The sequence below is a fragment of the Neomonachus schauinslandi genome, chromosome 2 (genome assembly GCF_002201575.2).
Source record: "Neomonachus schauinslandi chromosome 2, ASM220157v2, whole genome shotgun sequence".
Lineage (NCBI taxonomy): Eukaryota > Metazoa > Chordata > Mammalia > Carnivora > Phocidae > Neomonachus > Neomonachus schauinslandi.
In genome coordinates this window covers 69,039,605-69,183,783 of record NC_058404.1, presented here as the reverse complement: position 1 = coordinate 69,183,783, position 144,179 = coordinate 69,039,605, and the positions used below count along the sequence as shown (strand labels likewise).

At 37.9% G+C, this 144,179-nt stretch overlaps 1 protein-coding gene across 2 annotated transcripts; it reads left to right on the top strand.

Annotated features, from left to right (window-relative positions):
- Nucleotides 1-37,002: 37,002 nt before the first annotated feature.
- Nucleotides 37,003-135,400, top strand: RXFP1 (relaxin family peptide receptor 1). 2 transcript variants are annotated; one of them, XM_021698881.2, is made up of 18 exons: nucleotides 37,003-37,294; nucleotides 76,510-76,647; nucleotides 96,514-96,612; nucleotides 100,393-100,498; nucleotides 105,263-105,334; nucleotides 108,282-108,353; nucleotides 112,117-112,188; nucleotides 112,275-112,346; nucleotides 112,933-113,007; nucleotides 120,125-120,196; nucleotides 122,498-122,569; nucleotides 123,627-123,698; nucleotides 126,908-126,979; nucleotides 127,844-127,915; nucleotides 129,696-129,925; nucleotides 131,540-131,950; nucleotides 132,678-132,896; nucleotides 135,055-135,400. In XM_021698881.2, the coding sequence occupies exons 1-18, from the start codon at nucleotides 37,246-37,248 to the stop codon at nucleotides 135,354-135,356; spliced, it is 2,277 nt and encodes a 758-aa protein (XP_021554556.1). In that variant the 5' UTR covers nucleotides 37,003-37,245; the 3' UTR covers nucleotides 135,357-135,400. The 2 variants fall into 2 exon arrangements, with proteins under 2 accessions (XP_021554556.1, XP_044768523.1); XM_044912588.1 differs by lacking the exon at nucleotides 37,003-37,294 and having other exon boundaries at nucleotides 76,530-76,647; nucleotides 100,312-100,498; nucleotides 135,055-135,356.
- The last annotated feature ends 8,779 nt before the right edge of the window (nucleotides 135,401-144,179 follow it).

Here is a 144,179-nt window from a genome sequence, read left to right as displayed (position 1 = left end):
CCTCTCTCTGTCAAATAAATTAAAAAATCTTTAATAAAATATGGGCACATATTTATACCTGAAACTCCTGATCATAGATACCTTAGCTGATATCTGGCACCAAAACAACAGGCCTTGATATTTATTTTATGGAATAATTCCAAATTGAGCCTTACCAATTACAAATATTATATCATTATTCCTCAGAATATGACAGTCAAGAAGTCAGTATCCCAGGAGGATTTAGCTTTCCCCTTATTGAAATGATTTAGCAAAATAAATAAATAAATAAATCTTCAGTCCCATGTCTTTTTCTAGGCTGGGAAGTGCCACCCAGCTTCCAAACATTATCCTTCTCTTTTCCAGAAATGAAGAATTATATTTATTATAGACCCACCAATAGTTATTAGACCCTGAGACTCTCCCTGGTCACTTCACTGTATTCTTGTTCTGTTAAACCCTATGCCCTCCACTCTTGTCTGAATTGTACCACCTCCTCCAGATCTCTGTTCCAAGTTTTCAGTAGCCTTCCCATGACACCTTTGACTCTGATGTCACCATCCCTTGACTTTGATGTCAGTTTCATCCTCTGAATTTATGGTACTTGCTTTATTCATAGTCAGCGTCAACTCACTTTGCTTTCTCCAGGTTATAGCATCGTGTTTCCCTTTCTGTCCTTCATCCATCAAGGTCTCTGGGTATTTGTGCCATTTTGTTCTGACCAGTCTTCCCAGCAATCCACCACCCAGGGCTGACAGCTGTTCATGAAAACACATATTACATACAAACTGGGAATGGTGTGTATGTAGGACCCTTTAAAAGACAACAAATGGTCTTTACTTCACATGCAGACATGTAGCTATAAACAATTAAATGGGTAACTCACTGAAAGACAACTTTAAAAGCAATAAATAAATAAAACCTAAAGAGAAAAACAATATGTCCAAGACAACAGATGGTCAAGTAATACAGCATGTATAAAATATTTAGGTAAAAGCTAAGTCTCTGAATGGCATGGGTTGAAAATGCCAAACTTAATATACTAGGTATCCTCATAAACAAAACAAAATGTGCATTTTTCAGAGAATCATTTCATTGAAATAGAAGGACATCCAAACTATAGTGATTTTAAAGTTATTTGACTCTTTTTGGAAATAATTTTTACAAAAATTGGATTTTTCCCATGCTTAATCTTTCCATGAATAATGTAAACCCAAAGCATTTTAACTAGTGTACCACTCAGTATGACCTTTTGTAATTAGTTTCACATGTGACTTGTGCAATTACTAGAGAAAATGAAGAGATCTTAAGGTTAACATCAATTTATCATGTTTTATCTTTGCTTTCCCAATATGAATGCACACACAAACATATGCACACATAAACTCTAAAATCACCCTGGGAATAATAACCAGGGTTGTGTAAGCTTACAACCTTTATGGGGGCAGGGGGCAGGGCAGGTTATGCAGTAATTATGTAAGAAAACCTCAGATGCCCCTTTAATATTATGTAGCTGGGGTGTTAAGGCGAAAATCACTCCCTCAGATCAAACTGGTGTTATAACCCTTGAAGGAAACATAGAACAAGGGCAGTTGACCTAAAACTGGAAATATTTATAGGAAACATGCTCAAGAATGTGAGGCAGAGTTTAATAAATGCCTAAGAGCCAGCTGGGTATGGGAACAATTATTAGAGGCAGCTACTGACAACGCTCTGAGCAGTGCAGGGGAGATATTTGTTCTCGACAGTAGTTGAGGCCCTAACTCAAACATAAGTTAATAGCAAAAGAGTATCTCCCTTGTGGAAAGCAGGCACTGGAAATTTAGCCAACCTTAGGTTCAAATCCCACCCACTTAAATGCCATATAAGCTCTATGACTTTGAGCAAGTTGCTTAATTCTTTAAGCTTTAATTTCCTTATCTGAAAAATAGGGATAATTCTTCCCCATAATTACTGCTAAATGTAAAGCCTTTTACTCTGGTGTCTGGCACAGAGTAAGTGCTCAAAAGTTTTAGCTAAACTAATAAACATTAATAACCTGATATTTAGAAGCATTCCATTTGTTTCTTACCAGATTTCCTTTGGTTCTCAAATAACCTGCCAGTCCAGGCCTCCATGAATAGGCTGAAAAGGGCCCAGTGATCTGTGAGCTCCCCAGACAAACTCAGTCAAATTCTTCTGTTTAAGTGCAGTCTGAGTCCAGACAATTAATTATGCAAACATCAATCTGTATTTCTGCAATGTCTGCAACATCTGCTGTGTGTCTCACAATTTGGTAGGTCCTTTGGAAGTGACAAAAAGAGACTTGCCTGAGAGATTATAGGCTGAATTTATGGAACAGACTAAGGCAAGTGGCATTATTGAGATTAGAGAGGGAGATAAAGGAGAAAATAGACATTTTCTCCAGGACAAGAGGCTACAAACCAAAAGGTTACAGTTCACTTAGGAAAGCTATATAAATTTAACTATATAGCATGACTCAGTGGTTGGCTGAATAGCAATATGGAACTGAGATCAAGTTCTAGAGTGAAGACAGCTTCCTGGGTTGGGTAGTTGTGATCGTTAATTTTGTGTGTCAACTTGACATGGCCAAGGGGTGCCTAGATAACTAATTAAAAGTTATTTCTGGGTGTGTCTGTGGGGGTGTTTCCAGAAGAGATTAGCATTTGAATTGGTGGACTGAGTAAAGCAGATGGCCCTCCCCAATGTGGGCAGACATCATCTAATCCACTGAGGACCTGAATGAAACAAAAAGGTAGAGTGAAGCTTGAATTCACTTATTTCTTAACTATTTGAGTTGGGACATCGATCTTTTTCAGCCCTAGGCACTCCTGGTTCTCAGACCTTCTAACCCATATTGGAATCTGCACCATCAACCCTCCACTTCTTAGGCCTTCGAACTACACTACTGGCTTTCCTGGGTCTCCAACGTGCAGAGATCCAGGAACATCAAGGGACTTGTCAGCCTCCATAATTATATGTACCAATATCTTAAAATAAATCTCTTAGATAGATTGATAGATAATGGATAGATGATAGATAGATAGATAGATAGATAGATAATAGATAGGTAGATAGATAGATGATAGATGATAGATAGATAGATAGATAGATAGATAGATAGATAGATAGATAGATGATAGAATCTCTCCTTAGATAGACATAGACATAGAGAACTCCTATTGGTTCTGTTTCTCTGGAGTTCTCCAAATTCTACAGAAGAAGAAATAAGTTTAGATGATTTCCTTGGGCAAGAAAACCATGTTAATTATCTGCACCAACATAAGAAGTGGGATATTAACTTTAAATGTTTTTCATAGATTATCTACTTCCCAGGTTAATGAGCCCACCATAAATGCAGCAGGTTAAGGATGCCTAGGTGGCTCAGTTGGTTAAGTGTCTGCCTTTGGCTCAGGTCATGATCCCAGGGTCCTGGGATCGAGCCCCCAGTCGGGCACCCTGCTCAGCAGGAGGCCTGCTTCTCCCTCTGCCTGATGCTCTCTCTCTCTCTCTCTGACAAATAAATAAATAAAATCTTTTTTTTAAAAATGCAGCATTTTAACACATATTTTCTGTATGATCCCGGGGATAGGAGTCAATTGTGTGACTTCAAGAGGTAATTTTTTTTAAGTTAGCTCTATAACACTAGAAGCATAACAACTGCAAAGGAAGAACAGAAATGAAAAATAGGAAGCCTTTTCCAATAGGAAGAACCAAGGACAGTGAAGATAATGCATACTTTTTAAACCACATCCCCAGCTGCTCAGTTGGTTAAGATTCACTTTTTCCAATCCCTCCTTAATTCAGTGTTACGGGATAAAGGGTTTATCCTTGCCTTACTCCACCTCATTACTTCTAAACAATTTATCACCTTCCTTCCAGTTATCTTCATTTGAATTTCAAATTCACTGTTTCTCCAAATCATCGACTGAACTCTGAGGACTATTTCAACCCTCTGGGACAACTTCACCACTGATTAGAAATTTTTCTTCTTATCCTCAACCCTGAGAGTCATTTTTGCACTTGTCCATGCATTTATTTATTCATTCATCCATTCAATTCACCAAGGATGAATTTCTACTACGATGGCCAACATATTTGTTTGTTTGGGTTGCCGCGACAAAGTAACACAGACTAAGTGGTTTAGACAACAGAAATTTATTGTCTCATGGTTCTGAAGGCTAAAAGTCCAAAATCTAGGTGTCAGGGCGCCTGGGTGGCTCAGTTGGTTAAGCGACAGCCTTCGGCTCAGGTCATGATCCTGGAGTCCCGGGATCGAGTCCCGCATCGGGCTCCCTGCTCGGCAGGGAGTCTGCTTCTCCCTCTGACCCTCCCCCCTCTCATGTGCTCTCTGTCTCTCATTCTCTCTCTCAAATAAATAAATAAATCTTAAAAAAAAAAATCTAGGTGTCAGTAGAGTTGATTCTTTCTGAGGGCTGTGAAGGAAGGATCTGTTTTAGGCATCTCTCCTTGGCTTGTAGATGACCATCTTTTCCCTAGCTTCTTTACATCATCTTCCTTCTCTGTGTGTCTGTGCCCAAATTTCCCCCTTTTTATGACAACACCAGCTATATTGGATTAGGGGCCTACCCTATTCCAGTATCACCTCGTCTTGACTAATTACATCTGCAAGGACCCTATTTCCAAATAAAGTCACATTCTGAGGTATTGAGGATTAGGAATTCAACATATGAATTTGCATAGGGGAAGAAGGGGACAATTTAACTCCTAATAGGCAGATGCAGTGCTATAAATTGAGGATAAAACTCCCCCATGTAACACCTCCCTTCCCCAAATCTAACCAAAAGCCTTGGCCTCCTACTTTGTTGTGAAAACAAGGTTAATGCCATAAAAGTTCCATCAACCACCAACTTCTTCACCTCTTTATTATATATAATTTCTCACATATACTTTATCCTTGCACTCTTCGAATTCCTCCGTTGTCCTAGATGCCAAACTTCCGCAGCTACTAAGGGACCTGAAGACCCACTACATTCTCCCTCTCTAACATTTTCACCTTCCCACTGACTCATCTCCCTAAGCTTGTAAAAAAGCAAAGAGTTTTCCATCCTCAAAAACCCATTTTGGGGGACCTCTGGTTGTACCAGCAACTAGCCAGAAATAAGCATCACTAAGCAGAGGCTTCTAAACAGTTTTGATAGGGATGCATAATTTTCTTCCTCAGATAGTGTTAAAACTGTTTTGTTTTGTCCTCTTCCCTCTTAGTTTCATTGCCTGGCAGCCTGCAAATTTAACTGACAAAAGACAGAGTAACAGGAGAAAGGGAACATAAACTTTATTAATATCTTACATGCATAGGAGTTCACAGAAAATAAGTGAAACTCAAAGCAGCACTTAGACTCAGGGGTTTGTATATATCATTTTAACAAAGGAAAAGGGGTTTGGGCTTTGAGGTATGATAAATAGTGGCTAAGTGACTAGGAAATCTATGGGGGAACTAATTGCAGATGAGGGTTTTTTTAGTCAGGTTTGTTTATGCAGACTCACCTTATTGTCATTTCTGCATCACTGGTGATAAGAGTTGCTCTCCTCTTTCTGGAACAGGAGAAGGGGGCACCTTCACAAAGGAAAATTTATGCTCTGCTCTTAGGCAGAAAAGGGGGAGGGAAGAGAACTCCTCCTACATCTGCTGATGCTCAATTGCCTTCAGTTCAAAATAACCCTTATGCCAAAGCAGCGTACTTGGGGGTGGCATGTTCTCCTCATCCCCTTCAGTTCCCACACATTTGACTTGAAAAAAGAAAGTGTATATACTGTGTTGGTTTGCCCAAATTTCCCACTCTGAATGAAATAGTTTTCAACATATACCAGGATATAACTTTTGTAACCTACGGAAAGTGTCATTAAATGAAGTGGCCATCATGCTGTCACATATTTGTCATTTCACGTATTAAACTCATAGCTGAGGCAGCTTCTAATTTAAAATTTTTAAGTTAAGATAATCATTCAAAGTTCAAAGGTTTACTATAATATATATCCTAATTTGTCAGGTATATTTCCATGGTTTCTATCTCTATTCAATTATATTTGGCCTTTGTAGATAAACACCCTTTGCCAAACTTCTAATTGAAAACTTATCTTCATACATTTTTTTAAATGACTTTATTACAAGAGAAACCAGGAGGCCTCTAGAACAGCAAAAACAGAGTCATAGCCCTGATAAATAGAAAGTAAAATAAATTTGAAAGTGAGAGATGCTTTTTGCAGGCAATGAAAGAAAAATTCCATTTATGAATGAAATTCAAGATAATGGGCATTTTTTAATTTAAATTCAATTAATTAATATATTATGTATTATTAGTTTCAGAGTAGAGTTCAGTGATTCATCAGTCTTATATAATACCCAGTGCTTTTTACATCACATGCCCTCCTTAATGTCCATCACCCAGTTACCCTATCCCCCCACCCCCACCCCCGCCTCCAGCAATCCTCAGTTTGTTTCCTATGATTAAGAATCTCTTATGGGGGCGCCTGGGTGGCTCAGTTGGTTAAGCGACTGCCTTCGGCTCAGGTCATGATCCTGGAGTCCCTGGATCGAGTCCCTCATCGGGCTCCCTGCTCGGCAGGGAGTCTGCTTCTCCCTCTGACCCTCCCCCCTCTCATGTGCTTGCTCTCTCTCATTCTCTCTCTCTCAAATAAATAAATAAAATCTTTAAAAAAAAAAAAAAGAATCTCTTATGGTTTGTCTCCCTCTCTGATTTCATCTTGTTTTAGTTTTCCCTCCTTTCCCTTCTGATCTTCTGTTTTGCTTCTTAAATTCCACGTATTAGTGAGCTCCTATGATAATTGTCTCTCTCTGATTGACTTATTTCGCTTAGCATAATACCCTCTAGTTCCATCCATGTCATTGCAAATGGCAAGATTTCTTTTTTTGATGGCTAAAGAGTATTCCATTGTATACATATACCACATCTTCTATAACATTGCTGCTATAAACATTGGGGTGCACGTACCCCTTCGGATCCCTACATTTGTATCTTTGGGTTAAATACCCAGTAGTGCAATTGCTGGGTCGTAGGGTAGCTCTATTTTCAACTTTTTGAGGAGCCTCCATACTGTTTTCCAGAGTGGCTGCACCAGCTTGCATTCCCACCAACAGTGTAGGAGGGTTCCCCCTTCTCCACATCCTCACCAACACCTGTTGTTTCCTGACTTGTTAATTTTAACTGTTCTAACTGGTGTAAGGCGGTATCTCATTGTGGTTTTGATTTGTATTTCCCTGATGCCGAGTGATGTGGAGCATTTTTTCATGTGTCTGTTGGCCATTTGTATGTCTTCTTTGGAGAAATGTCTGTTCATGTCTCTTCCCATTTCTTGATTGGATTATTTGCTCTTTGGGTGTTGAGTTTCATAAGTTCTTTATAGATATGTCATTTGCAAGTATCTGGTATATCTTTATCTGATGTCATTTGCAAATATCTTCTCCCATTCTGTCAGTTGTCTTTTGGTTTTGTTGACTGTTTCCTTTGCTATGCAAAAGCTTTTGATCTTGATGAAGTCCCAATAGTTCACTTTTGCCCTTGCTTCCCTTGCCTTTGGAGACGTGTCTAGCAAGAAGTTGCTGTGGCCAAGGTCAAAGAAGTTGCTGCCTGTGTTCTCCTCAAGGATTTTGATGGACTCCGGTCTCACATTGAAGTCTTTCATCCATTTTGAGTCTATTTTTGTGTATGGTGGAAGGAAATGGTCTAGTTTACTCTTCTGCATGTGGCGTCCAATTTTCCCAACACCATTTGTTGAAGAGACTGTCTTTTTTCCATTGGATATTCTTTACTGCTTTGCCAAAGATTAGTGGACCATAGAGTTGAGGGTCCATTTCTGGGCTCTCTATTCTGTTCCATTGATCTATGTGTCTGTTTTTGTGCCAGTACCATACCATCTTGATGACTGCAGCTTTGTAATAGAGCTTGAAATCTGGAATTGTGATGCCACTAGCTTTGCTTTTCTTTTTCAACATTCCTTTGGCTATTCAGGGTCTTTTCTGATTCCACACAAATTTTAGGATTATTTGTTCCATTTCTTTGAAAAAAGTTAATAATATTTTGATAGGGATTGCATTGAATGTATAGATTGCTCTAGGTAGCATAAACATTTTAACAATATTTGTTCTTCCAATCCATGAGCATGGAACATTTTTCCATTTCTTTGTGTCTTCCTCAATTTCTTTCATGAGTATTCTATAGCTTTCTGAGTACAGATCCTTTGCCTCTTTGGTTAGGTTTATTCCTAAGTATCTTATGGTTTTTGGTGCAATTGTAAATGGGATCGACTCCTTAATTTCTCTTTCTTCTGTCTCATTGTTAGTGTGTAGAAATGCAACTGATTTCTGTACATTGGTTTTATATCCTGCTACTTTGCTGAATTCCTGTATAAGTTCTAGCAATTTTGGGGTGGAGTCTTTTGGGTTTTCCACATAAAGTATCATATCATTTGCAAAGAGTGAGAGTTTGACTTCTTCTTTTCCAGTTCAGATGACTTTTATTTCTTCTTATTGTCTGATTGCTGAGGCTAGGACTTCTAGTACTATGTTGAACAAGAGTTGTGATAGTTGACATCCCTGTCATATTCCTAAGATAACGGGTATTTTTTTTAAAGATTTTATTTATTTATTTGACAAAGAGAGAGAGAGCAAGAGAGGGAACACAAGCTGGGGGAGTGGGAGAGAGAGAAGCAGGCTTCCCGACGAGCAGGGAGCCAGATGGGGAGCTCGATCCCAGGACCCTGGGATCATGACCCAAGCCAAAGGCAGACGCTTAACAACTGAACCACCCTGGTTCCCCGATAACAGGTACTTAATAACTAGGTGAGACATTAGTCAAGACCTGTCTCTCTCTCTCTCTCTTTTTTTTAATATTTTACTTGTTTATTTGACAGAGAGCAAGACAGCACAAGCAGGGGGAGTAGCAGAGGAAGAGAGAGAAGTAGGCTCCCCACTGAGCAGGGAGCCCAATGTGAGACTCGATCCCAGGAGGCTGGGATCATGACCTGAGCGGAAGGCAGACGCTTAATGGACTGAGCCACCCAGGCACCCGAAGACCTGTCTCTTGATACATGATCAACCTAATTTGATATTCAGACACTAAAAAGATTGCAATGGGAAAAGAGCTTCCAGAGGAATACCAAACACAAGTTTCATTTATTCAACACACAAAATATGTATTTAGCCTCTGCTATATTCCAGATGTTATGCTAGGAATCAGGGACACAATGTTGAGTAAGATAGGTACAATTTTCATTATCAACAGAAAAGGTCAGCAGAGGAAAATTATACTACAAAGCAAGATACTGTTACAGATAAGAAAAGCTTGATGTGATGTGCAAAATACTTAGCAAGAACATCTAACCTCATATATGGGTTTTTTTTCCCCATCTTCCTAAAGGAAAACTACCCAATAGATGAATAGCAGTTTAGTCAGAGCAAATGGAGGGGGGAGTGTGCCCAGACAAAGGTAAAGAGAACCAAAGAAACTAGTTGGGAAGTTATTGGCATCATTCAGATGGTGGTATCAGTTAAAGTGGTGGCAGCAGAGATTAAAAAATGGAATAAGTTTGAGAAAGGTTTATGGGATAGATCTGACAGCAATTAGTGATTGGTGAGATCCAGGTGAGTAAAGAAACAAAAGGAGCCAACAGTGACTCCCAGACATCTGGCTTGAGCAAATAAATGATGTTTCTACTTGACAAGGCTAGGACCACATGAGGAGAAACACATCCAGGAGGAAAGATGGTGATGTGGCTGTGTACATGCTGTGTACATTCTGATATTGGGATGTCTCTGAGACTGCCACTAGGAAAAAAAAAAAAAAAACTTAAAAGAGAGATATTAGCTGGAGATACTGATTCAGGACTTATTGGCAAATGGATGGTAACTGAAACTAAGATATGATGAAATTTCCCTTAGAGTAAAAATAAGATGTGAATAAGGCCTAAGAGAACACCTTAAGAAAGAGGAAGATTTAACCCACTCAGAAACATTTCTGTTTTTTTAATTGCAAATAACTTTAATGTCTGAGAGTATTTGGGGTTTTTTGTTGTTGTTGTTGTTGGTTTGTTTTTATTTAAATTCATTTAATGTATAGTGTATTTGTTAGTTTCATAGGTAAAGTTCAGTGATTCATCAGTTGTATAAAACACCCAGTGCTCATTCCATCACGTGCTCTCCTTCATGCCCATCACCCAGTAACCCCATACCCCTCACCCATCTCTCCTCCAGCAATCCTCAGTTTGTTTCCTATGATTTAGAGTCTCTTATGGTTTGTCTCCCTCTCTGATTTCATCTTATTTTAGTTTTCCCTCCTTCCCCTCTGATCCTCCGTTTTGTTTCTTAAATCCACATATGAGTGAGATCATATAATACATGTCTTTCTCTGATTGACTTATTTCACTCAGCATAATCCCCTCTAGTTCCATCCACGTCATTGCAAATGTCCACAATAGCCAAACTATGGAAACAGCTCAAATGTTCATAGACAGATGAATGGATAAAGAAGATGTGGTATACACACACACACACACACACACACACACACACACACAATGGAATATTACTCAGCCATCAAAAAAATTAAATTTCGCCATTTGCAACAATGTGGATGGAAATGGAGGGGATTATGCTAAGTGAAATAAGTCAATCAGAAAAAGACAATTATCATATGATTTCAAACATTTACATTTTTAAAGAAGTGCAAATTGAAATATGGGTTGGGTAGAAAATGACTTCCATTTCATACATCCAAAGTTTAAGACTAAAAAATCCAAAAAGAAGCAAGCTTAGAATTTAGTTCTAGCAAGCATCTTCCTGATACAGTAAATGTCAAGGAGTAATAAAGGTTAAAATGGAGGAGTAACTACAAGTATTTATCTTTGCTCCTTAACAAGACTCCTTAAAATTATTATATTATAAAGAATAAAATAGATATAAAGTCACTAAAAACCTTGAAGCAAGAAGACACAGGGTTCCAGGAAGAAGCTGTCTGAGAAAAATATTTGTAGACTTATTATGATTTTTGAGAAGTTACTAAGAACTTCAGAATGTAACAAAGACAGTCAATGCAACAAATCAGAAACATAAGTAAAATCTTCAGAAAAAAAACCCAAAAGATACCTAAAAAGAAAATATAATCATAGCATACTGGGAGCCAGAGCATCAGTACTTGCATAACTCTACCAAAGTAAATGGTATGTGCTGATTTTCAAATGTCATAATCAATCATGTAATAAAACCCAGAAGAATAAATTTTGATTATTAAATAGAATTTATATCTCATCATCTTACGTGCTGTAAAGAACACTACATGGTGCTGGAGACAATTAAATCCAGCGAGAATACCATTTTTGTTGCCAATAGTATTGTCTGCTCTTCTTGCTTGTAACTACAAACACACACACACACCACCACCATCCCACCACCCACCATAATAACATATTTGGAAGAGCTGGTGCCATTTGGTCTTTGGCTTAGTTTATGTTCACAGCTTTTAAACTCTCTGCTACTTAGCTAACTGTGAGATGACTCCTGGTATTCAGATTGGACTTACAGAGTTATAAAGTGCTTCCATTTTACATGAAGTCATACAATATGAACTTTAAGTAGACTGTGGAAGTTAAGGATGTATATTGTAATCCCAAGAGCTACCACTAAAACTAACGCAAAAAAGTATAACTAGCGGTGCCTGGGTAGCTCAGTTGGTTAAGCAACCGACTCTGGATTTTGGCTCAGGTCATGATCTCAAGGTTGTGAGATCTAGCCCCACACTGGGCTCTGTGCTGATGTGGAGCCTCCTTACCATTCTTTCTGCCTCTCTCCGTCTGCCCCTCCCACCCACCTGCTCATACACACTCTCACTCACTCACTCTCTCTCTTAAAAAAAAAAAAAAGTATAACTAAAAACCAAACATGTAAACAAAAACGGAATTCCAAAAAATATATCCAATTAATCTAAAAGAAAGGAAGAAAGGAGGAACAGAGGAACAACAACAACCAAAAAAAGGAACAAGCAGAAAACAAATAGTAAAATGATAGACCTAAATGTAATCATATCAATAACTGTATTAAATGTTATCGGAGGGGCACCTAGGTGGCTCAGTCGGTTAAGCATCTGCCTTCAGCTCAGGTCATGATCCCAGGGTCCTGGGATTGAGCCCCGGTCTAACTCCCTGCTCAGCAGGGAGTCTGCTTCTCCCTCTCCCTCTGCCCCTCCCCCTGCTGGTGCTCTCTCTCTCTCTCTCTCCCTCTCAAATAAATAAATAAAATCTTTTAAAAAAAAAATGTTATCAGACTAAACACCCTCTATTATAAGACAGAGATTATCAGAATAAATTTTTAAAAGGCCCAAATATATGTTAAAGAGATGTACTTTAAATATACATATGCAAATAGATGGAAATTAAATAGTTGGGGAAAATACTCCATGCCACCTGTAAGCATGAGAAAGACTAGAGTGTCTGCATTAATATCAGATAAATTAGACTCCAATACAAACAGTATTATCAGAGATAATGAGGGACATTTTATTATGATAAAAGGACCAAAATATCAGAAAGATATAACAATCATAAATGTGTATGCACCTAATAACAGTTTTAGAATATATGAAAAAAATAGCATTAATGGAGCAATGGACAATTCCAGAATCATAGTTACAGATTTTACCACTCCACTCTCAGCAAGAGAGAGAATGACTCAAAAATTTTATTGAAACATAAATGATTTCTGAAAAAGAACCAAACCCGATTAAGATAATAAAAAGTTAGACTAATGGTGGGGCGACTAGGTGGCTCAGTCAGTTAATCATAGGACTCTTGGTTTCAGCTCAGGTCAAGATCTTGGGGTAGTGATCTTGAGCCTTGCATCAGGCTCCATGCTTAGCACAGAGTCTGCTAGAGATTCTCTGCCTCTCCCTCTCCCTTTGCCCCTCCCCAAATTTGCACACACACGTTCTCTCTCCCTCTCTCTCTCTAATAAATAAATAAATAAAATCTTTAAAAAAAGTTAGATCAATGATTTTGCTGTTATCAATCTATGGAACAATGTTTACCAATGATCAACAAAAATGCATAATTGCATTTATTTACCCTGACAATATCAGTGTGTAGACATCTACTATTATTTTATTCTTAAAGCAATGAAGAACCATTAAATATTTTTATTGAAATATAATTGACACATAACTTATATTAGCTTTAGATATACAACATAATAATTTGATATTTGCATGTATTGTGAAATAATCACCACAATAAGTCTAATTAATATCCATCACCATACACAGTTACAAATTTTTTTTTCTTGAGATGAGAACCTTTAAGATATGTTCTCTTCATAACTTTCAAATATGCAATACAGGATTATAATCTATAGTTACTAGGCTCTATGTACATTCCCATGACTCATTTATTTCACAAATGGAAGTGATACCTTTTGACCACTCCACCTATCTTACCCATCCCGAACTCCTACCTCTGGCAACTACCAATCTATCCTCTGTATCTATGCGTTCCTTTTGTGTGTCTGTGTGTATGTGTGTGTGTTCAGATTGCACATGTAAGTGAGATCATGCAGTTTCTGCCTTTCTCTGTTTGATGTCTTTCACTTAACATAATGTACTCAAGATCCACCCATGTTGTTACAAATGGCAAAATTTCTTTCTTTTTTTATGATATTATAATATTCCAAATATATATATGTGTGTGTGTGTGTATACATATATATATGTACAATTTCTTTATCCACTCATCCATCAATGGACACTTAGGCTGCTATTTATAATAGCTCTTGGCTATTATAAATAATGTTGCAATGAACATGGGGGTGCATATGTATTGCTGGATTATATGGTAGTTCTGTTTTTAATTTTTGAGGATACTCCATACTGTTTTCCCTAGTGGCTGCACCAATTTACATTCCCATCACAGTGCACAAAGGTTTTATTTTCTCCACACCCTCACCAACACTTTTTATCTCTTGTCTCCTTGATGACAGCCATTCTAACAGGTATGAGGTGATATCGCATTGCAGTTTTGATTTGCATTCCCTGATGATTTATAATGTTTTATCATTTCATGTACCTATTGGCCATGTGCATATCTTCTTTGGAAAAATGTCTATTCAGATATTCTGCTCATTTTTTAATTGTTTTTTTGTGTTTTGGTTTTTTGTTTTTTGTTTTTGTTTTTTCTTGCTATTGAATTGTATGAGTTCTTTATATATTTTGGATATTAACCCCTTATCAGATATATGATTTACAAATATTTTCGGTATTTGGTAGGTTGCCTTTTCATTTTGTTGTTGGTTTTCTTTGCTGTGCAGAAGTTTTTGGTTTACTTTAGTCCCCCTTATTTATTTTTACTTTTGTTGCCTTTGTTTTTGGTGGCAAATCCAAAAAATCATTGCTAAGACTGATGTCAAGGAGCTTACCTCACTTATGTTTTCTTCTCGGACTTTTTATGATTTCATGTCTTAGTTTCAAGTCTTTAATCTATTTTGAGTTAATTTTTGTGTATGGTGTAAGATAGTAGTCCAGTTTTATTCTTTTGCATGTGTCTTTCCAGTCTTCTCAGTACCAATTATTAAAGAGACTGTCCTTTCCCCATTGTACATTCTTGGCTACTTTGTTAAAATTAATTGACCATATATGCCTGGATTTATTTTTGGGCCCTCCCATTCTGTTCTATTGATCTATATTGTCTGTTTTTATGCCAATACCATATTGTTTTGATTACTATAGCTTTGTAGCATAATTTGGAATCAGGTAGCATGATGTCTCCAGCTTTGTTCTTCTTTCTCAAGATTGCTTTGACAAAGACATTTAAGCCAGAGATTGATATGAAAAAATTAGCATTTAAAAACAACCACTCAGAGAATGGAGTAGAAAATGGAGACCATGAATTTGTAGTGTGCAAATCTACATAGTTATGTGATATTCCCTCAACAGCACAGAATAGTAGAGACATAAGCAAAATAGTATATGATTAGATAGATCCAAGTTCGTGGGTTTTCTCAGCAGGAGGGACTTAAAGACAAACGTTTACCTGGTTAAAGATTAGCAAGAAAGTGTTAGCCAGGTATTCTAAATGGATTATAGAAAAAAGTGAAAAAGGTAGACAGGGGAAGATCAAGAAAATATATTTAGCTATTAATAACAATCAGAGCATTACTGGCTGCTGTAACAAGCACCAGTATTCCAATAGCTTAATCCAAAAATACACTCACTTGAGTGGTGATGATTAGGATAGATGAAGGCTTCTGCTCCAACAGGCATTCAGGGACGTAGGCTAACAGATGACCTAATATTTTCAACATTGCTTTCCAAGGTCATCCCTGGACATGCAATTCATCCAGCAGACTGAAGAAAGTACATTTGCTTCTTAATCACCTGGACTTGGAATTATATCACTTACATTCAGGGTCCTTGGCAAGAATTACTGCCCCTACCTAAATGCAAGAGCTGTTAAGAAATATAATAACTTGGTTATATAGCCACTTCCTAACCAAAAAAAAAAAAAAAAAAAGACTCTACATTAAGGAAGGGGGACATGAATTTTTGGTACATAGCTAGCTGTCTCAGCCATGAATTTCCCATGAGAGTAAAGATTCTAGACTGGGACCATGTCCATAAGGTATTGATCCAAATTGGAACAATCCTTGGGGATATCCCAGATATATCCACAGAAGGCTGATGAAGTGGAAGGAGGGTCAATGGAGGTGAAAAAGTCAAGAAACTTCTAGAAAGGGCGCCTGGGTGGCTCAGATGGTTAAGCGTCTGCCTTCGGCTCAGGTCATGATCCCAGGGTCCTGGGATCGAGTCCCGCATCGGGCTCCCTGCTCCTTGGGAGCCTGATTCTCCCTCTGCCTCTCTCTCTCTCTGTCTCTCATGAATAAATAAATAAAATCTTTAGAAAAAAAAAGAAAGAAACTTCTAGAAAATGGTATGGGTTTTTCCTGTGGACCTGGAAGTCACTCAGGATAATGGTAAGACTTAGAGGAGATCATTAGCTAGTTGGTTAGTCTCCCCTGAATGAGAGGAAGTAACTGAGAGGGAAGGAAATGAGGTGAAGAAAGAGGGGTAGCTGAAAGGATAAATCTCAGAAGGGTGGAGATAAGATTTACTCAGGGGGTATTATAATCAGCAAGTGCTATTAGAATAAAGGAAGATGCAGGATGTGTTTCCAATGTCTCCCTGAAGTAAGAGAATATATAGACTTCTTTTAGGTGGCTGCAAGGGAGCAGTAACCATAAAATGAAAACCAGTTTTTATTAAAGGAAAGAAGAAAAGAAAATATTTATTAAAGAAATAAAAAACTGATGACATCTAGCAATTAAGTAATATATTACCCCATGTTGAAATTGTGAAAACTTGATCCACTGATTTATTCATATTTTGTTTGGTATTAATTAGCAAAGTATTCAAGATGTGAATACTCAACCATATTTAATGCAAAATCTATACACACTTACATGAAAGATCTAATTTTCATTGGCACTCATTGTCATAATATATCTTGGCCAAGTCATTTTTTGAGCCTCAGGTATGACATCTATAAAATGTAAATAATTATAACTAACCCACCAAAGTCAGAAGGTGGTCAGACATTGCCTTGGGTTTTCTTTCACTGCTAAAACCTATGATTCTACAAAATTACAGCTAGGAAAAATGAAAGTAATTTTTCACTTAAGATCTAGACAGTAAAATCTTGTAAATCTTAGAACTCTCGAATCAGACACATCATACATTCATATAGTAAACATAAATAATGCTATCTAAAGCAACATTTTGGGGCTCCTGGGTGGCTCAGTTAGTTAAGCATCTGCCTTTGGCTCAGGTCGTGATCCCAGGGTCCTGGGATCAAGCCCCACATGGGTGTTCAGCTGGGAGCCTGCTTCTCCCTCTCCCTCTGTCCCTCCCCCCTGCTGGAGCTCTCTCTCTCTCAAATAAATAAATAAAATCTTTAAAATAAAATAACATGGGCGCCTGGGTGGCTCAGTTGGTTAAGCGACTGCCTTCGGCTCAGGTCATGATCCTGGAGTCCCTGGATCGAGTCCCACATCGGGCTCCCTGCTCGGCAGGGAGTCTGCTTCTCCCTCTGACCCTCCCCCCTCTCATGTGCTCTCTCTCATTCTCTCTCAAATAAATAAATAAAATCTTTAAAAAAAATAAATAAATAAAATAAAATAAAATAAAATAACATTTTAACATTCTGATTTTTGATGGAAGAATCCAAACAGTGAAAAGAAATATTTTGTGTAGAAAGTAACTTTATTCATCATCCATAACAATGATTTTCTTTCTATTTCTTTCCTGGAACTCTGCATTTAAATAAAATCTTCCAGAGAAGACAAAAATGCAAAACAAATGAAATAAGAACTACTTCTGTGGGGGTGAGAGAGAGAAGCACAGATGTCATTCCACCTGGGAAAAAAATCAGAGCACAGGTCCTTCCTCAAGTGGGCTTCTTGGAGCACAGCTGAGGATGAAAGCACAGGTGGAAGAATCACAGGAAAGAAATCTCAGGCTGCCATTCTTTGCACTGCCCTAATAGTTTTCCATTAAGATTTCCCCACTACCAAAAATCATTGATATGCATATAGTCAGGGCTTAGTCAATACTTTATGTTGGCCTCACTTTTTTTCTACTCATCTCAATGCCAGATATGTTGATGCTTAACCATATATATTTTCTCAGCATTTTTACTTTCTGTATTGTATTCCCCTAAATTGCTTTGTCTGGTAGTATCATGTATAAATCTAATCAACATTCCCTAACTCCCATCTACCACAAGATCTTCAATTTTTCGAGGATAAAAGATATATATAATTGTTGAATTGGCTAAAGTACTAGGACCAAACATCCAGTTCTGAATTGAACATTATGTATGAAGAAACTATTGAAAGGATTCAAAAGAAATAACAGATGAAAATATGTGGAAATTAAAGGAAGAGAACCTGTGAACTGGTTAACTGGTCAATGACAATGCAATGAGAAACTCAATAACCGTCTTCAGGTTAGAAGGGGAAACAAGCATTATGCATTAATAACTTTTCAACCCTTGCTATTTCATGAGGAATTTAAGTCGGGAAAGAGAGGAGAATTCTGTCTTAATGAGAACTGACTGGATCCCCAGTGCTACTCAGCCATCCCAAGACTGCAAACTCGCCTATTCTTCTGAATGGCTTTTGCAAACATTTGCCCCATTCTTCAAGATTTCTATGGCATTCCCAGTCTCCAGTAATATCCAGGAAAGATTAAAAGGCATAAATAAATGCAATGGGGGTGGGATTACAGAGCAGATGTGGCTTTGGGAATGAGGGAAAGATAATCGGTGTGGCAGCTCCGAAGAACAAGAAAGGATAGCTGATGCATAGCTCAGGGAATGGTGCTACTATTCACCAAGACAGAGCATGTAAGAAGAAGCTGAAGGTGAAAGGGCAAGGAAGGAATTGTAACTGAGCCCCAGATCTTTCTGTTTGCTGCACAACAGGCCAATAAGTCAAGATTAAGATGTTGAGGCAAGGAAAGTGACTTTATTCAGAAGGCAAGTAAACCAAGAAAATGACAGACTATTGTCCCAAAGAACCATCTCTCCTCGGCCTGAAATTTGAGCTTCTTTTATGTTAGCAAAAGGGGGAAACAGAAGGGGTTGGAATCAAAAGATGACTGACATCTGTAGACTTCTGAGGAAGGTCATGTAACTTCTTTGTCCTTGGTCAGTTGATCTTTGTGTGGTCATGTTGTTCCGGTAAATCTTAACCCAGCATAGTCATTATAGTCTATACATACATATGTATAGTCTATACATATAGTCTATACATACTTCCTTATCTCCTCAGGTGAGGTAGATTTCATGTAAAAAGCAGTTTCTACAGATCTTAGCTGTAACTTGCCTATGTGCAGGGCTAGGCAGAAGTTTCTAAGCTATAGATCACAGCAGCAAGGAGATAGAAGCAATACAGAATCAAACATGCTAAGTTTCTGCCTGTTACAAAATGGTGATAATAAGGGGTGGCGGGTGAGTGTATTGCCTGTGGAACAGACTGAATCAAGGTAACTTAGGGACAAGAGTGGAAACGTCTGGAAGACAGTCAGTTATACAGAGCCAAAGCTGGGCTGAGGACACAGATTTCAGAGTCCCTGGTGTGTCTAAAGCCATCAGTGTGGTTGAAATTAACCAGGGAGAGCAGGTAAAGGAGGGGTCCTCAAGTGTGGGGTTCGAGCACCCCTATAGTTTCTATGAGTAATCTTCAGCAGGTTCTTTTAATCCCCTAAAAATTATGTACAGATTCTGTTAGCATGTTCATTTCACATGGGAATAGGGTCTATATCTTTCTTCAGATTCTCCAAAATTCATTACCCCAAAAGGTTTTTAACCAGAGGTCTGGATTCAGAAATGAAGACATCTAGGAAGCACACCCTGAAGAACACATAAAAGGCATCATGCTCATACACATAAAAGGCATCATGACCAAGATAGAGTCTGAAAAGTTGCTGGCAGGAGAGACAGAGAAGCAGAAAGATTCAGGCTGGGGCCCAAGAGAAGGAAGGATTTCAAGTATGAGAATGTCCCCATCCCATCATTCAGGGTACAGCTTGAATGCCAACTCTCAGCAAGGCCTTCTCCACCACTTAGCTCAAGCACACATACATATTTATGGTATACCTCCACCAGTAACAGGAAAGTTTCCTGCAGGCAGGAAGCCTGAGTCCCCAGTACCTGGAACACAAGGAATCTAATTGTTGAGTGATTATTTGATCCACTGGTATCGGAGACCATCTGCCATTTTTTCCATTTGATTTTTGCCTTTTCTTGTTCCAAAAATAGATTAGATTCAGGTGGTTCATATATATCTTTTGAATGAATGACTAAGTGAACATGGGAACATGTATCTTCCCATTTATTTCCTAATGCTACAAATAACAATTCAGGCACGGTACCATCATGGACTGCAGGGACAAAGGGAGAAAAATAAAACAGATAACTAAATAAAATAATGAAAAGGATTCATCACTGAAATTTATACTCATTTGTCAGTTTTCTTTTCTGTTAATAAAAATTATTATTTATGTGAGCTATGCTTTCTATAATGCTAAATAGGAACCAATGGAGCCCTTGTCAAAATTTGCTAAAGGCCAACCAAACTGGACAACTCAAAAGGCTTTTATTATAAGCTAAATGCTGTGAAATATAATGTCCTAAGGCATTTAGGCTATAAATGGTCACCAAGGAAAAATGAAGTCTGCTTTATGAAGGTAATTTGAGTTACAAGAACATTAAAGTCATTAAACAATATTAAGAGGCATTTCAACAGTTTTAACATGATGCTACACATTCATTTTCAACAAAATATCTTCTTTCTCAGAATTGTAGAAAATTATCTTATTGAATGTAGACACGTATCCTTAGTTTTGATATTTAAGTCCTGCTTACCACTTGCTATAAATAAACTTAGCAAGACAAGAAGAGATCCCACCCTGGGCAACATACTCCATACTTCCGCCCTTAGACGCTCAGAACAACAGTTGGTTAGATTTTAAAATATTAAATTCAGCTTCTGAGATGCAGGTGTAACAAATACATCTATCTGACAATAAGGAAAAGAGTTTCTATGTAATAAACAGTGCAGGTAGGAGGTGGTCTCTGCAATCAAAGAGCTTGTAAACGAACGCATTTTTTAAAGAGTCAAAGGAATACTGAGTGGGATGGCTGTATTTTTGAAGTGGCAGCCATGTCCTCGTTGGTATAAGGACTCCTAAGAGCCAAGAAAGGAAAAAGGCAAGTTGACATGTGGGCATCATTTTCGTTGGTACAGGCACAAGGCCAGCTACGCGAGGTATAAGGCCAGATGCAAAATGAAAATGTGGGACTCCACTTTTTTAAAAAGCAGAGCAAACTATCGTTAAAAGTATGAAAATATAAAACATTACTTTTTTCCCATGGCTTCTTTCTCTCTCTCTCTGTTTCTCTCTGTTTCTCTCTGTTCTAAGTAAAAGGAAATTAAGATTTTATTTTTTTAAAAGATTTTATTTATTTGAGAGAAAGAGAGGGAGGGAGCACAAGCAGGGGGAAGGGCAGGCAGAGGGAGAGGGAGAAGCAGACTCCCTGCTGAGCAGGGAGCGGGATGCTACTGGATCGCAGGACCCTGGGATCATGACCTGAGCTGAAGGCAGATGCTTAACGAATGAACCACCCCAGCGCCTCGAGAAATTAAAATTTTAAATTATTAGCATGAATTTTGTCATCCACCTTTACATCATATAATGCTGGTTTTAAGCGCACCTATAAGAACCTTTAACTTGTATGCAAAATCACCAAACTTACAGGATTTATGTTTTGTAGCTCATACATGAATACTTAGTGAAACATTGGAAACACTGTACAGAACTAACTTAACTGTTTTCATGTCATCTCTTGACACCACACATTCTGCAATACTCTCCACCTTTGACTTACTGAAAAATCAGGAAGAGCTGAAAGGAAAAGGAACTGAGTCGCTCTATTTTTCACTCTCATTCTCTGTCATGGTTTTCCGGGTGAATGGTTAGCTAGTATGGCAATAAGCAAGGATATGCTGCTAGGGCCCCTAGGACGATGGTGTTTCTTAGAAGCCATTGCCCGCTTTTGAAGATTTTATTTATGCATGCATGCATGCATAATATTTGAGAGAGAGGGAGAGAGAGTGGGGGAAGGAGCACAGGGAGAGGGACAAGCAGAGTCTGCACTGAGCGCAGCACCCAAAGCAGGGCTCAATCCCAGGACCCTAAGATCCTGACCTGAGCCAAAATCAAGAGTCGTTCACTCAACCGACTGAGCCACCCAGGCGCCCCAGCCATTGCCCACTTTTGGAGCAAATCCAGTTGGAAAGGAAAGTGAGTCCCTCAGGGCTTTCAGCACCACACCTTCTCAGTCATAGGTGTGGCATGCTTCTTCTGTACTCCCCTGAGTCTCACCCAATTTCCTTTTCCTAAACAATAACCAAATCTTTCTGTTCCCAGTCTCAATTTGACTGGAGGAGGGAGATATTAGAGGTTAGATTTTTTTTTAAGATTTTTATTTATTTATTTGAGAGAGAGAGAATGAGAGACAGAGAGCATGAGAGGGAGGAGGGTCAGAGGGAGAAGCAGACTCCCTGCCGAGCAGGGAGCCCGACGTGGGACTCGATCCCGGGACTCCAGGATCATGACCTGAGCCGAAGGCAGTCGCTTAACCAACTGAGCCACCCAGGCGCCCTAGAGGTTAGATTTTAGAAACTTACCCTTAAAAAAAAAAAAATCATTCCTGTGCCAATCCAGGAATGTTAGGGTTCCAGAGTCCCTGAGGGAATGTAGGGGAACGGGCTACTCTAAGCCAGAAGTTCTTCACTTAAGTTTCAAGCGATGGGTTTGGCTTCTGCAAGACAGGGAGGTCCATAGGATGGCAGGCTTTATAAGTGCTGGGACCTGTGCCCACCTCATAAGCAACATCTCAAAGGGGAAGAAAATTCTAAAGCAGAAAGTAGAGAGCTTCCAGAGTTCTGAGCCTTACGCACCTGGCTTAGAAAGTAAGGGTAAATGTCTACTATGTTTGTCTTATAGAGGAGCAGACTCTGAAAATGGCATCACTGTCTCAAGCACCAGGGCTGCAAAGTTGTTGACATCTGCAGTCACATATCGAAAAAGCAATGGTAACTATGGCAACCACCCAGGACATCCAGGGTCCGGGATTCCCTTGTCATCCAAGGAAGAGAAGAATGAAGCCAGGTGGGGGTGGGTATAGAACCAAAAATTTATTTAGAAAAATAAAGGAAAGTAACATTTCCTGCATTGGTCTCATAACCACTTCTTACTTGAGCTCAAGAAAAAATGCACCTCAGTCTATTCTTTTTGATTGAGACATGATTGACATATAACATTGTTACACACCTTTACAGTTTAAGGTGTACCACATGTTGATTTGATACATATTGCAATATGATTACCATTTTAGCTTTAGCTAACACTTCTATGTCACATTATTATCATTTCCTTTTTGTGGTGAGAACACACAAGATCTAGTCTCTTAGAAATTTTGAAGTACATAATACAGTATTATTGACTATAATAACCATGCTGCACATTTGATTTCTAGAACTATTCATCTAGTTTCAAATTGATGCCCTTAAACAACATCTCCCCAATTCCTCCACCCCCCAGCCCCCAGTAACCACTATTCTACTCTCTAGTTCTACAAGTTCAGCATTTTAAGAGTCCACACATAAATATCATAACAATATTTGTCTTCCTCTATTTATTTTTACCTCTTCAAATTAGATGATTAGAACATAAATCCCAGTCACACAATTTCCTGTAACTGCAAAATTCTGAAACCTGAAATAAAAATTCTGAAATAGCATAAGTAGGTATTTAAATTAAAATTCAGAACTCAGCAAAACCAAATCTCCTTATACACTAGACATTCGTAACTATTACTTACATCATTTCCTTCTAAATAAAGAAAATCTGTTCGGCTGGTAAGCACAGCCTACTTATGCAGTTGAAATCACTTTTAGTTCAGTGGGAGAAATCATACATTAACTTGGAGATTCTTTAAGAACTGTGTATATTTTTTTAATAAAGTAAATCAGTTAATGTAAATTAGTTCAGTAAATATTTCATCAGGATGTAATATGGCATTTGGCAATATTCCTTATTCCTATAACTATCAAAGTCCTTCTGCAAGAGAGTTTCACAATTACATTTGCTTCACTGCACTTAAAATGGCAATGTGATCTACAAGCAGGTGTTTCACTTGGAATTAAAGATACAGTAGGCCCAGGTTTGGTTCCAGCAATAGAGCTTGGCTTTAGGTCTTCATAACAGAACTTTCTAAAATCACTGGACCTCAAATGTGGTATTTAAAATACAAGGTTGTCTTGTTCCCATCAAAAGCAGGCAGTGTAGAACCAGCTGCTTATTCCTATATATATCTACCCCATTGCTCCCTACATTACTGATTTAAAAGAACATTTAACATTCTTAAAATTCCTTCACAGATTCCTAAGACATGTTTTCCAAAATAAACAATTAAAAAGATAAAATATTTTTTATTTTAAGTCACTCATTGGTCTTCTAGACTACCTTGATTTCTTTTTAGCATCTGGCCCAAAGCCAGGTGACAATTTCTAACCACTTTCAAAAATACGTTTTTCTGGGAATTAAATAAACATACTTTTTCCCAGCAGTTCCCCCGCATTGCTGCTGTGGTTTGTTTTCCAAATTGCCAACTTGAAAAGCCACCATAAGAAGAACTCTCATTGTTTTTGTCTAATGATCTGTGCCGATGGGCATTCTATACTAATGTGGTTTTACCCATTCCAAAGACCTACACGTGAGGACAAAAATTCTTCACTATTTTTTCACGTCTCGAATGAGACAAGAAAGATCTCACTCCACCTAGACCAATGGTTCTCAAATTTGAGTATGTATCACAATCACCTGAAAGGCTTGTTAAACCATAGACCAGTGGGTTCCACCACTAAATTTCTGATTCAGTAGATGAGGCTGGACAATTTGTGTTTCTAACCAGTTCCCAGGCCCACACTATGAGAACCACTGTTAGAGGCTGTCCTAGAGGCCCAATAGGAAATAAAAAGGGTTACAAAAAATAACTTTAAATTACTACTAAAGAAAATGAAAACATTCATACTTCTGACTCTAAAATTTATCAAGACCTCACAACATTTCTTTAAAAATGTTTTTAATTAAAAAAAAATTTTTTTTAATAGAGTATGTGTGTGTGAGCAGGTTGGGAGGGGCAGAGGGACAAGGTGAGAGGGAGAATCTTAAGAAGGCTCCATGCTGAGGTCAGAGCCCAACATGGGGCTCGATCTCGCAACCCTGAGAACATGAGTTGAGTCGAAATCAAGAGTTGGATGCCTAATCAACTGAGCCACCCAGGCACCCCGACCTCACACTATTTTTTAAAAGAATTTTAGTAAGAAATAATATTATAAATATCCATTCTTTCAAATCAAAAATGTGTCTAACATTATTATACTGTATCTGTTTTTAAGTTTAAGCACAGCTATTAATTTTACTTTAGTTTTTAGACAGTTTTCCAAAGAACATGTATCTTTCATTTCAGAATAATAGGTTAAAGACACTGTATGACCCTTAAAAAACAACTTAATTAAAGTAAAATTTTTCTAAAATCATACATGATTTTTTTTTAAGACTTTATTTATTTGACAGAGAGAGATAGCGAGAGCAGGAACACAAGCAGGGGGAGTGGGAGTGGGAGAAGCAGGCTTCCCCATGGAGCAGGGAGCCCGATATAGGGCTCGATCCCAGGACCCTGGGATCATGACCTGAGCTGAAGGCAAACGCTCAATGACTGAGCCACCCAGGCGCCCCAAGTCATACATGATTATATGGATGTGGTTTGCTACCAATTATTTGTACCTCTTTTAAAACAAAGCCACCTTTTTTTCATTTCCAATTTGTACAACATATTATTTTATCACCATTTATGTGATAATGTAAGAAATGGCATTTAATCAAAAAAATCAACTTATATTAAATGCACATACTATGTTAGAGAATAAATAAGAGTAGCCCTTGAAATAAATTAGTGCCTCACATCAGTTTCCTAAATCTTATGGTGTAAATTAATGTCCAAAGGAAATATGTTTTAATTCATTAAAGATTTGAAACTTCAAGTTATTAAACATGTTTGCCTGAGAACTTAATTTTAATTGACTTTAGGTTCTGTATATTTTTTATGTTAATTTGAAGCACTTTTTTAAATTAGTGTGTTTGTTGACTGCCTCTCACTGTTCAGTTTTCTGAAAACTAACTCCTCTGCTGCACACTGACTAGTGCAGATAAAGAGAATTCTATGGTGACAAGGATAACTTCAAGGTGACAAGTTTACTTCTCAGAACTTTGGACTGTTTTTCTTAATGTGTCATTTAATAATCAAGCATGGTCTTAATAACAACCCTGCTCAAAAACTCATCTTAACCATGCTAAAAATGCCAATTCTCCCAGCCTTTCAAAAGGATATAAATTACAACTATGGTGTGGAGACTTATAAAGTCTAAATCCTAATTACCTTATAAAGTTAATTTGGGCAAAATTGACAAAGATGAGTAAATTGTGAAGTTAAAGAATGGATACTACTTATCCTAAAGAAAGAAAAAAAAAAGATAAATCCAAAAACAATCATTAAAGATATGCAAGTAAATAAAGTTTGCCATCAATTGACTAATTTGACAAAACACACCTGGATTCATCATCTCTCCAACCCTCCTCTTCCTAATCCTTTAATGCATCACTGTTTTCCCAAGGTTCTCTCCTCCAGGAAATCACCAGGGATCGGATTCCAGACACACATGACTATCAGGAACAGTCTAAGGGGTCCCATCTGCTGGCTAATAATAGTCTCAGAGGCAAGAGGTCCAGCACACAAGGTGGGCTCATTTGCCATACACACTCAGAGTCTCATTCTCATCCCACCTGCCTTCCTATCCTCTTCGTTCATTGTTAGTACCCAATAATTGTTAGTGCCTTAACTTTTGTTAAGTGCATTTGATTCTTGGTGTTTCCAGTTTGAATTTTCAGGATTCCATTTAGCTCTAGTCCATAATTTGTCTCTTTGTGCCATGATTGAAGCTGCTGTTCCTCTCGTACCTCCTCTCCACCTCCCCTTGGTTCCGACACGTACCCGTGTCCCACAATATTCCATCCAGAAATATAGCAAATTTTTCCCTATAGCAAATCTGGTAAGATATTTGACCCTTATCAATGTATGACTATTTGATATGTTTGTGGATTGACAGGTTGTGGAGAAAAGCCAACTTCACATTTCAAAAGGCAAATAGCAACCTATAAACATGATAAGAATGAGGAGCTGCCAAAAAAATGTCTTCATTAAGATTTTTACTCCCAGACCCAAGTTTGATTAGTTTCTGGAAGATACAATAGCAAAGAAATTCCTTATAGCTATTTCCTGATGAGCTAACATGGGCAACAGCCAGTTATCTGGCACATTAATTAGAAATCCCAGGAACTCAGATTTGACCTTAAGTAATTCTAAAAGAAGATTCAATGAGAACTAGGAGACACATTTTTGTTTTCACAACTAGGATTTCTTATTCCCACACCTTATTTCAGTCACACAGCCTGAAGAGTGTTATCGCACCAGAAGGAGAGTAATTTGACAAAACTGATCTGTCTTCACATAGCAAAATCATAAACTTAATTGCATGATGATATACTGCTTTTTTAATATTTGCATTTATGACTATTGTGATAACAGCAGTCACTTTTCATGGTCTTCATAAGTTCATATACACCAACTCATAAAACCTGACAATATTCTCATTCAATGTACATTAGTTACTGATCCATTTATTTACCATCTGTCTTTACCTCTGTCAATCTTTCTTTTTCTCAGTCCTCACCCCCAACCCCTGCCCCATTTTCTTCTTACTTATACTCGCTAACTCTGAGCATGTCCTAAACATGTTCAGCCTTGGTGCTATTTCCTTCTATACTTACTGGCAGAGGAAAGTTCTGGATTGTGGTAGACTGTGTACCTGCCCACCAACCCTACCCATTCTCCATCTTCTGATAATTTGTCCTATACTACCTTCTAATCATCCAGATAAATTCATAATCTAGTCTCAGATAATTACAAGGCCCTGTTCCCCTAGACACAATGCTTAATTCATGGATCTGAAAAGATAAGAACCAGAGGTTAACAGTAGCCATTATGTCAACATATAGAGAAAATCTATCTAAAGTAATAAAACAGAGAGAAGCAGAAGCAAAAAAAAAAAAAAAATGAGAAAGGAGGAAGAGATCTGTAGAAATAGATAAAGAGACTTGATGAGCTTGGCTGAGTTGGATTTCTGTCACCTGCCCTCCAGGGAGTCCTGACAAATACAAAAATGGGAAGTGGATTGTCATAAATAAGAGAAGCTAAAATGTGGGCATAACCGAGTTGATAAGAGGTGGAAAGCAATAAAGATTCTTCTATCCCAGACTGGGAAATTGGCAACTTAGTTATTCAACAAAAACTCATCTGATTAAACTACCACCTGTCAGGTTTAGGACCAGCTCATGGCACGCCACCTTCCCTTTTCCCTACAACAATTGTGAAAATGAGTATCAAGAGACACTATTGTCAGTTTGGGTCACTGAGTGATCACAATGTGAGAAATAAATTTCCATAGGAACTGTTTTTTACTGAAGCTCAACTTAGCATCTGCTGGCTGATTCAGAAATTGGTAACTAGACATGGTGTGCTGTCATAACAACAAAAAGAGAATATGTAGCATTGGCTGAAAGGCCAAGTGACATATAGAAAAGAAACTGTTGTAGAAGCTGTAAGGATAGTTATCCATGTTACATAGTGACAAAGCATTTGATAATATTGTCACCAATGATAACCCAGCAAGCAGACAGTGTACCTAATGAATTTGTAATCCTAGGACAAGAGATCATAGAAATTTAGTAGCTGCTGTTGCCATTGCTGGTTGCCATTGTCTATGTCTCACAAGATTTTACAAAAAGCAAGTGAGCTTAGCAAAGAATTGGCCAGTTTGGAAAGAAAAGAAAAAGAAAGAAAGAAAGAGGGAGAGAGAAAGAAAAAAGAAAGAGAGAAAGAAAGAAAGGAGGGTTGGAGGGAGGGAGGAAGGAAGAAGAAATGAAATAGAATCCAGAAATTCAGCACTTGAAGGACTGAAAGAACTGTGTGCTTCCCAACCACAACCAGTAAAAAATAAAATTGAAAAATTCTCTTAGCAAGAAAAAAAAAAAATCTCTTAGCAACAAAGGCCAATCAAAATCAGCCTTGTAGTAAGGATCAAATCCTACATCCATTGTTAACATGAGGGGAAACTCCTTTTTTTAAGATTTTATTCATTTTTTTAAATTTATTTTATTATGTTATGTTAGTCACCATACAATACATCATTAGTTTTTGATGTGGTGATCCACGATCCATTGTTTTCATATAAGATTTTATTCATTTATTTGAGAGAGAGAGAGAGTGAGCTGGGGGAAGGGAAGGGGGGAGAAGAAGGGGGAGGAGGAAAGGAGAGGGGAGGGGAAGGGGTGAGGGGGGTAGGGGAAGAAGGAAGGCAGAGGGGAGAAGGAGAAGCAGACTCCCTGCTTGGCAGGGGCTTGGCACAGGGCTCGATCCCAGGACCTCAAGATCATGACCTGAGCTGAAGTCAGACACTTAACTGACTCAGCCACCCAGGTGCCCCAAAGGGCACTGAAATTTCTAAGAGTCAGGACCCAATTAAGATTGTGATTCTGTAAATCCTTTCAATTGGACCAAATGGCTCAGGGAGAACACAGGAAGTGGCTGTCCCAACAAAACTTAATGGACAAGTTAGTTGCAATTAAGCCATTAAATACAGAGAGATACAAAAGCATGGGGGCAAAAAAAAAAAAAAAAAAGTAGTATGGTAAATCAGGGAATTATGTCCACAAAACTTTTCTGAGAAAAGAACTATAGAGGTGACCATGACACATGAAATTAATTGGAATCAAATAACACAACTAAACCCTTGAGAAAGAAGTACTGCTACAAGGACTATCAACCCGAGCTTAAAAAATTTAAATTAAAAAAAAAAAAAGATGGTGATACCCAACCTTCTGAAAGCAAAAAAGAAGCTGTGAATTCTGCTCAGCCCCCAACTCTGGACACTGAAGGGCATATTCTTCAATGTCCAGTGTGGATGCGGAAAATCAGATAATATAAAGGAAGGACCCTCCAGAGTGCGGAGCAAGGGCCACAGTGAACAATGGACAGGGGAGCCCCTCCCAGGGAGTAGACTCAGTCTAATTAAAGGACATTCCCCATCCTCAGCGTAAGGAGCCCCATCTCATCTGCCCAGCAGGAGTTCAGAATTGCTGCACACAACTATCTGCAGGGTTTGTCCTCACCTTCCGCTTTCCAGTAAGAATGTTTATTACAACTATCTTTTTAGTTCATAGATGTTTAGTTCATAGATGTTTAGTCAAGAGAAACCATTGCTAGACATCATGTGAGAAGTACCCACAATACATCATTCAGAGACCCTGACCTGTGGGCTTGATACTGTGACTGGATTCAACTGCTGGAATGTCTCCCTTAGAAAAGAGATTAGTGTATTATACTTATAGGTAATCAGAAAGGCAGAATGAAGTTGTTGTTAGTGCTGTTCATCAAAATATTTCTGCTCTCCTCCTTCCAGGCACATGGTTGAATTGTCCTTCCCATACCAATTTTGAAATTAGGCCAATGAAATGTGAGCAGATATGATGTGTGTCACTTTCAGGTAGAATCTTTAAAAGCCAGTGTGCAATTTACCATTTACCTTTTTCCTGCCCTGATGATCATGGATGTATGTGTCAATATGGAACCTCCATCAGCCTGATACCTGAGAGACTGTAGTGATTAGAGCCTCCTACTGACCCATGATGGTCATGGTAGAGTGAGAAACAAATTTCTGGTGATTTGAGCAACTGAGATTTTTGTGGTTACATTTTATCACAGCACATAATCTAGTGTATATTGACAGAGACCTTCTAAAAGAAAAAGAAAAAGAACCTGCGTTAAAAAAGGCCTTTTTTAAAAAAATTTCTATAGGTCAAATAATGATTTTTTTTTTTTTTTTTTTTTTTTTACAGCATTGCAAAAATCCAATTACATACCCAAACCAAAAGTCAGGGCCCTGACTAAGAAAAAGAATACCTAGAAAGAACTAAAGAAATAAGGAAACCCTGACTTCCCAACCTTTCTCCAAGAGGCCCCACAGGACAATCTCTGAGTTACAGAGGTAACAATGCCCCCCTTCATCAAGTGCCAATCCCTGGAATGCATCCTGCCATTAAATGGCAGATTAGCTCTGCCACGTGAACCCACGAATTATTCTCCTTGCCTTGAAGCAGAAGCCAAGGTAGCAGCCTTTAAAATAGGGTTGGGGACTCCAGCACATACTAAAAGGGAGACCTACAAAGGTAGTCCCTAGATTCATTGACCAAGACTCTAAATTTTGGGGGTAATAGCTGAGGGCCTCAAAGTCGAAGGCACTAGCAGTCAGTCCAACAGGGTTTTAAAGGACCTGAGCTGCCAGAGAGACTCTGAGCCTAGACCAAATCAGTAGTCCCTAAATTACGGTCCACAGATAGGGTCTTGGAGAAGTCTTTACTTTTATTTGCAGCAAAACAAGAAAAATAAAGACAATGTCATCATTTTTTATGAAACTAAATATATTTAATTTAAAGGATTGTTTTATGTTTGAACATTGTATCTTCCCTAATTCTGTGGTATTCAAATGTCCTTACATTTATAAAATGATGGCAAAAAAGTGGTCAGTAACACTTATGTTGTTGTTAATTTTTGTACTTGACGAACTGTTTAGTAACCTTATGTTGTTCCCATTGTTGTTATTAAAATTGTACTTAATTATAAAATGATCATTTTTCTTTGACCTTCAGATCTAAAAACTTCTGGTGGAATCTTTTTTTTTTAAAGATTTTATTTATTTATTTGAGAGAGAGACAATGAGAGAGAGCACATGAGAGGGGGGAGGGTCAGAGGGAGAAGCAGACCCCCTGCTGAGCAGGGAGCCCGATGCGGGACTCGATCCCGGGACTCCAGGATCATGACCTGAGCCGAAGGCAGTCGCTTAACCAACTGAGCCACCCAGGCGCCCCTTCTGGTGGAATCTTAAAGAAGCCTCTTGCACCATTCTCTAGAGCTGCACTGTCCAGTATGGTAGCCACTAGCCACATGTGGCCACTGAGCCCTTGAAAGGTGGCTAGTCCAAATCGAGATGTTCTACATGTGTAAGATATATATCCCTGACTTCAAAGACAGTAAAAACAAAGGAACATACTGATTATGTGTTGAAATGGTAATATATTGGATATATTGAGTTAAATAAAATATATTCTCAAAATTAATTTTACCTGTTTCTTTTTACTTCTTTTAATGTGGCTACTAGAAACTTTTCAGTTGCATGTGTGGCTCACTTTGTACTCCTATTAGACATCCCTGTTTTAAAGTCAAAGTCTGTTCAGAATCAACCATGATTAAAACTGTTTTCTTTCTGAGAGTGGCTGGTGTTAGCAGCCTTCGCAATCACACCAGACCCTAATAGCTGACTTACATCTGTTACACAGCAGCCTCGTCTCCCTGGCTAAAGTCTGTTCTTTCTCATCTTCTGCATCACATGGTCATGAGACCAGTCTTCTTTATTCGTTTTCTTTTGATTTTATCAATTTATTGCTCAGAAATTGATAGCAACTTTTATATCCTACTTTTTGTTATCTAGTCAACCTAATGTCTGACACTCTCCAACAGCTGATTACCCCATAACTTTACGACCATTTCTTGTTATATTGGCCTAGATTCACCTAGAACCTCTATTGGCACGTTTGCACGCACTTGTCTTTGAAGTGAAATGTTGCTTTTATTACTCCCTATCAGCCCATGACCTTCTCTGCCTTCTACACGCACCACACAAATTTTCTAAAAGAAGCTTCTGTAGTTGACTCCACCTAGTTCTCTGTACCAGCCTCCTTGATGCCCTCTCATACCTTTTTTATTACCTTATGTTCAATGGCACCAATCCACATTCATTGAGAGATTCAGCAAAATTGTATTTTAGGTAAATCATGTATATGCATTACACACTAAATTATAAATTTTTCTGAAGCAGAGTACTATGTTTCTTAAAACAACAGAGCTATAATTCATCTAAAAGATCAACCATTGGAGAAACCGGCTGGCTCAGTCAGTAGAACATGTGACTCTCGATCTCGGGGTTGTGAGTTCAAGCCCCACCTTGGGTGTAGAGATTACTTAAAAATTAAAAAAAAAAAATTAAACAAACAAATAAATAAAAGATCAACTCATTATTTCCCAAGTGAAACAACGGAGGACCAGAGGCATTTAAGTGACTTATCAGAGGTTACATGTCTAATCAGTGGCAAAATTGAGAAACTGCCTGCCCATCTTCTACTGGTACTACTGGAACAAGCCACCTTTACTCTTCTATTCTATTTCACCTTCTAGCACGTAGGAGATGCCCCTCGCATAAATCACGTAGCCTCAGGTGAGCCATGTAGCGGCATCGGCAGCAGACCGATAAGATAGTGCGTTCAAGGGAGAACGCCGGGATTATGAAACTAGGGCTAAGAGCACTAAATCTCCTGTAGGGTCGACCCCACAGAGTGCAGAACAAGCGGAACCGTAGGTAAGTGAGCCAGGGTTAGAGGCAAGGCTTCTCTGGCAGCAGGGGAGCTGAAGATGAAGCTAGGAACCTAGAGCAGTTGTAACCTATCATGGCTGAGCACGTGCAGAAGGAAGGAAGATGTGGCACAGCGAACACGCAGGCTGCCCGAGATGAAACAGCAACTGCAGTTTCCAGATCCCACCCACTGTCTCAATCAACAGACGACATTTCTCCTTTTATACTGTTGATCTAGAACCACGTAGGCTCAATCCAGATAGAATGAGCCTAAAACTTGAATGTCGTTGATTACAATAGTTTGGGGGAACTAAGTATGGCAAGGTTAATAGTACTAAGTTCTGTACATAGTTTTCACTTAAGGAAAGCCAGCAACTCATATTTACCGCATTAGATCATGATCGACAGATAGATAAACAGATAGATGCATACAGGGATAGTGTTGAGCTCGTAAACCCTGTCCTTACCTTCTTCACACTATCAACTTTGCAGAGGCTTGTTCAATTCTGTTGCATCCCTATTATATCCCTCAAAGACAACACGTGAACCCACATGGGATTTGGTTTACCATTTAATGTTTGATTATCTGCTAACTGACATAATAGCTTCTGATCACTTCCATCTAGGGTGAAATGGTTTAGATTCTGTATAAAATATCTTTTGAAATACCTGTACCTATTCGTGGCTCTGTCCCAGTGCACATTTTGCTTGATATCATTCACCAGAAGGCATTTCATTTCAGAATTGTGCAATTAATGCTAAATCGAGGTGCCTAAAATTGTCTTGGCGTGATTTAGAGATGATGAGTATCTCAAGAGTGTTGCCTGACTGACACCTGTCAGTTAGGAATGGATCCATAGGATGAACAATTTGACAGCATGCATTTTAGCCCTGGGATTGTGCTTATTCTAGGTTCATGAGTTGGTTTACTGTTGCCTGAATATCTACAGAGCCTACATCATGAGGCTCTGACTGAGATTTTACCAACGTCTTTCAGTGAGACTTGCCCATGTCAGGAGTCAAACATTTAATGGTTATTTCTACAACTGGAAATGATGGTGGCAAGTAGGTTGAGACACACAGACAAAAAGCCCTTAAGTGTCACGATCTAATTTTAAAATCTGATGCTGAAGAACGTACTAGTGATTTCAGTGGATGGAAACACCACAGATTAGAAACTTGAATCTATATAGTGCACACAGATTGATGATGCTTGTCTGGCTTGACTCACCAGGCTGTTCTGAGAAGTAATTTTCTTTTTTTTTTTTAAGATTTTATTTATTTATCTGACAGAGAGAGACAGCGAAGAGAGGGAACACAAGCAGGGGGAGTGGGAGAGGGAGAGTCAGGCTTCCTGCTGAGCAGGGAGCCCAATACGGGCCTCGATCCCAGGACCCTGGGATCATGACCCGAGCTGAAGGCAGACGCTTAACAACTGAGCCACCAGGTGCCCCGAGAAGTAATTTTCAAATAGAAAGTTTTGTTATTATTCAGAGAACCTCAGTAAGATTTTCGAAGAGTTTCCAAGGTAAGAAACGGTGTTAACTATTAGCCTGAGTCAGCACCAAATCTAATGTGGATAACCATGAAGTCCTCAGCCAAACAGAGGCAATGACATCACAGATTGTATCAGGCCCCTAGTGTACGTTGATAATTGAACAATATGAGCAGGAAGAGAAGGTTAGGAACACACACCGTCTGTTTGGTTTTAAAACTCTTTAATGTAGGTCTTCAACCTGCAGAAGAGCAAAATGAGGAAACACATGTTCATTAAAATTTTAAATGAGAAGAATTCTATTTTAATTATTTAGTAAAAATCAATACTCAAACATTGCTCAGGCAAGTCTTTTGCTACAATGCCGTTGTTGTCCACTAGGAGCAAGTTAGCCCCCCAGGGGACATTTGCCTGTGTCTGGAGACATTTTTAACTGTCCCAACTAGGGAGTGCTATTGACATCTAGTGGGTAGAGGCCAGGGATGCTGCAAAATATTCTACAATGGAAAGGAGAGCACCTTACAACAAAGAATTTTCTGGCCTAAAATACCAATACTGCCTGCTACAATGTGTGGTAGGGGCAGTCTATGTTCACTCCTGGGTTTTTTCCACTAATATACCTATATGAGACTAATATTCCAGATTCACTGTCTTGGCTTAAAATAAGAAAGAAGTGATATTCTTTAAAAAAAAGAAGAAGAAGAAGAAGAAGTCTAAAATTGTTCCTTCAGAGAAGTATCTATTTTAGCAAAATCTAACATAGTCTCAGTGAAATGAGAAATTATTTTGAAGTTTTGCCTGGATAATTTGAGATTAAAAATACAGTGCATGTATATATTGTTAAAGACTACTTCCTGGCTATTGGCCTGCTAATTGTATACGTCTGCAATAATCAGCTCAGGCAAAATGCTCAAAGCTAACAAAATAACCTCCGGACTTCTTTGAAAACCCAGTGTCAAGAGTTTACTTTGTGCTGGACAATTCTCAAAGCAAGTTCCTTAGCTTTACTGTTGAGAAGCTTCCTATGGGTTCCTCTTCAGATATTGCCCTTGATATGTCCCTCAGCATCCTTCTAGGAAACACTACTTCTACAATAAGTAAAAAATCATTAACCACTTAAAACATTTCAAGTATTATTATAAAGAATAAACAATGAGCATTAAATGAGTGTTCAAATTCAGTTAACCATAAACATTTCTACTAAAATAACAATGTCTTCATTAAATAAATCTACTGACATATAAAAAGCTTGTAAAGATTCCTATACCTCATTTCTCCTTTCGTGGTATTAATTACCTCTACAGGAAAAAAGAAAAGTAGTGTTAATATAACCTTTTAGCTACCATTTAGAAATAGGCTTCTTATGTTGATGTCGATGATACAGAGACGTGTAATTTAAATAGATTCTACATGTAGAGTGATTAGGAGGCATTAACCTCACAAGCCAATTTCTTCTGGTAAGGTGCTACCCAGTTGTTTTAGCCATAAACTTTTAAGCTGCAAAATAAGAATGTTATAGCCTGGTTGAAAGAAAAAGGTTTGCATGGAAATGTTCTTGACATTTGCATGCTTTTTTTTCCCCCTGATAGAAGTCATCATCATATGAATGGCTGCCATTTGGTAACCACCTATTTTGTGCTAGAACCTATTCCAGACATTCAGTATGCATGGGGCTGATCATCACCACCACCTTGCTGAATAGATACTTTCCCCCAGAAAACAAAAGCTCAGCCAAGAGCAAGCACCTACACAATTAACAGTTTGAATCAGACTATGATTCAAACCCAGGAAGGCTTTACTCCCCAACCAGTGACCTATCGTGGTCTCCACTTGTAGTAAAATTCACGAGCTCAGGAAAATTTAAGATCTGTTTTTTATTCCTTTGTATTTTTCTTTACACAATAGCCTATCATTCAAATGCCTAAACTCAGATCACAAAAGATTGCTATAGTTATATTTTAATTCTCGCCTTATAGTTAACTCCACAAAGGCATTTTGCCCTGTGTAGTTCTGTTTTTTTCCTAGTCCCAAGTCACTGAGGGAAAAAAATATTTTTCGTTTGTGATATATCTCTCAGTTTCTTTCTAGTAGTGTGACTTTGATCAGCTTGGACGCTTGTCAGTTCACACGCACCCTCATTGTAGACTGTTGCAGGACATAGAAGAAAAGATGTTTAGAGTCAACAAGAAGAGCTTGTATGTTCTCTGTCTGAAACTTTTGCTCACTGCTCAGCTTTGTCTGTGTTCACGCTGGAGTGTGTGTGTTTGCTGTGGCGGGGGGGGCGGGTGTGGAGGGGGGCGTAAAGAAGGATACTGAGACTTTTAGAGAAGGCGGGTGGGAGGAGAGATTCTGAGAAACAGAAAGGAAGAAAGAAAAGAAAAGGGAATGGAAAGAGAGGGAGAGGAAATGAGAGAGGAAGGAGGGAGGACTGCTTTGTAGCTACTAAGATTGCAGACAGAAATAGCACACAACCACCGTGAGCTGTGTGCGACTCAGAAACCAAGACCAAATTGTACTCACTTTTATTAATCAGTTGCTCAGAAAGAAGGAAATGACATCTGGTCCTGTCTTCTTCTACATCTTAATTTTGGGTAAATATTGTAAGTATGCTCAGTATTTAATTTTGTATACCTTAATAATATTGTATGAACTAATCACAATTACAAATGTTTATTAGTTACATTTATGCTTTTAATATAAAACTGTTTTTTTCTGATAAAACTGTGATTTCACTTCAGAATTATTCTTAAGTCATTTCTGGTATATATATTAGAAACTGGAATATATTGGCAGAGTCAGTAGTTAAGCAAGATTAACATGGCATACAAACCTATGCTTCATAACAACCAATTTGTTTAAGCAACAATTATTTTATAAATAATTTGATAATATTTCAAGAGAAGCAGTCTTTAAAGAGACTGTGTTCAAGTAAGATGCCCATTTGAAACATTCTGGTAAAGTCTACATTTATTCCGGTTTGTGTGTAGTTTTAACGTTTCGTGGTCCCAGTCTTTGTGATCTGATATCATAGGTGTGCCTTCTCACTGAGAAATGCATTCATAAAACTCCTTTTTTATTTAACAAGATCTCTCACTCTTCCTTGAAAGAAAAGCAGGGAAAAGCACAAAGCAATGAAAAGCACAGCCCGGGAGCCCAGATGGGCATTTTTACTTTTGTTATAATGACAATTCTTGCTCTCTCTATGTGTGCTATAGTTTATTTTTCAGAAAAAAAAAAATGTAAATCAAGAGAGAGTCATTCTGCATTCAACCCTATTTAAATGATATTATGTAAGTAGAAATAAAATGATCAGATTTCCTATGTAATAAATGACGAGAAAGCCAAAGCAAATCAAGAAAGAAAACTTTCTGTGTATCTTTCATACCTTGTGATGCTGGGATTGAGTAAGCTTTAACAAATTTAGAATTCACATGCATGTTTACATCCCTCCATATCTTAAAAGTTTGCAGAAGTCGGTTTCCCTAAGGTATTCTATTGACAGTGTCTCCAAGTAAATTTCCATCCGAACTCTCCCAGTTCTGATGACATGTCCTGCATCAAAGTGATTTTTTTTTTCCTTTCCTCTCTTGACCTCCAGTATGCTTTACTTTAATGGTCAAATGTGAGAGACAGCATCAAAACCGAGGCAACAATTCAGAATCCTGGAGAAACATTCTAGCTCCTAGCTTTCTCTGTCCCTAATCTTGGTAACTGAAATTCCATTTTTCATTCCAGTTTTATTGAGAAATAATTGACATACATCACTGGAGAAGTTTAAGTCAAAAAGAATGATGGTTTGATTTATATATATTGTGAAATGACTACACAATAGGTTCAGCGAACATCCATCTTCTTTATAGATACAATATAAAAAAAAAGAGAAAAGCATAAAGGGGAAAAAATTGTTTCCTTGTGATCAGACCTCTTAGGATTTATTCTCTTGACACCTGTTCTATATATCATAATGCATCGGGGGCTGTCATCATCATGCTGGACATGACATCCCTAGCACTTTATCCCTTATAACTGGAAGCTTGTATCTTTTGACCACTTTCCTTCCCTTCCCCCACTCTCCACCCCCCCCCCATTATTTCTGGTAACCAAAAGTTTTATCTCTTTTTTCCACAAGTTTGAGAACTTTTTTTTTAAGGTTCCACATATAAGTGAGGTCATACAGTATTTGTCTTTCACTGTCTGACTTATTTCACTTTAGCATAATGCCTTCAAGTTCCCTCCATGTGTCACAAACAGTAGAATTTTCTCATTTTTATCACTGAATAATATTCCAGTATGTGTGTGTATACATATATACATATATATGTGTGTGTGTGTGTGTATATATATATATACATATATATATGTGTGTGTGTGTGTGTGTATATATATATATACATATATATATATATCACTACTTCTTTATTCCCTCATACATGGATGGACATGTAGCTTGTTTTCATGCCTTGGCTATTGTAAATAATGCTGCTGTGAATACTGGGGTGCATATTATAATGAGTTAGGGTTTTCATTACCTTTGGATATATTTCCAGAAGCGCAATTGCTGGATCATATGGTAGTTCTATTTTTAATTTTTTGAGGATCCTTCCATAGTGGCTATGCCAATTTGCAATTCCACCAACAGCATGCAAGAATTCGCTTTTCTCCACATCCATGCCAGCTTTCTTATCTCTTGTCCTTTTGATGATAGCCATTCTAAAAGGTATGAGGTGGTATCTCATTGTGGTTTTGATTCACATTTTCCTAGCGTATGACTAGTGATGTTGAGCATCTTTTCATGTACCTATTGGCCCTGCATATGTCTTCTTTGGAGAAATATCTATTCAGGTCCTTTGCCCATTTTTTAATTGGGTTATTTGGTTTTTTGCGATTGAGTTGTATGAGTTCTTGTTATGTTTTGGATATGAACCCCTGATCAGATATATGATTTGCAAATCTTTTTCCTATTCTGTATGTTTTCTTTTCACTTTGTTGATGACATTCTTTGCTGCACAGAAGCTTGTAAGTTTGGTGTAGTCCCACTTGTTTATTTTTTATTGTGTTGCTTGTGCTTCAGGTGCCATATCCAAAAAATCATTACCAAAATCCATATCAAAGAGCTTTGTTTCTATGTTTTCTCCTAGAATTTTCATGGTTTCAGTTCCTATGTTTAAGATGGCATTACCCATTTTCTTAACTAGAGGGCCAAAAGCCAAATTGCAAACCACCACTAAAAAGTGAATGTTTCTCATTATAATCCAAGCATTTAAGCTACCAGAGTTTTTAACATTTGTAGCCCAAACCCTCATAAATCAAACATTTTACTATTTCCTATTCCGTTTCAATGAAATGAATAGATTAAATAAGCCAAAGGAATACTTCCAAGTTAGGCATTCTAATATGGAAAATGGAATTCTAATATGATAAATTCAAGGATATGTAAAAGGTGTTCAGGGCAGGTTGAAAAGCAACTTTAGCTAATGTGTTACCAGCCAATTCAGCTTAGTAAAAAAAGTTCCCTGTTTACATATTCTCTTTTGTTAAAAAAAATTATTTTCATGAACAGAAAATAAAAAGTAGATGATAATGATGGTGATGATGATGATGTCAAAAACCTCCAACTTTTTAAAACTTAAGTTATCTTGTGATTTAAAAAATATTTCTTTGACATTGAAGTGTGTGTACTTAAGGGCTCCAAGTTCTCATCCTTCCACGCCATCTGCAAAGGATGAAGGCACAAACATCTGATGCAGAGTTTGGCAAGCAGGATTCCTGGCTATAGGGTGTCCACTGAGTGGGGAGAATGGAAGGGTATTTGGCAGGAACCTCCAAAATAGCAACCCACACCCATAATTCATCTCCTATTTTATCTCACCATCCAGCTCCACCAAGAGAGGGTTTCTTATGCACAGAGCAAAAGAAGTCAACAACTACATAAGAACAAAATCTTAAATCTCTGTAACTACCCTTTGGTGGTTATTGTTTGTTTGTTTGTTTGTGTTTTAATCCACTCTTCTGTTGCCTGGGAAAGGCAATGGGATCTCCTGGAAGACTGCTGGCCCGAGGTGCTTCACAGCACCACCACATACTGGTTCTAAGATTTGCAGCAATGAGTTACCCTCTCAAGCCTTAGTTTGTAAAATGGCAATAAAATCTTTCACCCTATCCACATCCCAGAGCCTTATGTTTGTTTCTTTATTACATAAATTACCTTCTTGAATCTTTACAACTCTATTATGTAGATAAAATGAAGTACACAAGGAAGGCCAGACCCAAGGACATTCAGTACCTTGTCACAAGACTCAGGCTCGTAAATAATAAAAAGACTCAAGATTTGCATGCTTTTAAAGCCTATATTCTTTCCCCTAGACTGTGAACACTCTGAGAGATCATGTGTGTAAAGACGTAAGCAATTATTAGTTACCTTTTTAACCAAAAATATTTACTGAATGCCAGTTACCTTACTAAGCATGAGACTAAAGCGTGACTACAGCATGATCCCTGGTCTGAAGGGGAGAATGGAGAAGACAGAAAGTTAGTCTAGGATTATCAGTGAGACAAGGGCAAAAACCTAGATGTACACAGATCAGGGCAACATGAAGATTTAGAAAAGGTTTTCTTTCACCCTTGGGGAGAATTTCTAATTCTCCAAAAATTCCTCTGCCTGTAGTCTAGTTAGCTATATTGTGCCAATGTTGATTTATTAGTTTTGATAATGTACTGTGGTTATGTAAGATTTCACCATTAGGGGAAGTTGGGTAAAGAGTAGGACCTCTCTGTGCTATTTTTGCAACTTCTTGTGAGTCTATAATATTTCAAAATTAAAAGTTAAAAAACAATCCCCAAGAAGAATTGTATCTTAAGTCCTTATCAGCAAATGCTTTACTTATTACTTAAACAGTATCATTAAACAAAAACAATCATTTTACTTAATACTTCGGAGAGACAGGGAACCAGTGAGGAAATAGGAAACAGAAGAAGTCCAAACATAAACTTGTTCCACTTCAGTATTTTGCCAAGAACTGATCCAGCTGGGAAAGTCCTCACTTTTAGATTCCAAATGGATACTCACAAGATCATCTGGGCTTTTCTTTAGGTCTTACAACAGGCATATCTTCTAGCAATTTTTCTCTCACCATTAAGAAGGAGAAAGGAAGAGGTTTTCCCAGAACAGACCATCAGGATATGAAAAAAGAGAATACTGATCTATTTATCCACCTCCAAAAGATGAGAGAATAAACTCTCCAATATGCAGACTACAGAATTATGTATCATTCCACCTTTTATTTTTGAAGGTTATTAATAATTTTGTATTGTTCTTTCTTTGAGTTTGGAATCATATTTTTAAATATTAAATAGAAAGAAAATTAACAAGTCTGTGCAAATACATCATCGTCATCTGTATAAAGGGAAACAAGGTACTACATTTGTGAACTAAATAGTTTTGCGAACATAATTTCACACATTAGGACAAACTTGTTAAATCGAAATGTGCTTGGAATTGGGTGTTCTACTTAGGTTTGTTTTTTTTTTATTTTGTTTTGTCTGAAAAACTATAAACACTTATACCATTTTTATTTCAAGCACTATGATTGTGGTTATAATTGTAGTTGTTATATTTACCATTTATTGAGAGCTTTCCATGGACCATGAACTATGTACTAAGTGCTTTATAAACATTATCTGATTTTATCCCTATAAAAGCCCTAAGAGATATTCTCATTTTGCAAAAGAGGAAACAGAAAATGAGAAATACTGACTAGCATGCCCGGCATCATTCCCTAGTAATTGTTGCAAGAGAGATTTCATTCCAAGCCTCTTTCCTTGAAAAGCCTATGTTAGTAAAACATGATTCAGTTCTAATATTTTCCAATACTATCATATCTTAGAATTAAAAGGGTCCTTAAAAGATCGTCTCCTCTAATTCACTGGCCTTGAGGCAAGTTAGATATTTCTCCATTTTAGAGATTAAGCAATAAACAAATATTGACCAGCCCAAAGTCACAAAACTGGTATATCCAAACAAACACAAAGTTTGCACAACCTGAGGGAAGGCCCTCCCCATTCCAGGGAAGTTCAAGAAATCCATGCCCAGTATTTATGGGTCTCCTCTTAGAAGCTGGTGCCATCTGCCCTACAGACATCTCTCAGTGTACACCAACAGAAGAATTAGGATACACATGTAAATAATCTGAATGTATAGAAAAATTAAACTCAACCTGTATTGACCCCACGATTTTTATTAGAAAGCACTTTTATTTTCAGCACACGACACAGAACTATGCACATAAAAAGTACCAATAAATATTTACTCAATTCCTATGTTAGCCTACCTCTCCGTCCTCCTGGATATATTCTCCCCTCACTATCCCCACAACACCAGTAGCTCTATTTCTTGTCTTGTACATAGGGATCTGATACTCTCTCATCCTCTTCAATTTTGCACTTTCACCCTTCACCCTGATCAGAATAACCAAAAGCTTTTTCCTTCGTTGGAGATAAACAGGGGCCAGCAAGTCATGAATATTTCAAATTTGGGTTTTATTGTCTATCACAACAGTGCCAAAAGTCAAGTTAAGAAGAAACAAAAAAAAGGATAGTATAAAGTGAGATCTCCTGTTACTTGTGTTAGAAATTGATATTTTCCTGGGGTGTCTGGGTGGTTCAGTTGGTTAATCATCTGACTCTTGATTTCAGGTCGTGATCTCAGGTCTGTGAGATTGAGCTCCATGCTGGTCGTGGAGCCTGCTTATTTAAGATTCTCACTCTCCCTCTCCCTCTGTCCCTCACCACCACCCCCCTCCCCTGTGCAGATATTCTCTCGAAAGAAAGAAAGAAACGGTTGTAATTTATAGTAATTTGGCTGTTTGATTTTTTTTTTTTTGCTAAGTCAATTCATTTTATAATTATTTCAGTTTTACCTGAATTAACTAGGGTCACCTGATTTCTTAAATCTTCCATAATAACGAATATATCTTTTTTAAATGATCAGTACTCTCAAAAAAACCCTCTGAGAATTATCCTTTGCGAGGAGGACTCTTGGGGATTTTGCACCTGCAGCTCTACACCATGTGGAGCCCCTGCTTCTGGCAATTGTCCCAGCTCCTCTCTCCACTCTGTCTCCATCATTCCTCCCCAACTCCCCCCCAGTATTGTCCCTGGAATCCAAGTTCTCCTTCCATGGTGAAGAACAAAACAGCTCTCTGGCCTGAGTCCCTGTCTCCAAACTCAACTCCACCTTTAGTCAAGGTGCTCAGTTGAACCAAGTATCACCCATATGAGTAGTTACAAAAAGGGACAGCAGATAATCTGATATATTTTTAACAGTAAGATTCACCCTTCTTAAAAGGCACCTAAGAGTTAAAATATTTATTTTGGTTTTGCTAGACAATTGAATATGCACTTGAACTGAGAGGCCATACAATTACATGAGCTAATTCGTTAAAACATCTAATTACGCTGCTGTCCCCTAACCATCATTTCTCTTAACTCTTAACTAATATATTTAAAGAAAAATAATGTCTTTTTCTGTTTCCAGCATCTGAGTCTCCAGTGAATTGCTATCTAGTTAGGCTGTTTCCAGCATCTGAGTCTCCAGTGAATTGCTATCTAGATAGGCAGTTTCATCTTATGTCTCTCAAATGCTTTTTTAACTTAAGTTTCATAAAATTAGGCTTTTGAGTTTAAGAGAAAGTCAAAGCTTATAGAGTACAACACCCTCATTTTTTACATAGGAAGAAAATGAGGTCACATAGCTGTGCTCCCTTTTGTTGTCCATTGTATTATCCTTTACTCCCTCTTAAAAATGGGCCTTCAAATTTCATGTGTAGGGCAAGAAGGGCAGGAGATATCAGAAACGTAGAACATCACCTTAAAGTGGAGAGAAACTACACCAAGGTTATTAAATTTATTATCCACCAAAATCTTAGCCTCGAAGATTAAGACTTTGCCAATACACCTAGCTTAGTATAATCATTATTCACATACCTGCCTAGTAGATAAACATTTTAAATCATTCTCACAACCGGGTAGAGAATGGGGAGGGATAGAGGGGTCTGATCACGCCTCTCCAAGTCCATGCTTGCCGTCAGACCCAGAGAAACTTTAATGAAAGGGGCTTTTATCAATCTTAGAGTAGATTAAGATCCAGTGGATGTTTTCATTATCTGTATTCCCTCTCCAGTCCGTGTTCCCATGCTATTCCTCAGACAACTAAATTGTCTTTAAATATTTATTTATTTATTTTAGAGAAAGAGAGAGAGAGCGCACAAGTGGGGGGAAGGGCAGAGGGAGAGGAAGAGAAGCAGACTCCCCGTTGAGAGTGGAACCCGACTCAGGGCTTAATCTCGAGCCTGAGATCATGACCTGAGCTGAAACCAAGAGTCAGACACTTAACCAACTGAGCCACCCAGTGCCCCACAACTAAATTGCCTTCAAAGATACAACCCTTTCCATCATATGCCCTGCAGATACTGAATCTGGCCCTTGGGGCCATCCCTCTAAGATGGAGGAGTCTGAGGATTGCTATCCAGGTGTCCACTGAAGCTATGGTGGAAGAAATTTTGTCAACTCCTCAGGAGTGATTTGTAGACTATCAGAATCTTCCTGACTTCTAGTTTCCAGACAGATGCTTTCTTTTCTCTAGGTACCCCCAAATAGCTTGGGCACCAAATACCTATATACCCTTAACCTCTCCCCCCAAAAAAGAATACCACGTCTTCTGTCTTTCTGCCTGTGCTGAGGCTGGTGCCAGCAAGGAGAGATACAGTTGAGACCATGTTCATGTTGAATAGAGTCACCCTAACTAGCTCTTTTCGTCCCTCACCCCACCTCAGCACACACAATTTCCTGTGATAGAGTAACACGTTTTCCAACTTCACGGAGATTGAAAGGACACTTAGAGAAGCAATGCAATGCATCTTCACTGTTGTGTGAAGCTACCCAAAGGCATTAACAATTCATGATTTGGTAGCAAATAAATCCCACACTGGTAGTAAGCTATCTGCTACCATGCCAGTCTGATTTCCTCCTTATCCTGTGGGGTGAGACGGTCTTTGCATTGAGATGAAGGGGGTATGTGAAAATTGAGCGTGTCTCCCTAGCCACTTTCCCACCTCCTTCAGGCTTCGATCCTGCTGTGTGCTCACTTTCTCCTCCTTTTCATCTCTCCCACCTACAGTCTGCTTCGTGCCGAGTGGAATCAGCAGCGTTTCCCTGCCTGATCTCCAAGAGGCCCAGATACTGATTTCCAATTCTAATCAACCAGTTTCTCTTCTCCCTGACCACCACCTGATGTCTCCCTTTTCATCTTAACCATTGTCTCTATTCCTCCGACTCACCATACCTCTTGACAAAACACACACCAAGAGAAACTCTCACCTCTTGGCCCCCAGTCTTGCAACCAGAATTCTTATTTCTACCCACCTCTTATCCTTAAGATCCCCTCCCCATGAGTTAGGACATTCACAGAGGATAGTTCCCTATTAAACACACTTTCTGTAGATTACATATGCACGCATTTTGCAGTGGATATTTTGGCTAATTTTTGCAACATTCAGTAAGATGGTTCCAACATCTGATCCTCATAGCAGCAGAGGGAGATATCACCCTGTGGGCTCCTCTAGGTGTAGCCATTTAAACAGATAAATGTTACTTTATAGATTTGAAATTGAAATGTTAGAGAATAAAACATGCTGATGGACACCAACTGACAAATTCTGAACAAAATTTATAAATGTACATGCCTGGATCTCCTGAGAGACATCACATAAGCTACCACACAAAGCTGTTTTGAAAGCTTATATCCAGGTTCCATGGCACAGGTATAAATTAATGAAAATAACTGATTACATTCTCAGGTGCATCAGGCACCAGCTTCTGAGATAGAACACAATTGGCGCTGCCATTAGATTCAACCACAAAACCTGGGATCCTTGTCGTTCCTTTTCAGCCTCTTCTCTCCACCTGCTCACCCTCAGCCTTTTGATATTTAGTAGGCTTATCCCAGAGCGGGCTAGAAATGTTTGACTCATTTTCAATGGTCCAGAAGATATGCCATTTTTACTTTCCTGGTTGTGGCTGATTTGTTGGAAGCGGCAAAACTGCTTCATGGTTTATAAATGTTTCTACTTTCTCACCCATTTCCAGCTTAGACAAGAAGACGTCATTAGTCATGCTTTCTGTTAGATTCTCTTAACCTCCACTTAACCTCCCTCTTTGTGTTAAAATCAAGAGAGGTGACTAGTTTAGCCAAGTTAAATTTAGATTTTTATTTCTCCCCTTCTGCCTGCAGCCCTCACCCCTGATCTTGAGAGCTCCCTGGAAAGAGGGATTGTTTTTGTTTGTTGAAATTCAATAACTTTTCTCAGCAACTGAGCATTCATCCCCAGAGTTGACCTGAAATAATGTAGCAAACCATTTGTCCATCAAATCCATTTTAATGGAAAAAAAATCTATACAAATCTTCTTGTAGTGCTGCTGGCTCTGAGGATCTTTTTCAAAGTTTCCACACTGGTAATATACAGCGGGTTCAATAGTATTCTCATGGTCCATTGTAGTCATTACCTAGTAGGAGCTGCACGAAGAAATTAAATAGACTTATTCCCTTGCCTCAAGGAGTTCACAATCTATGACAGCTTTAATGTCTGTCTTATAAGATAGATCTAAATAGGCACAGGCTAGAATTATTAACTTTATGTGAACAGATATGTCAAGGGCAAACATTTTGTCATGGTTAAATCCCCTTGACATTTTGCCAGTGGTACAGCTCTAATGAATACCTGAATAGATAACTAAGGAATGAATGTGGTACTGATCAAGAAGAATGGAACTTAACAAGCCAGTGTGTTATGGAGGAATCAAAGGAAGAATGATGCTACGTTGTATGGAATAAAAATAAGGAGTATTTGCAAATGGAGAGTAAGCTCTAAGAGATTAGAGAATTCAGTGAAATCTCCCAGCAGTCCATGATGGAGAGACAGCATAAGGAACAAGCTGAGGCATGTATGTGTTGGTGATGGTGTTAGTGTAACATTTATAGAGCTGTTATATGTGATCCAGTCTCAGAATGGGTTCACATTTAATGAAACTCCTGTAGAACAAAGGCATTCATCTTTTTTTTTCTTTTTTTTTTATTCTTATGTTAATCCCCATACATTACATCATTAGTTTTAGATGAAGTGTTCCATGATTCATTGTTTGTGCATAACACCCAGTGCTCCATGCAGAATGTGAAGGGCATTCATCTTTATTCGTGCCTCTGAAAAGATTTAAAGAATCATTTACTGTATATAGTCTACACGAGTCTTACTGAAGTCCCATGCAGTCGGGGCGCCTGGGTGGCTCAGTCGGTTGAGCGACTGCCTTCGGCTCGGGTCATGATCCCGGAGTCCCGGGATCGAGTCCCGCGTCGGGCTCCCTGCTCGGCGGGGAGTCTGCTTCTCCCTCTGACCCTCCCCCTCTCATGCTCTCTCTCTATCTCATTCTCTCTCTCAAATAAATAAATAAATAAAATCTTAAAAAAAAAAAGATATCATATGAAGTCCCATGCAGTCTTTTCTCTATCACTCTTCAATCTCCAAGAACCTTCGACTCTTTCCCCAGATTTCTCTCTTTGATGCAGGACCGCGTGGACACCCTCCTGACTCCTTTCCCCCCCACCACTCAGCCCTCACTCCTCATGCACTCCTGACACAATATGCTCCTCTGACCCATGGTCTCCTCGTGCACAAAATTTGTTTTCTATTCTGACTACTTTTTTCAGGAAAATTCATCTCTCAGTTTTTGGGTTTTTTCCCCCCCCTCAGGAAGGAGAGGGTAGGGGAGGAGTTCAGAGAAGAAGGTTAAAAGGCAATGCCAACATTATTGGTCATGAAATTTACGGATTGAGGAGAAGGTGTAAACTATTGAACACATACACACTCACAAAGACACCAGAGTAATGGCTTTATCCGATCATTAATATTAAGTATATCAAAACCAGATATAGGATATAATAGACAGATTTTCATTTTTAGGCCACAAATCTCAGACGTGCAAAGGTAAAATTTTGTTTCTGTGACTCAACTCAGAGCCTGTGACTCCCAAAAAAATGAGAGACATTTAAATTTGCTAATTTGAAGTAGCTTCGTTTAAAAATTGGCAACTTTATCTTTAAAGTACAATCTTAATCCCTTAAGAATTCTTACCCAGTCCACCCACGCATTTTCCCCCTCCACCCAGTAGCATGTAGGTTCAGAGGCAGCTTCTGAAACGTTGAAGTGGAGGGCAGGTGGAGGGATGAACATCTACAGTAACTTCGCCAGCTCCGTGTGAGGTTTAGCTCCTCTGTCAGGTGTTGGCATCAGCACTCACCAAAGCATTCAGACACTTCCATGTTCTCCAGCTAGCAGGGCCGAATAATCCACATGCTTCTCACCCGGCAACAATGCCTCTCTACATTGACGGTCAGCTCATAGCAGGCTTCTCCGGAGAGCATAGGAAACCCTCAAATGTCCTTCACCTGTCGGGAGCCCAGGGAGATTTGGGGCAGACTCAGCCCCCATGCTGGCTTACCTCGCACCACAGCTCCCCTGCCCCCTTGCATCACGCAGGACATATGGCTCCTGCTAGAGACTTGCCCTTTCCCTGAGCTGCGTCTTAGGATTTGGGACAAGAATCCCCTTTGTTTGGGCAACCCGCCAAGCTCTCTTGGTGATTTCCACCTCCCCTCTTCCCCAAAGGAGCTTTAGATTCCAAGTTGACAGGGTCTTTCATCCTCACATTTTGTTTCCACTGATTTCAAGAAAACTGCTTTGAGGGTATCACACATGCTTACCCACTTCTATAGGTTGGGGAAACACTCAGTTCTCTGAGTCCTTCAGCATTTGGTCTTGACAGTCAAAACCAAGATGGTAGAATTCAAAAAAATAAATAAAAAGAAAAAATACGCTGTCTCAAGTACCTGGCTTTTGCAGTTGAAAGCCATGACTTTTAAGCTTTGCAACTCAGGCAAGAATTTGACTATTCCAGAAAGGCCCTTTTGTGCTCTGCCTTCTTTGAGCAATAAAGCCCAGTCCAGCCGCCTTGTGTTAGTGGCAGAAGGTAAAAAATGAATAACTAAGAAAGAAGCATATTTGGATACGTGATAAAAGCATGCAGCATTTGATGCAGGAATTATATATACAAAGCCATAGTAATTTGAAAAACTAATTATAATGCCATACTTTAGTAAAATAGGAACTCTTGAGAATTTGCAAAATATTTAATATCAAATATTTACCTGGATTTCCCAGTAATGGTAAGTGGATACAAGTGAATATACATGTTTATTCTCACTTTTGAGAAAATCCTAAAGGAAAATCAAAATATTCACAACTTAAATAATGGTGGATAGGGTTATTCACTTTATCAAAGGAATATCTTCATTTGGTGTTTGTTTTTGTTTTTTTTAAGTCACATGAAAATGTACCTATTCTATCTGGATTCTAACCCAAATATAATGACTATATCCCATATTTTTGCTGGTACCATTTTTTTCCCACCCTTCCATTCTGTTGCCCAAACTGGTTCCTCTTATTCTACTTAAACCTACCTTTTGCATAATTTTTATTTTTAATCTTTTTTCCCTACATTTTACTATATGTTTTCTTTTCCTGTTGTTCTAGCCAACACTGATCACAATATTATAGATGAAAACACCAAAATACAAAAGTTTTATTTGAATTGTGAAAAATCCCAAATCATTGTGTTTACCCATTAACTTTCTTCTAATAGAATGTGTGAAACAATAGAGTTTGTGCTCAACATTAGGAAGGAACAAAGAGTAGTCTGACATGATGCTCTCATCCACCAGAAACTGCGCTATCAAAAACACCCTTCTCCAATGGGTCCCCAGGAACCTACACTACTTTTAAACTTATTCTGGGGAAATTGCTGCAAATGTTTAATATATATTATAATGTGCTATATTCTGTGTACTTAGATACACAAAATGTGCTAGACCAAAGTTACCATATTTATATTATTAACATGAATTATTTATATTGCTGAGTTATAAATAGAGTCAGTTACATTATTGAAGTTCCGGTCGAAGATAAACACTTGAAGGTATTGTCTAATTAAATCCTCACATGAACCCTGGAGGGTAAATGTGTTCTCACCTCTCCACACGAGGGACTGTCTCAGATTTAGGAATTTGCTAACATCACCGGCTTCTAAGTGCTTAATTTAGAACTTGAACTCGGGTGTATCTGACACTGAAGTCTGAGTCCTTTCCACTCCTCATACAAATGCCAAAATCATGATACATAATTATAGCATATTATCTCTCATTTTATAGAACAAATATTTCTATTCCCAATTAGAGATGAGCAAACTGATCAAACAAGTTGAACTCAGTTCAGATCCGCCACTGACTGCTTCCTGGGGAAAAGGAGAAGTCACTGGTAGGCACAGATAGAGTGTGGACAAGGCCACAGAGGCAGGAAAGGGCAAGGCAAGCGCAGGAAATGTTGAGAAGTTGGGGTGGCTTAAGAATAGCGCAGGAGCAAACCCTTGCAGATAAAGTTAAAGAGGATCATGGGAACCAGATTATGAAGTCTTTGTAAGCCACTCTCAAGAATGGACTTTGGACCATAGTGCATAAGTGTTTCAGTAGAAGTTATGCACAGAATGATATGAAGAGAGTGATTGTTTAGGAAGTTACTCTGGCAACTCACCAAAAATGATCTGGGATGTGAGACACTGAAAACAATCCCTAAAGAAAGTGTCCACTGCACTCGAGTCACTAGAAAGGTAGAGGCTATGACCAAATCAATTTGGCTGCTGGTTTTTACATTGTTTTCATAGGTCCTTAATATATTTTTAATATATTTTCTTCCCGACTTCTACCTATAAAATACACAAAACATGTGTGGAATACAAGACAAAGTTTTCGTCTACTACCCCGATTATGATATGACTGGCTTTTTTTGACATTGCACTTCACAAACATCCAATGATTATCCCTACTTCTAGTTCCCAAAAGAGTCTTTTGATCCACTCTGTGCCTGTATTTACATGTTTCCTATTTTTCTTGTGTTATTTTCTCACTGTTTTCTTTAATCGCATAAAGCTTTTGGATCCATATTAAAAACAAGGCAAAAGACAAAACGCCATAGAAAACATTGTTAACAAACGTACATGCAATAATGGACAACAGGTGGACAATGTGTTTATTTGAATCAAATGGAAGGTATTATCTAGAAGTACAATCTCTACTCCTTAATCAATGAGTAACTTTGCAACACAAAGCTGTTACTAAGAAAGTGTCAGTAAACAAACTTACGGGATTTTATTCAGCAACTCACAATACACAGTAACTTCACAATAGTGGGAAAACAGTATAGATATAAATAATGTAAAATATTGTGTTCATAGGGTCAAGGCATAATATCTGTAAGATATAATTTTATTCTCTGTTTTAATATGTTTGTGTTTTAATCAGTAGCACTACTCATGATAAGTTTTGGGCACAAGTGTACATTCATTACTTTATTTCTTGGAGTTTCCTTGATGAAGGTCACAGTAAGAATGGGGCAAAATGGTGCTGAAAGTTTAGGGCACGTTACTGATTATGCATCAAAGATGCCCTCAACCCTCAACAAATTTCTGCTCTCCCTAAAAATTACAGATCCATGGTCATGCTATTTAGAAAAATAGTTTGCCCAGAACGTCTTCAAAATAAGAGTATATTTTATTATTCCTCCAAGTATTATTCCTGCAAGCATTGAACTAAAGGAGATAGACGAGTGAGTTGGCTGGTTAGCTCAATTGGTTAGATTGTGATGCTAAAAGGGGGTACACAACTGAAAATGGGCTGCTTTTGCAGATATTGTAAACATTATGTAAAAACCATTGCTGGGGCGCCTGGGTGGCTCAATCATTAAGCGTCTGCCTTTGGCTCAGGTCACGATCCCAGGGTCCTGGGATGGAGTCCCCACATCAGGCTCCCTCCTCAGCGGGGAGTCTGCTACTCCCTCTGCCCCTCCCCCCTGTTCATGCACTCTCTCTCTTTCTTTTGCACCACGCACGCGCAAAAATAAATAAATCTTAAAAAAAATAACAAAAAGATAAACTAATAAATAAAATGTCCCTGCTAGTAATAAGTGTTGTGAAGAAGGAGGAGGAAGAAAAAAAAAAAAAACAGTGTAATAGGATAGTAACTAGCAAGGAATGTGGAGAGACTTGAGATAGAGTGATCCCAGTTTCTGTAAGGCAGGGATATTTATGCTGAAACCTGAGTAATGAGCAATAGTCAGCCATGACCCAGGGGAAGACCAATCCAGGTATCCAGGTGGATAGAACAGCTAACTCAAAGACTCTAAAGTAGGAACAAACAGCCCATCCAGAGGACAGTCAATATGGCTGAAATTAAGCAAAGCAGAAGTGGAAAGAAACCAAATCAGTGAACAGGAGTGTCTCACTCACGGAAGGTCGAAAGGGGAGGGTAGAGAGTTTGGATTTTTATCCTAAGAATAATGGGGTGACATTATAAGTTTTGAAAGAGGATATTTTTGTGATCTGACTTCTTTTTGAAAGATCCCTCTGGCTAATATACGTAGAACGGGTTAAAAGGGAAGCAGGAAGTCCAAGTGAGAGACAACTGCAGTTAAGAAAAGACAGTGGCAAACCCTATGAGGGAAGAAAGAAGCCGAGATGAGGAGACATTGGCACATTCAGGATAGCTGTGAAGAGAAAGTCACCAGCCCTTGCTAAAGGATCACAGGTGGGAGGTGAGGGGCAATGAGAAAGAGAATCTTTTATCTCTAAAAGGTGAGAGAAGGCAAAAGGAATTATAAGGGTCAGAGAGGAGCCAAAGGAATTTTCTTTTAAAAGGAGAGAAGAATATATAGGAAAATGTCCAGGTGAAGTAGAGATTCTCTGCTTAATAATTCAATTCTGGAGGAATGATGCTTCCCCTCACCTGCCACAGAGGAGCATCCAATGCATTCATTGGTCTAATGAGCTGGGTACAGGTGGGCAGGTCAGCAGGCAGCCACTCAGAAGGAGCCCAGCTGGTAACAGCCATACTAGAGTAGGACCAAAGAAGAGAAGATGAATCCTTCCTCACTGCCTAACCTGGTGACCTGAATTAGTAACCATCTCCCAGTACAAGCTTCAGCTTAATTTGAGATGGCAGCGTGGACAGAAATAGGCAGTCAGGCAGTCAACAACACAAATCAGTACCCACGGAGAACCATGTTCATTAGAAATCAATCATGAAAGGTTTGAGGGTGGGGGTGCCCTACAAAAGATTAAGGAGAGTATTAACTAATTCCTGATAGACATCAATAAGAAAAGAAAGGTATAAGCAATAACTCCTTGGTATCAGAGGGGGTCTTAGTATCAAAGTGGGCCACATGTGACTCTTAGCAGCCGGGCCAATATTCAGCCCATGATGCTTACAATTTCATGGATCCATGATTGATTGGATGGAAGGGATTCTTTTAAAGATATTCTCAGCACAGTTGTTAGTCACAATAGAAATAATCTGGAAGTTAAAAACAACGGACTTAGAAAGAAGGGAAATTCGCACATAATACTCGTGACTTCTGTGAAAGGCAGTGAGGGACTCTTTCACATCCATTAGCTTCATCTAATCATGCCAAAAAACCTGGAAGGGAGGTTTTACTAATCCCCGTGTTCTAGAAGAGGAAACTGAGAAGTTATGAAACCTGCACAAAATCCACAAGGGCACAAATGGGAACTTCCAAGAATAACTCCCCCCCACCCAGCAGCAGCCACGCTTAGCTTACACTGGGAACATGCAGCACCCGTGTGGGGAGCAAGTCTTGAGGACTGCCATTGTCTGAGGTTGTGGTAATTCTAAGAAAAGGCACAAGCAGGAAAATATTCCAATTTAAATAAGCCTCTTTGACTTTGCTGAATAATAAGTAGCTATATGGAAAAGCATTAAAATTAAGTCCATAACAGATCTTATTAACAAAATAATAGCCACCATGGGACTTCTAAAAAGGAAGCCGTGGTCAACCTAGCTTGCAGACATGCAGTCAGTCAATAGTGGTGCGCGGAACAGTCCTGTAACAATATTCAGAGTCTCGCTTATTGTATTTCTCCCTCAGAGGTAATATCCCCACTGTGTACCTTGAGACATCTATGTCACATCCAATTAAAACTTGTCCAACTCTCATGGTCTATAAATATGCCTTTCAAATTGTCCTTTGGGTTAAAGATGGGGAAGAAACTACAGACTCCAAGTCATAAACACACAGATGATATGGAATGACGTATCTTATAAATAATATGTCTGGCATTTAAAGTTGTTTGTGTCTCACACCCGTAATTCTCAGAAAACTTGAAGTATACATACATTACACACACACACACACACACATATGGTGTCCAGGTAATTTCATATTTATTCAAAAATTGTGTGGGTATGTGCCCAAATACCAGGCAGAGGGGAGGTTAGATATAATAATAAACATTTTTAAAACAGAACTTGACAAAGCTTTTTAGCTACAGTAAGTTAAAAGATTAAGATATTTACCAAACCTTTTTAAATTTTATTTTGAAAAATTTTAAACCTACAAGAAGATTACAAAAGCAGTCAACGAACAGCCCTATACCTTTCACCTGGATTCACCTATTGTTAACATTGTCCCACACTTGCTTTCTAAATGTCTCACCAAACACACAAACTTACACATGTTTTTCTTGCTGAACGATTTGAGAGTAAGTTGCAGACATCATGATCCTTCCTCCTAAGAATAATGTTTTCTTAGCCCCCATACGACGATTAAATTCAGAAAATTCTAACAACTGATAAAATCAGACTTTCTAACATAAAGTCCGTATTCATATTTCATCAATTCTCCTAATTATGACCTTTATAGAAAAAAAAAATTATTTGTTTTTTGAATCCAGGCTCCAATCCAAGATCACACCTTGCATTCAGCAGCCACAGGTCTGTAGTCTCCTTTAATCTGAAGACAATGACGTGAGTTTTGAAGAATGTTGTTCTGTAGAACAGTCCTTAGTTTGGGTTTGTCTGATTCAAGGGTACACTCTTATAGATACCTAAAATAATCCCTTTTTTTCAAACACAAGACTGTTACAGAAGCTGTCATAGAAATATACCAGGGGAAGCTACATGCTATGTTTGGGGGCTCATCTCTTGTTAAAGTGTCTCCTCATACTACATCATTTTATCTTTAAAATAGGGCTCGCAGAACTCCCTGTTTCCATATCTCACTTGTTCTTTGCATTGTTCGCCAATTTTCAAACAAAAACCTCACACTTATCTATCCTGACTAACTTTCAAAGTCATTTCTTTTTTTTTTTTTTTTAAGATTTTATTTATTTATGTGAGAGACAGAGCATGAGCAGGGTATAGGGAGAAGAAGGCTCCCCGCTGAACCGGGAGCCCAAGGTAGGGCTCTATCCTGGGAACCCAGGATGTTGATCCCAGGACACCTGGGATCATGACCTGAGCCGAAGGTAGATGCTTAACTGACTCACCCAGGCTAAAAGTCATTTCTGAAGCCTTAACCTAAGCCCACACTTTGCCTTCACCCGCTGGCAATGATTTTCATTTTCCTAGGTGCACTTATAGTTCTCATGCTCCCCTCCGGGGTAGGGAGTCTGTATCACTATTTTCATCAATCCCCTCTGCCTCAGAAATGCATTCTAGGTGCCACAAAGAGAAAGACCAAGCAACAGTGGCTTAAACAAATAAGAGTTTATTTTTCTCACATGAACACCATCCAGAAGTAAGTGCCTGATGACACTGGATCAGCTGTTCAGCCATACCATACCATTAGGATCCTAAGCTCTTTCTTTCACTCCACCTTCTTTTGTGCATTGGTTATTGTGTTAAATGCTTATTTCCTAATGCATGCCAAGATGGCTACTGTAACACCAGACATTAAGTCCATGTTCAAAGCAGGAAGAAGGGAAAGACTGACGTGAAACTCCATCTTTCCCCTTCAATCAGGAAAGCAATAGCTTGTCCAGAAATTCCCCAAGAAAACTTTTACTTCTTAGATCTCATTGGTAGGAATTTGGTCACATAGCCTGCCTAACAGCCAAGGGAGCAGGAATGCTAGAAATGGGAGTACCATTATTGTTGAGGCCTGTCGTCTCATTTTCCAGGACTGAATACAGTGTCACCACAAGAAAAAAAGGGGGGGGTAGAATCCCATTATGAAAGGGAAGGGGGCAATGGATAATGAGCAGGCAACTAGAAATTCCTCTATCTCCTCCCAATCACTATTTAACTGGATCCATTCTCTACTTCTCATTTTCATTCTATATTTCTTCTCGATTTTTTTTTTCATTTATCTTCTCTTCCTAGTACTTCCCCTTGAAAAATGAACTTTCAAACATTTTTGTTAACATTTTATCTTCCACCCAGAGTCAAATAATATTACAACAGCTGGTACCGTCTCCTCTCTCGACATGTGAGGAAACCTGAAATCCAGCAAGAGGAAGTGACTTGCCCAAATTTGCCCATCGATTTAGAGGCATACCCAAGAATAAAACATAACTCCACTGAACATCAGTACTGATACTAAATATCAGAATAAATGGTACATATTTGTCCACTTCGCTCTGATGGTTCCTCTTGCCCATACCTTGGCCATTTAAATATAAAGTTCTCCACAAGGATTCATCAATTCAGTTGTTTATTTCTGGAAACTTCTCTAAGAGGAAAGATCATGAGAATTGTATTTCCCCCTTTTTTAATTTTTTATTTGCTCTCTAAATATGAAGGAAGGAGAAACCAGGGTAAGAAGTCATTGTCTTCATCGGAAATCATTACACCATATGAACCATGAGTCTGAATTTATAAAGCTGCCATCTCCAACACATCTGCCAAGAAACAATAGGAAAATGTCTATTTAGATGCATTATGTTCATCTTTGACTTTGTGGGGAAATACCTTAGAAAATCCATGTTAGAAGTAACACAAACATAAAATACCCTGATGAAGTTATATCTCTTCCTTGCGCCGGAAAGACAAATCAAAAGACAGATCACCCAGAATAGAAGCCAAAGAGGAAGAGTCAGTCAGAAGGTATAATTGACCTTGATCATGAAGGGTAAGATTCAGAAAAAAAAAGATACGCAGAAGACCCCGTCATAAGCCAAAAAAGGAAGGCTGAAATATGAATGAGTTTTCAGGGGCTCCCAAGCAGGTCAATATGGGGGAATGAGTTGAGGCACCATGTTAAGAACACATGCTCTGAAGGGAGTCAGACCTGAGTCTGCATCAATACTCCCACTTAGCAGTTCTGCGATCCCACGCAACTTACTCCTCTACGCCTTACTTTCTAAACTGTAAAGTCATGATAATATTAATAATTATTTCGTGGGATTGTCATGAGGACAAAATGAAGCAAGGCGTGTGACGTGCTTAGCCTAGCCCTCACATAGTGTAAGTTCTCAAAAACATGAAAGAAAAAAACTATCAATCAGAGCAGAAGATTAAAGTAATGGATTCTTAGGTTTAAAAAAGTAGGTTATGGTGAGTTGGGACCTCTTTGACTATAAGGCTGAAAGTGTAATCAAAAGGAAACCACTAAAAATTTATTACCTGGACATAATACAGACTGGAATCGGTTGAGACAGTAGGAATGGAAATAAGGTGCTGGATGGAAGAGCTATTAGGAAATATAACTGCCCTTGATTTAGGATCTCTATTTCTTGGCTACACCACTAGAGTAATCAATAAAACTGACTGCTGTCCTACCAGTGAGTAGGAATAAAATGTGATGGTTGGATAGTCGAGAAAACAGTTTTGTCATGATTTGAGGAATATACTAGAAATGCATAAATAGGGAATTCAGAAACTTTGGCTACTCTTTGTGTTGGGAAATATGTGCATCCATTCAATAAATTCTTACTGAATACTTATTACGGCAGAATACTAAGCCCTAAGAAATGTTTATTATAACATCTCATCCAACTGAAGATCACTTATCTGGAACCTCAGAATTCTTAAAAATCATTAAAAACCATTCTTAAAAACCATTAAAAAAACAAAAGAAGAGGAAAGAAATCTTGTCCTTTTTCAGGCCCTCGTTCATAGCATATTTGCTCATTTTTACACAGAAGTTTACCATGTCTGAGTATCTGCATTTGTAGCTACAGCCAGTTCAAGTACAAAATTAGAAACGGTAATTAGAGGACTAAGACTACAGAGGCAAACATTAATGATGCGTGAAGCAGACAGGTGGTGAAGAACTACAAAGAAAAACTCTACAAAGCACAGGAGTCTGTGGTCAAATTTATAGGACACAAATCCCCTCAAAAGGCCCCAAAGGTATCATTGTGCTGTTCAACATGATAACCCAAATTCACAAGGGAGATTAAGATAGTATTCGATAGCTTTCCGAAACTTTGGAGGTAAAGCTAAACACAAAAATTCTATCACAGGGGCGCCTGGGTGGCTCAGTCGTTAAGCGTCTGCCTTCGGCTCAGGTCACGGTCCCAGGGTCCTGGGATCGAGCCCCGCGTCGGGCTCCCTGCTCGGCGGGAAGCCTGCTTCTCCCTCTCCCACTCCCCCTGCTTGTGTTCCCTCTCTCTGTCAAATAAATAAATAAATAAGATCTTTAAAAAAAAAAAAATTCTATCACAGACGCCAGTATAGAACATGGTTGGCAAGTTTTGCTAAAAAGGGGAGACAAGAAATGGAAACGCAACTGGCATGGAAAATGGAGTCATGAATTTTTTTTTCTTTCGTTTTGTTTTTTGGAAGGGAGATGTAACAGCACGTTTTCAGGCTGTCGAGAATGAGCCAGGAAAGCGGTAAAAATTGATGATGCCTAGCGAGAAGGAGGAAACAGTGGATCGTGTCCTGAGTAAGGGAGCGGAGGTGATACCTGCAGCTCAGGGGGAGGGCCGACTCTCCGCAGGAGCAAAGAGGGCTCGTCTGCAACAAGGGCGGGGAGGTGGAGCATGTGAGGGTGGTCTGTGGGGAGAGGCAGTGGAGGGAATAGTGGGGCTCCTCTGAGCAGCATTAAGAGCCCCCCCAGTATTCAGGTCCTGTTATGAAATGGATCATGCGCTTTTTCTTGCCAAGTCTAGCCCTACGTGTGCAGGTCCAAGAGAAACAGAATTGGATAGAACTGAAGTTTCAGCTTTGCCATAAAAGTAAATGTAGAAGGGATACATTTTAAATGCTGCAAATCAGCAACAGCCAGATTCGTGAATCTCACCTGCTCTGTTTCAAGAGCTACTACTTACTCCTTCAATGAAGATTTCCAAATGCTTCCCAGGAATAGCCCGTCACTGAGCATGCAAAATAAACCAAGCAGCTCTTTCCCAGCAATGACAGATGAGCTAATCCTACACACTGCTTAAGGAGTTACCTTCTTCCAGAAAGAATTTGCATGGTAGCAGCTTGGTAGCCTTTGAGTAGATTAAGGTTGGAATTCATCTCAGTGATTCTGTAATTCTGGAAAGAACCCATTTAAAATATACTTTGAACTCCACAATGCTTGATTTAAATCTGTTTTTAAAAATATACACTCAATAGAATATGCCATTTTTTTAATGTGGATCTAACGATACAATTTCGACACAAGTAATACAGAAATAGTAAAACTCCTTTTAGGAACTTAGGGGCAGAATCATGGAACTTCATTTCTCAATAAATGAAATTAACCTGAATGCCCACTCCTCCTGCGTATAACAGAAAACTTAATGTGCCTCCAGGTAATCCAATCACTTCTGTTTTCTTCTTACTTTTTTCCCTTCAGTATCTTTTGGGTTAATATTTTGCCTGAGTCAAAGTTCTCCACCTCCAATGTCTCCTCTCCTCTCCAGAAGTGGGATCTATACTGGGCCATGTTTTTTGTGTCATCTAGCCTCCGGTGGGAGGGGCATCTGGTTTTTGGTCCTTTTGTCCACTGCTGGATCGTTCACACAGGAAACCACGCCACACATGCTTGGTACCTGGTTCTCCATTCCTGTCATCTCTGTTGTGGAGACATCTGCTCCCCCACACTCTTCCGCAGTTTGCCTCACATGGGTCAGTCTGCAGCTTCCTCTCCCCCCTTATGAGACCTCTCCTAGTGGGCTGGCTCATTCCCTCCTACTTCTCTCCCCTCTGGGGAGTGCCGTCAATTTCAGGACACCCTTCCATTCCACTCCAGGATTTCATAAAATAAGAGAGTGTAAAAAGGAGTGCTCAGGTCTTCATCCTTAAACACATCTCTGTTTTATTCTACGGTGGTTAAACTATGTGGTGGGGGTGAAGAAGGTCCACTGAAGTTTGTAATCTCTTTACTCACCAAGGGCATAATTTCCTACTACTTTTTGATCTTCCCTCCAGATTATTTGGTCCCAGCCCAGAGGAATGGAGGTTCTGTCCAATCCATTTCCTCCTTCTTCTGATGAATCTTTATATCTTTGGGAGGCAGGAAAATTACCTCACCATATTCAGTCAAGGTTCTACCAGAGAAAAAGATGCAATAGGATATGTATTTTTTTATTTTTATATATTTCTCATTCTATATATATATATATATACACATACATACATATGGTGATTTTTATGTTCATATTATTTTCATATATGCTCATATATATGTATGTGTATATGCATATACATGTATAGATTGGTAGATATAGATATATAGTAAGATTTATTTCAATGAATTGGCTTACTTGGTTGTGGGGTCTGTCTGGTCAAGTCTGAAATCCATCTGGCTAGAAACGCTTGGGAAGGAACTGACGCTGTAGTCCATAGAGACTTCCTCAGAGAAACCTCAATTTCTGCTCTTAAAGTCTTCAACTGATTAGATGAGGCCCACCCACATTATCAAGGGTAATTTCCTTTACTTAAAGTGATTGCAGATGTTAATCCCATTTACAAAATGCCTTCACAGTAATGCCTAGATTAGTACTGGAATGAAAAACTGGGTACTAGAGCCTCGCCAAGTTAACACAAACAACTAACCATCACATATGCATTCTCACTCTGTGGTTTATGTATAAATTTTATGTTCTAAGTTCTCCACACAAATCAGCCTGTGGAGCTTAAAGGAAAAGAAATATTCTCTCCTCAAAATTCTGGCTCTTGCAGGAACGCCCTTGGTGGCTCAGTCAGTTGAACATCTCACTCTTGGTCTCTGCTTGGGTCACAATATCAGGGTCATGGGATCAAGCCTCAAGACCAGCTCTGCACTCAGCACTGAGTCTGCTTGAGATTCTTTCTCTCCCTCTTCTGCCCCTCCTGCCATGATCTCTCTCTCTCTCTCTCTCTCTCTCTCAAATAAATAAAGTTTAAAAAAAAATTGGGGGCTCTTGCAATGGAAATCCAGGCTTTCAATAATAATGCTTCATCTAAAAGTTTATAAGTTAATTCCAGTAGTCACGTATTTCTTGGTTCTCAGCTATACTTGCCCACCTCATAAAACAATGATTATCACTGAAATAAGTGAAGAACCCATGCAACAAAAAAATTTCAGGAAAGAAAAAAACCTCAGTCATTATTTTCAAACTTTATCCCACCAAGTTCTAAGACCCCACAAAGAAGCCAAGATTTTTTTCTTTCTCCAAATTTTTGTTTAAATTCTAGTTAGTTAACATATAGTGCAATATTAGTTTCAGGTGTAGAATTTAGCAATTCATTACTTACATACAATGCCCAGTGCTCATCACAACAAGCCCTCCTTAATCCCCATTACCTGTTTAGTCCATCCTCCCTAAAATTCCCCACCTCTCCTTGGTAACCATCAGTTTGTTCTCTAGAGTTAAGAGTCTATTTCTTGGTTTGCCTCTCTTTTTTCCCCCCTATGTTCATTTGTTCTGTTTCTTAAATTCTACATGAGTGAAATCACATGGTATTTGTCTTTCTCTGACTGACTTATTTCACTTAGCATAATACTCTGTAGCTCCAGCCACGTTGTTGAAAATGGCAAGATTTCATTTTATATATATACCACCTTTTCTTTATCCATTCATCAATTGATGGACATTTGGACTCTTTCCATAATTTGGCTATTGTTGATAATGCTGCTATAAACACTGGGGTGCGTGTATCTCTTTGAATTAGTATTTTTGGTATTCTGGGGGTAAATACCTAGTGGTGCAATTGCTGGATCATATGTTGCTTCTATTTTTAACTTTTTGAGGAAACTCATACTGTTTTCCAGAGTAGCTACACCAGTTTGCATTCCCACCAACAGCGCAAGAGGCTTCCCCTTTCTCCACATCCTCACCAACACCTGTCATTTCCCGTGTTGTTAATTTTAGCTGTTCTGACAGGTGTGAGGTGATATCTCATTGTAGTTTTGAGCTGTATTTCCCTGATGATTAGTGATATTAAGCATCTTTTCATGTGTCTGTTGGCCATCTGAATAACCTCTTTGGAAAAATGTCTATTCATCTCTTCTGCCACTTTTTAATTGGATTATTTGGTTTTGGGGTGTTGAGTTTGATAAGTTCTTTATATATTTTGTATACTAACCCTTTATCAGATATGTCATTTGCAAATATCTTTTCCCATTCCTTTGGTTGCCTTTTAGTTTTTTTTTGATTGTTTGCTGTGCAGAAGTTTTTATCTTGATAAAGGCTGAATAGCTCATTTTTGCTTTTGTTTCTCTTGTCTCAGGAGACATATCTAGTAAGAAGTTGCTATGTAAGCCAAGATTTTTAAAAATCAGATCAAATTTAATGGAAAGATATGAAAGACATGAACTTAATAAAAATGTAACACATTTTGCTTTGTTTTTCTAGGTTCTTTTATCTTGGTTTTTATGGAAAGTTTTTTTTTATATATTATTTTAATTTTATTATGTTATGTTGGTTACCATACAATACATCATTGGTTTTGATGTGGTGATCCATGATCCATTGTTTTCATATAACACCCAGTGCTCCATGCAGGACGTGCCCTCCTTAATACCCATCACCGGGCTAACCAATCCCCCCTCCCCCTCCCCTCTAAACCCTGTTTGTTTCTCAGAGTCCATCGTCTCTCATGGTTCATCTCTCCCTCCAATTCCCCCCCCCCCATTTTTCCCTTCCTTCTCCTAATGTCCTCCATGTTATTCCTTATGTTCCACAAATAAGTGAAACCATATGATAATTGACTTTCTCTGCTTGACTTATTTCACTTAGCATAATCTCCTCCAGTCCCATCCATGTTGATGTAAAAGTTGGGTATTCATCCTTTCTGATGGCTGAGTAATATTCCATTGTATAGATGGACCACATCTTCTTTATCCATTCATCTGTTGAAGGGCATCTCGGCTCTTTCCACAGTTTGCCTATTGTGGACATTGCTGCTAGGAACATTGGGGTGCATATGGCCCTTCTTTTCACTACATCTGTGTCTTTGGGGTAAATACCCAGGAGTGAAATTGCTGGGTAGCTCTATTTTTAAATTTTTGAGGCACCTCCACTCTGTTTTCCAAAGTGGCTGTACCAACTTGCATTCCCACCAACAGTGTAAGAGGGTTCCCCTTTCTCCACAACCTCTCCAACATTTGTTGTTTCTTTCCCTGTCCATTTTGGCCATTCTAACTGGTGTAAGGTGGTATCTCAGTGTGGTTTTGATTTGGATTTCCTTGATGGCTAATGATGATGAACATTTTTTCATGTGTCTGTTAGCCATTTGTATGTCTTCTTCAGAGAAGTGTCTTTTCATATCTTCTGCCCACTTTTTGACTTGATTATTTGTTTTTTGGGTGTTGAGTTTGAGAAGTTCTTTATAAATCTTGGATACCAGCCCTTTATCTGTAGTGTCATTTGCAAATATCTTCTCCCATTCTGTGGGTTGCCTCTTTGTTTTGTTGACTGTTTCCTTTGCTGTGTGGAAGCTTTTTATCTTGATGAAGCCCAAAAGTTCATTTTTGCTTTTGTTTCACTAGCTTTTAGAGATGTATCTTGAAAGAAGTTGCTGTGGGCGATGTCAAAGAGGTTACTGCCTATGTTCTCTTCTAGGATTTTGATGGATTCCTGTCTCACATTGAGGTCTTTCATCCACTTTGAGTTTATCTTTGTGAATGGTGTTAGAGAATGGTCGAGTTTCATTCTTCTGCATGTGGCTGTCCAATTTTCCCAGCACCATATATTGAAGAGACTGTCTTTTTTCCATTGCATGTTTTTTCCTGCTTTGTCAAAGATTATTTGACCATAGAGTTGAGGGTCCATATATGGGTTCTCTATTCTGTTCCATTGGTCTATGTGTCTGTTTTTGTGCCAGTACCATGCTGTCTTGGTGATCACAGCTTTGTAATATAGCTTGAAATCGGGCAATGTGATGTCCCCAGCTTTGTTTTTCTTTTTCAACATTTCCTTGGCAATTCAGGGTCTTTTCTGATTCCATACAAATTTTAGGATTGTTTGTTCCAGCACTTTGAAAAATGTCATTGGAATTTTGATCGGGATGGCATTGAAGGTATAGATTGCTCTGGGTAGCATAGACATTTTAACAATGTTTATTCTTCTGATCCATGAGCATGGAATATTTTTCCATCTTTTTGTGTCTTCTTCAATTTCTTTCATGAGTGTTCTGTAGTTCCTAGAGTATAGATCCTTTACCTCTTTGGTTAGGTTTATTCCGAGCTATCTTATGGTTTTTGGTGCTATTGTAAATGGAATCGTTTCTTTAATTTCTCTTTCTACAGTTGCGTTGTTAGTGTATAAGAAAGCAACTGATTTCTGTGCATTGATTTTTTTTTTAAAAGATTTTATTTATTTGATAGAGAGAGACAGTGAGAGCAGGAACACAAGCAGGGGGAGTGGGAAAGGGAAAAGCAGGCCTCCCGCCAAGCAGGGAGCCCGATGTGGGACTCGATCCCGGGACCCCAGGCTCATGACCTGAGCCGAAGGCAGACGCTTAACGACTGAGCCACCCAGGCGCCCTGTGCATTGATTTTGTATCCTGCCACATTACTGAATCTGTATGAGTTCTAGTAATTTGGGGGTGGAGTCTTTTGGGTTTTCCACATAAAGTATCATGTCGTCTGAGAAAAGAGAGTTTGACTTCTTCTTTGCCAATTTGAATACCTTTTATTTCTTTTTGTTGTCTGATTGCTGTTGCTAAGACTTCTAGTACTATGTTGAACAATAGTGGCGAGAGTGGGCATCCTTGATGTGTTCCTGATCTTAAGGGAAAGGCTCTCAGCTTTTCCCCATTGAGGATGATATTCATTGTGGGTTTTTCATAGATGGATTTTATGAACTTAAGGAATGTTCCCTCTATCCCTATACTCTGGAGAGTTTTAATCAGGAAAGGATGTTGTATTTTGTCAAATGCTTTTTCTGCATCAATTGAAAGGACCATCTGGTTCTTCTCCCTCCTCTTATTAATGTGTTCTATCACATTGATTGATTTGCGAATGTTGAACCACCCTTGCATCCCGGGGATAAATCCCACTTGGTCGTGGTGGATGATCCTTTTAATGTATTGTTGGATCCTATTAGCTAGCATTTTGGTGAGGATTTTGGAATCCATATTCATCAGGGATATCGGTCTGAAATTCTCCTTTTTGATGGGGTCTTTGCCTGGTTTGGGGATTAAGATAATGCTGGCCTCATAGAATGAGTTTGATGTTTTCCTTCTGTTTCTATTTTTTGAAACAGCTTCAGTAGAATAGGTATTATTTCTTCTTTGAATGTTTGGTAGAATTCCCCAGGGAATCCATCAGGCCCTGGACTCTTGTTTTTTTTGGGAGGTTTTTGATCACTGCTTCAATCTCGTTACTGGTTATTGGCCTATTCAGGTTGTCAATTTCTTCCTGTTTCAGTCTTGGCAGCTTATAGGTTTCCAGGAAGGCCTCCATTTCATCCAGATTGTTCAGTTTATTGGCATATAGTTGTTGATAATAATTTCTAATAATTGTTTCTATTTCCTTGGTGTTAGTCATGATCTCTCCCCTTTCGTTCATAATTTTATTAATTTGGGTCCTTTCCCTTTTCTTTCGATAAGTCTGGCCTGTGGTTTATCGATATTAATTCTTTCAAAGAACCAACTTCTAGTTTCGCTGATCTGATCTACTGTGTTTCTGGTTTCTAATTCATTGATTTCTGCTCTAATTTTAATTATTTCTCTTCTAATGCATGGCTTAGGTGTCATTTGTTGCTTTTTCTCTAGTTCTTTAAGGTGTAGAGTTAGTTGGTGAATTCGGGATTTTTCTATTTTTTTTGAGTGAGACTTGGATGGCTATGTATTTCCCCGTTAGGACCACCTTTGCAGTATCCCATAGGTTTTGGACCGATGTGTTTTCGTTCTCATTGATTTCCATGAATTGTTTAAGTTCTTCTTTGATTTCTTGGTTGACCCAAACATTCTTGAGCAGAGTGGTCTTTAGCTTCTAAGTGTTTGAATTTCTGCCAAATTTTTTCTTGTGATTGAGTTCCAGTTTTAGAGCATTGTGGTCTGAGAATATGCAGGGAATAATTTCAATCTTTTGGTATCGGTTGAGACCTGATTTGTGACCCAGTATATGGTCTATTCTGGAGAAAGTTCCATGTGTGCTCAAGAAGAATGCGTATTCTGTTGTTTTAGGGTGGAATGTTCTGTAAATATCTATGAGGTCCATCTGGTCCAATGTATCATTCAAAGCTCTTGTTTCCTTGTTGATTTTCTGCTTAGATGATCTGTCCATTGCTGAGAGTGGAGTATTGAGGTCTCCTACAATTAACGTATTGTTATCAACAGGACTCTTTATTTGGGTTAACAGTTGGCTTATATAGATGGCTGCTCCCATGTTGGGGGCATAGATATTTACAATTGTTAGATCTTCTTGTTGGATAGACCCTTTAAGAATGATATAGTGTCCTTCTGTGTCTCTTATTACAGACTTTAGTTTAAAATCTAATTTGTCTGATATAAGAATTGCTACCCCACTTTCTTTTGAGGTCCGCTGGCATGGAAGATGGATCTCTATCCCTTCACTTTCATTCTGGATGTATCTTTAGGTTCAAAATGAGTCTCTTGTAGACAGCATATGGATGGGTCCTGTCCTTTTATCCAATCTGCAACCCTGTGCTGTTTTATGGGAGCGTTTAGGCCATTCACGTTGAGAGTGATTATTGAAAGATATGAATTAATTGTCTTCATGTTGCCTGTGAAGACGTTGTTTTTATAGATTGTCTCTGTAAATTTCTGTTGTAGATCACTCTTGGGGTCTTTCTCCTTTTATAGAACCCCCCTTAATATTTCTTGGAGGGCCAGCTTAGTGGTCACATATTCTTTCAACTTCTGCCAGTCGTGGAAGCTCTGCATCTCTCCATCCATTCTAAATGAAAGCCTTGCCAGATAAAGTATTCTTGGCTGCATGTTCTTCTCATTTAGTACCCTGAATATGTCTTGCCAGGCCTTTCTGGCTTGCCAGGTCTCTGTGGATAGGTCTGACGTTATTCTGATGTTCCTCCCTCTGTACATAAGGAATCTCTTCCCCCTAACTGCCCTTAAGATGGTTTCCTTGGTTCTAAGATTTGCAAGTTTTACTATTACATGCCAGGGTGTTGGCCTGTTTTCCTTGACCTTGGGAGGGGCCCTCTCTGCCTCTAGGATGCGAATGTTTGTTTCATTCCCCAGATTAGGGAAGTTCTCAGCTACGATTTGCTGAAATCCATCTTCTAGCCCTCTTTCTTTCTCCACTCCCTCCAGGATTCCAATGATTCTGACATTGGAATGCTTCATGGTGTCACTTATTTCTCTGATTGTATTTTTATGGATTCTGAGTTGTTTTTCCCTGGCCTCCTCTTTTCCCTTTTTATCTATTATATTGTCTTCCAGATCGCTTATTCTCTCTTCTGCCTCAGTTACCCTGGCTATTAGATTATCTAGATCAGATTGGATCTCACTGATAGCATTTTTAAGTTCTGCCAATTCACCTTTTATTTCTGCCCTTAGAGACCCTATGTTGCCATTAATTGATTTCTCCATTCTAACCATTGTCTTCATAATTGCTAGCCTGAATTCCTTCTCCGACATCTTGGTTATATCTGCATCCATTTGTAAATCTGCAGCATAAGTCATAATCTCTGAGTCTTTTCTGTTTTGGGGGCTCCTCCTCCTAGTCATTCTGTTGATGGGTGTTTGAGGGAATGTATAGAGTCCAAATTATTGACCAGAACCCAAGCAAGATGCACCTGTTTTCTTGGGACCTTAGGGTTGCTGGCCTCTTGTTTTCCCAGCCTGTCTTCCGCGGGAGGGGCCTGCCGCGCTGTTGCTCAGGCAACCCTGTTTGGGCGGAGTTGCCCTGCCCCCCTGTGGTGGGGGATGGGCTCAGCGGGAATCAGTTTTTGGGGCTTTTGTTCTCTGGCGGCTTTCCCTGGCAGCTTTCCGCGTCTTTTCCACGAGTCAGAGCAGAAGAGACCGTTCCCAACCCTCTGCCTCAGAGCAGAGAGATCACAGTCTGTTCTTCAGTGAGCTCTCCAGGCCACACCGTCTCTGTTTCTGTCCGCGCTGCTATAAACTGCAGCGGCCTGGGTTGTGCGCCCCTCCGCAGCGCTCCCAGTCCTGCCTCCAGGTCGGGGCCCATCTCTGCCCTTTGTGCTTCTAAAACTGCCAGCTGCTCCCAGTTAGCCCGCATGACCCCACCACTCTGGGTTTCCACCCTGGGGGCTGCAGTTCGCAGATGCGATTCCGCGGCTCCGGGTTTCCACCCCAGGGACTGCCCTAAAGTCCTTTCCCGACGCCACCAGTCTACCAGTCTGTGCCCCGTCCGCAGCGCGGGAGGCTGTCACTCACCAGCGGTGTAGGATCCCCACGGCCAGGCACCCTCCCGCTGCCGTTTATCCTCCAATATCTGCCAGCGGAATCACGGCTCTCAGCTTCGTACCTCAAAACCAACCACCTGCGATATTCCGTTTGTAGAGATCCAGATCTTCTTACATCTCAGGCTGGTTTCGTGGGTGCTCAGAGTGGTCTGGTAGATATCCAGCTCAATTCCAGGGACCAGTTGAAATAGGGTCCCCTATTCCTCCACCATCTTTCCCCCCTCCGTATGGGAAGTTATTTTTAACGGCATGTTCTCCTAGGTTAATGATATAGGGAGGATATGAGTGAAATAGGGCATGAACTATTAAGCTGGTGAGAATGAGTAGATAATGCTAATGAAAATTCAGTCCATCTCCAGTTAATTCAATTCACCACATATCATTCATTCTCATTCATTCATTTATGCATTCATTCATTCATAAGTATTGATTGCTATCTTATACTACCTAAGCACAGGAATATGACCATGATTTGAGACACAGTCTCTCTGCCCCCAGAATGCTGACAGAAGAGACATATGTGGACAACAACTACAACATAGTGCAAAAGGAGGCTCTTGAAATGGGATATGTACAGGATGCTAAGAAAACAGAGAAGAGGTATACAGTCCAGCCTAGAGAAGAAATAGAAGCTTTCAGAGGAAGGTGATATGTGAATCCTAAAGAAAGTATAGGATATTGGCAGGTAAATAAGGAAATCACACTGCCTATTTACTGCCATTTTGTCAGTAGGAAACAGCAATGTGCATGACACATTTGGAGACTGCAAACAGTCTGTCCTTGGGTCAGTTCTGTGTGAGACCTTAAGTCAGACTGGAATAGGGAGAGGCAACGATAAAGTCATAATTCTTTGTTGTTGTTGGAAGCATGGTTTGTTTGTTTTAGTGGGAGAATGGTATTTTATTTTTTATTCAAGTGTAATTAACATACAGTGTTATATTACTGTCAGGTGTACAATATAATGATTCAACAATTCTATATATTACTCAGTGCTCATCATGACAAGTGTAATTTTTTTTTTTTTTAGAAAGAGAACACATGTGTGGGGGGTGGGGAGAAAGGGCAGAGGGAGAGAGAAACCCAAGCAGCCTCCACGCCCAGCACAGAGCCTCAATCTCATGACCTCGAGATCATGACCTGAGCCGAAATCAAGAGTCACATGCTTAACTGACTGAGCCACCCAGGCGCCCCATGATAAGTGCGTTCTTAATCCTCTCCACCTAGAGAAAGGCATAATTCCTGGGAAACTAAGTTTAATTTATCCGGAGCAGTGTAAGTTATGAAAAAAATCCTAATAAAATATTTAAAATGAGAAACTGGGCTGAGGCAATATCACTAAGAGCTGTTGAGTACCTGGATTTTGTCAGGTCAAATGAACTTTCTTTTTGGCTATTTTTTCAACTTTATTGAGGTATAGACAATTGAATTTTTTTCAAGATTTTTTGTGTGTGTACAGAGTGCACACATCTCAAATGCTCAAATTTGACATCTAAACTGTCCTTTTAAATAATACCTCCTTTTTTTTTTAAGATTTTATTTATTTATTTGACAGAGAGGGAGACAGCGAGAGAGGGAACACAAGCAGGGGGAGTGGGAGAGGGAGAAGCAGGCTTCCCGCAGAGCAGGGAGCCTGATGTGGGGCTCGATCCCAGGACCCTGGGACCATGACCTGAGCCAAAGGCAGACGCTTAACCGACTAAGCCACCCAGGCGCCCCAAATAATACTTTCTTTTAAACATCTGTTTTGTTATTCATAGATTCATGGAACTAGTTCAAGAGGCCTGAAAATGTTTTGTGGCTGATTCTTTTACTTTTGGCAAAATATACTTAAATTATCTATCCAATTTTTCAGAACCTCCAGAGACCGTCTTAGTAACCCAATCCATTGTTTAATAATCCTTATAGCTAAGAAATTATTCTTTCTAACTACCATGAATGCCCTCCCTGGCATTAGTGGGCATAACAAGGTGCAGCCGCTTTCCCAATTGTCAAAACAACAGCAATCCAGAGACACAACAGCTGCTCTGGTCCCTTTGTTTGGTAATGTCCCTCTACTTCTAAAATCTCTTAAAATCTATTGGAAAGTCTCTACTAGAAGATGAGTAGCCACTGAGTATTAATTAATTGATTGCCTGTTCTGAAATTGAGCTCATGTGTTAGTAGTCTGTAGGCATGGAGTGCTTTCCCATTGATTCTTCAGCAATGCCAAGTCCTGGGTTTTTCAACCTGGGCACTACTGTCATTGGGACGGATAAATCTTTGTTTGAGGGAGCCTTCCTATGCATTGTGAGATGTTTACCAGCATCCCTGGACTCTACCTATTAGCAGCACCCCCCCCCCAGTCATGACAATAAAAAATGTCTCCAGACTTTACCATTTGATCCCTGGGGTACAAGGAAAACTCATTCCTATTTGAGACCCACTGACCTTATACTACCTTGTTTCAAAAGGTCTAAAGAGAGCTAACTACTATTACAAACGAGATTTTTTTTTTTTACAAACGAGATTTTTTTAATCTATAGCTAAGAAACCAAATTTTCACACATTTGAACTGCTTGTAAATAACCTCAGATTGTTTTTTTATTATTAAAGCAGTACTCGCTTTTAAAAAACAAGTCCAAATTTTCTTGAAGATATAAACTGCAGAGTAAAATCTCCCCTTTGTCCCGAAATTACTGGTCCCATTTCCCAAAGATGACCACTGTTGATGGTTTGTTGTGAATACATCAGCATTTTATAAACACAAGTATTTTATAGCCTTTATTTTATATAAATAAGATCAAACTATACAGACTATTGTTCAATGTACATATGTGAATATATAGTTCTGAAATTGCCCCATGTATCTAACAATCCTCTGCTGTGACTGATATTTTTGTTTTGTTTTTAAATATCTTAAATAGTGGGACACCTGGGTGGCTCAGTCAGTTAAGCGTCTGCCTTAGGCTCAGGTCATGATCCCGGAAACTTGGGATCAAGTCCCACACTGGGCTCCTTGCTCAGCGGGGAGCCTGCTTCTCCTTCTGCCTCCCACTCCCCCCTGTTTGTGCGCATGCGCGTGCTCTCTCTCCCTCTCTCTGACAAATAAATAAATCTTTAAAAAATATATCTTAAATAGTTATTGGCAGTCATCATTTAAGATAGAAATTATCTTTTAAAATAAATGGACTGGGGGCACCCGGGTGTCTCAGTCGATTAAGCATCTGCCTTCAGCTCAGGTCATGATCTCAAGGTCCTGGGATTGAGCCCCATGTCAGACTCCCTGCTCAGCGGGGAGTCTGCTTCTCCCTCTCACTCTCCCTTTCTCTCTTTCAAATAAATAAATAAAATCTTTAAAAAAATAAAATATTAAAATAAAATAAAAGGACTGAATGTAGGGAAAGTTTGTCTTTGTGTGTGCATGTGCATGCATATGTGTGCACGCGTGTGTGTTTATTTTACTTCCTAACAAGGTATTTAGTAAACTACCTCTATACTTTTGAGGCTGTAATTATCTAAGAAAATAGAATATTGCATATTTTCCAGAGGTCGTAAAAAGGATTTCAAATGTGGGAAATAAGTTATAGAATCCAATGACACTCTTACCTTAGTGCTTACACGAGTCATAGCTGAACAGAAACACAATAAACATTTTAATGAAATGTACCAATTACACTCACCTACTTTATTTTAAATTTAACTGAACAGAGAAGCCCTTAAGGCATTGACTTCAGAGCAACCATATTAAAATGTTCCATATTAACATTTAAGGTTGTTTCACAATAAGGGTTATAATTTCCTTGAGTTGGCATTTTCATGAGTTCCCTAGACACAATTGTAAGTGCTTGTGCATTTATGTCAAGGTCTGTCAAAAAGTAAAAGCTAAGTTTTATTCCATTGATGATAAACCGCTAGGAACTTTGCCTCCAAAAAATGTTTATTATTAAGACTTTAGTCCCAAGAGGGAAGAAAAGGGTTATTTTAGTAAGGTTTGTTTGTGCAGACTCACCTTGGTGCCAACTTTCCATCTCCAGTGACAAGAGTTGTTCTCCTCCTTGTATGGAAGGTGGAAGAAGACACCTTCACAAAGGGAAATTTTTGCCCTGCTTTCAGGCTGATGAGGGAGGGCAGAGAGCCCTCCCTATGTTTGTTTGTTTTTAACTGTCTTCAGTTTAAAATAATACTTTTTGGGGTTGCATAATATGATCCCCTTCAACTGCAAAATTCTCCGATAACCATCATGTACTGTCCCCTTACTCTATCATTCTGTTTCTGAACAATGAAGCCCTAAAGCTATTTGGTGATCAGAGAAAGGTATTCTTCTGTGCTGAGCGAGACAAAGGAGCTGTGGTAGCCCAGAGAGGAATTTTGGGGCCAAGCTGGGGTGAGGAGGTGTCCACGGAGGGAGCTGGTGTCTGGTACCATGTATCAGGTTTCTAACAGGGCAAGGAGAGTGCTCATATAGGAAAAATGCCCATTACCGGGACTCAGAACTGAATGGGGGTGAGGAGGGCAACCATGCAGGAAGAGGATCTGTCAAGATAATAACTATATTAAGGATATCAGAAAGCAGTTTCTCATTGTCAGAGAAGGGAGTTAGAGATATGTAAAGGGAAAAAACCAGACTGAATCTTCTGATGTTGGCTGGGAATTGGAATCCCCTCTACAAAATGCTTATTAATTACAAAAGCTAACTTTATAGTGGAGGAGTTTTGGAGACATCACCCTAACCAAGTGACCAAAGTGGTCATCATCAGTAATGGGACAAATCAAAATCTTGCATAACCTAACAGGCTGAAATGAACATCACTTCTGTGAATTTCTTGCCAAAGGTGCATAATCGAAATCTAATTTTGATGAAATATCATACAACCAAAATTTAGGGACATTCTACAAAATATTTAACTTGCAATCTTCAAAAGTGTTGAGGTCATAAAAGGTAAAGACAGACTAAGAAACTACGGATCAAAGGAAACTAAAGAAATGTGACAAACGCAAGGATTATGAACTAGATTCTTTTACTATGAAGGACTTTTGAGCAATATGTGAAACATGAATGGGTTCTGAGGTTGAAATGGTAGTAAGGCATCAGTGTTAATTTCTTATTTTGATTGTTCTAGCTTGGTTATGTAGGAGAATGTCCTTGCTTATAGAAAAAACACAACCAAAGTTTTTAGGTGTGATGGAGCATCTGATTGGGAACTTATTCTCAAATGATTTGGGGGAGGAATCATTCTTTATACTATATTTGAAACTTTAAGTTTGATACCACCTCAAAATAAAGTTATTTTTAAAATACCACTATTTAAGACTTTAAATATATCTTTGAATCATAATGTTATAAAAACGTGGAACTAATTTCATGGCACAATCATTGAAGAGCTGTATCTGCTTCTAAAGATAAACTTAAAAGATAGGACATAAGAGCATAATATCCATAAAAATAAGTTACTCCAGAAGAATTTTCAAAACTGCAGCATGAAAACACAGGCAGGTATGCCTACTTAAAACATCTTCGAACAGTAACTGTGGCTGAAGGCTGACAATTCATCAAAGAATTTTTCTGAAACCCTTGATTTTTATTTTTTTAAGTAAGCTGCACACCCAGTGTGGGGCTCGAACACATGAACCTGAGATCAAGAGTCTCATGCTCTACCGACTGACCCAGCCAGGCGCCCCTGAAACCCTTAAATTTTAAATTTTGTTCTTAAGAAATTAATAAAGATATCAAAAGTCAGTATCAACACAGATTAACCTTATTTTATGTACACTTGAAGTCTCTGAAATGTATGATGTTCTACCAGTGACATCCAGTGGTACACAAATCCTTTGACTTCATTTTAATCAGTTTGTTGAAAAATATTGATAATTTTAAAATAATTTCACAGGTGAAGGTACTATTTACAACATAGCTCATTATTACATAGATTTAACCATTTCCTTCAACAAATGATGTGCTCTGAAAAACTAAGTACAGTCAAAACCTGACATAGCTAGATTTCTTTATAAAAATGTCACTTGCCCTGTTATTAAATGTCCTGCTGCATCTTACAAAGAAAATAGCCACTTTTATTCTTTTCATGTCTTGATGACAGATTACAAATACATTTTTACAAAATAAATGCTATTGACAGTTCAAACTATTCTGATCTTATTTCTTATAATTGACAATATTCGAGAAAGTTCCAAACAGGTACAAACTTGATAAGGATAATAAGCAACAGAATTACATTTGGAGTCTCCAGTAATCTTTAAAGTTTATATAAATCTGAGGTTTTAAAGTGGCATAATTAACTTATATCCACACAAAAACCTGCATGTGGATGTTTATAGCAACTTTATTCATAATTGCCAAAATTTGGGTGCAACCAAGATGTCCTTCTGTGGGTACATTCAGACAATGGAATATTATTCAGTACTAAAAAGAAATTAGTTATTAAGCCATAAAAAGACATAGAGGACCCCTAAATGCATGTTACTAAGTGAAAGAAGCCCATCTGAAAAGGTCAGGAACTTTATTTCATTCAATGCCATTTGCACAAAATCTTGCACAAAGCCTCACACATAGGAGCTATCCAATCTGTGAGTGAGCAGGTGCATGTACTTTCCTGATGGTCTCTATGTCTTCTTCCTCTAGTACCAGACCAACCTTGATTCTGAGTGAGAACTCAATAAATTCCTGATTTTTAAAATGATTGGCTGAGAGGTTTTTGAAAGAGAAGAAAGGAACTGAGTTCAACTCTAAAGTACGGCAGACATTTCATAGAAAAAGAAGGATTGGTTGCGGGAGCAGGGGGGACGCCACCACCACCCCCACCAACCCTGCTCCCGCAACCAACCACAGGGGGATGGTTATCTGTGACGTTCCACGTGGGAAACAACATGAGAAAAGACAAAGAAAGGAGAATCCTGGCATCTTCTGGGAACATGGAAAAGAATGTCCCAATTGCATGGAGGTTCTTGGAAAAGAGTTGGCCTCAGGCTAGTGAGCAAGGTGGGGCTCCCATATAGAGAGCTGTACCTGCCAGAATGAGAGTACCTGTTTTAGGATACTGGGAGAAAACCACTTTTTGAAATGTTTTTATATTAACCTTCTCTCCTCATTCTTCATCAGTGGTTCCTGGGAGCGGGCAGGATGTCAAGTGTTCCCTCGGCTATTTCCCCTGCGGGAATATCACCAAGTGCCTGCCTCAGCTACTTCACTGCAACGGAGTGGACGACTGTGGCAACCAGGCAGATGAGGACAACTGCGGTGAGTGAAGCCCCTGCCCGTAGTCACCGCAGGACCCGGGGCGAATGCAGCGAAGGTGAAGTCGCTGAGACATCTCGTAAGGAGGAAAGGGGAAAGAGAAAACTAAGTTGAAATACAAGATAGATGTCACTCAGGGAAATCTTACATTTCTTTTATTAGCTTAAAGCATCCATTCTTTTCAATGTGTTAGTCTCACGGCCAACATTTCAGGAAAGTGGTGATTGTGCACATAGTTTTTTATCCCGCAAACCGGTCCAGTTAGCCTCTTACCGGCAGAAGCGTCTTACCGTCTTACCGTTCTGCCGGTAAGGGTGTAGAAACTGAGAATATGGGCTCTGGAGCCAGACTGCTGGGTTTGAACCCGGATACAACGATAACCAATGATGTAGTCTTGTGAATGTGTTTTAGCCTCTCTTTGCTTCCTTTTTCTCATGTTAGGAAAGGGTTTGGAAATTGACCCTTTGAATTTGGGAAGATTATATGTAAGAGATTAGAAGAAAGAGGCATACAGCAGGTGCTAGTTAAGTGTTAACAGCTATTGCCCTTTCTTATCTTTTGCTGACTACAGTTCTGAAGGACAAATGAGACCTCCTAGAAAAGAACAAACAATTAAGTCCAGCCTACCTATTACTTAACGAACAATCATTATTTATAATCTTATAAAGCCAACAAGTAGGGCTTCCGGCCAGCTAGAATATCTGGAAAACTTGGCTTTCAGTTAGAATTTTGTTCAAATTTCTGAAGCCTCAAAAACACAAATGTATAAAAGAACTTCAGTGGGCTGGATTTGACTCACTAGGAAAATGAGCTTTGGTTAATAATGTAAATATAATAAGATTTCTCACTCATGGAGAAACAAGGTACTATTTTTGGAGGACAAAAACATGCATGACAATTTGAAGTGCTGCCTAAATAATACACTGAGGAGGACTTGATGTCTTCACTCCCTAAAGTATTAGAGACTTTTTAAGGCACCACTTTGAAGGAGTTAACACTTCAGTGTTTGGAACATTGTCTCTAGGTGGTGGAGGTTAACTCAAAACACACTTTCTAAACTGGTGAGCTTAAGCTAAAATTGCCTTTGATTTGGATGGCTATACATATGTGTTTTCTTCTTTTAAAATATTTTTTAAATATATATAAATATATATGTGAATATAATATATAAATACATATTAGATATAAGTATATATAAATATAAATTTTTATATGTAATATAAAAATATATATTCTATCTCGTTAAAATACCTGAATACTGAACAAATTTTAAAAAAAAGAAGAAGAAAAGAAAACAGTGTTCTGCCCACTGCCAGCCACTCTCAAGTTGCAAGCAGTTCAGATAGAGGGAGTGGCTTCAGGGCTTCCCACCAATGGAAATGTTGGTCAGAAGCAGGAAAAAACTTGGTGGGACAGGAAATTTGCCACCAAAAGTAGTTTCTCAGCGAAAAAAAAAGCTTGGGAGCTCCTGCTTGAGTGCTAAATTTAAAGAAACCAAGTAACAAAAGTAACAATCCTCACCGTGATAATACTTAGTTACTCAAGTTTCTCAGGATTTACCATCCAGCAAATTCAGATGGAGGTACTATGACATTAGAGTGTGGAGATCAGGCTCGGGAGATCTGGACTTCAGTTCTGGCTATGAAGAGGGTAAAAATGGCTGTTTTCTGCTCTGTGAAATGAGAATAATAAAAGTATCTGTGACCACCCAGTCTTCAAAAGATTCAGTGAGATCCTGTATCTAAGATGCTCAGCCCAGTACTTGACACGTAATTAGCATTCAGTAAATGTTAACTTGTGTATCAGCGAGCTGTTATTATTACAAACTTAGTGACATAAGAAGTAATCATCTATTTCGCTGGCCATTCGGTGGGTCAACAACTCAGCTCAGTTGGACTTTCTCAGGCATCTGCGGATCTGTGGATCAGCTTTGTCGTCATGCCTGGGATAACTAGAGTGACTCAGCTCCAGAGTGATCCTCCCACAGGTTAAGCCAAGCTTGTTCTCACAGTAGAGACATGGCACCCCGGAGTGAACTGGAAGCGTACAAGGCCTCTTGACTCCTAGGCTCAAAAATGGCGCACTCGCCCCATGTCCTTGCCAAAGCGAGTCACAAGGTCGGCCCTGTTTCAAGGGGTCAAATGGACCCCTACCCCTGCTAAGAGGGGCTGCAAAGGCACACTGCCAGGGGCTTGGGCAGAGGGAGGGCAGTGACTGCAACCTCTTCTGCAAATCTACCACAGGTGCTATTATCATTGCTTTTCCCACAAGCATTGGTATTAACTCTCAGTGACTCAGAGTCCCCACCTGGTGACTTTAGGAAGTCCTGTTAGTTAAACAATTTAAATATCTCTAGGAACAACCATGGTTTGTCTATTTACTTATTGAAACAGCATATTTGAAGGAATTATATTTTTCCATATGCTTGCTTTTGTAGTTATATGTTTATACAAGTAGATGTGTGTGTGCGTGTGTGTGGGCTGGTGGATGCGCGTGTATCCTATTGATTATGGGATAGTCAGGAGGTGGGTAAGTTTTCCCACATCTCCTGAAAATGTAATTATAGTTTATTTGGGGGGGGGAAGGTAAACTGTGTAGATTTGTATATTTGTACCTTAATTATGTTAGTTATCCTTAATTAAGTTATTATCTTGGTGAATTTTAATAGAGAGAATATAACAGAGAAAATATTAAGGCCTATTTCTTTATACTTAGAATTTGAGTTCTGGTGACAAGCATGGGCTTAACTCTTGTGAAAACAAACCAATCGGAATAAAAATCAGGTTAGAGATGTATCCACCCATCATGGTTTCTTCTTTTTCCACCTCTTTGACTTTTTCTCCCTCCCAGTCTTTATTCAACTCTCTGTGGATATGAGGGCCATTCTCTCTCCTTCCATCTTATCGTTTCCATGTGTCTCCCCACTTCCATTCTGCCCCCGTAACTGTCCCCATCCCTTTTTTCACTCTCTCTCAACTTCCCTTTCATGCTTGTCTTTTCCTCTATTCTTTTCTCTCTCAAACCAAGTCCATCACAATATTCATAAATTAGACTTTAATTATCATTTCTCTCACCTCATTAAGTTTATAAACTGGTTGTTAAAAAGATTTTAATATCTTTACCTCCAAAGAAAAAAAACCCAAGCAGTTGCTTTTAATTTCCATGTGGCACTCAATAGATACCCGCTACCCCTACTGCACCCTTGGGCTTTGTATCCCAGAATAGTGGCTTGTATTTTATTGTAAGTAGACTCGGAGGTTCAAGTAAATCTTGGAGGGGCGTGCACCTGGGTGGCTCAGTCGTTAAGCATCTGCCTTCGGCTCAGGTCATGATCCCAGGGTCCTGGGATCGAGGCCCGCGTCGGACTCCCTGCTCAGCGGGAAGTCTGCTTCTCCCTCTCCCACTCCCCCTGCTTGTGTTCCCTCTCTTGCTGTGTCTCTCTCTGTCAAATAAATAATAAAATCTTAAAAAAAAAAAAAGAAAGAAAGAAAATCTTCAGGGGGTTCTGTGAATTCCCTGGAAACTATAAAATGCTGTGTATTTGTGCACATGTAGACTTTCAATAAAAACAGTGTCCATATCATCAAACCTTTGCAAAAGGTTTTATAGCTTTTAAAAGGCAAAAAAGATTCCTAATCCCTGTCATTGACTAAAACAGAAATCTCCTAAAAAACTATTTAATCCTGAGTTGGAATCAATTTCCCCTAATTAGCACTCCGAATTCACTCATGTAAAATTATTATATTGTCAATAGTTTACAAAACCAATCACAACAGTAACGACTTTTCCTTATCTTCTTTGATTTCTCTTTAAATAGAAACAGAATTGTTGGAAGATTCCTCAACCAGGCATCAGAAAGTTCAGGCTCAGATCCTAGAAGTGCCTCTTTCTATCTGTTGTTACCTGCCTGGGCAAATCATTTTTGACTCAGTCCCATTTTCCTTATTTGTGAGATTGGAATGATAAATTTGTTGTGAGAATTAAGTGAATTACATATATCTATAGTATGGTATGGTATCTATAAATAGAAATAGATAGATAAATGATAGATAGATAGACAGATAGATAGATAGATAGATGAAAAATAGATAGATCAGGGAATCAATCTGTGCAGATCAGATTATTGACCCCTATATTCAGTAGTTACTCTGGAGTTTACATCTTTTTAATTTGATCCCAGGAATTGTTTATATTTGATTGGACTTCAAAACAGGGAAATCCTGGTCTGTATGTACAAAGGGAAGTGTGAAGCAAGTTGAGTCAAAATAGTATAAGCAATCTGTTCTGAAAGGTTTGTTTTGTTTTGTTTTGTTTTTTAAGATTTTATGTATTTATTTGACAGAGAGAGAGAGAGAGAGACAGTGAGAGAGGGAACACAAGCAGGGGGAGCGGGAGAGGGAGAAGCAGGCTTGTTGCTGAGCAGGGAGCCCGATGTGGGGCTCAATCCCAGAAATCTGGGATCATGACCTGAGCTCAAGGCAGACACTTAACGACTGAACCACCCAGGCCCCCCCTCTTCTGAAAGTTTTGCTAATTTGTTGTCTTAAGGACCTCTGACATGAGCAGCGAATTCATTCATTAAAATAAAATATTCAGATCACAGATGAAATAACTCAAGTTCTAGCTATAGATGTATATAAAGACCTTAAATCTTGGCATATGAAAATGAACAGCATTTTGTTTAATCAAAAATACTAATTATTAAAAATACAAGTGACATCTGAAAAGCAATTAATATTAAAATGTTTTTATTAGACCAAAAAGAGTATGCTATTTTAAAACCTCCTTTATTCACCATTGCCAACATTTGAAAACCCTCAAATCCAGTTTTGGAAATATGGGTGAAATCATAATCTCTTCTTATGAAAACATGTCTATGTAACAAATACTATGTTAAACTATTACTGGTCTTATGTCAGAAATATATCTCTCAGGTGCCTGGGTGGCTCAGATGTTTAAGCGTCTGCCTTCGGCTCAGGTCATGATCCCAGGGTCCTGGGATCGAGTCCCGTATCGGGCTCCCTGCTCAGCAGGGAGCCTGCTTCTCCCTCTGCCTCTCTCTCTCTCTCTCTGCCTCTTATGAACAAATAAATAAAATCTTTAAGAAAAGAAAAGAAATATATCTCTCCTAAAATTCATCTAGACCAGCGAATCTCCCAGTGTAGTTCTGGACCAAACCCTTCAGCATTAGCCACGAAGTTGTTAAGAATGCAAGTTCTCAGGCCCCGGACCAGCCCAGTTGAATCTGAAACTCAGCCAGTGGCTCAACGATGTTTCTGCAAGCTCTTCAAGTCATTCTGATGCACACTACATTTTGAGAACCACTGACCTACACCCAAGTGAGCAGAAAATAAGGAATACATGTGAAATAGTAGCATCAGTAGAAATAAACTAGAATCAAGTGTTCCATATGGTACGCCAGCATGCTCACTTGCTAACAAACTCCATTATAATTATAATCAAATGTGTTTGTTTCCGTAAGAAACCCTGACACTGCAATGGTTGCAGTCATCTATCTAGAAATATATTAAAAAAAAATTGAACTCTGGTCAAAACCTCAACCATGGTCAGCTGACATGCTGTTGCTGTCCATGGGTGAGTAGGCTGGGACATCTCAGGAAGGATAACAGAATTTTACCACCAACTTCCCTGAATGAATATCGTGATGGACTTGGTTTGAAAGAGAAAAGAATAGAGGAAAAGACAAGCATGAAAGGGAAGTTGAGAGGGCCCGGGTGATAAAAATGATGAAATGCAGTTATTTCTCTTGCATCTTATTACTGAATTCCCTTCACCAGCTATGGGTTTTTTTTTTTTTTCCTTCTTCTCATTTTACAGTATCTGGATAATTTGTGTTCCCCTGGCTGTTCATTTTTAAGATATTCAAGTTTATATTCTGTTTAATGCTAATTAAATTAAGTCAGAAAGTTGGTTCTTTTCAAAATATGTAAACCTCATGCATATTTGAATAAGCAGCATTAAATATATTTATAATCACATAAAATACAGTATCTTAACATATAAATTAAAGAAAAGCCCACAGCTAAAAATCAATTTGAGAGGGATCATTTACAACTTAACAGTATATTGCCAAATAAAAATTTTTTTGTAATGGAAGGGGGCTACTTTTCCTTAATTAGAATTTTTAAGATACATCCAAAAAAAATACCTCCAAGCTATTTAACATTGACACCAATAATAATTGTTAAAGTGGAAAAGTAAGTCAAATCAAAATAGTAGTAATAAAATTTAGCAGAGTCACCAAAAAAATGAAACACCATTAAATAAATTAAACTGATTCTGCATGTATTGAACTGGAATATGAACTAAATATATTTGGAAAAAAAATACAACCTTTGTATTATCACAGGCATTTTAAAGAAGCACTCTGATTTGGCTATTGAATTCCCAGTTTTCTTTTAAAAAATAATTTCTCGATAATGGGATAGTTTACTGAATATAAAAATAAAATAAAATGTCTCAGTATAAAAAATATAACACATCTACTCACTGAATATTTTTCATGGACACAATGAAAACAAAAACAATAGATTTAAAGTTTTCCACTGCATGCACAAAAATCCCTTTCTTCCTAAAATATTTGGGCAATACAGAATTTATAGACATATATAGACATACATTTGTCAAAATCAATTGCACCATTTTTATAACTTTGATCCTTACTGATAAACTTCAATATGAAAATGAACAAAAACATATGTTTTTGCCATGTATCACTAACCCATTTTTCCTCTCAGAACTGTCACAGATGCAATCAAAAAGGCTAGAGCCCCCCCAAAAAAGGAAAAAAAAAAAGTCTTCAGGAATCATTAGAGCAGTATTTGTTGCAAGAATGACAAACCAAAAAAAGTGGGACCTTTTGCTTTTTTGGCTAAAACTCTCAGATACTTGGGAGAATACATCTGGGTAAATACTGAGGGAATTGGATTACAAAAAGGTGAGGGCCTTCACTGAGAAATCATTTACGTCCATTTTAAACTGAGTGCTAACTCAGTAGTAAAAATGAAATATTAAAGTAGAATCAAATTCTCAGATCCTATGGCATTTATTCACTACCTCTAGATTCTTATTTAAAAAGAACTCTGCATTTCCAGATTAGAAATTTGCTAGCATTCTTTCTTTTGTATTATAAGCAGATGGTCATACAAAGAGGGCTCCCCGTCAAAGTCACATCAACCCACCTCATCCCCCTATTGGAGCCAAGTTGAATTACTCTACCATGAAGACCCGAGCTCTGATCTCTCAGGTGCCTGGGTGCCTCTACAGAGTCCCTCTGTAGACTCTTTCTTTGAACATTCCTCACTTTAGCAGAGGAAAAGGATGTCTACAGGAAAAAGGATGAAGACATTTGTTATTCTGTTTCCATGTTAGTATTTCTATAATCCACAGGGGAAAGAGCAATCTCTTCTAATACATTTTGAGTGGCACAGTAGGCTAGTATCTGCTAAAAATTTATGTCCACCTACAACCTCAGAATGTGACCTTATTTGGAAATAAGGTCTTTGCAGATGTAATGAAGGTAAGGAGTTTCTGGTTTCCCCCAGATTCTGCTGCCTAGGGAAAAGGGAAGGCAAGAAGACGCTTCCATTCTCTCCTTCTCTGGTCCAGGTATCTTGTGCAGAGGAGGAACAGCAAAGCCCGCCCTCCTTTTTTGTTTTTCCAAATCTCAATGCTCAAATATAGGCCTTTGAAAATCAAATGCTAAGAATTTGACTCCTTTTGTTATCTGTAAGCTTCTGCTTATCCTTTCCCCAAGGCAATGAAAGTGGGAAAATTTAGCTGCCTGCTGTAGGAAAAAGGACAGAGAATGCAAAAAAATTCAAGGGAAGAAAAACTTTGCTCATACCCCAAAATATTTTCCTGTCACTGGCTTGACACTTCCTAACTTATGAGAATTAGATACACAGTATTTATTTACGAGTGTGAAGGTGATGATATATATTTTTAAATTTTAAAAAGATGTTAAGAATGTTTGAAGTGTATTCAAGGACTCCTTTAATTTGTAACTGAGCCTGAATTGAAAATTCTGGAACATCAAATATCCCTTCATTTCCTAAATACAGCTTTTTATCCAGTTGTCAGAATGATGGCAATGCCAGGCAGTTTGATGTAGAACTTAGCTCTTCTCACTTTAGAATATTCCATTTAAAGTTGGTGGCTTACCTTTTTTTTTAAAAAAGATTTTATTTATTTATTCATGAGAGATAGAGAGAGAGAGAGAGGCACAGGGAGAAGCAGGCTTCCCATGGAGCAGGGAGCCCGATGCGGAACTCAATCCCAGGACCCTGGAATCATGACCTGAGCCGAAGGCAGACGCTTAACCATCTGAGCCACCCAGGCGCCCGGTGACTTACCTTTTTTAAGGTTAAAAATGCAAGAGGAAAAGTGACATGGGTCATGAGTATGTATTAATACACAAACATGCATTGTATGCTCAAAAATACGTGGTTTTCGATCTCTTATTCTCAAAATAGCACTGGCACTACCTAGGTAGCTGAACCCTTGACTTTTCTATACAGACAAACCTCAGTTTATTTTTTTAAGCTTTTATTTAAATTCCAGTTAGTTAAAATACAGTGTAGTATGGATTCAACACCTGTGATTCAACGCTTCCATACAACACCTGGTGCTCATCGCGACAAGTGCCCTCCTGAATCCCCATCACCTATTTCACCCCTCCCCCCACCCACCTCCTGTCTGGTGATCATCAGTTTGTTCTCTACAGTCAAGAGTCTGTTTCTTGGTTTGCCCCTCTCTTTTTTTTTCCCCTTTGCTCGACAAACCTCAATTTCTTTTTTTTTTTTTTAAGATTTTATTTATTTGTCAGAGAAAGAGAGAGAGAGAGCACAAGCAGGGGGAGTTGCAGGCAGAGGGAGAAGCAGATTCCCTGCCGAGCAAGGAGCCCGATGCGGACTCAATCCCAGGACCCTGGGATCATGACCTGAGCCGATGGCAGATGCTTAACCGACTGAGCCCACCCGGGCATCCTGACAAACCTCAATTTAACCTCACTGTTTATCCAACAATGCTTAACAATGTTTGGGTCAATTTCACCAAGGCTTCCATCTCAGAGCACTTCCTACTAGATAGGCCACAAAGGACAGTTTCTTTAATGGCCTTAATTTCCTTTAAAATAGGCCCAAGATAACATCACACACCTTAATTTCTTCAGAGTTGCCTCCATAGGTATTAAGAGCCTACAAAGAGGCTACCGCATTCTTTCCAGCAAACTACTATTGTCACATAGTTAGCTGGGAGAATTGTTCTGCCTGACCAGCCAGCGTCCAAAGGTTGATTCTAATGGCCCCGGGCTCCTCTACTTTGGGGATCATTACTTTCTGAGAAAAAGATTCTCCATATATCCCAAGAATGGGTGCTGAGAATTGACTAAAGGTCTAAGAATCAGGAATGCCCCACTTTACCTAAATCCAAACTTTATAAATTATTCATTCATTAGTCAATAAGCAGGTATGCTCTGTAACCCATAGGACATATGCCTTCGTTTGAATAAAAGAGGAGACCATTCAGTGCAGCATCCTTATATCCTCCTTTGTTCTGGCCTCCTCTCAGAGACTCAAGTCCCTTAACTTTTGATTATTCAAAATCCAAATATCAAAAGTACCCAGGAGTGGCTCCTGCAAATCCGTGGGAACTTTTGGGAAGCCAGGTCTCAGAACCAGCTGCAGCATTGTCCCCAAGGCTGGTGAGAGGCGCTGGAGTTCGGAGCTCCACCCCCTGAAATGCTGATCTTGTAGGTGGTACAGGAGCCCAGAAATCTGCGTTTAACAAACACAGCAGATGAGTACCATACTTGTTAACATTTTTTTTTTAAGATTTTATTTATTTATTTGACAGAGAGAGACACAGCAAGAGAGAGAGCACAAGCAGGGGGAGTGGGAGAGGGAGAAGCAGGATTCCCGCCGAGCAAGGAGGCCCACACGGGGCTCGATCCCAGGACCCTGGGATCATGACCTGAGCCGAAGGCAGACGCTTAACGACTGAGCCACCCAGGCACCCCACACTCATTAACATTTTGGAATGATTCACTTTCCGATGCACAGACAATTTTATTGCCGTATTCAGAACACCTAGAAAGTGATTAATCAGTCCACAGCAGCAGTTTTCAAACTTGAGCAGGCTTGTTAAAACCTAGATGGCTCGGCCCCATCTCCGGTTTCAGATTCAGTGCCTCTGGAGTGTGGCTCAAGAATATGCTTTTCTTCCAAGTCCCCAAGTGATGCTGATGCTGCTGGTCCTGGATCTACGTACGTTTTGAAAACCAGTGATCTAGGCATACTCTTTCTTATGCAAATGCAAAAGCAAACACTTTCCAAAACGTATGGCGTCTTTAACAAGAATTCAACAAAATTCAAGATATTTCTTTAATGCCTTTCTCCTTTCCTCCTGCCAGCATGCATTATTAATCCTAAGCGGAGATATAGGATGCAGCATTTCCAAACATATTTCACCACAGAGCTCTCTTCTCATGGAGAAACCCAGGAAACTATTTGAGGAAAGCGTGATATAGCACCATAGCAAATTAGTGCATTCAAGAAACTTGGACCTGGGGTGTGCCTGGCTGGCTCAGTCAGTGGGGCATGTGACTCTTGATCTCAGGGTCGTGAGTTCAAGCCCCACGTTGGCTATGGAGTCTACCTAAAATAAATAAAAACATATTTAAAAAAAAGAAGAAAGCAAAGAAACTTGGACCTTTCCCATTCACATCCAGACCTCATCCCTTGATCCTCCACCCCTGCCCCGCACCCCACACGAATGCCAGGAGAATCTGAGAACATGGGTGGGAGAGGTACCTTGTCCAGAATTCTAATTGATGTGTAATTCACTTTTCCATAAAACTAAATTATAACAAATACTTGGTGCAAGTGAAATAATGTTTTAGTATTTCCTATACCACATTTTAAATATGCTAAAAAGTACTCTGTAGTCACTGAAGTATATAAAAAATACTTACGTTTATAAGATTATTTCCTACTATACTCTCATAAGGAGATAAAATACACATATAAATAAGCATAGTATGAAGCAGATTACAGTAAGTGTAATAAGAAAGATATAAGCAACGTGCCCTTAAATGAGGGACCACTTGCATTAGTCTTATTTAAGTGCTTGGACTACTCGTTATTAATAGTCAGCAACTTTGCTGAAGGAAAAGAAATATGCTTCCTCTGATTGACAGGATTTTTCTGTTACGAAATCTAGCTGTGTTCCACTGCATGTGGGAAGGGCTCTAGCTGACTGTGGTGAATTTCCTAATGCAGTTCTCCCAAACTTTGCTCTAAGACTCAGCTGGGACACCTATGAAAAATATAGATCCCTAGACCCCCTACTGACCACGTAAATCAGAATGTCCAGTAGAAGATCCTGGAAAACTGTGTTTTCGGTAAGTGCCCCAGTTCCCAAATTTTACTGTAGAAGAAGAGACTGGGTTTTCTCTGAAGTGTGTTTGAGGATAGAGCCTCATTCATTCATTCATTCATTCATTCACTCAGCGAATATCTACTGAGCCCATGCAGCATGCACACCAGATTTTTCTTGGTCTGTGTCATCAATTTTTATCCACACTGTGTTAGCTAACAAATATTCAACTGAATAAATTGATCAAATTGGCTTTATTTAATGATTCATGAATTGAGCAGCATCCAAGCTAACAGGTAGAAAGAAGCTCTGTTGAGCCATAGAAAAGGAAAGGTTTCTAGGGGCACCTGGGTGGCTCAGTAGGTTAAGCGTCTGCCTTCGGCTCAGGTCATGATCCCAGAGTCCTGGGATCGAGTCCCGAATTGGGCTCCCTGTTCAGGGGAGAGTCTGCTTCTCCCTCTCCCTCTGCCCCTCTCCTCTGCTCATGTTCTCTCTCTCTCAAATAAATAAATAAAATCTTTAAAAAAAAAAGAAAGAAAAGTTTTCTAAAGGCAGAGAGGGAACCAAAAAAAAGAAATTATTAACAAAGAATGCATTGTTTTAGGCAAGGTTGCCCTCCTAAGAGAAACCGAAGGGGGTTATCAGCAGATTACCTCCTAGTGCTGACCGAGAAATTTCAGGTTGGCTGGTTAAAGGTCACATTCCTGGGGAGTTAAGACTGCAGTTAAGTTAGGTATTAAGTCTCGGTTTGCTGATGTGGGGATTAGCACCAGTGACACCATTTGGGGCCTGCTGTCTCCTTTTTAACACTAGCATCATTACATCATTTTTTAGCTAGAAAAATCACTTTTTTAGTAAACATATATATCTGTCATCAATGCTGCTCATGCAGCAATACTGACACATAGGAACCCATAGTCCCTACCACAGTGTTATTTAAGAACAGCACTCATTACACTACCTCGGGATACCTCAAGAGAAATCGGAGAATCAAACTTCAGTGGGATCATTACTCAAGTATGAAAAACCATTCTGCTCACTGCCCCAGACGTCCTTAAAAATGAAGGAATTAAAATATAGAAACACATATACCAAAAGCTGTTTTCTTAAAAATGCTAAGTTTCCAACTTTGCAATTTTGGCTACAATTTTTATGTTCTATGTTCCTGCCTTCTGGTGGGAGGAAGTAATGGGTGGGAAGAAGCAAATGCTTTGGGAAGACAGAAGGGAAGGTAAAAGCTAATTACTAAAAAGCTTGTGTGTTTGAAGATGTTGCTGTTGAAAAAGAGATCTCCCCGGAAAAGGTATGTTCTATCTTGGGGAAGTATAAGCAGGTTTGTCCCGTTTCTTTCTGCGTTCTAAAATTCCCCACATCTATCCTGATATCACCTCTTTTTCTCCTCTTTTCTCTCTCTCTTTTTTTTATGTGTGTGTGTTGTGTTGAGGTACAATAAGGTAGGAAGGGAGAGAAAAGGAATAGATTAAGAAAAAGAAAAGAGGGGCTCCTGGGTGGCTCAGTCAGTTAAATGCCCAACTCTCGGTTTCAGTTCAGGTCATGATCTCAGGGTCCTGGGATTGAGCCCTGCCTAGGGCTCCGTGCTCAGAGGGCAGTCTGCTTGAGGTTCTCTCTTCCTCTCCCTGCCCTTCTCCGCCCCCACCCCCCGACTCCCGCTTGCTCTCTCTCTCTAAAATAAATAAATAAATCTTTTTTCCCCGAGATTTTATTTATTTATTTGAAAGAAAGAGAGAGAGTGAGCAGGAGAGAGAACACAAGCAGGGGGAGTGGGAGAGGGAGAAGCAGGATCCCCACTGAGCAGGGAGCCCGATGCAGGGCTTGATCCCAGGACCCTGGGATCATGACCTGAGCTGAAGGCAGATGCTTAACCACTGAGCCACCCAGGCACCCCAAATAAATAAATCTTTAAAAAAAGAAAAAGAAAAGAGAAGCAGCATAAATAACTACACTGTATGAATTTGTTGGACCTAAATGTTGCAACCAAGGCCATATACAGTGAACCCCTTAAATTAGAGAGCAATGGTGAGGGACAAAGGATTAGCACAAGGCCCCAAACCCGTGATTTTAAGCACTGCACTGTAAGTTAATGGTAAAAATGCAGCACATTGAAATAGTTCATTTGTAAAAGTTAAGTTCAATACAGGGCCTGCTAAGAACCAGAGTGAAGGAAAATCAACATCTACTGGCACTGACCCAACCCCTTAATCTCATAAATTTCCTAGCAGCTGTGAAACACTAACCACAGCAACAGCCCTGTGTTCTGGAATGCTGTCACCTCACCTGATTTCCATTGCTGTTTTCTGAGGTCTGGGTGGATGTCTCAGAACATGAACATGAACATAGGGTGTGTACATTCCCCTCGTACAAAGCCAACAAGGCGCTGGCAGCCTGCAAGGAGAAATTCTTCAGACATTTGCAAACCACTTCCTCCCTTGCTCTGTAGATACACAACAAACTTGCTTATAAAAATAATTAATGCCTCAACATAGCCAGAGCCAAATGACTTATCTTACTTGTTTTATTTATAACATTTATAAATATATAAACAATCATAACATAAATATGAAAATTAATTTGTTTTTTAAATTAATTTTTAGTAATATTTTAATGATTTATTCCATAAGTAACAAAGCAATGAATGTAAATTTCAGTTAATAACTACTTCTGGTTGTTATTTTAATGAATTTTTGTATAGCTCACGCAATTCTGATGTAAGAGCCTCAATAATGGAAATGAAACAGACAACAGAAAAATAGGTAGTAAACAGTAATAACTAGATATTTAAAGCCAACATCACGCAAAAGTTGGAATTCTGTAGGTAGACTATCAACTGATAAATCATGTATTTGACTTAGAATGTGCAAATAATTCTATTATTTTAACTCTTTAGTAATTTTTAGTAATCTGTTTCACTTAAACTTCTTAGAAGCAGTTTTTCCACCTGTAAATGGAGATGACAATAATGATCAGATAGAGTTATGTGGACAAAATAAAGTACCTATTACAGTGTAGTAGGTATTTGCTAAGTATAAGTTTTCTCAGTGCTAAGTGCTAATATTCAATTTCTCTGCTAAAATGGGGGAATCGAGGGACGCCTGGGTGGCTCAGTCGTTAAGCGTCTGCCTTCGGCTCAGGTCATGATCCCAGGGTCCTGGGATCGAGTCCCACATCGGGCTCCTTGCTCAGCGGGGAGCCTGTTTCTCTCTCTGCCCTCTGCCCCTGCTTGTGCTTTCTCTCTCTGTGTATCTCTCTCTCTCTGACAAATAAATAAATAAAATCTTTATTAAAAAATTTTTTTAAATAAAATAAAATGGGGGAATCAAAATCTCTCACAAAATTCTCCTTTCTTATATCTAAAGATATGAACCAAGTTTTTAAAAATAAAAACTTGCCAAAAAGCCAACAAACACGACCAAACCAGGAAAGGGGGACAAGCCAATGCCATAAACCAAAACCTGACAGCCAAGGAAACAAATAGAAAATTCTGCACTCGATCTTAGCCAAAAGGCCAAGAAGCAATACAAATAGATAATTCTGGAGCCCAGAAGAGTAGAACATTTTGTAAGGCTCCTGACCCTGTCCCGAGAACCCACATGGGAGATGCAGAAAAATGTTGAAAAGTGTCATCATTTCTGTAGCAAGACCACAAAACTAAACTACACTGAAACTCAGTTTCAGAAAAAATGCACTGCTTTGTTCTTACTCTTGAGATTCCACTTGAGCTCCCAAAATGCTGTAAATGTCCAATCACACTTAAACCATATTTTAATCCAATAATTCAAAGGGTCTCTGTATCTATCAGGGTTTTAATGCATAAAACAGAACCCATTCTAGGAATGTTAAGCAGAAATCAGATACTTACAAAATTCCCAGTCTGGCTGGGACTGGGCGTCCGCAAGGCTCCCCTTGGTGCCATTGAATCCAACAGCGCACCAACATAGCTGCAATCCAGAGACTGAGACAGTGGCTACCACCACCACTGCTGATCCTGCCGCCCTTACCACTAACACAACTGCCTCTTCGCACCCACAAAGTTGCTGGTACCCAAATTGCCCTGCCGCTGCCGTGATTGCCTCTTAACACGGTGTCTCTGTTTTAGACATACCAGCAGGAAAATGATCTCTACCTCTCTTCTAGCAGCCAAAATATCTGTGAGTGCACCCCATCCTGGCCGTGAAGGAGATGAGAGATGTCATTGTAAGCTTTTCAGTCTCTGCTTTCCAGGAACACACCAATGAAGGGGGAATTGAATGGAGGTTGAGCAAGTCAATCTACAGTATCCACCACAGGTCCATTGCAGCTCTACAACACAATGGCCATGTTCCTCGTGATCTACCCCTTCAGTGACTCAATCAGTACCCATTAGGATTACCCTCTCAACTTTATTTAGCCTCAGGCAACATTGAGTCTGGATTCGGTCAACAATCTGGCAAACTACTGCTTGAGCTAGCACACTGAATCCAGAAACCTGTATTAATGAGCTTTGCCCAATCCAAGTTATAGTCTCTCCTCCTGGTCTAGCACGCTCAGAAATTGTTCCTGCACAATTTCCTTGGGTTTCTGTTTATCTAAAAGAGTAAAATCTTTTGGTAGGTCAATCTTCACTTTCTAAGTCCAACTTGTCCTTGGCTTCTGGGATGTGCTTATAATGGGCTGGGGGTCAAAGAAGAATGCTTAAAGTGTGGGGTCTGGAGAGACTTCATAAGTTATTCACCTCAAGTGAAGTAACTCACATGTCTCCCACAAACTACAGCCAACCTCATGGGACAGGGGAAGGGAGCTGCTTCTGCTGAAGGAGAGGTTGCATGGGCTAAGGATTTAGAGTATTCAAATTCAACTCAACACATTCAAATGTCCCATCACAGTTCACAGGGTCTCCTTCCAAACCAGTGTCCTCATGTTCACTTAAAAGAGATAACTACACATGAATTAGGCTTATACTATAAACCTGGTAACCCATTGGATCAGATTCTATCTGATTTGAGGTTACATCAACTCTGAGACCAGAAGAGATAAAAGATTATCTTAGAGTGGTCATGAAAGCTCCCTGGTTCTCTGAACTTTTTCGAACTGATAATGTTAAACCCCGGGCATATCATTTCCTTGCTTTAATCTCTCCAGGATATCTCCATAGCTATCGTATTCCATAACCCTTGAAATTCCTCATTTTCATTCTAATGATTTATCATAACAACCACTTTGCCAGAGTGTAGCCTTCTAAGAGGCGTGTCATAAGGAAGCCATAAATGATCATTTAAGTAACTCCTTTGTCACAGTGTGCCATAACCTTTGAGCATCCTATTTTCTGATAGTAACAGTATTGCCATTATCTTCAAAACCAACCAGGTCAGATCATCAATCCAATGTTTCCATCCTTGAGAGTCTTTATCCACAATCTCTTCTGGGAGAAGGAAACAGAAACCACTCCAGATTGGGGTTTGGGGAGGAGCCCTTAAGAACAAAGAGATTTCATACAAAGGAGAAGGTGTTTATAGAATCATTGTAAAGGCTATAGAAGCAGGAGTTAAGAGTGGGGACAAATCACCACATGCAAGCTCAAGATCGAGAAGCATCTGCTACTGTTGCCGCTGGTCACTAGTACTGCTAATCATCTCTTTACCTGTGAAACTGAACCGTGAGGCAGGCTACAGTAACTGCCCCAACTCGCGCTGGAGACCCACAAGACGGGTATCTACAAACGTCCAGCCTCACTTGCGTGCATCCAAACGGTAGAAACATATCTATAACAAGAACCCTAGCTGCTCGAGGTCTGGAAAACATAGATTTGAGTTACCAACTTCTAAAGAACACGAAAGCATTCTAAACCCAGTATAGAACAGAGGAGGAGCAAACTGCACAAAATCCACCATGGTTTCAATAACTTGTAGTCTCTGGCTGTACAAGTTCAGTCTCTCCAATTTCCTCCCCTTCTTCCTGTTTCTCTGCCCGAGAAGTCATCCTCATGATGTCAAAGGCTGGGGAGGCACCTTGAACTGGTTCCTGGGTATTCGATGGCTGGTATTTGCTATTTCTAGGATGTTGTTCCTGGCCGCCTAGTTACTGGTGCCCAGCTGGGGTCTCCTGCTGAATGGCTTTAACCTCAGGCAATAATGGCCAGCGCGAGGCCTCCAGACAACTCTATTTGAGCCACAGCACAGCCTGGTGACATCGGCCCCAAACACCATCAAGTCTCTGGAACTGGGGCGTGCACCCTGTGGCGACAATGGCCCAGAGCTGTGCACTGTGGAGTTTGTGGACAGGCCAGTTACCAGTGCCACCCTGACCCCCAGTCATCCCCCTCCAGACCTGCCTAATCAACACTGGGGACTGGACTATGTCTGATGGCTAACCACTTTGATCCTTTGGCGTTTCAGCCTTACACATATCTCACATATCCCCCCGGGTAATGCCAACATTCACTGGAAAGTTCAATTGGAAAATAGATTTAGCATGTGCATTTTCTCCGGAGGTTTCCGGGCAGCCTCGTGGTGCCCAACCCTCCACAGGCGAGGGCCCGCCGTGAATGCGTGACGAGCGTGGTGGCACAGGAAGGCATGATGCATCTGCCTGGTTGGAATGAAAGCTTTAAAGGTGTTCCTGATTTTTATTTTGGAGGAATCATGTTGTCTTTTGTGAAATAAAATTTGTATTCAAATGAAAAATAAAAATAACGGTTTTACCAATGCGGTTGGTAAACTTGAGGGCCATCCATCACTTATCTCCTTCTGAATTGAGGTCACATTCTATTACTTTGCTACCTTTATTTTGAAGTCTTCTGTAACAGACAAGTTTTAAAACTAATGAAGCATGCTAAAAGAAGGAGAATATTTTAAATACAATGTTTAAATAATCTCTTCTTTTCATGAGATTTCTTTACAAAAGGAAGTCAATTTTACGAGTATAAATAGCATTTATGTTACTATACCTTTCCTTTTCCAAAGATGATCTTCATGGAGGAGTTAATGAGTGTGGAAAAATAAGAAAATAACCTGGAGAAGGGGGGAAATCGTACGAATTATATTTCTTCAGATATGAGCATATTCCCAGAAATTTAACCTTTCAGTTTCAGGCAGTTTGATAGATTGTGGGGACCATTCACCAATCCAGAGAATTTAGGAGGAGTAACAAGATTATATGGAAAAATATAATGAATTGCATCTTAGAAATGTTGAATTTGAGATGTTTGTAGTAAACCGAGGAACCATGGTTCAAGACATGGATCAAGACCATGTCACCAAATCTACGCAACTGTACAAAGTTGTAATATCTGGATTTAAGTCTCAGATTTGAATTACACATCCATGGCAGAAATAATTTATAAAGTCAATGCTAGATTTGGGGCACCTGGGTGGCTCAGTCAGTTAAGTGTCTGCCTTCAGCTCAGGTCATGATTCCGGGGTCCTGGGATCGAGCCCCAAGTCAGGCTCTCTGCTCAGCGGGGAGCCTGCTTCTCCCTCTCCTCCCCACTCCTGCTCTCTCTATCTCTGTCACTCTTTCTCAAATAAATAAGTGAAATCTTTAAAAAAAAAATCAATGCTAGATTTAATACTAGTTTATAAAAACAAGATAAACTTTATAGTTTTTATCATCTGCTCATATGTTTATGCATCCTTAAAGAGTCCTGGCAACATTCTGAAAAAATTTTAGAACCTCTGGAAAGGATCACATTCAAACTCCCCCAGTAGGGTAAAGGCTTGTACCATCTGCAAAGATCTCCAGAGAAGTTGTGCCTACACCCCCATTCATAGTCCATTCTATCACATGAATGGCTTCATTGTCTCTTATGTTTAAAAATAACTAAGGTCATAAGTAATTTTGAGAAAAAAAAATATTTTCTTTTTTTCTCCCCAAATAAAGACATTTACTGTTCTTGTGGGTTTTTTAAAATTATACAGGAGTTGAATATCAAAATCAGAAAATATAGATGAGAAAATATGGTAAGCATTCAGAAGAGAACTCCTCTTAAAACCATCCATGTGACACTATAGTGCCCTTTTAAAAAGAAAAAAAAAAAATGGAATGCAATCATGCTGGGCATGTTATTTTTTTCTTCTTTTCTTTAACAATCATGACTGTCTATCCATGTCGACACACCTCCAACATCAGTTTAAATGATAGAAGAAGACTGAGGGAATCATAATTAATATGCTAGGAACAGTGTGTTGTATTTCAATACTTAAGAAAGTACTGTTTCTTTAAATGTGGTTCAAACACTACTTGCTGAAAAATCACCTACAGTGCCCATAATGGAGACTTGGGGACCCATCTGGACCTATAAAATCAGGACCTCTAGGTGGGGGACCCAGAAATTTGCATTTGTCAATAAGCTCCCAGATGATGTTTATCTCACTAGGTCTGAGAATCTCTTGTTTCTTTTAAAGAGAAGAACTGTTTTTCCCAACACATCAGAATATTTCTGTTTTCTTGAAATTTTCTGCTCTCTGATTTTTATTTTAGGAGACAACAATGGATGGCCTTTGCAATTTGACAAGTATTTCACCAATTACTACAGAATGACTTCCCCATATCCCTTTGAGACACGAACATCTAAATGCTGTAAGTAATCAGAAGGATTGAGTCTCCTTTTCCATGAGTTCATAAAAAGATACCATGTTTTTAAAAGTTGGATCCAACATATTTTTTTTAAATGGTAAACTATAGTTTTCTAACAGCAAACTCTATTAGACATGCAGCCTTAATTTGGGGATTTTATTTAAAAGTGACTCAGGGATCTTAAGTATAAAAGCAATATATCATGCCAGATATTGTGAACAAAATTAATGTCCATCAGTCAGGGTTGCTATCTTATGTCCCTTTTTCACCATCATTATAGACTCTGATACAAAAGCAATTGTAGAAACAGAAGAACAGAGAAGCTGTTTGCATTTTAATATTTGCAAGTGAAAAAGCTTCTGGGGTCTAAACTACTTTAGAACTGCAAAAAAGCCTCATTAATTATAACCTGCTATGCTTAGTCACATGCTGAAAACTTCCAAAAACACGGGAGGGGCTGTGGGAGGGTATAACCTAAGGACTGACTGTGATATTTTAGAACAGGAAGATCTCATAAACAACTCCTTTTAAAGAAATTTTGTTTATTCTAATAAATTATGCAAATGTAAATTTGTGCCTTGGAGTTATAATTTGGTCCTTGGTTAGATAGTGGGGGGGGAAGGGGGACCCTTTACAATAATTTTTCCTTTATGTTCTATCACAAATTGTGAAGTCCAGCTTTTTTAAAAAGGTTTAATATTTTTTTTGTCTTCAGTATTCAAATGAGATTAATAAAAAGCTACTAACAGTCCCCAATTTAAGGGTGCATACATCCATCCTGTAAACCCACAGGCTACTCAGCAATCTGTCTCAGCCTCACATTTGCTCACAGAGACCAAATTATTTGATCCCTAAAACCTTTTGGGAAAGAAAAAAGGTAGCAGGTATAATTTACCTGCTGATATAATGCAAAAAAATTAATGGATTATGCCATGTTATCTCAAAACATAGTTATTATTTTTTTTGTTTTATTGGATAGCCTTTTATTTTCATTTCTTAAATTTTAATTGAATCTTTTTATATCTCCTTATTCCCAACTGGATTTTAGGCAATTTACAATAAAAATATGGCTACTAACAGACTTAAGCCATTAGTATAACATATAAGACAAAAAAATCAACAGTGAATGGGGAAAGGAATGGGAAGAAAAATTATATGAGGAAATCCTCACTGAGAAAAGTTCAATACCTGTGTCCAAAGCTTAGTTCTGAATTTTGTAGTCATCAAGCTAAAGAAGGAAGATAATGGGTTACATAACTTTTATAGCCTGGCTTGTAAAGCAAAAACAAACAAATGGTGGGGAAAAACAGATCAAGTCAGCAAGAGAGATAACTTTTTGCCTAATCTTGAACTCTGGGAGAAATGTGTCCTAACTATAACTAATGGGAAGAATGGAGCTATACATTAAATGATATATCAAAAAAAAAAATTTATCAGTTTTTGGTAAAGAACAAATATGTAATTTTCAATTAGAGTTCTTTAAAGACAGTTCAGGAAGGGTGGTAATAAAAAAGTAGTATAAAACAGAATGGAAAGTGTAGTGTAAAATTTGGGGGTGAAACTTAAAGTTCCTATTTTACCACTTTATTTAAATCAGATTATTATAAGGATTTATTGGAAATTAAACTAAGAATGGCTTATAATAATTTTTGTCTGGGTGAAAGAATGTGAGGAGTTCACATTTATAAAGTCACCTCTCAGGAACAATATCATGGAAAATATATCTATCATTAACATAGTATTAGAGTTCAAATTTGAGGGATATGGAAAGTACAAAGATTTAGAAAGAATTGTTTGTTTACTCAACCATAATTTCACCACTCAGAGGCTACCATCATTAACCTGCTGGCACGTTATTCATCTTTTTTATTTTAACATTGTTGAGATTTCCTGTACAAACCATTTTTATCATATTTTCATTTAGCATTTTAGCATAATCAGGTATCCATGCTGTTACAAGCTCCTTTTGAATATACTATATAATATATTTTTAAGTGTCATAATGTGCTTAATCATTCTTTTGATGTTGGATATTTCGGTGTTATTTTTTTCATTTTTCCCTATTACAGGTAACCCTGTAATCAACATATATGAATTATCTTAACTCCATCAATATAAATGGAAAAAACATGCTGGAAGTAATGCTAATTTCACTCCTTCCATTTTTACCCTTCCTAGTTTCACTCTCAAAACCTCCACCCTCTTTCCCAACCCACATTCTTCCCAACCCACAGCACTCATGTTGGATGTGGCTTATAACTTGGAGACAAAATCAGTTTTCAGCTTCTGAGATCCACAGCCAAAATGGTTACTTACAACCATAAAACTGTTTAAAAGTCCTTGGCGGAGAGTCTGTTTACAGAAAACACAAAACCTAAGTTATGATTTTGATCTCTTATAACCCTGTAAAATAGGCGGTAGAGTTATTTGGGAGGAGAGGAAGAACACCTGTCATCCCATAGCTGAGCAAAGGGATATTTACTAGGTCAAAGTCTCCTATTTACTAGCCAACTGTGCTCATTAACAATCATCCACCAGCTTTGTCATAGAAATCTCTACTTTGCCATTAAGACCCTTTTCTGCTCTCTGGAAGCTTTACTGTAAAGGATCAAAAACTGGAAGCCTACAAGCAGAAAATTCTCATAGAAAGTTTTGTTTGTTCTGTGATGTTTTAAAATATTTTGAGTTGGCTATCCTCATTTTTTAAATAGGTAATTATCTATACAACATTGTATTTCTGGCTTCTTACGAGAAAGTTGTTGACTTGGCTACATGTATTCCTGTCCTAACATGACAACAGGAGAAGCTGGTCCACTGGGACATCTGGACAAGGCCTACACCTATTTCACCAGTCCCCGGCAGACATGAGTCTGTAACCTCTGCCCTACGGGTTAGGGTTTCAAAGCAAATGTAGAGGGGAAGCACTCCTCATGGTGCTCGTTAATCAATCATTCCCCACATAGGCAGGAATCAGACTCTATTATACTGACTAACAATCCTATTCTACTATTGAGCTAGATGAACACATCACTGCAAGTCTCTAGTAGACTTTAGAACTATGGGATCACATCTTTAAGACTATGACTGCAGTCCCACAAGATGGCCAAAGTCATACATCCAATTCTCCCTCTTCCTGACACTAGCAGGGAGAATAGAATGGCTGGCTATGCATAAAAAAAGTTCACTCCCATACATGACATTTTAGACATCCTTACATCCCTACATAAGCCAAAAGAAGATCATTTAAAAATAATCCTTTAAAGAACTCCTGAATTTTCCAGAAGAAAAAAAAAAAAGAATTCTACCAACACTATAAGTTCATGTTTAGTTCTCTTTCTCACTAGTTAAAAATGACTTAGTCTTCCATTAAGGGTTTGATTATGCTATTAATAAATACTTTATTCTTAAGTAGCAGCTTTAATATGGACATTAAAGCCCATCACACACTATCATGTCACCCCTGGACATAACCACTCTCCTCGGGTGAGTAAAAGCAGATGACTTCACTCATTTTGCAGTAAATAGAGAAGAGCAGTCAGCTATTTACAGAAATGCATGGGCTGGTTAATGTGTCTGTTTTCTTATCTTAATGTTGTAGCATCATTTTAACATTAAATTAAAAGCAAACTTTGTAACCTTAATTTAAAGCATTGCCCATATTGCTTAGGTAAAACACTTTTGTACTAAATAATTTTCTCATAGCTTTTCATTTCTTTCTTTTCATTACCCTCCTCTTCCTGGTCCCTCACTATCCCCATTCCTTACAACTTCCTCCTTATTCAGTGGTCGGTTCTGTGCCCATGCAATGTCTTTGCCGAGGTTTAGAGGTTGACTGTGATGAGACCAATTTACGAGCTGTTCCATCAGTTTCTTCAAATGTGACTGTAATGTAAGTAGAAAAGAATGGCTTCATCCTGACAGCCAGAATAGCACCTGTAAAATTGTATCATAATTAAGGCCTTGTCATTATTAATGCATTTTTATTCAAAGATGATGTCATTGCTCTCGGTCAATTATAATGATTGCTGCTATTTATTTTACATTTATTAAATGTTAGGCCCCACTCTAAATTATTCTACATATTAATTTATTTAGTCCTTCATAATAAACCTATGGAGTATTTAGATATAGTAACTTATTTAGATCTTCATAATAATCCTATTTAGTATTTAGTATCATATTTTATCTAAACAAAAGATGTCATCATTTATGTGCTACTAAAGAAAAAAGGCTGCCAGTTAAACTATTATATAGAGTTTTCTTATTACAAGAACAGACATTTATTGAAAGCTCTTTTAGACTTTGTTGGAAACACTCTTATCTATGAATAAAAAAAGAAAACAAGTGAAATAAATTGGATAACATATTCATTTTTATGAATTCATATTTAAAATCTAACTCTTCTGAATCACATTTGGCACAGAGATGTTGATGTTGTTTTTTTTCCCCCCCACGAGTAACTCAGACTTATGTATGTAGAAGAAAATTATCCTCATAATAAGTGGTTTGTTGATCCAGTACTAATTTGAATTCAGCAAACTTTAGCAACACAGTCACACAGTTTCAAACACACATTTGTTTGAAACTTTTCAAAAGAAATAAGGGGAGGGTAGATACTTTAATCCAATGTTTTTGCTGAGTTTTTTGTTTCATCCAGATGTTTTAGTGCTGTCTGGCTCTGACTTTTGAGTATATGAAGACAAAATAGGAGTAATTCTTAAGTTTACAAATAAGTCCTGCCTTTGCCAACCCAAAGCACATAACAGAGCAACTCATATGCTTGAACTATAAGAGGCAGAGAGAGCTAGAGCTCAGAGTTCCTGTAGACAGTGGTGGCATTAAATTAACAAAATCTGGGTGGGTTTATTCAACTGAGTAAGTAAGACCTAAAGAACTTATCCAAATTGGCAATGAGCTAAGAACATCAAGCAGGTTAAACCACAAAGACTTGTTTTCCAAAGGAGGTGACAGTCCCACCCAGACTAAGGCTAGCATTCTATCCTATCCTCAAGTCACCAGAGCTCTTTTTCATAGTGATTAGTCTTACTAGAAAACAATAATAATATTTTACTAGAATAAAAAAATAATCTGAGGTTCTGTGGAGAGTTTCCATGATTTAAATCATGACTTGACCTGCTTGGTATAAAACTTGAGATGATTTCATTCTATTTTCAAAGAGAAACATTTATCACCCCCACTGTTTGTATCAAATTATCAGAAAATGAGTCAAAGAATACCCTGATGCTGCCAATCTCATTTTTCACTTTCCTAAAAGTAAGAATTGAATCCGTTCTTCTACAACTTAGCTAAACTTTGCATAAGAAAGGAAGAGAGGAACAGAACTGGAGGGATGGAAGAAGATAGGCAATACTAACCAGAAGGTGCATGCCCCTAAAGAATACCCAAAGGTATTCGGATTCAAATTAAAGTAAAAAACTGTTCTGGCTCAGTACATTCATACATACATTCATACAGCCATTTGTACAACCATTCGTACATATATTTATAAAGAAGTGCGTGCACTCCTGTGAGCCACCAGTTTTCAAGCCTTGGTATAGAAACTGGGATGGGACAGCTCCTTGTGAAGATGGGCTATAGGAAAGCAAGAGAGAAGGAAGGGTCCAAGATGACTTCAGAGTTTCCATCCTGAGTAATAGAGTGGTGGGAGAATGAGGAGACTGGGTGACAGTAAGTGGGAAAGATTAGGACTCCAATTTTAGATGCCTTTTTCAACTTGAAGTTAACAGGTCAGTCAGTAGAAATTCTCAACAGGAATTTGGAGATGGAGAAATAAAGCTCAGGAGTTTGTGTCTGTAACACTTTATTTAAAAAAAAATAGTAATTTCTTGTGCTTTGGGTTGAGCAGCTTGATTCAGGTTGTCCATTTCTACTTTACTCTGCAGAACTCCGACTCAACATCACACCTCGCCCCAGTCTTCGTTAGAGACTCCATAGAGAAAAGGAACTGGGCTTTACAGCAAATACATTAGAAGAGTAAATACCAAATTTTATTACTGAGCTCGTTCCATATTTTGAATTGGAACTCTCATAGGGAAATGTCAGAAATGGACTAAATCATATCAAAGAAACCAATAATCCAAGTAATATGTATTGAAGTTGGGATTTTTAAGACATTTCACATAAACGCAATTGAACAAAAGAGACAAACAAATAAATATGATTATTTATGCATTGTTCTGGCTTCCTAAACATTAGTTTTGACTGTGTGAGGGCTGACTATAAGATCCTAGAATTCAATCACTAAACTACATAATCTGATTGTAAGAACTTTATCAAAACTGTGGCTAGCTTTGACAATAATAATTAAACTAGGTTAGTTTCTCTCTTTCGCATACACACACCACTTTGTAAAAAGTCAGACTTGGAATATTACACTTTAAAACACAAGAATTTATCATATTAAAAAGTTTTTTGGCTTGTCCTATTCAGTGAGAATAATACCACCTACCTTTTTCCATTTCAACAGGGTATTATGAAATATGGAGAATGCTATTTGTTAAAATATTTGACATCATTTGGAAAGAAGTAGCCTATAAATCCTAGGCACTATCAATAAAAAAACCAACTTTCTAAGAAACATTACTTAGGAATCCTTAAATGAGCTTTCCTTCCCTCCAGAGTAACCTTCCCACTCAGGTGCAATTAGCCTCTTCCTCTTGGATTCTCTCATAGAACCCCACTTGTGTCTCTTTGAAGCACATCAAACATTCTTCCTTGCGCTATAGTGATTAGGGTCCTAATCTTCTCTACCAGAAAAAGGGAAGTGCCATAAGCTCAATGGGGACCTACAACTTGGCTGTTCTATATATCCTCCAAAGTTCCTAATGGAATATAATAAGCTCTAAACACTGTTTTTTAATTGAAGTCAAAAGAAAATAAATAAAATAAAAATAAAACAAGATGATGGCCTTTTTAGCCCTGGGCTATAAAACTGAAGTCATGGTCCAAAGAAAACTCTCTATTTATAGACAAAATATGTTCTTTGTCACCCAAATAGAGTATAAGCTTCTTAAGAGCAGTGACATTATCCTTTTCTTCCAAAGTGCAAATGGAATTCAACATATGTTGAGAAAATGAATGAATGAATGAATGAACACATTTTTGAAAACACACTAAGCTTAATCCATATTTTTAAATCAAACTCAAATATTCAACTGTTCATTTTTATACAACACAAACATGTAGTACATGATGTAAAGCAGAATTGAAGATCCAAGCCAAGGAAGAATGATTAGTAGAACAGGAATTCTCAATTAGCTAACATAAGGAATGAAAGAACATTTAGTGATCGCCTGGCAGCTAAGAAAGATTTCAAGAGAGAGTTCGTAGTTAATCAGCCTTTGGCATTCATTCATTAAAAACCACTAAGTGACTGCTATGTATAGTCCAGAACAGTGTTTCTTAATTTTTTTTTCTTTTCATTACTGCCCCCCCCAAGCCCTTTTAGACATTTTTTCCTATTTGTCCCCTCCTCTGAAATTTTAATAGAACACATATACTGTATCTCTGTTTATGTATACCTCTTCTTCATCCATTTAAAAAGGTAAGATGTTTTTTCCCTCCTTAAGAACTGGTTTTCACACCTCGGAGCAATAACATACCCACTGAGAATACATGGTCTCCTAAACTCTAGAATAGCATTTCTCAAATTAGATTCCAAAACTGTGTCCTGAGGAGTCTGAGAAACTATTTTGCCTTAAGAAGTCTTCATTTGATTATCAAGTTTAAGCAACACTGGTCCAAACCAACATAACAACTAACACTGGTAATGCCTACTGTATGATGTTGTCATAACCTGAGTCCTTTTTGCCTATCAAGCATCTCCAAAGGTTTATCCCACAGCGGACAACCTGCACACAATGCAGTCTATTGTTCACTTAACAAGGAGCATCTGCTCCATCGTATTATATAAAGACCGTAACAATTGCATTATATTATTACAGGTCATTTAGTACAAATAGATGCTTTCACAGTTAAAGAGACTGACAAGGAAAGATTATGTATGGTTCATGCAAGAGACTCCAACTGCAATGGTTTGGGTGTTGTTCTGTTTGGTTTGGTTTTTTGCTTCTTTAATTTTTTTTTCCTACTACCTCACATTGCTTTTCTTTAAAAAATTAAAGGTTTAAATTCTTCCCAGTACAACCACAATTATGTGGACCTGGTTTGTGGCAAGCTACATATCAAATTGTGATTCAAGTGAATCTATACAATTTACTAGAAATTGAAATGAAATCACATTGAATAAAGACGGTTCAGTTGTACTTACCATTTGACAGTTGCCTTCATAAAAAATTTTAAAAGGAAGTAAAGGTAGTGGGATGTGAGCAATGCAATATTGAAGAATATAAAATGTAACTGACAACTGTTTTCCCAGTTTCATTATTTTTGTGTTGTGTTAGAATGACAATGTTGTAACCTAAATTTAAGAAAAGATAAATATCTGTAATAATACAAAACTAACAGTTAGACCTAGTTCAAATGGTACTATGGATACGAGAGTAACATCATGAAATAAAATGTTTCCTGAAGGCTGGTGCTAAAGTAAATGAAGCTTATAATTATTTATACTGTTGTAGTATAAAAGTAAAGAAAAAAACACTTTAAGAACCACAACTTACATTTATTTCAGGTCACTTCAGTGGAACTTAATAAGAAAGCTTCCTCCTGATGGCTTCAAGAAATACCATAATCTTCAGAAGCTGTAAGAAAAAATTTAATTCCCAGTGTTAAAATTAACTCACATTGTTTTGGCCTATCTCTTCCCACTTCTGCACGGACCAGCACTACACCACTGTTTAAGTCTAATGCCTCCTCAGGAAATTATTTAGCTGTTAGCTAGAGACTACCAGGCAACTCGTTTTTTTGAGGAGTTCTAGAAGCCATTCTAGAAAAATTACAGATACTTATTTCCAAAAAAACTGGAGCACGTAAGTTTTGAGTTCTCCTGCCACACACTAGCCTGTGAAGAATTTTCTTCCACGTTTGCAAATTCAGTCTCCAGCTAAGAGAGCAAGTTGTGGTGGTTTGAAACCCCAGAGCATGTTGTTTGGGGGACTTAATTCCATTTTCGTATCTGCCATGCAGGTTGTTTTATTTTCGCCTCAAGTAGTATCTGACATGCTAGGTTCCCATCAGTTCAGCATTTTCATGTATACTCCAAAAATCCATAATGGCCTGGGGTATGTTTACCTGTTATTTAGTGCAACTCTGTGATTAAATCATATCATACTTGAACTGTTGGGTTTAAATATCCTGTGCCTGAATCATGCTAACTAGAAAACATCCCAGAATTCCTAGTTTCATTTTCATCCTATGTCGGTTCTAGTTCTGGTTTTACACTGAAGAAACCTCACACATAGATCTATATCTATCTGTACATTCTTCTTTAAGAAAACAAATAGAAATAGAGCAAAATCAGAAAAAAAATTAATCTACTTCATCCATTGAAATGTACTCAAAACCCAGATAATCTGCAAAAAAGTATGTTTCATATTAAAAAAATAAAAATTTCAATAAAAATGACTTTCAAAACTTTATTCTGGATGTTTAACAGTCAGCAGAGAAGAGCTTTTCAAAATTAGGCCTTATGTAAAAACTTCAAGAGGATGCTTTGGTATATTCTATTTTCTGATTTTTGGAGACTGAAGAATTTTTTGGATCTGTAGCACCACCTTATGTCCACATGTCTAAAAGGCGTTAATACTCCCAATTTAAATATCAAAATTCAGGTTTATATAACACAGTAGTTTAGTAGTTTTACACAATAAACATTGAACTAATTTTTTAAAGATTTTCTTTTTAAGTAATCTCTACACCCAAAGTGGGGCTCACACCCACAACCCCGAGATCAAGAGTCATGTGCTCTACTGACTGAGCCAGCTGGGTGCCCCAAATTACTTCTTGAACAGCCAGTTTGTTTTAACTGGTAGATCAAAATAGCCTAATTACAAAAAAAATTCTACCTGATTATTAGAGATATAGCTTTGCTTAACCTCCATGCAATACAGTCTATTAATCACTGATCATTAAAATACTTAGAAACAAATAAATACATGCTAAAGCTTCTCTGTGTATTAGTGAAAAAGATGCATTCCCTATTATGTAACTGGAACCACGGCATGTTCTGTGAAATTGTTAAAAGCATAATAAATTTAATAATAACATTTTTACAATCAAAGTTAGGTTTTCTTGCGTGTTCGAGAAATAGGGAACCCCTTTTAGTCAAAATTTCTAATTAACTAAGAATTCGTTCATACTGAGGGTGCCTGGGTGGCTCAGTTGGTTAAGTGTCCAACTCTTTTTTTTTTTTTAAGATTTTATTTATTTATTTGAGAGAGAGAACATGAGAGGGGGGAGGGTCAGAGGCAGAAGTAGATTCCCCGCTGAGCAGGGAGCCTGATGCGGGGCTTGATTCTGGGACTCCGGAATCATGACCTGAGCTGAAGGCAGACACTTAACCAACTGAGCCAACTCAGGCATCCCATGTCCGACTCTTGATTTTGGCTCAAGTCATGATCTCAGGGTTGTGAGATCAAGCCCCAGTGGGCTCTGTGCTCAGCAGGGCGTCTGCTGGAGATTCTCTCTCCCTCTGCTTCTGCCCCTCTACCCCACACTCGCTCTCTCTCTCTCTCTCTCAAATAAATAAATCTTTTTAAAAAAAAAAAATGTGTTCATATTGGTTTCTTCCTTATTGCTCCTAATATTTATAAATATATATATATATATAAACTTCAAAACGCCCTAAAGGACAATGATGACCTGTATTCAGAACAAGAAGTCAGGCTCAAAGCCCTTACTTTGTCATTTCTTACAACCTGGGGCCAGTACACGCAGAGGTACAAAACTTTGCAAGGGTGCCTTTGATGCATTTGCTTGCGCTCTGGTACCTATTGCCTTTGACCTCCAGTTAACCCAAGGCCAATCATCCTGGATGACTAGTTAACTATTTAAGACTGCATTCTTGTCTTGACGTGCCAGTCTAATTTATATTCTTCTAGTCCTGAGTCTTTTTACTTCATTTTTTTCTTTTGCCATAAATACTCCTTATAAGCTTCCTCAAACACTTTTTGGAGCAAGGCTTGGGGTGTCAAATTAATGAAATTAAAGCTGACTTGTTGGGCAGATTTGTGATTAACATAGAATATGATCCAAGGCCTTAAAGATATCACATACTTGTACTTCTGCCAGATCTTTGCTAAATGCCGATCTTCCTATTATAGCAGGAAATGTTAAAAAGTCTGACTTCTGGGCCTGTTTGATAATTGAGTGCCTTACTGTGCATTAAATTTTTACTTATAGAAAATTCAAATATTAAATTTTAACTATTACATGTTCATCTTTATAACTAGAATTTCTAAATAAAACTTGCCTAATCATACCCGAACTTAATAGCAAAACAAAATGACATGATATCTAGTTTCCCTAACTTATTGTGCTATGTTTACCTTTTTTTAATTAAAAAAATGTTTATTGCACTAAAATACATAGGATGTAAAATGTACCATCTTAACCAATTACAAGGTACATTCAGAGCCATTAAATACATTCCTATTGTGTTACAGGCACCACCACCCATCCAAAGAGCTCTTTACATCTTGCAAAACTGAAACTCTGTTTCATTATGATTTTTTTTATAATTCTCTCCACAGGTGCCTGCAAAACAATAAGATTAGATCCATATCCATCTATGCGTTCAGAGGACTCTACAGTCTTACTAAACTGTAAGTACCCATGCCAATTACTTTGCCCATTCCACAGTTTGTCCATTGCACACAGCCCTCCTGCCCACATCCGCAGAAGGGTCAGCACAGCCCTTTGCCCTTGGGGTTCCGACTCAGACAAGTTTCTGCGTGAGTCCTGAATTCAACAGCCCTTATTTCTTCACATCTTCATCAATACTTCTTATTTTCTGGGGGTTTGCTGTTTGGGGATTTTTTTTTTCTAAAACAGCCATCCTAATGGGTATGAAGTAATATTTCATTGTAGTTAGCAAAGCTTTTTAAAATCGGCTTTCTCAAAGTTCCATTTCACTGAGTTTTACTAAGCAGCTGAACCTAACCTCCTGTAAGAAGTAATGGCATGGAAGTATAACCAAAACTCGCATAAATCAACAACTCCCTATATTTCTATTTCTGCCCCCCTTGATTTCTATCTTATACCACTTTTTTTGATCCTAATCCAAGAAACTCACTCCAGTCAGATTCCTAGTTTGTGGCATGAGGGTTTGGGATTGAGGAAAGGCTGTCTAATCATTTCACCAGCAAAATGGAAGAAGGGCCCTGGAGACTCAGTGTCTTAAGAGTAGCCACTTTTGCCAAGTCCTCTTCCCTTCTATCCCATCCCTGCTCTTTCCTGTCTTGGCAAATCACCCAAAGTCGATATTGGATTCATTTCCATTAGACTCCTGACTATCTTTCACATCCATTGAACATTAAACCAAGCAGAAGTTTTGAACAGATTCATGGGGGATTAGAGAGAAAGATAGTCCAGATTTGGTATAAAGTTCAACGGATGTGAAGAATAGTACCACAAATTTTAAAGGGTCCTCCATCTCCTTCCATGGTTACTCATAGCACTGGAATATTGTTTGGTTGTTAAAGATGTTACATACTTCCAGGTTATTAGCGATAATCATTGGATTCCTGCTTTTCATTCTTCCATAAATATTCATTAGCCCTTATAGTATGTAATTTTTCAGCTAGACACCATGGGGAGGTGGGATAGAAAGATAAGTCAGACAGGCTGCCTTCCAGCAGCTTACACCCTCATGTTTCAGGTAAAGGGCTATGCTACCACTAGAGAGAGGCATGCCTCTTGCAGATCTAGGGTGGGGAAACAAAACCAGTATGCACACAACAATTAAAGAATGATGAAAAGAAGTTCCTTAATTAAATCCTAAACCTGTGTTGTTCAGATCAAAACCGCTATTAAGATTCACTGAAAGGGGCGCCTGGGCAGCTCAGTCAGTTAAGCGTCCGACTCTTCATTTTGGCTCAGGTCATGATCTCAGGATCGTGGGATCGAGCCTGGCCTCATTGGGCTCTGCACTCAGAGTGGAGTCTGCTTGAGATTCTCTCCCTTTCCCTATTCCCCTCTCCCCACTTGTGCATGCACATACTCTCTCTCACTCTCTTGCTCTCTAAAATAAATAAATAAAATAAATCTAAAAAAAAAAGATTCACTGAAATGAGTGACCATTTGGGGTCTGGAGCAGTGAAGGATGACTCAGGAAAATAAACAGGACTGGGCTAAACAGATGGGTATAGGATATGGGAGTGGGTCAAATGTACCTAGGGGATTGCTATTGGCTTTAAAAGGAGACCTCTGAGGCACATGCACCCCAATATTTGTAGTATCACTGTCCACAATAGTCAAGATATGGCAAGAGCCCAAATGTCTATCAAACGATGCATGGATAAAGAAAATGTGTATATATTTACAATAGATTATTACTCAGCCATCAAAAAGAATGGCATCTTGCCATTTGCAACAACGTGGATGGAACTAGAGGGTATTATGCTGAGGGAAATAAGTCAGTCAGAGAAAGACAAATACCATATGATTTCACTCATATGTGGAATTTAAGAAACAAAACAGATGAACAGAGGAGAAGGGAAGGAAAAACAAAATAAGATAAAACCAGAGAGAGAGGCAAACTATAAGAGACTCTTAACTATAGGGAACTGAGGGTGGCTAGGGGGGGGGGGGGGGGAGGAGAGGTAAGTGGGTGATGGGCATTAAGGAGCGCACTTGTTAGGATGAGCACTGGGTGTTATATGCAAGTGATGAATCACTAAATTCTACTCCTGAAACTAGTACTACACTATATGTTAACTAACTTGAATTTAAATAAAATCTTGAAAGAAAAAACAAGTAAACAAATAATGAATACATAAATATAAATAAATAAATAAATAAATAAATAAATAAATAAATAAATAGAGAGCCCTGAGGTGGTCATGAGAAGTGTTGTAGTTATTCTTTACCCTTCCTGTGCCTAAATGGGGTTCCAGGTTTACAGGGGAGGGAAAGAAGTGGTTCTAATACGGGGCATCATCTCTTGCTATCCCTAAGCAAAAGTCAAACCTGCTGGAGACAGGGGAGACAGCCGGCAGGAGAAATTTTATAAGATGTCAACTCTAAAAACTGTCAGAATGGAGAAAAGAGAGAAATCAGTGTGGTCCATGTATCCGTGGAAGTAAAATTTCAACTAAAACTTGCATATGAATCATAGGCAGAGAGGAAAAAGAAAAGGAAAGAAATCAGAATTGTAGGCATGAACAGAGGTGCTGTTGTAATAAATATGTACTGAGTGCTTATGACATACATTGCCTCCAATGTTACCACAACCCAATAAAGCAGGTACTAATATTACCTCCATTTTAGAGTTGGGGAAACTGAGGCTTTCAGAAGTTAACGGCTTGCTTAGGGTCATACTGTTAATAAGTAGCAAAGCCAGGACTCAAGCTGACAGCAGAGTCAGGCAGCGCATTGCTGTCCTAAAGAGACTGAGGTAAGAATAAACACGGAGGGAGGGCGAGACCAACATAACAGAACAGAGTTGGTTCACTCTGCAGAAGGATAAGAAGTAAAGTTGGGTAGGTAAGGTGGGGTCAAACTCTTTGGTAAGGCATGCAATGTCCTTTTTTCCCAGAACAGACCCCCACCTGCCTCCCAGGTTCATCTTCAGTCTCTCTTCCCAGCCCCTTCATGGTGAGGCTGCACTGAAATGCCTGGTGATCCCTTCACTTGTTGCTCTCTCTCTGACCTCTTGCCTTTGCATAAGCAATCTCCTCTGCCTATGTGAACTCCTACCCATTCTTTGTTTTGCGAATGACATCTTCATCCAAATCTCCGTTCATCCAATTGTGCCCCCTTTAGTAAAGGCTTCTGTGTCCTGACTCCTCCACGCTCTGCTCTCCCCACCCCCAACAAAGCCAAGTTCTCCACTGCAACGTCAGAACAACCATACCTTATAAACTTCTCTCTTTTCCCCACGTTACTATAATAACTTGTTCATATTCTGTCTTCCCTCTAGACTCAAAGCCCCTCAGAGAAAGGGATGATAGTGCCACAGAGTAGGTGGCGCAAAACAATTTGATGAGTAAAGGCATAGGTGAATGAATGAATAGAGTGATTGATTGATTGACTGATTGATTAAAGGGGAACTAAAACCTAGACATAAAAAGGTACGTGACAAAGACGTTTTAGAGACCCAAAAGAAGGGAAAAGGTGTGATGAGAATAGCATATAAGAAAATCTAAGATGGATGATTCTTGTTTTTCCTTTCCTTATTGTAAGATACCAAGAAAGTAACACATTTGGGCACCTTGCTGGCTCAGTCAGAAGAGCACGCGACTCTTAATCTCAGGATTGTGAGTTTGAGTCCCACGTTGGGTGTAGAGATTACTGAAAAATAAAATCTTTAAAAAATCAAGAAAAAAGACGGTAACACATTTATTGGAGTCATTTCTCTTTTTTCAGGTATCTCAGTCATAACAGAATAACTTTCTTGAAGCCGGGTGTTTTTGAAGATCTCCACAGACTAGAATGGCTGTATGTTTAATTTACATGGCATTTTATAGTATTAGTTTTTATATTCTAAATATATAAATGAATCAATTTTTTCTTCTGGCTGGCAGGATAATTGAAGATAATCACCTCAGTCGAATTTCCCCACTAACATTTTATGGACTAAATTCTCTTATTCTCTTGTAAGTACTAAAAATTAAAGCAAATATTTCAATTGAAGGAAAAGACATGAAAAAAAATTACTGCTTTAAGTTTAACAGCATTAAATATGGAATTGTTAAAGCCCCAAAAAGGCCTTTCCAACTACAAGCCATCTTTTCATCATTTTCTGTGAGGCTGTTTTGTAGTTTTAATGATTTTTATAAGATCTTCTGTCTTCTAGGACATCAGCCCATTAAAACTAAATACAGCCTTACTGGCATATTTTATTGAAATATTCTCAAGCACACAATTACTGCCGGGTATTATGCTTGGTAAAGAAAAATAACATTAATCAAAAATCAACTCCTTCTCACTACCCACTTTTGAAGGGCACAGGCTTTCTTTCAGTTACTAACATTGCTGCTTCCTCCATATGACAACTATCATTTGTCAAATTTTATTACTAACAAGCACTTAAATATAACAAGACTTACAGAAAAAAAAGAGAAGACAACTAACTTAATAGATTTTTGCGGTTTCATAAAGGATAATGATAATACCATGTTTGACTTAAGATGAGAAAAGAACCAGAAAAGTTTGACTTCTTTTCTTTCGTTTCTTTTTCAGAACATTGATGAATAACGTCTTTACCCATTTACCAGATAAACCTCTTTGCCAGCACATGCCAAGACTGCATTGGCTGTAAGTTGATGAACCTTTTCTTAAAGATGTCAGCTAACTTTCCTGGTTTTGCCTAGTTCATTTTGGATATTGGGATTTTAAAAATTATAAGTTGTTAATGTCATATCACATTTCCTCAAATTACTTTAGCATGGTTTTGTTATTAAACGTGCCCATTGTCTAAACTAACTCCTCTAGACTCTCGCCAAGATAAAACACCTCCCACATGCACAAAAAAAATTTGGAGGCAGGAAGAAGAAAAACAGAAGGGATGTCCAGCAGCTATAGAACATCTCTTTCTTCCTTCCTTCTGTCGGTCTGTTTTCACCTATTAATTTGATACAGAAAGACTAAGTCACTTTAGTCTCATTCCTAAATTCTGCCTCATGGGAATATGATACTTAGAATTTATTTTTGAAGTCTAATCACAATAGAATATGTTTCATGGAAATGTTTACAGTAACTTTGCTTATGGTAATAAGTATCATTCTACCTATTCAGAGCTCAGTTACCCAGTAAATTTGCCTTTTTAAAATGCAGGTAAAAATGAATAAATAAGTAACCAAAATAACTATTTAAAAGTTCAATCAATAAACCACATATACAGTATTATATGAAAACTTCCGCTGTCTCTCATTCTGTAGGAAATTCTCAGAAGTTTTGTTTGTTGCTTGATTTCTAAGCTCATGGCAGAGTAGAAGAGCCAGATTAAAAGTAGAGGGGAAAAGGACACCTGGGTGACTCAGTCATTAAGCAACTGCCTTTGGCTCAGGTCATGATCACAGGGTGCTGGGATTGAGTCCTGCATTGGGCTCCTTCCTCAGCAGGGAGCCTGCTTCTCCCTCTGCCTGCCGCTCACCCCTTGCTTGTGCTCTCTCTCTCTCTCTCTCTCTGACAAATAGACAAATAAAATCTTTAAAAAAAAGTTGAGGGGAAAGATAAGTTCAAAACATTAGTGTGAAGTGACAACTCTCAGCCTGATAGTAAAGCAGGAGTGGGAAGTGCTATAAAAAGCAGACATAATAATTCAAAACACACTAGTTTGGAACTATTTAGAGGAAGACAAACATCCCCAGAATCATTACTGAGTCCAGAGGGCGTCTTGGTATGACAGCATAGTACCCCCCTTGTTGACAAGCTAAAGTATTCAAGAAAAGAGCTAATTAAGTTCAATATCCTTTGTTGTAATTAAATTTTTTTCAAATGAACACATTAAACAGTTATTACATGCTCAGTAATCCAAACTTAGTAATAAAGCAAAATTGATTAATATTTACATAAGTAAATTAGCAATTAAAAATTCATGCGCTGAGACCAGAAGCACATGTAGCAGATATTATGCAATACATTAATAAGCATTTCCTTTGCTTTTTAAAAGGCAACCAAATCTACATCTCAGATAAAACTCTATTTTTTTAAAGATTTTTTTTATTTATTTGAGAGAGAGAGAGCACGCGTGTGCTGGGGGGGGTGGGTCAGAGGGAGAAACAGACTCCCCACTGAGCAGGGAGCCCCATACAGTGCTCGATCCCAGGACCCCAGGATCATGACTTGAGCCAAAGGCAGATGCTTAACCAACTGGGCCACCCAGGTGCCTTTAAATAATTAAGATTTATTACTAAAGGGGCACCTGGATGGCTCAATCGGTTAAGCTTCCAACTTTTTTTTTTTTTTTAAGATTTATTGATTCAGAGAGAGAGAGCATGTGCGCAAGTGGGGGGAGGGGCAGTGAGAGAGGGAGAGAGGATCCCAAGCAGACTCCCCACTGAACTGTGAGCTCCATATGGGGCTTGATCCCACCACCATGAGATCACCACCTGAACTGAAATCAAGAGTCGGAGTCTTAATCAATTGAGTCACACAGGCAGCCCTGGTTAAGCGTCCAACTCTTGGTTTCAGCTCAGGTCATGATCTCAGGATCTTGAGATCGAGCTCCAGGTTGGGCTCCATGCTCCGCGCAGGGTCTGCTTGAGATTCTCTCTCCTTCTCCCTCTCCATCCCAATCTGTTCCTCCCCCTCCTCCCACATGCCAGGTCTCTTTCTCTCTCACAATACAATAAATAAATAAATCTAAAAAAAAGATTTACTACTATAGAGGCAGACTTTTTACAATTTCATCACTAAAGTTACTATCTTTAAATTTTAACTATCCAAACAAGTCATCTCATACGCATTCCTGATAGTATTATCCCAATTTTAATGCTAGTAATAATAATTTTTGCTTTATAAATATTCAGTTCTTTTAAAACTAATCACAATATCTTTACCTTGCACATGAACTTTTATTTAGCAAAGTATAAACTGAAAAATCTGTTAGGTGTGTTGGTAAAAAAAAAATTATTTAACTGATTTAGTGGAAAAATATGCATAAAATAAGAGACATATGACAGCCCAGGATAATATGCTTGCAAGATATATGACAGACAACAGATTAAAACCTTTATTATAGTTCTTTCAAAGCAAAAAATAAAAACTGTAAACACCACAATAGAAGTTTGGAAATTCAAAAAGTTAGAAATATAAGTAATAAATAAGCCCATGAACAGATGGGGCAATAGCCAAAGGTGAACTAAAGATCAAGAGAGTAAATTAAACTTATTTTGATGGGAGATGAAGTAGGTTTATTTATAGGCAAGAGAAGCTAATATGAAGAATTTGAAATTATAGAAAACAACAAAATACATTATGGAGCAAGGTGCTGGAAGACATGGACCCAGATGGAAAAATAAAATGCAATACACACACAGCATTTAGAATGAATGAACTAGCCCTACTTCAATCAACATGGCTCAGTTTCAAGAACGTAATATGAATTATAAAGAAAAAGTCACCAAAGAGTACATATATTACGATTCTGTTCCAACAAGATTATGCTTAGGCTATGGAAAGCCACAAAACAACATTGCTCCCTTGGCATGGATGAGAAGGAACTTTATCATCTACAAAATAATATTGAAAAAATAGACTTTAGAACAGGGACTATAACCAGGGATAAAGAGGGATATCACACAATGATAAAGGGGTCAATTCAGCAAGAAGACATAATAATCTTAGATGAGTAAACAGTTTGAAAATGAATAAAGCGATAACCATGGAACTATAAAGAAAAATATCCAGGAATCAAAATACATCGCTTAAAACCAACAAATCTACCAATATGTAGATATTTGATATTCCTAAGGCAAACATTAATAAAAAGCATATAACTGATCAAAATCATATGGTGGGGGAAAAGTAAAAGGAGCAAAAACGAAGACAATGTATTCTCATTTTATCATTGCTTATAATATAAATTATAATAGGAAATTAATAAGTATTGTTATTCTCTAAGAAAGAGAAGATATGATGTATTAGGTAAAGTTATAATTATAAAGATAACCGGGGTGCCTGGGTGGCTCAGTTGTTAAGCATCTGCCTTCGGCTCAGGTCATGATCCCAGGGTCCTGGGATCGAGTCCCGCATCGGGCTCCCTGCTCCTTGGGAGCCTGCTTCTCCCTCTGCTTCTCTCTCTCTCTCTGTGTCTCTCATGAATAAATAAATAAAATCTTTAAAAAAAAAAATTAAAAAAAAAAAGATAACCAATAGAATATACAAACCTTTCTAAAGATTAAAAGAAAGTTTTTTTAATTTGTTGAGAGTTTTTTTAACCTATAAAAACCATGTGGTAATATTTTTAAATAGCAGACTGAAGTCAGATAAATTAGTCATATCAGTACACTTAAGCAGGTTTAACTTACTTATTAAAAAGAAAAGAGGGGGTGCCTGGGTGGCTCAGATGGTTAAGCGTCTGCCTTCAGCTCAGGTCGTGATCCCAGGGTACTGGGATCCAGCCCCGCATCGGGCTCCCTGCTCAGCGGGAAGCCTGCTTCTCCCTCTCCCACTCCCCCTGCTTGTGTTCCCTCTCTTGCTGTGTCTCTGTCAAATAAATAAATAAAATCTTTAAAAAAAAGAGAGAGATCTTCACATTGGCTCACAGAACAAAACCTAATTCATTGCTATTTACAAAAAAAAAAAATACAACTATAACTAAGTGATTAAGACAGATCAAAAATAAAAGGCTGGTCTAAAGTGTTCCGTGTAGATGCAAACCAAAAAAAAAAAAAAAACAGACATCATATTTTTTTATCTAAGTATGTAAAACTCTGGCCAATTTGCATTAAACAACACTAAGAAGGACATTTAAATGCTATAGTGTGCAATTTCTCACAAAAGATATTACATTATAAATATATATGCACCAAATAATTGATATAGTAACCAAAAGGAATATGAAGAACTAAATAACATAACTAATGAGCTAACTCTAATTTATGTATATCAAACTGCAATGTCCCTTTTCAATAACAGAACTGATCTATTTGGGACAGCAGTGTGCCCAGCAAAAATACGACATCCCCAGATTTTCCTACATCTTGATATAGCCACATGACTAAGCTCCAATGAATAAGGTGGAAGAAGTATAGTGTGGAACTTCTGGGAAATCTCCCTAAGGAGAAATAGGCAGGCTCTTCCTCTCTTTCCTTATCCAGAAAACATGGATATGATGGCTCAAGCTTTAGCATCATCCCGGACCATGAAGACAAGGGCATGTAAAAAGTGAACATGAAACAACTTTGTAAAACCACCAAATTAGCCCTGGACTACCAAACTGTAGTTATGTATTTATTCTGTTATGGTTGGGTGTCTGCCAGACCCACCTGAACCTAGTTCTAATAGATATAAACCTGAAAGCAAACAATGTCCAAAGAACATTCACCAAAATTGATAATATATTTTAGGACATACACAAACATAAGCCAAACTCAAGAAAACAGATGGAGGGATTAGCTTAAAACAGGAGAAGGGTCATCTCTTCCTCTTGAGACTAGGAGACCAGGTGCATATACAGGTAAGTGTGTAGATGTTGAGTAGAAGGTCAGCGGGTTCTCCCTGCCTCATCACCTCAATTTTCTCCTTGAAATAGGAGTCAGAAATGTTTCAAAGGTAGGGGGAGGAAGTAGAGGTTAAGGAGATTTGCATGTTTAGAATGCCACTAGGGGATAAGAGAGGAAGCTGAGAAGAAACAGGCAAGATTTTTGGTGTTGTTATTGTTGTTCTTCAGATCATAGAAAAAATTTTCAAGTTTATGCCTCAAACCGGATCCCTGTGTATCGAGGACCAAAACCTCTCATTTTAGGAAGAAAGCAAAAACAAATTCCCCAATAAAGGTTAAAATGAATTCAAAATTAAACTAAACTGACAATTTAATCAAAAGTCCCTAAATGATGCCTCGAGGTGTGCCTCTTACTGATTTTTACAAATTAGTAAATTAATGCTTATATATATGTATTTATATAAGTATATATATAAATATAAATTAAAACTTAAATATTTTTGTTGGTTTAATAGGAAAAAAGATGTTACAATAGTAACTAACAAGAAAAATATATCAACTCACCTAAGGATACTTTGTGAGACTTAAGAAAGCATCACCACCTGGTGGTAGATTCTCGGTAACAGCAATAAAAGAGGAAGGAAATGGATGGTCTCTGTCATTGACAATATATATTGTGAGAGACCAGAAGTTTTGACCAAAGCTAATGACCAAAAAAAGTAGTACTATAAGTACTTAGTTTCCAATTTCATAGGATAATAGAATTTTTTCTTTAGAAGGATGATCTAGAATCAAGATTTAAAACTTAATACAATATTCCATATAGTACAGAAATCCTGTCTACAAAATTCTTGAGTTGTGGTATATTGCCTCTGCTAAATATCTATAGCAATAATAAGATTATTCTCTGGACACTAGATTGTGAGCTGAAATTCGACATATTTTGTGTCCTTCATCCAGTAAATCTAATGTTGCAACCTGATGCAACATAGAAAAACCCTATGATATCTTCCACAGCCTGACTTCAAATATAGCTCTCTTATTTTGCGCTTTTCTATCACAAATACACCCTTTTCTTCAATTGACTTGATTTCTAGGCCCCTTACATCCTGGTCTTCCAGATTGTTCAGATACACCTTGATTTGTCAAAGTCTATTTTTATTGCAATGCCTAAAATAGAACTGACTATTCCAGATGTAGCCTACCCAGCAGAATATAGGTGTTTCTTTTAATGTTACCCATGTTTCCCTGGCAGATTTTAATACCTGTGTCATACTTCAGCTCATACACTTTAGTCACAATTGTTCTTGAATAGCTCTATATTATTTGGTGACCAGAAAACTAAGTATTGGGGTAGAGAGAACAGATTTAAGGACCTACTCCTGAAAGTATATCCCTAACCTTGGCTAACTCTCTGTTCTACAAACTTCCACCATAAACCTAACGATAAGACAAAACAGGGACAATAAAAGAATGCCTTCATGATCACCATAAAGAAGAGACACTAAAATATACGTTTTTTGACACGTTTTACTTCTCAGACCAGACTCCTGCTGGTGACAGCATCACACAGCAAGGGTCTCTATGCATCTCTCTGAACTGGAAGTTGGAAAACCAAGGACAGTGTAGCCTGTGTGGCAATATAATAAAGCAAACAATGGTGTTCTCAGTGGTAAAAGGTTATTGAGAATTTTTCCTAGGGTGTGTTTAGGCAAGGGACGTAGAGGTGAAACACTGTTTTGACAGCAGGAGCTTCTGCAGCAATATTAGAATCTTCTGCAGACTTCTGTAGCAAATAGGTTCACACCACTCAGAGAAATGCCATTGGTAAGTCTAGACACATGTTTTGTTGTTGTTGTTGTCGTTTTTTAAGGAGATAGGATTTTATTGAATATACCACAAGGGAGTGGTGTAGACAGATGTTTAACACAGATCGCTATTAAATATCTGGTAAGGAAGTGGATATTTATCATAACAAATTTTTTAATTTGACTTCTCATTCTCTTCACATTTCTCAGGATAACATATGTACCCATATGAACATATGATACAGATGTGACTCAAAACATTTTTACTATGAACACAGAAAAAGAAGCATTACATATATGTATTATTTCAGCTCTTATGTAAGTGGCTACATGTGGGAATCTATATGAAATAAACAGCATGTGAAAAAAAGATATTTTATGAGAAAGCAAGTAATTCTTGACCAATTTAATTCTATGATTAAAATTTAGCTTTATCATTTTTGTTTTTATGTTTCAGGGACCTTGAAGGCAACCATATCCATAATTTAAGAAATTTGACTTTTATTTCCTGCAGTAATTTAACTGTTTTGTAAGTAGTGTTTTATCCTTTTGAAGTGATGTTAAATATCTTTACAAACAAAATTAATCATTTATGTGAACATAAGTTCACATAAACATCCACAGTAATTATGGCAAATGTTCACTTATGACTTGAAGTTTTAAAACTGAAACTGAAGTGCATTGGCAAAATTATTGAAGTTCACACCAAGCTTCATCAAGATTCACAACATGCATGGATCATCACAACAGTACTCTATTTATGAGACCTGTTTTTCTCACACTTAAATAATGCCCATTTTAATGGAAAGAAATTTTCATTGACCACCTAAAATCTCTCCTTGGATATCAGTTTGAGAAACACTAAGTTAGTCTTAATCTGTAAGAATGTTTGCCCTTTGCAAATTATTACTGTAGAGATTGCGGAAAAAATTTAATTACAACCAAAATTTTTTAAAATACTGCAGAATGTCTACACCCCTGAAGATATAATTGTGGACACCAGGATAAACTTCAGAATGTTATTGAGTATGATTTCTCCTTACGTCTTTCTGGCCTATTTTAAACTCACACTGATTTTTCCATGAAAGTGAAGGATGCTGGAGCTTCTTTCAATATAAAAACACGACTGCCTCATTTATGGGTTATTCTTTCAGAACAGTGCTTTCCAAATTGTGAGTTGAAAGTCACAAGTGGGTGATGAAAGCAATGTGGTGTCTTCCGACTTGCTTTTTTAATGAAACAAAGTTTAATTGAATTGAATAGAAATATCAGAGTGCAGTTCAGGTAATTAAATGTACTGTTTCTTGAGTCTCGGGTTCTGTGGGTGTATGTTATGTCCCAATGTTTTTAAGAGCAGTTACCAGGGGAAAACTTTGAAAACCACTATACTAGAATCCTTCTGGAAACATCCCAGAATCCATCTTCAAATCCATACTAGAAACATAATACTAGGACCTCTGTGTACAGGCAATGCAATAGCTATCACTGATACAAGAAAAATTTTCCTCCAATATGCATCCCCCATTCCAATGAGTTCAAGCCACTAAGATGTTTGAATTCTTGCACAGTGAGCTCAGCAGTCTTCAGGTGCGGGATGCTTTATATCAGTCATGCAAAACAGTTCCTACTAACTGCCCAAAAGAAACCAAATTGCACCTGAAGGACATAGACCAAAACCTGGAACTTCTTCGCTGTTCTACTTTTATTTGTTCTTAAAGAAGCCTCTGTGTGAGGAAATCATTTGTGAGTTTCCTCTTGGCAGGGGCTTTTGCTTTTCTGGTCTAGGGATACTGGCAGGAGGTGGTAATGGTTTGGAGAGCAGAGAGAAAATAAATACTTCAAGATGGAACAAGGCCAACCTCTGAGAATATCACACATTTAAAGAATTGGAAACATTTTAAGACATTTTTTAAAAAGATCTTATTTATTTACTTGTCGGAGAGAGAGAAAGCACAAGCACGGGGAACTGCAGGTAGAGGGAGAAGATGGCTCCCCGCTGGGCAAACAACTCCATATAGGGCTCGATCCCAGGACGCTGGGATCGTGACCTGAGCCGAAGACAGACGCTTAACGGACTGAGCAACCCAGGCCACGGGATTTTAAAGCTTTTCCATGAGTTACTCCTTTATGCTGGCTCATAATACATGAGATCAGTGCAGAAATGTACTGGTCAAGAAGTACATACAGTCTTTGGGGCAACTGGGTGGCTCAGTCCGTTAAGCATCTGTCTTCGGCTCAGGTCATGATCTCGGTCCTGGGATTGAGCCTGCTGGGAGCCAGCTTGTGCGCTCTCGCACTGTCAAATAAATAAACGAATCTTTAAAAAAAAAGAATTACATACAGTCTGGTTCAACATCCCAAACTAGAGATCTTCTGAATTGGTCCAGTTTAGATTAGACATCCTTAGGCAACTCCACCCCAAGTCGCATCAGCTACCAGATGCATATGAGTGCTACTGTGCGCGTGCGCGCGGGATTTCTGTTAGAGACGTGCTAGGCGGACTGAAGAAGTGGCGACTCCCTAATACAGCTCCCGGTGCATGAAATTCAGTCTGTATTCTCAAGGGTTCACATTTTCACTATTTCCCTTGCAGAGTTCTTCCCTACCTCACTTAAAAATTTGAATAATATTTTATTTTTATCATCATTAAAAGACTTGAGAAATTTAAAACTAAAATTAGACTGGGTAAGTAACCATACTACAAAATACATGATGTGAAAATGCACTATATATAATTATCTTTTTTTTTTCAGATTGTTAATCTTCCCTCCAAAAACTCATTTACCTCTTATCTCAAGGAGCCACAACATATTTTTCTTTTTACTTTCAGGGTAATGAGGAAAAACAAAATTAATCACCTAAATGAAAATACTTTTGCACCTCTCCAGAAGCTAGATGAATTGTAAGTTTGATAAGACTTTTGTTTCTATGGTTTTAGTTCAAACTTGTTACACATATATGCTTTTATACATTTGAGAAATATTTATCTCTTTTCCTAGCATTATTTGTATGTACTTTGAGCCATAAATGAACTCTATATAGCTTACAAAAATACACATCAATATATATACATATAATAACTACTTGAGGAAAATGAGATAAAGGAAACACAGCTACAAAGAAATAATAAAGTAAGGGTAAAATTAATAAATAAAATACATCCTACATCACTCTGTCCCACTGCTAGAGAGGAACAGCATATTTGTTTTTAAGTTTCTTAAAGAGTTAGGATTCAGAGACTATAAGATAAAAAGACATACTTTGCTAATTCTGGAAATAAAAGATAATCTTGGATCCACAAAGAAATTAGACATCCTTGGATAACATGCCAACCTATAATAATGGAAGAGAGACATAAGTTAAATCAATTGTCTACACTGTCCTTTTTTTAAGGTCAGTGACCCAGTTCCAAAGGGCATTAAAACAACACTCTGATAAACCAAAGCTTTGTGGCCCGAGCACATAGTAGCTGATTATCAGAATAAAATATATGTTGGGCAATGGATGAAGTACATGTCCTTCAGACAATTTTTTTATGTTTTACTATTAATTTTCTCAATTGGATTTTGCTAAAGTTTGGACTAGCCACTACAGTCGACCCTTGAACAACTTGGGTTTGAACTGTGCAAAAATTAGGCTCCAAATCATAGTCCTACTCTAATGTAAAAGGAAGAAGGGAATGAAGGGAAGGGGAAAAGAGGCACAACACATGCATTAATTAAATTAGAAAATAGAAAAATATCAGCAAGCATTTGTCTCTGAAGAAGTGATGAAATGGGATAAATTATTTTTATATTTTCCCATTACACTCGCTTTTCTAAAACTTTTAGACTTCTGGTAATTAGTGTAACTCACTAACAGCACTGTTAAAAAGTTGTATAATCATTTCCTAACAAATTACAGAACAATGAATAAAGTCTTAAGAAACTGATATGACATGGTTGCAATTATTTCCCTAGGGATTTAGGAAGTAATAAGATTGAAAATCTTCCACCGCAAGTATTTAAGGATCTGAAGGAGCTCTCACAATTGTAAGACTGATACTAATTTTGTCATTTCACTTCTTTATTTGTTTTAATGTCTTTTATCTTTTAAATTGTAATAACATACATAACACAAAATTTAGCATTTTAACCATTTTAAACGTACAGTTCAGTGATATTAAGTACATTCATGTTGTACAACCATCTCCACCATCCATCTCCAGAACTTTTTCATCCTCCCAAACTGAAACTCCATACCTATTAAACAATATCTCCTCATCACCTCCCCTGACCAGCATCTCTGTTCTGTTTTCATTAATTTGACTACTCTAGGTACCCCATATAGATGGAATCATTCAATAGTTGACCTTTTGTGACTGGCTTATTTCACTTAGCATAATGTCTTCAAGGTGCGTACGTTTTGTAGCATGTGTCAGAATTTCTGGATATTATTCTGAATAATAGCATTAATTCATAATATTATTCTGAATAGTAATTCACTATATATATAATGTGACATATATATGTCACATTGTGTTTATCCATTCATCCATTAATGGACACTTGGGTTCCTTCCACCTTTTAGCTATTGTGAGTAATGCTATGAACATGGGTGTACAAATATCTGTTTGAGACCTTTCTTTCAATCCTTTTCAGTATATAGCCCCAGAAGTAAAATTGCTGGATCATACGGTAATTCCATGTTAACTTTTTGAGGAAACAGCACACTGATTTCCAAGCAGCTACACCATTTCACATTCCTACTAGCAGTGCACGGGTGTTCCAATTTCTCTACATCTTCAACAACACTTGTTCTTTTCTATTTGGGGGGGGTTATATTCATCCTAATGGATGTGAAAGTCATTGTGGTTTTGATTTGCATTTCCCTAATGGTTAATGATGTTGAACATCTTTTCATGGGCTTATTGGCCATATATCTTCTTTGGAGAAGTGTCTATTCAAGTCTTTTGCCCATCTTTTTAATTGGGTTGATTTCTGTTGTTGAATTGTAGGAATTCTTTATATATTTTAGATATTAGATCCTTTTCAGATATATGATTTGCAAGTATTTTCTTCTATTCGGTAAATTGCCCTTACACTGTTGATAGTCTCCTTTGACATACAAAAGTTTTTAATTTACGTGTAGTCAAATTTTTCTGTTTTGTTGTCATTGCCTATGCTTTTGGTGTTGTATACAAGAAATCATTGCTTAATCCGGTGCCCTGAAGCTTTTCCCCTATGTTTTTTTCCTAAGAGTTTTATAGTTGTAGCTTTTATATTTAGGTCTTTGATCCATTTTGTGTTAATTTTATACATGATGTAAGGTAAGTTCTAAGTTCATTCTTTTGTATGTGGATAGTAATCTGGTTTTCCCAGCTCCATCTGTTGAAAAGACTGTCCTTTCCCCCACTGAACAGTCTTGACACCATATATACAAGGGTTTATTCCTGTGCTCTCTATCCTATTCCATTGGCCTATATACTTGTCTTTGTAACAGTACTACCTGGTACTGATAACTGTAGCTTTGTAATAAGTTTTGAAATTAGGAAGTGTTAAGCCTCCAGCCTTGTTCTTTTTCAAAATTGTTTTAGCTATTCAAGTTCCTGTGAGATTCCATGCAAATTTCAAAATGGATTTTTCTCTCTATGCCAAGAGTATTAGGACTGCGACAGAGATTGCACTGAATCAATGGGTCACTTTGGGGAGTATTGACATCTTTTTTTTTTTTAACATGTATTTATTTATTTTAGAGAGAGAGCACGGGAGTGGAGGGGAGGGCAGAGGGAGAGAGAGAATCTTAAGCAGACTCTGCACTCAGTGTGGAGCCAGACCTGGGGCTCAATCGCAGAAGCCCAAGATCACAGCCCTGAGATCAAGACCTGAGCCAAATCCAAGAGTTGGATGCATAACTGACTGCACCACCCAGGCGCCCCAGGGAGTTTGACATCTTGACAACATTGTCTGCTAATCCATAAACATACAGTGTCTTTTCAAATTTCTTTTGGCAACATTTTATTTTCAAACACAAGTCTTTCACTTCCTTGGTTAAGTTTATTCCTAAATATTTGATTCTGTTGATGCTATTGTAAATCGAATTACCTTTTGCATTTCCATTTTGGATTGTTCATTGTTAGTGTATAAAAACACATTCAATTTTTGTGTAGTGGTTTTGTATTTGGCAACTTTGCTGCATTTAGTTATAAGTTCTAACAATTCTGTGTGTGTGTGAAATCTTTAGGGTTTTCTACATACAGTATTATGTCATACGTGAACAGAGATAATTTTACTTCTCCCTTTCAAATTTGAATGCCTTTTTTTTTTCCTTGCCTAATTACTCTGGCCAGACTTCCAATACTATGTTGAATAGAAGCAAAAGTGGTCATCCTGGTCTAGTTACTGATTTTGGAGGAAAAGCTTTCAGCCTTTCACCATTGAGGATGATGTTAGCTGTGGGCTTTTCATATATGGCCGGTATTGTGTTCAGATAGTTTCCTTCTAGTCCTAGACTGTTGAGTCCACTTTGTTTCTTTATACAACTCAATTTTCATTGTCATTCTTCCACTCTTTCTATAATCACTGCCTCCCAGAAGCTTCCCCACCTAAATAACGATCTAAACTAGAATAAATTTCTCTAAGAGAATTTGCCCTGAGAAGCTCCCTTTAATCAATGATTTTTGTCTCAAGGTTTTTTTTTTTTTTACAAAGATTCTGAAATTCTTTTCTATCGAAATTGAGCTGCACTGTAACTCTGGTCTCTATCTCTTTGTTCCCAGCTATAGCCTTTTACTTTTCATTTCATGCCTCACAAATCATTAGCACAAATGTCACTCTTTGGCATAAGATTTATTGTAAAAAGTATTCAGGGTGATTCTATCAGTTCAAATTTTGACAAAATGAGATTGTTTTTCATTTAACTAAATGAGATCTTAAGCAAAAGGTGAGGTATGTGTGGTTTCTTGCAGAGCACCCTACTGTGTCTATGGTGAGAGCCATTTCTTGACAAGTCCACTTTCATTCTTATGTTGTCTTAGCTCCCACTCACTAATAAAATCATAGTGTTAATTAAGAGCCAGGCACAATTCTAGGTGTTTTATCTCCATTAATTCATTTAAATATTTGATGAACTCTGTAAGGCAAGTGTTGTTACTACACTTTTTTTGTTAATGTTTAAAAGTAATCCAGTCAACAGATAACACTGTCTCTTTACTTAAGCAGTTTCTAGAAATGACCTATTGCTGCCTTTTTTTTAAAAACAGGAATCTTTCCTATAACCCAATCCAGAAAATTCAAGCAGATCAATTTGATTATCTTGTCAAACTCAAGTCTCTGTAAGTATATACCTATGGGGATAGTTTTACGATGAAATTGTTATTTATAAACTAATAGCTAATAAATTTTATAAAATAAAATGTATACAATCTTTCAAATCAGAAGCTTTATTCCCAGGATATGAGTTAAACACCATGAAACCATATGAGTGCTCACTAGACTATGAACAAACAGTTTTATCTTACAAGTTTATAAACTAAAAATCAGATAATGATTTTATATTTTCCTGTAATCACCATGAGCTTATATTAGATTGTTTGCTTTGATCTTCTGAAGGCAACTCTGCATATTCATTTCTCCATTAGCACTGGTATCTAGGATTTTATTATAGCCATCGTTATCCCAAAGATGCAATATTCTAGATTATATAAATCAGTACTTACACCACACAAACACACACACACACACACACAAATCTGTTATGGTCTAAGAATTGCCTTTAAAAGATAAGCTTCAGTTCATTTAATTTAAATGTTCTCTCAGTAAAATGGCATCTTATTAGAAAAAAATATATTATCTAAAAATTATTAGAAAAATGTCAAACCTCTCTGCTATTGTAATATTATCTAAAAGATAATGTGTGTTCATTTATTCCACAAACCCTTATTGAGTAGTTACTATGCACAAAGCATGTGTTATGACCTATAAGGATCAAAAAAATTCAAATAGAGGAGATATTTGTGTAAAAATGTCAGAATCAAGAAAGAGTTGGGGAAGTAAGTGCATAGGGCAGGCTGAGTATTAACGTTTGGTTCACAATCAGTGTTAACTGACAGCATTTTATTTAACTGTCCTTCACAAAAACTCGTTTTATTACACCCTTGTGATATATGTTATTTTGATAATTAATTTGATATTTTTAGCAGCCTGGAAGGAATTGAAATTTCAAATATCCAACACAGGATGTTTAGACCTCTAATGAATCTCTCTCACATGTAAGCAGATGTTTTTCTTGTTTTTCACCTTGATTTCAATCTTATGTTTCCACGTGCACTGTGCTAATATATCCATACCCAATGCATCCAATCTATCAAATTTTCCGCCGACTCATTTGCCTAAACAATATTATTCTTGAAGTGTTGCTATTGGGTGGGATGATTTTTAGTGTTCCATGGTTTGGTAGAATCAAAGGTGATTTTTTCAATGTCAGAGAACATGAGTGTGGAGAGAACACACTCAGTCTTATAAGCTCTCCTTAGCACGGATACCATTCATACATAGTGATATTTGTCTGATGAGCTAGTAATTCACACACATGGTCTAAGTGTTACCAGGTGAAGAAATAGGAACTTATATAAGCAACACAAAATAATTGTAAATAAATAATTGCTGTAAATGAGGAAAGTATGGAGAAATCCTCAGTAAAAATTGCCGCCAATGTCAGGACATGATTGGAGCAAGTGTGTATGGATAAAATGGCAAGCTTTGAAAAATCTTTTATTCAAACAGTGTGTATTATGGTACCATTGATTCCATGCTTTGGAAACATTTTTCTTTAATTGAATGCAGTCTTACAGCAGAGATTAGAATGATCTCCGTGCCAGGGTAATTAAGTGTCGACAATTTAGAAAGTGTCATGTCAGCCAACATCACTCTATAATTTTGCTTATATTTTAAGTCTAACGCAGGACATTCTTTTGTTTTCCATAACTCTTCAGAGAGATGCTTATAAAAGTTTATTTAATTGCACGCAACACATACCACTCGAACTAGTGTAAGCCAAACATAGTTTATTGGGAGAAAATGGTATAGCTCATAAAACCCAAGAAACAACTCAAGGAACTGGGCAGAAACCATATCAGATCTAAGGAATTCAGGCAGCAAGAGTTAAAAACAGGACAATATACTGTAATTGTCAAGCTTTTACCTTATATTACTCCAGCTCTCTATACTATAATGATCATTTATAATTTTTGCCAGAGTACATAGCGTTAGAGGCAAATAGATCTAATTTGATCTCCAATTTCTACATTTATTAGAAAATTTCATAGCAAATAATTTGCCTCCACTGAAGATTCATCTCCTCCTATGGTGATGCTAATACCTTGCTCATGGAGTTGATTTGAGAATTGATTCCTGATACCTAGAAGATGCTCAATAAATGGTGTTGGTGTTGCTGGTAACACAGTAGCCATTACTGGTTATCTGGATAGTGTCTTCATCAACACGAGAGGTCTCTCTATTGATGAAAAAATTAACTCAACAAATATTTATTGAACACCTTATTACGTACCAAAATCGGGTCGAGAGATAAGCATGTGAACAGGCAGGTTCAGCTCACATAATAACTTCTATAATAGAAAAGCCTCGGAAGCCAGAGGAGAAAACATTTGGCTTCCTCTTCCCCAGAGGGCTGAAAAGATTAGATGAAGCAACAATAGGAGCTACATAAACACTAAAAATCCAATAAAAGTTCCCTTAGATGGATTAATTCTCTTGATCCCATGCTAATGGTTTATTTATGTTTTGAGGCATGTCGCACACTTGTATATTCATGATGCCTATTTGCTGCTCTGACCCACATATTCTTTTGCAGTGAAATCAAGTTCACAAGAATTAAAATGTAAATCTTTAGTATCCTTAATGTTTTGCATGACTGTGAGCCTCATATTAAGACATTTTCTTTCTACTGAGAAAATGTAGAAAAGAAATATGAATGTATAGTGACACTGAATTAAATTTAAAATCTTATTTAACTTTCTCTTTGTGCATCAGATATTTTAAGAAATTCCAGTACTGTGGGTATGCACCCCATGTTCGCAGCTGTAAACCAAACACTGATGGGATCTCATCTCTAGAAAACCTCTTGGCAAACATTATTCAGAGAGTGTTTGTCTGGGTTGTATCTGCAGTTACATGCTTTGGAAACATCTTTGTCATTTGTATGAGACCTTATATCAGGTCTGAGAACAAGCTACATGCCATGTCAATCATTTCTCTCTGCTGTGAGTATTTCCTGATTGAAGAAGAATTATAGTTTTGAAATACATAAAAGCACTGGTATTAAAAATAAGTAAACAGAGTGGTAGAATTACAAGATTTTACATTTTTCTCCTTTTTGCTTATATGTTGTTTTCACATTCACTGTAATGAAAATAAAATGACTTTGGTGAGAAGGAGAATAAGTATTTGAAACAGGAAAATTCAGTTACCTTACACAGATTAATGAAGGTCTTGTTCATTAGTTTTGTCTCATAAAAAATATCTCGTTCATTAGTTTTCTTCTCTGAAGGCATGTTTTGTTAAAGCATATAAACTCTTCTACTGTGAATAAAATGGCAACTTTTCACGGTCATATTTTTACACTCAGAATTGTATTTACTTTTTTGTTTGCATGTCTGGATCATAGATATTGACTTAACTGATAGCTGTTTTTCTGGTTTCTGTGCTACTAAAATCTCTTCCATTCGTAATTTGAAATATTTGAATAAGAAAATGTTTTTACATAGTATTAAATTTTGTTTAAGTTTTTGAAATGTGACCGCCAAGTACTGTGTTAAATGAGGACTACAAAGAAAAATAAGCAAGAAATAAGCAAGTGGTCAGGCTGTTCATAGTGTCAAGTGGCCTACAATGTATTCATACTTTCTCCAGCAAGTATCAATCTACATGATGTTTTGCTTTATGTGTGCTGTCCATGTCTTCCCCCCCCAGACTCATTCCAAGTCTAATGTTTGTTTTATTCATTGCAAACTACCTAAGAAATAGAAGTCAGAAATTAGTTACTACTTTGTATTGTTAATTACAAAATTTTGAGTATGCTCAATTTCTCTGGTGAAGGCTAGAATATAATTCAGTGTTTAAGGATTAGGGACAGCTTTATGATTTATACAGTGATGTGATTTCAGAAACCTTGTGTAGATTGCCTGTGTAGTCAAAAAATCTCACCTACTCTCTGATATGAAATGTTTGCTTAAAAAGCAAAATCACCAAATAGTGCATCACATTAACAACTGATTTTGGGGATGGGGGAGCCTAAAAAGAGACCGAGAAAGATGTAAAAGTGGGAAGAGAGAATCAAAGAGAACAGGTTTGCTTAGACCAGCTCTGGGTAAATAACTTAAGCCCTTCAAAATTATATTGACTATAGAGCGCTTTTTTTTTTTAAGATTTTATTTATTTATTTGAGACAGTGTGAGCACAAGCAGGAGGAGTGGCAGGCAGAGGGAGAAGCAGACTCCCCACTGAGCAGGGAGCCTGACTCTGGGCTCAATCCCAGGACCTCGGGATCATGACCTGAGCTGAAGGCAGACACCTAACCGACTGAGCTACCCAGGCGCCCCTCAACATAATTGCATTTTATCCATTTACTCAACAACACCTCTAGGTGATGAGACCAGAATGGAAAACAAAACAGACAAAATCCCTGCTCACACAGACTTGAAGACAGTTGCTGAAGAGGTCCTTACCCATAAATGAACTGTTAGAATAAAAGTACCTCCTCCTAAGATGGAAGTAAATTAGGCATTTTTTGCTAATACTAAAAATATTACCAGTTATTGTTAATTCCATTATACCTATTTATTTCTCTAAATTTGCAACATCTACTGATCCTATAGGTGCTGACTGCCTAATGGGAATATATCTGTTTCTGATCGGAGCCTTTGACCTAAAGTTTCGTGGAGAATACAACAAGCATGCGCAGCTGTGGATGGAGAGTATTCACTGTCAGCTTGTGGGATCTTTGGCCATTCTGTCCACTGAAGTATCAGTGTTACTGCTAACATTTCTGACCCTGGAAAAATATATCTGCATTGTCTATCCTTTTAGGTGTTTAAGACCTAGAAAATGCAGAACAATTACAGTTCTGATTCTCATTTGGATTACTGGGTTTATAGTGGCTCTCATTCCATTGACCAATAAGGAATTTTTCAAAAACTACTATGGCACCAATGGAGTGTGTTTCCCTCTTCATTCAGAAGATACCGGAAGTACTGGAGCCCAGATTTATTCAGTGACAATTTTTCTTGGTGAGAAACCCTGGATTATAAGTCCTTTTATTTAATGACTAGAATAAATCATAATGTCAGTCTCATTATTTCTTCTAATGTTTATAAATTTTTATTTCAGATCTTCTAACCAGTTTTTCTCACTGACATTGGGACGAATTCTGTCAGAATATCCCTAAAGGGATTTTTTGCCCTGAACTACCACTTTATCATATAAATTCCAACATGCTCCTTAATAAAAGACAAAACAGTAAATACTTGTATTTTGGGCAGTCGCCCTAATAATACTAAATAAAACATATTTTAACCCTTTGCACTTATAATATGAACAAATTCAAAATAGCCACACAAGTCTTTGCCTTGAAAATAGACATACAAGTGTTTTTCTCTTGTAAAAAATATTCTCGGGGGGAGGGTAAAGAAAAAAAAATATATATATATATATATTCTCAAATAACTTAAACTAATTGAATGATTTAAAAAACCTATAAAGATTAATTTAAAAGACCCAGGATATTCACTGAATCACTATAATCTCATTTTAATATGCCATTTTTAAATTAAAATTCCCTTATTCCTCATTAGTTCAACATTACTTCAAATTTTTAAAAAATTCATTATTTTTGTGTACCTTAGTAATTCTTATGAAGAACAAAAAACATATTCATGTTCAAACAGCTAAGAGTGTGTGTGTTTGTTTTGAAAGGATGCTAATACACATCAATAATAATCTTTACATTCTAAACAGGTGTTAACTTGGCGGCATTTATCATCATAGTTTTTTCCTATGGAAGCATGTTTTACAGCGTTCATCAAAGTGCCATAACAGCAACTGAAATACGGAATCAAGTTAAAAAAGAGATGATCCTTGCCAAACGGTTTTTCTTTATTGTATTTACTGATGCATTATGCTGGATACCCATTTTTGTACTGAAATTTCTTTCATTGCTTCAGGTAGAAATACCAGGTACAACTTTTTTTTCTTTCTGTAAAAAATTAATAAGTCTGTCTCTGCAGTGTTCCTCTAAGAAAGAAAATTAAGATCCTTAACACCAACTCATTTTAAGAATTGTAAGTCAGAGTTACATGTACTTCAGGCTCTGTTCATCAATCAAAAGTTTACTGGGAGGAAACTGTTCAGTTATTTCCGTAAATGCCTAAAGCACAATTATTATTGGAACAAAGTAACAACTCAAATAAATAACACTCTGTGTTTTGTAATTCTGATAATGTCATGCTTAAGATGACCAAACAGGTAAAAATGACTATCAAATATTTACTTCATTTTTTTTCTTTTTTTACTTCATTTTTTTTGAGAACATAAGACATTTTTCTTCCCAGATTGCATAGCAATTTATTTATTTTTTTTTAAAGATTTTATTTATTTATTTGAGACAGAGAGAATGAGAGAGAGAGAGCACATGAGAGGGGGGAGGGCCAGAGGCAGAAGCAGGCTCCCTGCCGAGCAGGGAGCCCAATGCGGGACTCGATCCAGGGACTCCAGGATCATGACCTGAGCCGAAGGCAGTCGCTTAACCAACTGAGCCACCCAGGCGCCCTGCATAGCAATTTAGAGAACATTACCCCAGAGTGTGAGGGATGACTGAAGAATGCATTCTTGGTATTTAAAAATAATGTACATCACACTCATTAGGATAGCTACTATCAAAAACACAAAAAATTTTTAAAAATTTAAAAAAATAAAAAAAATAAAAACACGAAAAATAACACAAACTGGTGAGGATTTGGAGAGATTGTAGCTCTTGTGCATCACTGGTAGGAATGCAAAATAACACAGCTGCTATAGAAAACAGCATGGTGGTTCCTCAAAAAATTAAACATAGAAATACCATATGACCCAACAATTCCAATTCTGGGAATTAAAGGAACTAAAAGCAAGAACTCAAACAGACATTGGTATACCCAGGTTCATAGCAGCATTATTCACGATAGCCAAAAGCTGGAAATAACCCAAGTGTCCATCGATGGATGCATGGATAAACAAAGTGTGTTATACACACAAAATGGTTTATTACTCAGCTTTATAAAGGCAGGAAATTCTGAAACATGGTACGACATGGATGGACCTTGAAGACATCATGCTAAGGGAAATAAGCCCGTCGCAAAAGGAAAATATTGTGTGATTCCACTGTATGAGGTAACCAGAGTAGTCGAATTCATAGAGACAGAAAGTTTGTGAATGTGTTGTCAGGGGTTGGGAGGAGAGGGGGTGAAAAGTTATTGTTTAATAGGTATGGAGTTTCTAGTGGGGAAGATGAAAAAGTTCTGGAGATGGATGGTGGTGATGGTTGCACAACACTATGAATGTACTTATTGCCACTGAATGGCATGCTTAAAAATGATTAAAATGGTAAATTTTATGTCATGTATATTTTATCACAATAAAAAATGTGCAAAATGCTGTTAATTATAAGTATAGTGCAGTATATATTCACATTTTTAAAAGTTATAAACATACAATTTTAATTTTGTTTTATCCTATGGTTGGTGGTAATAGTATCTTACATTTTATAAACAACAAAGAGGGAAAATAGCATCAATTAAATTATAATAACAAATCTGAACTTTTGGTAGTTACCTATGTACTACAGTGATTTTTAAGATAAGTTTAGCCAACAGTGTTTTTACCGAAATATCTAGTCAAAAGTCTAAAAATGAATACTTACTTTTAAAACCAAAGAAATAGCAGAAATCTAACTATATATTTTGAGAAACACTATATGTACTATCCAGCAATTAAAATACTGGAAAAGGTATGATTTGAATGCTAAATGATACTGTTTTTCCTAAAATGGAATCATATCACAATAATATGCAATCACTTGGTGGAAAATGTTTCTACCTAATGGAATACTTTTATGGATGTATTCAAGAAAAGCTACTTAGCAAAGAACCCTGTTTTTTTTGCAGCACCAGCACTCCCCTCAAACACTGGCACCCTGAAAAGACATCCTGGAAACACATTAGACTTGGTATTTAATTATGTGACATCAAAGGGAAAAAATTAAGACTCAAAAGGGGGCTGGGGGAGAAACAAGGGAAAGGGGTTTCTATACCTTGTAAACATCCCTGAACACTAAAACTACTGCATTTTTCTCTTCTAGGTACCATAACCTCTTGGGTAGTGATCTTTATTCTGCCTATCAACAGTGCTTTGAACCCAATTCTGTATACTCTGACCACAAGACCATTCAAAGAAATGATCCATCAGTTTTGGTATAACTACAGACAAAGAAGATCTATTGACAGCAAAGGAAGTCAGAAAACATATGCTCCGTCATTCATCTGGGTAGAAATGTGGCCACTGCAAGAGATACCATCTGAGTTAATAAAGCCAGCTCTTTTCACAGACCCCTGTGAATTGTCACTAATTTCTCAATCAACTAGACTCAATTCCTATTCATAACTGACTCTGAAACCCATTGCTATGCAGAGAATGTTGTGGGATGCTTCACGATGGATTTATTAGTATAAAATGAATGCCGCAAAATTAATAATTTATAATGGTTAAGATAAAGCTATTACAAGGACATGAGGTTATTTTTGAAAAATCAAAGTGATGGGGGCCTGTATAAAGGGAAATAAATTATATTGACAATGTGTATATATTAGTACATATTTTGCATAAGAAATTAAGAGAAATCTATTTCAGAAAGATTTATTCATTCTTTTACCATGCATTTATTGAGTACCCATTATGCACGTAGCACTGCAGTAAATTTCTGGAAGTGCACAGCATAGAACCTTTTCAATTTGCAATGTCAAATTATGTGTAGCTACAACAGAATATACGAAGGCCATTTGCAGTTCTTAGTTTAAGGCAGAGCTTTGTCTGTCATGCATATCAGCAAACACAATAATCATGGACACTTGTAAATAAAGGTTTAAGGTTTTGGAATACTCAAAATAATGAAAAATGAGGAATGAGAAAATATCTGATTGTTGGCAAAATAGATATTTTGTTTTAAGAATTCATCTTACCTCTCCTGAAGTCCCTGTATGCTTGAGAGGTAATACACAGTATTACTCTGAAAAAAGATGTTCTGATATAAACTCAAAATAGCACTTCTCTATGCATCCTCACATTTACAGTCAATTGATTTTAAACAAAGATAACAAGACAATCAAAGGAAGAAAGAACTGTCTTTTCAATAAATGATGTTGGGCCAACTGGATATTCACATGCAAAGGATTGAGGTTGGACCCCTACCTTATACTATATACAAAAAATTAACTCAAAATTAAACAACCTAAATATAAGACATAAAACTCTTAGAAGAAAACATTTGGGTAAATCTTCAAGACCTTGGATTTAGCAACGGATCCTTAGATGTGACAACAAAATCGTAAGTAAAAAAAAGGAAAAAATTGATAAATTGGACTTTACCTAAATTAAAAAGTTTGTGCACCAGAGAATGTTATCAAAAAAGTAAAAAGACGGGGCACCTGGCTGGCTCAGTAGGTGGAACGTGTAACTCTTGATCTTGGGGTTGTAAGTCCGAGCCCCACAATGGGTATAGAGATTAGTTAAAAATAAAATCTTTAAAAAAAAAAAAGTAAAAAGACAATCTGCAGAATGGAAGGAAATATTTGCAAATCCTATATCTGAGAAGGAGTTAATACCCAGAATATATAAAGAACTCCTACAACTCAAGATAAACAACCCAATTTAAAAGTGGGCAAAGGACTTAAAAAGACATTTCCACAAAAAAAGATACACAAATGGCCAATAAGCACTTGAAAAGTTGGTCAACATCAGTAATCATTAGAAAAATGAAAACTAAAACCACAATGAGATAGATTACACGTACTAGAAAGGCTGTAATTAAAACAACAAAAGAAAAAAGAAGAAAATAAGTATTGACAAGGATGTGGAGATTGAAACCCTTCTGCATTGCTCGTTGGAATGTAAATGATGCAGCTGCAATAGAGAACAGTTTGGTGGTTCCTCAAAAGCTTATCATTGAATTACCATGTGATCCAGCAATTTCACCCCTGGGTATAAACCCAAAAGAATACAAAACAGGACTCAAACAGGTACTTGTATGCAAATGCTCATTGTGTTAGTTATTTACGTAACCAAAAGATGGAAACAACACAAGTGCCCATCAACTAATAAACGGATAAACAAAGTGTGGTATATACATACAATGGAATATTATTCAACCATTTATAAGAAAGAATGAAGTTCTGACACATCATCTACAACACGATGAGTATGAAATAAGCCAGACACAAAAGGACAAATACTGTATGATTCCACTTACATGAAATATCTAGAAGAAGCAAATTCATAGAGACAGACAGTAAATTAGAGATTACTGGGGATGACTGGGTTGGGAGGATGCTGCCTAAAAAGTACAGAGTATTTTCTTGGGCAAAAAATAGATTCTCAAATTGATTGTGGTGATGGATAAACAACTGTGTGAATATGCTAAAAGCCACTGAATTGTACATGTTAGGTGGATGAATTTGAATTAGATCTCAGTAAAGCTGGTAAGAGGGAAAAGAAAGAAAAGAGCTAGAATGAACTGACTCAAGAAGGAAGGAAAGGTCTGCATGTACATGTTTTACTTCAAAGAAGAAGTAGTTGTCATCAAGAGATGGATTTACCTGCCTTTTGCATGGCCGGCCAGTTCATAAGAGATTAACTTTTTAGCTAGTTATTCTTCTGGTCTCTGAGCTATTGGAATTTTTTGCTTTCATAATTTGAAATCTTTAAATAGGAATAAAATGTTTTCAGGTACTTTTAAATACACCAAAAACGTTTGAAACATGAAAATACTGGAATCAAAAATATATTTATTGAATATATAATTGTATAGATTTCTTTTGAAAGTAAATTGCCTACAATTTAATTCTATTAAAAATATGGATTGCTTTGAGTGCTTTCCGTTCTTACTTGGAATAATACCAATAAATTTTCTACCTGAGGAATATGGTTATGCTTTCAACAAAAAATCAGAATAGAAAGCTATAGTTCTTCTTACAATATTCAATTCTCAAGGCACCTGGGTGGTTCAGTCAGTTGGGCATCTGAATCTTGATTTCAGCTCAGGTTGTGATCTCAGGGTTATGAGATCGAGCCCCACCTCAGGCTCTGCGCTCAGCTTGGAGTTGCTTGGGACTTTCTCTCCCTTTCCTCCTCACTCCCCCACATGGTCTCTATCTCACGCTCTCTAAAATAAATAAATAAATCTTTAAAAAAATATAGTCAATTCTCTGGCAAAAATGTACAGGGAAAGAAACAACAAATGTTGGAGAGGTTGTGGAGAAAGGGGAACCCTCTTACACTGTTGGTGGGGATGCAAGCTGGTACAGCCACTTTGGGAAACAGTGTGGAGGTGCCTCAAAAATTTAAAAATAGAGCTACCCTATGACCCAGCAATTGCACTACTGGATATTTACCCCAAAGACACAGATGTAGTGAAAAGAAGGACCATATGCACCCCAATGTTCATAGCAGCAATGTCTGCAATAGCCAAACTGTGGAAAGAGCCGAGATGCCCTTCAACAGATGAATGGATAAAGAAGATGTGGTCCATCTATACAATGGAACATTACTCAGCCATCAGCAAAGATGAATACCCAACTTTTACATCAACATGGATGGGACTGGGGGAGATTATGCTAAGTGAAATAAGTCAAGCAGAGAAAGTCAATTATCATATGGTTTCACTTATTTGTGGAACATAAGGAATAACATGGAGGACATTAGGAGAAGGAAGGGAAAAATGAAGGGAGGGGAATTGGAGGGAGAGATGAACCATGAGAGACTGTGGACCCGAGACACAAACAGGGTTTTAGAGGGGAGGGGGGAGGGGGGATTGGTTAGCCCGGTGATGGGTATTAAGGAGGGCACGTACTGCATGGAGTACGGGTGTTATACGAAAACAATGGATCATGGACCACTACATCAAAAACTAATGATGTATTGTATGGTGACTAACATAATAAAATTAAAAAAATATATATAGTCAATTCTCTAACTACTCAGACTATATAATTTTTTAAAGCCTACAAAAATGAAAACATATTTAAATTCTCTTATAAGATTATTTTGGGATTACTTATTATTCTTAAGAATCTTATTACTAGTAAGTAATAGAATAGAAAAATATATTTTTTTTAAGATTTTATTTATTTGAGAGAGAGTGCGAGCATGCACGCTTGCTAGCAAATGGGGGTGAGGGGTATGGCACAGCAGGGAGAGGGATAGGGACAAGTAGACTCCAGGCTGAGTGTGAAGCCCTACCTGAGGCTCAACCCTGAGATTGAGACCTGAGCAGAAACCAAGAGTCAGATGCTCAACAGACTGAGACACCCAGGCACCCCGAAAAATATTTTTCTAGAAAAGAATTTCTGAAAAAGAAAAAAGCACGGACACCTGAGTGGTTCAGTCAGTTAAGTGTCCGACTCTTGATTTCAGCTCAGGTCATGATCTCAGGGTCATGATGTCAGGGTCCTGAGATCCAGCCCCAGATGGAGCCCACATGGGACTCCCTGCTGAGAATGGAATCAGCTTAAGATTCTCTCTCTCACTCTTCCCCTCTCTCTACCCCTACATGCTCTCTCTCTAAAAAAAAAAAAAAATTTAAAAAGAAAAAAGCAATAATCATGAAGGCTAGACAATATGTAATCCTATAAAAATTATGATTGTAACCTATGTTTAAGAGTCTTAGAATGCAGTGACTTTACAAAATATACATCTGAAACTATTTTTTAGCATTTAAAATATTTTCAAATAATTTTCTAGAAGCAATTTGGTTTGTCTATTCAGTCTACTCATTTCTTCCATCCTTCCACCTCCCCAAACAGAATAACTTCCATTTAATTTAATTTGATAAGTAATTACTAGCATACTATGTAACTAGTTCCTACTATCAGTGGAAGGTGCAATAGAAGCACTAAATTAATGCAGATACAAGTCATAGTTTTCTTACAAAAAAAACTGTGTTCCAAAACTCATGGACCATGCTCTAGGTCAGAGTGATCCTCTAAGTTAAACCAAAGTGTTTTAAAATTTAAAAATAAATATCAGAAAGACCTCAACTTTTTTTTTCTTTCTTTCTTTCTTTCTCTTTTTTCTTTTCTTTCTTTCCTTTTTCTTTCCTTCTTTCTTTTCTTTCTCTTTTTAGTTTAAGGGCTCCTAATACATCAGGCTAGTACATAATCTCTCACAAAGCAATTACTTATTTACTGCCTTTTAGCAATTTTAGACACTGATAAAGTTAAAGGAAAACAACAAATGGGAAAGGGATATATGCAGCTAGAATGGTGAGGTCCATGCATTTCACTGCTTAATAAACTAAGTAATAAGTGAATTGATACTTCAAAAATGTATTTAATTTTTACTAATGTACCCCTCTTTTAAAGAGAAAATCTTTCACTAGAAGCCTCATTTACCCTGTTTTAAATCTTTTTATCTATAGACTAGCAGTCTTACCTATTGAAACCTGTGGTTTCAATTACTATGTATATACTGATGATTCCCACATTTTTGCCTTTAGCTTATTCTCTTTCCTAAATTAGCCACTTATGCATACAACTACCCCTAGACATTTACACTTGGGTATCTCACTGGCTTTTTAATGTCATTATTATGGACTCTGACCCTGACACTTGAGTCTCTTCAAGACCCTATCTGGGTGAATGGTACCAACAGCCCAACCTAGAAATCTTTGAGTTATCCTTTGGCTCTTCCTTCTCCTTTATCCACCGTATCAAACTCACCTAGCCTCACCTTTATTCTATCTAATAAACAGCTCTTAAATCTATGTACTTCTCTTTATTCCAACTCTGAATACCTTAGTTTGGGCCAACATCATGTCCCATCACTATATTTGCAATAACCTTCTAACAAGTTTCTATACCTCCAGTTGTAATTTGCTCAAGTATTTAGAGCTCTCAAATTAATCTAAGGGAAAAAAAATTGAATATAATACAGTTATTAGCACAAGTATTCTATGATGGGTGACTGAACGGACAAACATGTAAGTTCCATTTTTAAATGGTGTGTTAGAATTCTCCAGAGAAACAGAATCTATATATATATATATATATTTTTTTTAGAGATTTTATTTATTTATTTGACAGAGAGAGACACAGCAAGAGAGGGAACACAAGCAGGGGGAGTGGAAGAGGGAGAAGCAGGCCTCCCTCAGAGCAGGGAGCCCGATGCGGGGTTTGATCCCAGGACCCTGGGATCATGACCTGAACCGAAGGCAGACACTTAACGACTGAGCCACCCAGGCACCGAATCTATATATTTATAGAGAGATTTATAAGAAATTGTCCCACATGATTATGGAGGCTGGCAAGTCCAAAATCTGTAGAGCTCATGTCTCCGTTTGAATCCAAAGGCCAGAAGCTACTGTAGAACTAAGAAAAACCAATGTCCTAGTTCAAAGGTCATCTGGCAAGACCAGCCACTTTTCCAAGGCCATCAGGTAGAATGCTATTACTCAGGGGAGGAGCAGGCTTTTGTTCTATTCAGGCCTTCAACTGATTGAATGAAGCTCACCCACATTACCAGGGGCGATCTGCTATACTCAACCTACCAATATGTTAATCTCATCCAAGAATACCCTCAAAGGAACACCCATAATGTTTGACCAAAAATCTGGATATCTTGTGACCCAGTTGACACATAAAATAAACCATCATGATTGGGGAGAGTCCACAAAGTAAGCTTGAATACTAATAGGTCTAACCAAGAGCTAGGTAGCTAGGTATGATATAGACAGGCATATTAATTTTGGTGTAAGAGACCCACAGGCAAATTATTTCATATCAGCCTTTTTCCTATCCTGTTTCTGTAGATAGGAATAATATCACTTTCCTCAAAAAGCTAATATGAAATAATGCTTATAAACCTCCTAGCATAGTGCCTAACACATATTTCATACTCAGAAGTTTTGAAACACATTATTTTTAATATTAAAAATGTCATCATATTGGGCACCTGGGTGGCTCAGTTGGTTAAGCTTCTGCCTTCAGCTCAGGTCATGATCCCAGGGTCCTTAGATCAAGCCCATTGTTGGGCTCCCTGCTCAGCGGGGAGCCTGCTTCTCCCTCTCCCTCTGCTGCTCCCCCTGCTTGTGCTTTTGCTCTCTGTTGCTCTGTGAAATAAATATATAAATAAAATCTTAAAAAAAAAAATTCATCATATTCACCTTGGCCTCATAAGACTTTAATTACATTAGTCAAAATACTAAGTTTTCCTCTGAGGTTCATATAGAGCTCGTAATGAGCTACTAAGAAAAAAATTTAAGTCTCTAAGAAAATGTTTATGTTTTGAAGCCTTCCCAACCCCTCCCATGAAGCAGAGCAAAAAGAAATAAAAAAGGAATGCTTTTTTAAAAAGCAACTCTTAAAAATAAGATGAACTTCTCTGTGGGCCACACACGGCAACAGAAATTAAACAGAGCTGAGCTCTGGGCCTACCTGACTCCTGACACTAGCAGCTATGAGTTTTAGTGCTGAGGGATAAAGTTAAGTGTCCACAGAAAGCTCACTGCCTAAAACCGGGGGTTAACCTCAGCTGACCACAATTCAACAAAATTAGAAATCAACTAACATGGTTTTTCTTTTCTAACATAAAAAAATATATACATGGTTGGGGAAGGAAGTCACACACACAAAAATCAGAGTAGTACATATCATACTTAGGATAAAGCTATAACAAAAGTTATAGGGAATCTTAGCATAGGGTTAAGCAAATAGATCAGAATAGAATAATGAGCTCAGAACCAAGCACTTATATGGTAATTGAATGACAGAGGTAGCATTTGAAAATACTGATACTTGGAGGAACACCAATACACATACAAAAATAAACAAGATCCCAAAATCACACCATAAGCAAAATTCAGATGGATTAAACACCTAAACATTAAAAACAAAAATTTAACTTTTGGAAAGATGTAAAGGAGAGTAGCTTTATGACATTTCCAATCAAGGCCCAGAAAGCACTATTATGAAAAATTGGTAAGATTTCATTAAAATTAAAACCATTTATTTCATAAAACTCCACAATCAAATATAAAGATAAATCACAAACTACAAAAGATAGTTGAAACATAGATAACAGATCATTACTTAGTATTCAAAATATGTAATACCTACAAATTGATAAGGGAAAGACAAAACATAATAGAAAAATGGACAAAGGTATGGCCTCAGAAATCACACACTGCGTTTCCTCAATCTCCTAGTAGATACACAAGTCAGCACTATTCAATGTGTGAGACTATACAAGGGCATGAATACCAGGAGGCTGACTATTGTGGCCATCTGGAGGCTAGCTACCACATACACAAAACAGTATTTTGTAGTGCTTCGAAAACATACGTATGCATTAAAAATATAAGAACACAAACTAGAATATACACCACTTCTAGGACAATGGTTACCTCTAGGAGAGAAGAAGGGATGGGATCAAAGAAGTAACAAAAGTTTCAAATGTATCTAACATTTACAAACATATGTAGATCTGAAGAAAGTATAGCCAAATACTAACATTTGTTAAATCTGCACGGTGGGAATATATCTCTAATATTTTACTCTTATGCTTGAAATATTTATATAAAAGTTTTAAAATAATGAACCCAAAGAAATGGAAATAAAATTTGCTTTGAACACTTTTATTTCTGTATTTAAAAATTGCACTTCTGATGACACATAAAAATATTTTTCTAATATCAAAATAAGTATCTCTTTGGTATAAACACACCATATGTGTTATTTTTAACTTAAAAAAAATTAATCAAGAACTATGACTTAATATACTAAACAATTCTTTGTCCATCTATTTGTCCCCTTTCATAACCCCACTGTAGAGCTTTAGAATAGAGTTCTGTACACATCTCCATATCGACAAAAGAATTAAGATCCATATCAAAGATGTCTATAAGTTATGGAGAATTAATTGGCTTAATCACTGACACATATGACATAAACCAACAAAAAGAGAACAATAATAAGATATGGGACAAGTAAAGTAGAACATTGTCATTAAAGTCAAATATGAAACCAATCACATCATTTAAATTTGATGCATTAAAAACAAAGTATCTTTAGAATTATGTTTAGAATTTAGAATTATTATATGCAAAGTTCAAAGAGTAATAGTACAGAGCCATAATTTTGATAAGGCACTTTAAAGAGAACAATTGAACATACAACATCACAAAGCAATTAACCTGAGAAACAGAACAGGGAAAAAAAA

What these genes read in the sequence shown, in the direction of transcription:
- RXFP1 (XM_021698881.2), top strand. Translation starts at nt 37,246, where the DNA reads ATGACATCTGGTCCTGTCTTCTTCTACATCTTAATTTTGGGTAAATAT. An exon ending in TCTTCAAATGTGACTGTAAT is followed by an intron (nt 100,499 to 105,262) that starts GTAAGTAGAAAA and finishes CATTTATTTCAG; the next exon opens with GTCACTTCAGTGGAACTTAA. An exon ending in CTCCAGAAGCTAGATGAATT is followed by an intron (nt 122,570 to 123,626) that starts GTAAGTTTGATA and finishes TTATTTCCCTAG; the next exon opens with GGATTTAGGAAGTAATAAGA.